Source organism: Aquarana catesbeiana, linkage group LG04, assembly GCF_042186555.1.
Source record: "Aquarana catesbeiana isolate 2022-GZ linkage group LG04, ASM4218655v1, whole genome shotgun sequence".
Taxonomy (NCBI): Eukaryota; Metazoa; Chordata; class Amphibia; order Anura; family Ranidae; genus Aquarana; species Aquarana catesbeiana.
Window position 1 is genome coordinate 552,337,040 of NC_133327.1, and position 121,896 is coordinate 552,458,935.

At 43.3% G+C, this 121,896-nt stretch overlaps 1 protein-coding gene across 1 annotated transcript; it reads left to right on the forward strand.

Moving 5' to 3' along the window:
• Positions 1 to 53,318: 53,318 nt before the first annotated feature.
• Positions 53,319 to 104,543, forward strand: LOC141140591 (cofilin-2-like). The gene is made up of 4 exons (XM_073627959.1): positions 53,319 to 53,520; positions 86,089 to 86,360; positions 99,910 to 99,986; positions 102,516 to 104,543. Exons 1-4 carry the CDS (start codon positions 53,518 to 53,520, stop codon positions 102,623 to 102,625), a joined length of 462 nt encoding a protein of 153 aa, XP_073484060.1. The 5' UTR covers positions 53,319 to 53,517; the 3' UTR covers positions 102,626 to 104,543.
• Positions 104,544 to 121,896: the final 17,353 nt, after the last annotated feature.

A 121,896-nucleotide genomic window follows, 5' to 3' on the forward strand; every position in this document is an offset into this window, starting at 1 on the left:
TTGAAAAAAAACACAATATTTTGTACTTTTTGCTATAATAAATATCCCCATGTTTTTTTTTAAAAAAGCAAATTTTTTGTCAGTTTAGGCTGATATGTATTCTTCTACATATTTTTGGTAAAAAAAAATCACAATAAGCGTCTATTGATTGGTTTGCGCACAAGTTATAGCGTCTACAAAAGAGGGGATATATTTATAGCATTTTTATTATTTTTTTTTTTTTTTTTATTAGTAATGGCGGCGTGATAAAAAGTGCATTGATTACTGTAAAAATGTCACTGGCAGTGAAGGGGTTAATGCTAGGGGGCGGTGAAGGGGGTTAACTAGGGAGGTGATTCTAACTGAAGGGGGAGGGGACTAACTAGAGGAAGTGACGGATCGTGGTTCCTAGCTAATAGGAACACACGATCTGTCACTCCTGTCAGGACAGAACAGGGAAGTGTGTGTTTACACACACTCGTCCCTGTTCTGTCTCTCCTGGTCACGATCGCTTGTGGCCGGCGGTCATCACGACCGTCGGCCACGAGCATTGGCACACCTGCTGTGCAGCGGGCACGCACGCGCCTACCATCCGGACCCCGCAAGCCAACGTACAGCTATGTGCTTTCGCGCAGGGGAACCAACCTGCCGCAGTATAACTGCGGCAGCTGGTCCAGAAGCAGTTAAAGGATAAGTTCACCTTTAAAAAAAATAAATGCAAATCTTTTTGCAGGTAAAAAAATGTACATTTCTTATTTTTTTTACTTGGAGCCTTTAAATCATTGCACCCACAATCAGCAGATCACAGGTGCCATTCAGGACTCCAGTCGATCTGTCAGTGTATCTGTCTGCTCATACCTCATACCAGGAAGGCAGATACACATTGACAGGAAGAGACAACGAACTACCAGAGCACTCAACAGTGGCATGGTAATTCATTGAGAACTACAAATCAACTGCAGCAAAGGCTGTCTGTACTTTTTCCATAGATTTCCATTCACAGAACTCTGTAAATGAATGAAGCAGCCTGGCGGGTAGAGCCATTTCTTTAAAACAGGGACAGCAAGGGTGGGGGGGGAGATCCCTCGCTAGCTGTCACTAGAGGCAGTGGAGCAGGTGGCAGCTGCAGCAGTGGGAAAATGTTACATGTTTCACCCTAAAAACGAGGGGAACGTGTAACATTTTTCCAAAGGTGAACTTATCCTTTAAGAGACCACAAATGATACAGCAAGGTAAAGTTTGGCAGCAAAAGGACAAAGTTAATGAGCAATGGTAGGTCTAAATTTACTAGAATCAAAGAGCACAGCCTGCGGTTTCACTACAAAAGTTAGGATACTGCACAAGATACAGCAGTGTAAACTTGTCCAGTAACAGAATAATTTTAATATATTGCTAGTTTGTGTTTGCCTAACTTTTATTTTATCTATGAAATTGGGGAGGTATAGTGAGCATGAGTGATATATGAGGTGGTTTAGTTGCACTGTTTACACTGTTCTTGCGCTTAGTCTTTTCTTTCTTTTAAACAATGCAGCAATGTGCTGCAAACAAAAGAAAGCCCCAAGAATAGATGGTAAATATCAAGTGAATGCTCCCCATTGAGTACACAAAACATAAAAAAAGACCCTACCAACATAAAATAAAGATAAAAATGGATAACACCAAAATACCATCCCTGAAACATAAACCCACTTTATTAAAGGGAGCCTTCCAGCAAATCAACATAAGTAAAGACCAAATACCCCATAAATATATGAAAACCCCAAAATACCACCCCTGGCACTCCCAAAACAGGAGATTGCACTAAACCTGTAGGTAAATAAGAGAACTAGAACCTTTGTTAAATGGAAGAGTGGGTTTGATATAATTATGGCAGTTCCTCCACCCAGGACAGGTCCTCTGTGAGCAGGTAAAAGAAGATAGATGCCTCCAGATGAATTTTGCAAGTCCAGTTGCGTCTGTCTTTGAGTCAGAGAACTGAAGATAAGATCACCAGTCACAACTATCCTCCAACTGTTGTCTGACCAGCCTGGAATGTTTTTTTTTTTTTAACTGAAAGAACTGTAGTATGGCATTGGAACTCAGAGTCAGCCTATCTACTCTGCAATTGAGTCCCTCCCTAGTAGTTTCTAACATAACAAGGTGACCACTACGTTCATACAGTAGCACAGACCTAGCTATCTGGCACTCTGCATGTGAAATAATACCAAAGACAAGGCAGAGATATTCTGTTTGTCACAAACAGTTAGATATTAGGGATGAGCCGAACACCCCCCGGTTCGGTTCGCACCAGAACCTGCGAACGGACCGAAAATTCGCACGAACGTTAGAACCCCATTGACGTCTATGGGACTCGAACGTTCAAAATCAAAAGTGCTAATTTTAAAGGCTAATTTGCATGGTATTGTCCTAAAAAGGGTTTGGGGACCCGGGTCCTACCCCAGGGGACATGTATCAATGCAAAAAAAACTTTTAAAAACGTCTGTTTTTTCGGGAGCAGTGATTTTAATGATGCTTAAAGTACAAAAAAGTGAAATATTCCTTTAAATATCGTACCTGGGGTGTGTCTATAGTATGCCTGTAAAGTGGCGCGTGTTTCCCATGTTTAGGACAGTCCCTGCACAAAATGTCATTTTTAAAGGAAAAAATCTCATTTAAAACTGCTTGCGGGTTTAATGTAATGTCGGGTCCTGGCAATATAGATGAAAATCAGTGAGACAAACGGCATGGGTACCCCCCAGTCCATTACCAGGCCCTTTGGGTCTTGTATGGATATTAAGGGGAACCCCGCACCCAAATTAAAATAAGGAAAGGTGTGGGGCAACCAGGCCCTATATACTCTGAACAGCAGTATACAGGCGGTGCAAACAAGACAGGGACTGTAGGTTTGTTGTTAAGTAGAATCTGTTTGTAATTTTGAACGGGTACATTTTTAACGTGTTTAGCTCTAGCCAAAAAATCTTTTTTAAGCTTTTTGGAAAACATAGGGAAGGGTTATCACCCCTGTGACATTTGTTTTGCTGTCTGTCCTCCTCTTCAGAAGATTTCACCTCACTTTTTGTCCCAATGACAAATGTTTTTTGATAATTTGGGTTTTTTTGTGGAACAAGGATTGGAAAGCATCAGTGGAAAGGAGAAATATTTTTCCCATATTAACTCTTACAGGAGAGAATTTCCCTTCCTAGGGGTAGATTTCATCTCACTTCCTGTTGTCTCCTTGCAAGTAGGAGTCGTTTGTAAGTTAGATGTTTGAAAGTAGGGGCCTGCCCTATATACTCAGCAGAAATTTGGGCCTTATGTGTTGTTGTGGCCACAACACTGTAAGCCCTCACAGGGCCCTGCTGTGAAATATAAGAATTGTAATTACATGCCCCTGTTGAACAAGGGCAGAAAAATTGGGCCTTTGGTGGTGGTGGTGCTGGTGCCACAACACTGTAAGTCCTCACTCGCTCTTTGTGGGTGCAGAAATGGGCCCTGCTGTGAAATATTAGATCAAGAATTGTAATTACATGCCCCTGTTGAACAAGGGCAGAAAAATTGGGCCTTTGGTGGTGGTGGTGCTGGTGCCACAACACTGTAAGTCCTCAATCGCTCTTGGTGGGTGCAGAAATGGGCCCTGCTGTGAAATATTAGATCAAGAATTGTAATTACATGCCCCTGTTGAACAAGGGCAGAAAAATTGGGCCTTTGGTGGTGGTGGTGCTGGTGCCACAACACTGTAAGTCCTCACTTGCTCTTGGTGGGTGCAGAAATGGACCCTGCTGTGAAATATTAGATCAAGAATTGTAATTACATGCCCCAGTTGAACAGGGGCTGAAAAATTGGGCCTTAGACACTGGTGCTGGTGCCACAACACTGCAACCCCTCACAGACACTCTAGTTGGAACGCAGGAACGAGCCCTGCTGCAAAGTATTGCATCAAAAATTGTAATTACACGCCCCTGTTAAACAAGGGCTGAAAAATTGGGCCTTAGGCACTGGTGCTGGTGCCACAACACTGCAACCCCTCACAGACACTCTAGTTGTAAGGCAGAAACGAGCCCTGCTGCAAAGTATTGCATCAAAAATTGTAATTACACGCCCCTGTTAAACAGGGGCTGAAAAATTGTGCCTTAGGCACTGGTGGTGGCGCCCAGAACCAAAAATGTTCTTACAAGCTATCAGCGTGATGATTGAGGAGGAAGAGGATAATTTCTCAGGGATAGTCACTCAGCATCAGTATAGGCAGTCTTTGAAGGGATCTGAGATTTCAAAAAAAATTATTCGGTTACATCAGCATCAGGTGCTTGGTAGCTGGTGGTGATCCAAGACTGATTCATTTTTATGAAGGTCAGTCGATCGACCGAGTCGGTGGACAGGCGCACCCTGTAATCGGTTACAAAGCCTCCAGCAGCACTGAATGTGCGTTCCGAAAGAACGCTGGATGCAGGACAGGCCAGTAGCTCAATTGCATATTGTGCAAGCTCTGGCCAGTGATCCATCCTCAAGACCCAGTAACCCAGAGGATTTTCGGTGGGAAAGGTGTCCAAGTCAGATCTTGCCCCTAGGTATTCCTGCACCATGTAAAACAGACGCTGGCGATGGTTGCTGGAACCGATCATACCTTGGGGCTGCGGACCAAAAAATTGTCTGAACGCATCGGTCAGACGGCCACCTTCTCCACCGCTCCTTCTTTGACTAGCCGAAGCCTCAGCAACACGTTGTCCAGAAACAGGAGTTTGTAACCTCCCAGTCTCTGGGAACGCGTTGCACAGACCTTTCTGCAAGGCCTCCCGAAGATGTTTCATCCTCTGCTCCCTCTGCGATGGCAAGATAAGGTCCGCAACCTTACCCTTGTAACGTGGATCAAGGAGGGTTGCCAGCCAGTATTGGTCCTTCTCCTTGATACCACGAATACGAGGATCCTTACGCAGGCTTTGCAGGATCAGGGAGGCCATGCAGCGTAGGTTTGCTGAGGCATTCGGTCCGGAGTCCTCTGGGTCACTAAGGACGACATGGTCCGCAGCCACCTCCTCCCAGCCACGTACAAGTCCATGTGTTTCTTGGGACTGATCCCTTAAAGACTGCTGCTGATGCTGAGTGCCAGGCTCCACCTCCATACTGACACAATCTTCCTCCTCCTCCTCCTCCTCGTCCTCTTCCTGTGTGATCGGCAGGCACGCAGGAACACTGTCTGGATAAAGGGGGCCTTAAGAGCTAAGGAAGTCCTCCTCTTCCTGCCTCTGTTCTGCCTCAAGTGCCCTGTCCATTATTCCATGCAGTGTGTGCTCCAACAGGTGGACAAGGGGGACAGTGTCACTGATGCATGCACTGTCACTGCTCACCATCCTTGTGGCCTCCTCAAATGGTGACAGGACAGTGCATGCATCCCTGATCATGGCCCACTGGCGTGGGGAAAAAAAAAACAAGCTCCCCTGACCCTGTCCTGGTGCCATAGTCGCACAGGTACTCATTGATGGCCCTCTGCTGCATGTGCAGCCGCTGCAGCATGGCCAACGTTGAGTTCCACCTGGTGGGCATGTCACAGATTAGGCGGTTCTTGGGCAGGTTAAACTCCTTTTGGAGGTCCATCAGCCGAGCACTGGCATTATATGACTGGCAGAAATGCACACAGACTTTCCTGGCCTGCCTCAGGACATCCTGTAAGCCCGGGTACCTGCCCAAGAACCGCTGCACCACCAAGTTAAGGACGTGAGCCAAACAGGGCACATGGGTCATTTGTCCCTGTCGGAGGGCAGAGAGGAGGTTGGTGCCATTGTAGCAAACCACCATTCCTGCCTTAAGTTGGCGTGGTGTCAACCACCTCTGAACCTGCCCCTGCAGAGCTGACAGAACCTCTGCCCCAGTGTGACTCCTGTCCCCCAAGCACACCAGCTCAAGCACCGCATGGCATCTTTTGGCCTGTGTACTTGCGTAGCCCCTTGAAGGGCTACGGAGCACCGCTGGTTCCAAGGACAAAGCACAGGAAGAGGCCATGGAGGAAGAAGAAGAGGAGGGGGTGGAGGAGAGAGGTGTGTCACAATCATTAGCATTTTGGAGGCGTGGTGGCGGAACAACCTCCAACACTACTGCACCTTGTCCTGCATCCTTCCCAGCTGCCAGCAGAGTCACCCAATGCGCCGTGAAACTTAGGTAACGTCCCTGTCCATGCCTGCTGGACCATGAGTCAGCGGTAATATGCACCTTACCACTGACCGCCCTTTCCAGCGAGGCATGGACATTGCCTTCCACATGCCGGTAGAGAGCCGGAATCGCCTTCCGTGAGAAAAAGTGGCGTTTGGGTACCTGCCACTGAGGAACTGCACATTCCACAAACTCACGGAAGGGGGCAGAGTCTACCAACTGAAAAGGCAGCAGTTGAAGTGCTAGCAATTTTGCCAAGCTAGCATTCAACCGCTGCACATGTGGATGGCTGGGAGCAAACTTCTTTCGGCGGTGCAGCAGCTGGGGCAGGGAAATTTTCCTGGTACAATCTGACGTCGGTGTACCAAAAGCAGATTGCCCACAAGTACTTGGCTGTGACACACCTAATTCTACACCTTCATTCCTCTCAGTGCAGGTCTCAGAGAGGACTGAAGGTATAGTGGGGTTGGAGATCTCAGCTGATGAGGAGCAAGGAGAGGTCCTCTTTGTTCTTTGGTGTGGGTCTTTTAGATACGCTTGCCAATGAACTGCATGGCAGGTCAACATATGTCTGGTCAAGCATGTGGTACCCAAGCGGGAGATGTTTTGGCCACGCGAGATACGCTTGAGACATATGTTACAAATACCAGCGGTGCGATCTGATGCACTCGTCTCAAAAAAGGCCCACACCAAAGAACTTTTTGAATAATGCGCAGAGACTGCAGCTCCCTGCACATGTGGAGCTTTGGGGTGTGATGCAGTCAATGTGCTGCCCTAAGGCTGGCCCCTGGAGGGCATCCTGCCTTGTTGGTGATGTGCCGCCTCCTCCTCCTCCTCCTCTTCCTCTCTCCTATCAGGCACCCACGTTGAGTCAGTGACCTCATCATCCCCTCCCTCCTCATCACTGGAGCAAACCTGGCAGTATGCTGCAGCAGAGGGAGCATGACTGCCAGATTGCTGTCCTTCTTGGGCACCCCCTCTGTCCGTGCTCATGTTACTGCCTTCATCGAGCTCAGTATCATCATCAGAGCCTTCCAAACGCTGGGCATCCTCCTGGAGCATGTACCCAACACTGTGGTCAAACAGTTCGAGAGACTCCTCAGGAGGACATGGTGGGGCTAGGGAAGGAGTCACTGATGACATTGAGCCGAGGGAAGAGGCCGCTGCTTTGCCAGACAAAGTACCCTGGGCATGGGTGAGAGAGGATGAGGAGGATGAGGACGGCTTGGTCATCCACTCGACCAAGTCTTCTGCATGTTGCGGCTCAACACGGCCAGCTGCCGAAAAAAAGGCCAAGCGTGTCCCACGGCCATGTGCTGATGAGGATGCACCGTCTCCACGACCAGCACTAGACACAGAGCCTGCTTGCCCTCTCTTATTGGCTTGTGACTGTCTGCCTCTCATTCTTGGCCTTCCAGACATACTAATGGCCTGTAGCTGCACTAAGTTGGGATATATATATATATATATATGTACTGATACTGCAGCTAGCAAAATCAACTGCCTGCCTGTAGTATGAGAACACCACCAACCTTCTATAGGTAGCTTTAGCTGAACACTGTGCAGAGCTCGCAAAAAACTAACTTGTAGCTTTTTTAGCTGCCTGCGGTAGTGATAGGATCAGGAAAACACCACCAACCTTCTACAGGTAGCTTTAGGTGAACACTGTGCAGAGCTCGCAAAAAAATAACTTGTAGGTTTAGCTGAACACTGTGAGGTGGACGCACCACACTAACTTGTAGTTTTAGCTGAACACTGTGAGCAGGACGCACAGCACTAACTTGTAGTTTTAGCTGAACACTGTGAGCAGGACGCACTGCACTAACTTGTAGCTTTAGATGAACACTGTGCAGAGGTCTTACTACACTAACTTGTAGGTTTAGTTGAACACTGTGAGCAGGACGCACAGCACTAACTTGTAGTTTTAGCTGAACACTGTGAGCAGGACGCACCGCACTAACTTGTAGGTTTAGCTGAACACCGTGAGGTGGACGCACCACACTAACTTGTAGTTTTAGCTGAACACTGTGAGCAGGACGTACAGCACTAACTTGTAGTTTTAGCTGAACACTGTGAGCAGGACGCACTACACTAACTTGTAGCTTTAGATGAACACTTTGCAGAGGTCTCACTACACTAACTTGTAGGTTTAGCTGAACACTGTGAGCAGGACGCACAGCACTAACTTGTAGGTTTAGCTGAACACTGTGAGGTGGACGCACCACACTAACTTGTAGTTTTAGCTGAACACTGTGAGCAGGACGCACAGCACTAACTTGTTGTTTTAGCTGAACACTGTGAGCAGGACGTACTGCACTAACTTGTAGCTTTAGATGAACACTTTGCAGAGGTCTCACTACACTAACTTGTAGGTTTAGCTGAACACTGTGAGCAGGATGCACAGCACTAACTTGTAGTTTTAGCTGAACACTGTGAGCAGGATGCACCGCACTAACTTGTAGGTTTAGCTGAACACTGTGAGGTGGACACACCACACTAACTTGTAGTTTTAGCTGAACACTGTGAGCAGGATGCACCCCACTAACTTGTAGGTTTAGCTGAACACTGTGAGCAGGACGCACAGCACTAACTTGTAGTTTTAGCTGAACACTATGAGCAGGATGCACCGCACTAACTTGTAGGTTTAGCTGAACACTGTGAGATGGACGCACCACACTGACTTGTAGTTTTAGCTGAACACTGTGAGTAGGACGCACCCCACTAACTTGTAGGTTTAGCTGAACACTGTAAGCAGGGCGCACCCCACTAACTTGTAGTTTTAGCTGAACACTGTGAGCAGGACGCACTGCACTAACTGTAAATAGTCTAGCTGCCTGACTGTGGTACTAATAGGATCAAAAGAACACCAGCAATTTTCTTCAGGTAGCTGTAAATACTGTAACAAGACAAGCCTGCCTGTCAGCAAGAAGATAACAGGAACGGATCTAGCTGAACACTGTGAGCAGGACGCGCTGCACTAACTGTAAATAGTCTAGCTGCCTGACTGTGGTACTAATAGGATCAAAAGAACACCAGTAATTTTCTTCAGGTAGCTGTATATACTGTAACAAGACAAGCCTGCCTGTCAGTAAGAAGATAACAGGAACGGATCTAGCTGAACACTCTGAGCAGGACGCACTGCACTAACTGTAAATAGTCTAGCTGCCTGACTGTGGTACTAATAGGATCAAAAGAACACCAGCAATTTTCTTCAGGTAACTGTAAATACTGTAACAAGACAAGCCTGCCTGTCAGTAGGAAGATAACAGGAACGGATCTAGCTGAACCCTGTGAGCAGGACACACTGCACTAACTTGTAGCTTTAGATGAACACTGTGCAGAGGTCTCACTACACTAACTTGTAGGTTTAGCTGAACACTGTGAGCAGGACGCACAGCACTAACTTGTAGTTTTAGCTGAAAACTGTGAGCAGGACGCACCGCACTAACTTGTAGGTCTAGCTGAACACTGTGAGGTGGACGCACCGCACTAACTTGTAGTTTTAGCTGAACACTGTGAGCAGGAAGCACCGCACTAACTTGTAGGTTTAGCTGAACACTGTGAGGTGGACGCACCACACTAACTTGTAGGTTTAGCTGAACACTGTGAGCAGGACACACCCCACTAACTTGTAGGGTTAGCTGAACACTGTGAGCAGGACGCACCCCACTAACTTGTAGTTTTAGCTGAACACTGTGAGCAGGACGCACCGCACTAACTTGTAGGTTTAGCTGAACACTGTGAGCAGGACGCACCCCACTAACTTGTAGTTTTAGCTGAACACTGTGAGCAGGACACACTACACTAACTCTAAATAGTCTAGCTGCCTGACTGTGGTACTAATAGGATCAAAAGAACACCAGTAATTTTCTTCAGGTAGCTGTATATACTGTAACAAGACAAGCCTGCCTGTCAGTAAGAAGATAACAGGAACGGATCTAGCTGAACACTGTGAGCAGGACGCACTGCACTAACTGTAAATAGTCTAGCTGCCTGACTGTGGTACTAATAGGATCAAGAGAACACCAGCAATTTTCTTCAGGTAGCTGTAACTACTGTAACAAGACAAGCCTGCCTGTCAGTAGGAAGATAACAGGAACGGATCTAGCTAAACTGAATACAGTGTATATATATATATATATATGCAACACCTGTAAGTGCAGCTAACTGACTGACTGTTCTGCCTAATCTATCTAACTCAAATCAAATGACACTGTCTCTCTGTCTATCTCTTTCAACACCGGAACACACACTACACAGGGCCGCCGTGTAGGCGGCCTTATATAGTGTGGGGCGTGTACTAAATCCCCTGAGCCATAATTGGCCAAAGCCTCCTTGGCGCTGTGATTGGCCAAGCATGCGGGTCATAGTGCATGCTTGGCCAATCATCAGCCAGCAATGCACTGCAATGCCGCAGTGAATTATAGGCCGTGACGCGCCACACTAATTTGGCGCGAACAGCCCATAACGTTCGGAATTCGGTGAACGACCGAACAGCCGATGTTCGAGTCGAACATGGGTTCGACTCGAACACGAAGCTCATCCCTATTAGATATACACTCCAGTTTCTGGCCTTGGTGAAAATACAACAGCAGCAACTCAATGGATAGGGCATGTGGCTCAGTTCTCTCTCAATTTAATTCCTGGAAACTCCCCTTTATAAAGATATCAAAGTCCTCCAATCTGGGGTTTCTCACCCAGCTAGCAGGAATGGGATGTTATATACATATATAACTCAATGACTGTAAGAAGCACAGACACACAATTATAGACAAGGCAGCAGATCCCTACATTTGCTATGCATAGGTCAGCAAACTAAAAGTGACTGCTGACCTTCAAATCAACCACAAAAAAACTAAACACAAAAAACCCAATAGTAAGAAAAACAACCCAAGCAGAGGATTGATTTCCCAAAGAGCTATCAATCAGAAATAAAGTATAGTTTCCAAACTGACTCTAAGCTTTCCCTGTGTAGTTTTGCAGCTTTCCTTATGCTTTGCTTACATCAGCTCCCATTCACTGACACTATGGCTGCCTTGTGTCCCCTTCTATAGTTAGGGGGCTGGCTTAACCAAAAGCCCTTTTATTGACCCTTCTAAAACTGCTGCGCATAGTTGAAATGTAGTGCATTATGGTTTGAAAAAAAAATCTCCTGGACTAATCTGTGTATAAATGTGCTGGGATCATGAATTTCCAACCAGCAGGATTTTCCTCAAACCCATAGTAGCAGCTAATCTTGACCTCATCCCCATTTGTTGCCATTGCTGATTTCTTATTTTGCAAATGCTGGTTGTCAGACTTCCCTACTGTCTACTTTGAGTCATTGGCCCACAACTGTACAGATAAGGACTTCTGACTTTCATGATATATATACTTGATCCTGAAGACTGACTTACCAGGTATTAGCCCTGTTCAAACCAGGTAACCTTATGACAATTGGCAGGCAAAGTGAATAACATTGAATATCTTTTTATGATGGCACCTGAAAGTGGATGGGATATACAGTATTAGGCAGCAAGTGAACATGTTGTCTCTGACAATGATGTGCTGAAAGCAAAAAAAATGGTCATGTGTAAGGATTTGAGCGAGTTTGACAAGTGCCAAATTGTAATGGCTAGACAACTAGGCGAGAGTATCTCCAAAACTGCAGCTCTTGTGGGATGTTCCCAGTTTACGGTGTTCAAGAATTACCAAAAGTGGTCCAAATAGAATCACCGGCGACAGGGTCATGGGTGCCCAAGGCTGATTGATTGTGGAGAATAAAGGCTGGCCCATGTGGTCCGATCCTATAGAAAACCTACTGTAGCTGAAATTGCTGAAAAAGCCAATGCTAGTTCCAATATAAAGGTATCAGAACATAAAATGAATTGCAGTTTGTTGTGTATGAGGCTGTGGAGCTGCAGTCTGTTCAGAGTGCCCATGTTGACCCGTGTTCACAGCCAAAAGTGCCTACAATGGGCACATGAGCATCAGATCTGTACCACAGATCAATGGAAGAAGGTGGCCTGGTCTGATTAACTCAAGAGTGGTTTGAGGAACACAACCAAGTGTTCGAAGTATTGACTCCAAATTTTTCAGACCTCAATTCAATTAAGCATCTGTAGGATGTGCTGGAAAAACAAGTCCAATCCATGGAGGCCCCACCTCATAACTTACTTAAAGACTTAAAGGAGTTGTAAAGTCTTGAGGTTTTTCACCTTAATGCAAAACCTTTTGTGGTGCAGCTGCCCCCCAGAACCCCCCTTTTACTTACCTGAACCCGGTCTTTCCAGCAACGAAAATTAGCCCAGCAGCTCCAGCCGCTCTCTTGGGTCCTCTGCTCCCGCTGCTGTCAATCAAATCCAGTGACACGGGAACAAGGGGGCAGGGCCGAGTCCTGCTGCCTGTGTCAATGGATGCAGCAGCAGGACTCGGGAGCACGCCTTCACGAGTGGCCCCAGTGAAAGCGGCTCACCATGAGGGGCACTCAATGCACAGGAGGAGGGCCACCAGGGGACCCCAGAAATTGAGGATCGGGCCGCTCTGTGCAAAACCCTTGCACAGAGCAGGTAAGTATTGGCATATTGGTTATTAAAAAAAAAAAAAACCTTTACAATCACTTTAACGACCTAAAGTATCTGCTACTGAAAGTTTTGTGGCAGATACCACAGTATACCTTCAGAGGGCTAGTGGAGTCCATGCCATGATGGGTTGTGATGGTCATAATGTTATCACTGATCAGTGTTTGATCTTGGTTTCTACTGTAACTGCATGTATACTCTTTTACTCCACAAATGTATTCTCCTATAAATTAGTAACAGTTTGTTCTGTATATGCAAAAAATGTGTATACAATTATTTTAAACCTATTGTAAAATGTATGATTGCACCATGTACCTTTACTACTATTTTGTCTTTTACATTTAGAAGTAGGATCATACCTAAATATAAAGGATAAGGATGACATCTGCATTATAGTTTTCTGTTGCAATTACATGAACAAAAGGCTTCAAAGTGAATAAATAATTCAGCTGTGAGACAGTTGGAATCCGCAGCATGAAGTAAGCACCAGGTGTAATAGTAGAAGCTGGAAGTCGACATGTTAGCCAGCTCTCAGTTCAGGTGTGTCTGATGAACTGGAGAAAACAATAATTTAGAGTAGCTCACTAGAAATGGCACTTACCTTATTCACCATAGAAACAGACTCAGCTGTCTCGCATACATAATTATACATAATTATATGATAGCAGGTTTCACTGAAAGCATCCTAAATGAAAACCGTGTAAAAAATTGAAGTTTCTATAATAACAATTTTTTGAATTTTTTTTATATGTATTATGTAACAAGGCTGGAAGCTTTGGGCTCAACCGCACTTCTCTGTACTATTGCACCGAATTGCTAGTGCACAGTAGATGAAATAAGAGCGCAAACAGATGTCTATATCATACTTTTTTAGGAAACATTTCTTCTTTTATAGCTTATATATTTTTTTTGTTCTCGATAAAAACATTTTGCTTTGGTTTACCAGGGGAACTTGTCAGATTGTGATATGTTTTTTTGCAACAGGCAATGCTTTAATGAACTTATAAAGCCTTTGAGAACAAAGGGTGTGCATGGTATGACACACCAAAAACATAAATTTCTTGAAAAAGGTCTCTGTTACTGTCTACATTTGGCACATTTATTTTTATTCAGAGAGAAAGGAATTTAATGGTTGAAGATAGAAAATTGCATTATCTATGCTTGGTTAAAAGATTCTGGGCCGCCTACATTTACATTTCTCTGCCCGGAATAAAATGCCTGCTGTAAACTAGAAGTAGTTGCTTTTAAAGTGTATGTAAGGGCAAAATTTAAGGAAAACTTGGCATTACATGGGCGCAATTCTGTAAAAATACCCAGGGTTGCCAACCGCCAGTAAATTTACTCACAGTTTGTAAAAATCTGTGATTTTTTTTTACAACTGCCAGTAAATATCAGGGGCTGATCATTTTTATGCTGTGTTGACTTTTTAAGTGTAAATCAAGCAAATTACTTTGTTATAGGTATTGTCAGTTTTCCATATCATGTTTATACTGTTTAAATATTCACTGTGTTCGTTTTCAATAGGAGTTCTGTAATTTCTCAGGTTGCCAGTAAAAATTGTGCTCCGCCAGTAAATTTTCCATGTTTTGTCAGTAAAAAATGCTGCGGGAGGTTGGCAACCCTGCCAGTAAAATCAGGGCAAAAACACACTCAACTCATCACTTCCTAGGAGTCCCACCAAGTTCTCATCTGCTGGACTATAGAACACCCTCTCCTCTCATCATCTCTATAACATGGTAGGAAGCAGGGCTGAAGCTCCAGGCCCCTTACCTTAAGATAGGCCCATTTGCAAAAAAACGAAAAAAAACAAACAACAAAACGATCGACTTTGAGGGTCGTGGCTCGGCAACCAGGGATTACAGAGACTCTGAATTTGGGATGTAAGTGGCTGAAGACCTACCCCACTACTGATCAACATTTGGGGCTCCTATCATTTATGGTTCTGGAGATACAGGGCTCCTCGCGCAGCCTGTCAGAAGCTACATACGGAGCGGCCAGTTTAAATACAAGCTGGCACACTGTTTGCAGCAGACTGAGAGGATGAGCTCACAGTGCCTCTCCTCACTTCTTGTCAGAGGCACTGAGCTCAATGGACAGCTTGGAGCCTGCAGAGTTTGACAGGCAGCACCGCCTGTCAAACTTGCCTATTGATTTCAATGGGGCCACTCTGCAACTGCAAGACAAACTTGCTCGCAGTAGCAGCATAGTCCAACAATGTAAAACTACCATTCAGCGATGTAAAAAAAAAAAAAAAAATGAGGAGGTGGCAGTAGCATCTCATGAATGCCTGTCAGCTGCTGCTATACCACCCGTTGAAAAGCAACCCACCACAGATCACTTTTCAGAGGGCAGTAAGCATTACCGCAAATATGAAAGAAACTTGAAACACATCATCCATTTCACACTCCCCACCAACCAGGTCCCTCCCCAGCCACTTCCCATGTTAGCCACCTCCCTTCAACTTATATCACAGGTGACCATTTCCCAACCTGCAGATGACTGACCCTACTCCAAAATATATCACTCCCAATTACTTCCCCCACCCGCTGATTGATATCCCTCCATGACCACCTCACACCCCCCTGCTGACAGACCTCCCTCCCCAGCCTGTCCCCACACACCCTCTCACCTGCTGACCTGTGGATGGGGAAATCACTCCAGAAGTGTTATTGTGTTCTGCCAGTGGGGAGCCTTCCCTGCCCACACAATACAATAATCAGTGTCGCTAACTATAGCTGGCAGCACTGATTGTTTTGGAAAAAACCTGACAAGCTGGTTGTACTCAAGTCGATTAATAGATTGACTTGTGTACAACCAGCTAGTTCATACATAGATTGACTATGGTTGGTCTCTGCTTAATTGGCTTGATTTCAATCTATGTATGGCCCGCCTAACCACTACATAGTCCCTAAGCATCCTTCTTACATTTTTCCTTCCCAGATTCCTTCATCCTCCTCACCTGTACATAGTGCCCGCTGGCATACCCTCCACACTCCTTTCCTATACAGAGTGCCCACTGTCATACCTTCCACACTTCTCTCCTATACATAGTGCCCACTGTCATACCCTCCACACTTCTCACCTGTACATAGTGCCTGCTGTCATACCCTCCACATTCCTCTCCTGTACATACTGCTCACTGTCATACCCTCCACACTCCTCTCCTTTACATACTGCTCACTGTCATACCCTCCACATTCCTCTCCTGTACATACTGCTAACTGTCATACCCTCCACATTCCTCTCCTGTACATACTGCCCACTGTCATACCCTCCACACTTCTCTCCTGTACATACTGCCCACTGTCATACCCTCCATACTCCTGTCCTGTACATACTGCCCACTGTCATACCCCCACACTCTTCTCCTGTACATACTGCCCCATCATACCCTCCACACTCCTCTCCTGTGCATACTGCCCACTGGCATACCCTCCACACTCCTCTCCTGTACATAGTGCTCACTGTCAACCCTCCACATTCCTCTCCTGTACATACTGCTAACTGTCATACCCTCCACATTCCTCTCCTGTACATACTGCCCACTGTCATACCCTCCACACTCCTCTCCTGTACATACTGCCCACTGTCATACTCTCCACACCCCTGTCCTGTACATATTGCCCACTGTCATACCCTCCACACTCCTCTTCTGTACATACTACCCACTGTCATACCCCCACACTCTTCTCCTGTACATACTGCCCCATCATACCCTCCACACTCCTCTCCTGTGCATACTGCCCACTGGCATACCCTCCACACTCCTCTCCTGTACATAGTGCCCACTGTCAACCCTCCACATTCCTCTCCTTTGCATACTGCCCACTGTCATACCCTCCACACTCGTCCCCTCTACATACTGCTCACTGTCATACCCTCTACACTCCTCTCCTGTGCATACTGCCCACTATCTTACCGTCCACACTCCTCTCCTGTACATACCACCCACTGTGATACCCTTCACACTCCTCTCCCATACATACTGCCCACTGTCATATCCTCCACACTCCTCACCTGTACATACTGCCCCATCATACCCTCCACACTCATCTCCTGTACATACTGCCAACTGTCATATCCTCCACACTCCTATCCTGTACATACTTCCCCATCATACCCTCCACACTCCTCTCCTGTACATACTGCCCACTGTCATATCCGCCACACTCTTCTCCTGTACATACTGCCCACCATCTTACCCTCCACACTCGTCTCCTCTACATACTTCTCACTGCCATACCCTCCACACTCCTCTTCTGTGCATACTGCCCAATATCTTACCGTCCGCACTCCTCTCCTGAACATACCACCCACTGTGATACCCTCCGCACTCCTCTCCTGTACATACAGCCCACTGTCATATCCTCCACACTCTTCTCCTGTACTTACTGCCCACTGTCTTACCCTCCTCACTCATCTTCTGTACATACTGCTCACTGTCATACCCTCCACATTCCTCTCCTGTGCATACTGCCCACTGTCATACCCTCCACACTACTCTCCTGTACATACTGCCAACTGTCATACCCTCCACACTCCTCTCCTGTACATACTGCCAACTGTCTTTCTCTCCACACGCCTCTCCTATACTTACTGCCCCCATAATACCTTCCACACGCTTCTCCTGTACATACTGCCCCATCATACCCTCCACACTCCTCTCCTGTACATACTGCCCACTGGCATACCCTCCATACTCCTCTCCTGTACATAGTGCCCACTGTCAACCCTCCACACTCCTCTGCTGTGCATACTGCCCACTGTCATACCCCCCACACTCCTCTCCTGGACATAGTGCCCGCTGCCATACCCTCCACACTCCTCTCTTGTACATAGTGCCCACTGTTATACCCTCCACATTCCTCTCCCTCACCTGCACATACTTCCCACTTTTATACCATCCATACTCCTCCCCTATGCCTCTTACCCACAAAAACAGTTCTTTAAAATTATATTAAATATCTTCAGTGTTACCAGCTCTAGAATGGGCACACTTTTGTTAGTTCAGCTAAATGAAATATTCTCAATCCTCATATTTGTTTTGCCCATTATTAGTACTCATTTAATTTTGTGATTACTACTGTGATGTATAGGGATGTCAGCTACTCTAAATATACCACTAGTAAAAAAGTGTTCCTGAAAATATTTTTGAATTGTTGGCAACTATGCACTTGGGCACTGCCGAAGGGCCCCCGCGTCAGTAGGGGGTCCTATGAGTGGCTCCTGGGATCCTGTGATATTAAAGCAGTAGTAAACTTGGCTAACATTACTACTTTTTAGAGGTCCTGAGCTAGGTTATGCCATAATGTACTAGTATGCACAGCATACCTGTCAGACTGAGCCCTGCAGCACTGCCTTGTGATCAATCCGGGGGTCCCAGGCGCTTCCATCTTCATCCGGTTTTCCTTCCCAATTCTGTGCCTTCGGTTACTTACTGTCAGGGAATCAACAGCAGGAGAAGGGCTTTAGGACCCAGCATCTCTACCAGCACTTATGGCAGGAGAAGGACTTTAGGACCCAGCATCTCTGGCAGGAGAAGGACTTTAGGACCCAGTATCTCTACCAGCAGGTCACATGGGCCTATATAAGGAAGTCTGTTAGTGTCTGCAATTGCTGGTTTGTCTTCAGCTCCCCCTGTGTTCCTGTGCCCTGTATTATCTGCTGATCTGATCTCCTGTGTACCGACCCGGCTTGTTTTGACCTGCTCTTCCTGATCCTCTGGCTTGACCCTTTGGCTTGCACCTGACTTCCTCTTGCCTGCTCCCAGCATCTGACCCCAGCCTGGCTTTTGGACTCTGCTTATCTTGCTTCCTGTACTAAGACGCAGCTGATCTTAGGTCATTCTGATCCTGGACTGTCTCTCTGTGAATGACCCCTGGCCTGGCTCCCAGCTCCGCTATTCAGTTATTCCACTGGACTCTGTCTCCTGGACCTTTCAAGCACGCCTGTCTCCAGCAACCCGGCACCCGTGCTTCTGTGGGCACCACACCTGCTGTTCCACCTTCAGTGGTGTGCTGCGCTTGGCCACAAGGGGAGCCCTCCCAGCATCTCGGCCTTATACCAAGTTACTGACACTTACCTTGGCCGGGCTGCGTTGCTGTTACTCCCACGCATGCTCATGCGCATCCTCTCTCATCCCCCCTCTCTCTCTCATCCTCCCTCCCTTACCTCTCATCCCTCTCTCATCCTCTCTCTCTCTCTCTCTCTCTCTCTCTCTCTCTCTCTCTCTCTCTCTCTCTCTCTCTCTCTCTCTCTCTCTCTCTCTCTCTCTCTCTCTCATCCTCCCCCTCTCTATTTAATTTAAATTATTATAACAAAAAATTGTTTGCATTTTTTTTTTTTTACAAAAAGCCCCGCCAAAATCCTCAGCAGGCCCATGATGTTCTTAGCCTGGGAGGAAGAATTCTATAGTCGTTCAGGAAAGAATTGGGCAGAGCTGATAATACTTACAGAGATTATCCAATTTTGCCCATAGATACGCTTTCATGTGGAATTCCTGGCTATCATTAAGTAATCTTAAAAAGGCTCCGAAAACCCTTTCTTCACACTATTTGTTTTTTTTTTTTTTTTTGTGCAACCCAGCTGGTTGCATGGAAAAAAACTGTCAGCTTTGGTTGGAGACTGTATTAACCATGCGAGCCTAGTGCCGCAATCTCCCCTGCTAAGCTGTTGTGTTCTGACGGGGGGACGCCCCCCCCCCCCCCACAGAACACTCCGATCAGCATTCTCTGCCATTGGCTGAGAGCGCTGATTGGGAGCCAGTCAGCTGCTGGTTTTCCAACATGCACATCCATCAGAAGCTGGCCAAACGGCTGGTTTCTGTTGGACAGACCAACATACACACGGACAGAATGTTGGCTGGTATTTTTTGTATCGGCAATTGTCTCCCGACATTCTGCCTGTGTGTATGGGGCTTAACTCACCTGTAGGATAAAAATGCATATACTTACCTATTTTCATGCTCCGGCACAGTGACATGATATCTTCTGTGTCAGCAAGCGCCGACAATGGGTGACATCACCTATAGGCTTACTATTGGCCATCTGTTGTTGCTGCTCCCTTCTTTCCTCTGAAGCTGGCCGCTGGATGACACAGGGGGCCCATCATATGACATGACTGGAGTGGTGTGAAAATAGGTAAGTATATGCATTTTTCTTCTACAGGTTAGTTAGTATAGGGTTTAGAAGGGGGTGGGAGCAATTTTAAGCTTACATGTAGTTAGTGATAGCCCGGACATTAATTCTTTAACTGAGAGACAGACATTTATTGACCATTGCGTTGGTTTCACGTTATAAAAAAATAAAGAATGTATTAAAAATATTGTAAACTTAAAGAAAACCATGCTAGGAATCCAAAATATGTAATAATTGATAGCAGCTAGCACAATACCATAATACACGGTATACACAAAATATAGAAAACAGAAGTGCAGCACTATAGAAAACACATTAGTGCTCCATTCAAATAATAAAAATGTACATACAATACAATTATTAGAAAATAAGTATTACAAAATTGTGAAAAACATATAAGTGCATAAAAGTGATAAACCAAAAGTCCCAATGAAAAGCCAGATGGTAGGTTAAGCAATCTTCTCTGTGTGACAAGAGGAGAGCAGATGTCAATCCCAACAGCCTCTAAGCTTCCCAGGAATAATACTGCAAACCACTTCCGTGTTTGAAAAGCTGGGGGCTTATCAAAATCAGACGACCCCCAATAAAGACTTAGTTTACACTGCACAAGACCTCCACCTTCTCTCCGGCACCTTGCCAAAGAGCCTCACCACCATGTTTCCCAGAGATCAATGCACAACCAAACTCAATATAGGAATGATGTCTTGTCGAGCCATCAAATGGCTGGTGTCAAAGATGATTGCATGTGCAGCACCATGACAACTGCAGATCAGAGACTAAGATGGCAGCTTCCTTGGATCTGACTGACCAACTTCTGCCTGAAGCTTTCACGCCACCAGTCACTGTCCAGCCCCTCCAAAATATTATTTGGAAATAGATGAGTATGTACAAAATGTAATGTAGCCCATGGGGTAAGGTTCTTACATTGTTAGGTTTCATTGGTCTCTCAGTTCTTGTAATTGGATATCCAAATTAGCTTTTACATGACATATGTATGCAACTCTATATAAATATATAAACTCCACTTTAGCACTTAATGTAGGTTATTAACAATTACAGCGATTAGTAAAATATTATGGTTTTATATTTGTATCTAAAGTAACTTACAGTAAAATGTAAAGAAAAGCATTGAAAGATACATGTTCTATACTTAAACCAGAATGGATTTGTTTTTTTAATAGGACCTTATGTGTCAGTGGTCCTTAATTCTGGAGATGCGTTTTATAGATGCTATGTAAAAATCCAGCTTAAGCTAGAAAATTCTCTTTTGTGTGCAGCACTGATACCAGTATTATTTTGTTGCCCAACTTTTGGGCAAAGCTCTATCCCTACCCATCATCCCCTGTCCAATAAGAGCACATAAAAGTGACATTGTCTTTAAATGAAAATATTAAAGTGTTACTAAATCCACAACAGTAAAACCAGTCTGTATATGCAATAAAGAATCATTGTTATACTCACTGTGTAACCTAAGAGGTTAATCATGTGCATTGTGTAAAAAGGCAGTTTGATTCTGACTTCTTTGATTCTCCCCTTCCACAGTCCCCAATCCATCTCCTGATAGCACAGAGTACAGGGGGCACTCTGCACATGCTCAGTTTGGTGTGTATTGCTAGATAGTTTTTTTGGAAGGGTGCATGTGATCAGCACAGGGCCAATCAGCACTGTCCAGACAGAGGGTCAGGGGTCATGCAGCCTCATAAGACAGTCAGAGGAGAATGAAAACTCCTCCTACAAGCTTTAACCAGTGCTCTGCTGGGCACTGATAGAAGTCACAAGACTGCTAAATACTACTGATGAGAAAAGGTATTTTGCCGTTTATATTTACTAAAATAATTGCAACTTTAAGTCACCTTCACCCTGTAAAGCAGAAGTCTAACAGTTATCTTTCAGGCAAGAGAGTCAAATCCTTGATCTCTTGAAGAGCTATGCGTAGTCAACACGTCCGGTTATATTAAATGCCAGGTCCCCCGCTAAGGTCTGTGGTACCTCTGTGTTACCTCCTGCCCACTGCAAAGGTACTGCTCTGTCCTCTGCTGAGCATGCAAAGCTATTGCAACAAATGTATTATAACATTGATGACTAGGGATGAGCCGAACACCCCCCGGTTCGGTTCGCGGCAGGACATGCAAACAGACAAAAAATTTGTGTGAACACCGTTAAAGTCTATGGGACTCGAACTTGAAAAATAAAAATTTTAAAGGCTAATATGCAAGTTATTGTCATAAAAGGTGTTTGGGGACCCGGGTCCTGGCCCAGGGGACATGTATTAATGCAAAAAAAGTTTTAAAAACTAACATTTTTTTGGGAGCAGTGATTTTAATAATGCTTAAAGTGAAACAATAAAAGTGAAATATTCCTTTAATTATCATGCCTGGGGGGTGACTATAGTATGCCTGTAAAGTGGTGCATTTTTCCAGTGTTTAGAACATTTGCTGCACAAAATGACATTTCTAAAGAAATAAAAGTCATTTAAAACTGCTTGCGGCTGTAATGTAATGTCGGGTCCCGGCAATATAGATGAAAATCATTGAGAAAACCGGGATGGGTCCCCCCCCCAGCCCATTACCAGGCCCTTTCGGTCTGGTATGGATATCAAGGGAAACCCCGCACCCAAATTACAAAAAACAAAAAAAAGGCGTGGGGCCCCCAGGCCCTATATACTCTGAACAGCAGTATACAGGCTGTCCCCAGTGGTCCATCCTCAAGACCCAGTAACCCAGTGGATGTTCTGTTGGAAAGGTCTCCAAGTCTGATCTTGCCCCTAGATATTCCTGCACCATGTAATTCAGACGCTGGCGATGGTTGCTGGAACCGATCAGACCTTGGCGCTGAGGACTGAAGAATTGTCTGAAGGCATCGGTCAGCCGGCCACCTTCTCCACCGCTCTTTCTGTGACTGAACGAAGCCTCAGCAACACGTTGTCCAGCACCAGGAAATTGTAACCTGCCAGGCTCTGGAAATGCATTGCACAAACCTTTCTGCAAGGCCTCCTGAAGATGTTTCATCCTCTGCTCCCTCTGCAAAGGCTGGATAAGTTCTGCAACCTTACCCTTGTAACGTGGATCAAGAAGGGTTGCCAGCCAGTAATGATCCCTCTCCTTGATACCACGAATCCTAGGGTCCTTTCGCAGGCTTTGCAGGATCAGGGAGGCCATGCACCGTAAGTTTGCAGAGGCATTCGATCCTGAGTCCTCTGGGTCACTAAGGATCACATGATCCTCAACCACCTCCTCCCAGCCACGTTCAACTCCATGGGTTTCTGGGGACTGAAAACGATCCCTTGAAGACAGCTGCTGATGCTGAGTGTTATCCTCCACCTCCATGCTGACACAATCCTCCTCCTCCTCCTCTTCTTCTTCCTGTGTGATCGGCGGGCCCACAGGAATACTATCTAAAAAGAGGGCCTTGAGAGGTAAGGAAGTCCTCCTCTTCATCCCGCTGTTCCGCCTCAAGTGCCCTGTCCATTATTCCACGAAGCGCGTGCTCCAACAGGAAGACAAGAGGGACAGTAACACTGATGCATGCACTGTCACTGCTCACCATCCTCGTGGCCTCCTCAAATGGTGACAGGACAGTGCATGCATCCTTGATCAGTAGCCTCTGGCGTGGCAAAAAAAAGCCAAGCTCCCCTGACCCTCTCCTGGTGCCATACTCACACAGGTACTCATTGATGGCCCTCTGCTGCATGTGCAGCCGCTGCAGCATTGCCAATGTTGAGTTCCACCTGGAGGGCATGTCACAAATGAGGCAGTTCTTGGGCAAGTTGCATTCTCTTTGATTGTCAGCCAGCCAAGCAGTGGCATTATATGACTGGCAGAAATGACCACAGACTTTCCTGGCCTGCCTCAGGAGATCCTGTAAGCCTGGGTACCTGCTCAAGAACCACTGCACCACCAAATTCAGGATGTGAGCCAAACAGGGAACCTGGGTCAAGTGTCCCTGTCGGAGGGCGGAGAGGAGGTTGGTGCCATTGTCGCATACAACCATTCCTGGCTGAAGCTGGCATGGCGTCAACCACCTCTGAGCCTGCCCCTGTCCCAACTCAAGCATCTTTTTGCCTGAGTGCTTGCGTAGCCCCTTGAACGCCTACGGAGCACCGCTGGTTCAGAGGACAAATCTGCAGAGGAAGAGGCCATAGAGGAAGAAGAAGAGAAGGGGGTGGAGGAGAGAGCTGTGGCAGAATCACCACTACTAGCATTTGGGAGGCGTGGTGGTGGAACAAGCTCCAACAGTACTGAACCCTGTCCTGCATCCTTCCCAGCTGCCAGCAGAATTACCCAGTTCACCATGAAAGAAAGGTAACGTCCCTGTCCATGCCTGCTGGACCCTGAGTCAGCGGTAATATGCACCTTACTGCTGACCGCCCTGCCCAGCGACGCCAAAACATTGCCTTCCACATGCTGATAGAGAGCCGGAATGGCCTTCCGTTAAAAAAATGGCGTTTGGGAACCTGCCACCCCACATTCCACAAATTCACGAAAGGGGGCAGAGTCTACGAGCTGAAAAGGCAGCAGTTGCAGTGCTAGTAATTTGGCCAAGCTAGCAGTCAGAAGCTGAGCATGTGAATGGCTGGGACCGAATTTCTTTCGACGGTTTAGCAACTGGGGTAGGGAAATTTGCCTGCTAAAATTGGTTGTTGGTGTACCGCTAGCAGATTGGCTACAAGTACTTGGGACACCTCATTCCTCTCAGTGCAGGTTTCTGAGAGAACTTGAGGTATAGTGGGGTTGGAGATCTCAGCTGATGAGGAGCAAGGAGAGGTCCGCCTTGTTCTTTGATGTGGGTCTTTTAAGTGCTGTTGCCAACGGACTGCATCGGAGGTCCTCATATGTCTGGTCAAGCATGTGGTGCCCAAGCGGCTGTTGTTTTGGCCACGCTTGATACCCTTCAGACATATGTTGCAAACCGCAATGGTGCGATCTGCTGCACACGTGTCAAAAATGGCCAACATCAAAGAACTTTTCAAAATATTCGGGGAGTCAGCAGCGCCCTGCACCTGCTTAGCTCTGCGGTGTGATGCAATAGGGTGGCTGCCCTTAAGCTGCCCCCTGGAAGGCATCCTGCCTCGTTGGAGATGTGCCTCCTCCTCTCTTCTATCAGGCACCCAAGTAGAGTCAGTCACCTCATCATCCCCTCCCTCCTCGTCACTGGAGCAAACTTGGCAGTATGCTGCAGCTGGGAGAACATGACTGCCAGTTTCTTGACCTTCTTGGGCACCCCCTCTCTCTAGGCTCATGTTACTCCCTTCCTCAACCTGGGTACCATCATCGGAGCCTTCAAATCGCTGAGCATCCCCCTGCAGCATTTACCCAACACTGTGGTCGAATAGTTCAGGGGACTCCTTCATGCATGATGGTGGGCCTAGGAAAGGAGTGACTGTTGACATGGAGCGGATGGAATAGGCCGCTTTGGCAGCTGCATTGGCAGGGAAACTACTCTGAGCCTGGGTGACAGAGGATGAGGAGGATGAGGACGGCTTTGTTTTCCATTCCACCAACTCTTCTGCATGTTGTGGCTCAATAACACGGCCAACTGCAGAAAAAAAGGACAAATGTGCCCCACGGCCACATGCTGAGGATGCACTGTGTCCACGACCAGCACTGTCGACTGTAGACACAGAGCCTGCTTGCACTCTTTTAGTGGCCTGTGAGCATCTGCCTCTCCTTGGTGGCCTTCTGGACATGCTGTAAATTTTGTTTAGCAAAACCACACTACACTGTATTGTGTACCGTGTACACCACCAGAAAAGTAGTAGCAACCGCACTAGGGGTACACGGTACTGTGTACACCAGCAAAAGTGTAATAACAACTATGGGTGCACTGTATGTATTGTGTACTGTGTACACCACCAGAAAAGTAGTAGCAACTGCACTAGGGGTGCACAGTACTGTGCATACTACCAGAAGTCTAATAGCAACTATAGGTGCACTGTATGTATTGTGTACTGTGTACACCACAAGAAAAGTAGTAGCAACTGCACTAGGGGTGAATGGTATTGTGTACACCACCAGAAGTCTAATAGCAACTATGGGTGCACTGCATGTATTGTGTACTGTGTATACCACCAGAAAAGTAGTAGCAACTGCACTATGGGTGCACGGTACTGTGTACACCAACAGAAGTGTAATAACAACTATGGGTGCACTGTATGTATTGTGTGCACCACCAGAAAAGTAGTAGCAACTGCACTAGGGGTAAATGGTGTTGTGTACACCACCAGAAGTCTAATAGCAACTATGGGTGCACTGTGTGTATTGTGTACTGTGTACACCACCAGAAAAGTAGTAGCAACTGCACTAGGGGTGCACAGTACTGTGTACACCAACAGAAGTGTAATAACAACTATGGGTGCAATGTATGTATTGTGTACACCACCAGAAAAGTAGTAGCAACTGCACTAGGGGTGAACGGTATTGTGTATACCACCAGAAGTCTAATAGCAACTATGGGTGCACTGTATGTATACACCACCAGAAAAGTAATAGCAACTACACTAGGGGTGCATAGTATTGTGTACACCAAAAGAAATCTAATAGCAACTATGGGTGCACTGTATGTATTGTGTACTGTGTATACCACCAGAAAAGTAGTAACAACTGCACTATGGGTGCATGGGTGCAGGGTACACCAACAGAAGTGTAATAACAACTATGGGTGTACTGGATGTATTGTGTACTGTGTACACCACCAGAAAGGTAGTAGCAACTGCACTATGGGTGCACGGTACTGTGTACACCAACAGAAGTGTAAAAACAACTATGGGTGCACTCTATGTATTGTGTACACCACCAGAAAAGTAGTAGCAACTGCACTAGGGGTGAACGGTATTATGTACACCAACAGAAGTCTAATAGCAACTATGGGTGCACTGTATGTATTGTGTACTGTGTACACCACCAGAAAAGTAGTAGCAACTGCACTAGGGGTGCACGGTACTGTGTACACCAACAGAAGTATAATAACAACTATGGGTGCACTGTATGTATTGTGTACCCCACCAGAAAAGTAGTAGCAACTGCACTAGGGGTGAACGGTATTGTGTACAGCACAAGAAGTCTAATAGCAACTATGGGTGCACTGTATGTATTGTGTACTGTGTACACCACCAGAAAAGTAGTAGCAACTGCACTATGGGTTCACGGTACTGTGTACACCAACAGAAGTGTTATAACAACTATGGGTGCACTGTATGTATTGTGTACAGCACCAGAAAAGTAGTAGCAACTGCACTAGGGGTGAACAGTATTGTGTACACCACCAAAAGTCTAATAGCAACTATGGGTGGACTGTATGTATTGTGTACTGTGTACACCACCAGAAAAGTAGTAGCAACTGCACTATGGGTGCACGGTACTGTGTAACCAACAGAAGTGTAATAACAACTATGGGTGTACTGTATTGTGTACACCACCAGAAAAATAGTAGCAACTGCACTATGGGTGCAGGGTACAGTATACTATGTACACCATCTGAAGTATATTAGAAAAAGTACACCAGAAATGGCCTGCAGTCAGATATAGCTAAACTGGATGCAGTGGATATATATATATATATATATATATATATATATATATATATATATATATATATATGAGACTGTCTGTATATGTATATTAAATACACTGCAGCTAACTGAATAACCTGCCTGCCTAAAGTATATTAGAAAAAGTACACCAGGAATGGCCGGCAGTCAGATATAACTAAACTGGATGCAGTGGATACATATATATACAAGACTGTCTGTGTATATATATATATATATATATATATATATATATATATTAAATACACGGCAACTAACTGAATAACCTGCCTGCCTGCTCAATCTAAATGACACTCTCTCTCCGTCTATGCCAACAACACACTACACGGGGCCGACATGCAGGCAGCTTTATATAGTGTGGGGCGTGGACTTAGTCCCCCTGAGCCAGGATTGGCCAAAGGCACCCTACCTTTGGACAATTAGCTGAGGGCGCTGGCATTGGCCAACGAATGCAGGTCATGGTGCATGCTTTGGCCAATCATCATACAGCAATGCACTGCACTCCCGCAGTGCATTATGGGGCATTACGCGGCGCTCAAATTTGGCACAAACGCAAATGTTCGGTTTTCGACGAACGGCAAACAACCAATGTTCGAGTCGAACTCATGTTCGTCTCGAACATAAAGCTCATCCCTATCAATGCCTAAGGTAAAGCACAATGGCCATTATTAAAAATATACAACAGAGAAAACAAAAAAAAAATCCATGATTAGAACCGCAATTTTCAAAATTTTGCTGGGTAAGAATTGTAGCTCAAACTTAATGCTTTATAATAAAACATAGAAAAATATGTAGCAAAGTTGCCCTACCAACAACAGATAAATTGTGAAAAATAATAACAGCAGCCAGCATCATAAAAGATTTGAATTGTGAAAAAGTGCAGGAAATATATAATGCAGCGGTAAGTGACAGAGTGACTTTTTTTGTGCTTTTTTGGTATATGCGACTGTGTAATGCTCATATGAGATTCCTTTCCTTTGTTAAAGGTTATGGACACGTTTTAATTTATTCACCTTTAATCCTATATTCACGAGCACACTTGATGAATATTCTCCCCAAGAGTGTTTTTTTGGGGTTTGTATATTCTTTTAGCGCTGCATTATATATTTCTTATAATAAAACATATCTGAAGGAATAACATTGTTGCCACAAGCAAGCTGAAGGTTATTCCATTAATGCAGCAGTCCAGGTCTTTTGGATACATTTAGGGCCCATTCACACAGAAGCATTCCTTTGCAGTGCATTGATGCACATGCGTTTACGAGCATTGTATTAAAGACCACTAGTCATTATGAATGGGCTGCCAATGCACCACAGCGAATGAAAAAAAGATACACAACCCTTTTTTTAAATAAAGGAAGAGTACCACAATGCTGAAATGTGTCAAGCTCTAGTGTACAATTGTGCTGTGCATTGACATGGCATTCACAATAAATAGCATTGCAATTCCCCAACATAAAGCAGGTGCATTGCCATGTGTTGTGACAACGTGTATTAAACTGTGCAGTAGGCAGGTAGGCAGGTGCAGTCTACTCTCTTCACTGCAGGTGACGCTCGTCCACAGCTGCACCGCAGTTAGGGAGGGAAGTCAAGAGGAACATGGCTATTCTATGGTTTCCTGGGTCATTGGATGCTGCCATCCCATGTGACTCATGCAGCCATCTTAGGTCAGGCAGAGCCTTTTTAAGGCACTAACTCCCAGATTTGGCATGCATTTGCAAGTTGGTAGAGTACGGACAGGTACCCAGACTAGTAAGGACAGAACTAGCGGAAGGGAAAGGTTACTGACAAGGAGGGAAAGCTTAGGCTTTGCTGCTTCTCTGGACATCTGCTTGCTTGGATGCAAGACAGCCAGGCAGCATTCCGCCCCTCCTAACAGGCACTGTCAGTTTGGCTGAAGCCTGCTTTGTACAAGCTGTTGGACCTGTGAGTGTTCCCAGCTGCACTGCCTTCCCACCAGGTTATTTTTGAACTGTGCATTGTTTAAATACAAGTTCTTTCACTGCACTGGAACTGTGTGTCTTATTGCCACGCACCATGCTGCACCCCACCTACATGTCTTTTCACACATGTTGCCACAATGTACAAATGTACATGTTCATTGATCCCTTTGAGTCGTTTTTTAAAATCTGTGTAGTGCCCTGCTCCTGTTGATCAGGCGCTTATATGTAAATTTAGTGGGTTATCTGTTTTGTACATAGTTCAGATTTAATCTATGGCTAAATTAGCCTCTGTTCCAGCATTGGCTGTGTTGCGTGTAGTTCCACATTGTTGTCTGTAGGTGTCGTTGTCACCACAGATCAGTGTTGGAAAGCAACAGGCTGAAGTGTATTGAGTGCTCTTTTTTTTCTGAGGTAACTCGGCAGAGGTGGTCCACTGCTATACATTCTGGGAGACAGTACTTAAGGGGCAGACACCATTTTTGGTTCTCTTTTACCTGCGGTCCCTCCTGGCCTAAAGGTATGTGACAGCCTCCTTTCAGTCTCGGGACCATGCTGGCCTGAGGCTACGTTACTATAAGTAGGCCCAGAGGTCATCTGGGGCCCGTTGGATTAGAGGTGGTCCTGTGCTGTCTGTCCTGTGGGAAGAAGCAAAGCGATTGAGAAGATCCAGGGGAGGACTCATCTTGGAGAGAACCGTGGCTGGTATCTCAAGAAGGGCCTGGTGACTCAATTGGAGGATGCATCCTAACCTAACCTACCGCACAGTACTGCCGGGTCGGCCTTAAAGGTTCTGGTACTGTGTTGCTGCTCATCTAAAACTACAATTCTGTGGCAGAGGATTGTACAATTATCATCACTTCCTGTGGCAGAGGATCGTATAGCAATTTTGTTCCTTTAAAGTCTGTGGCAGAGACTTTTTGTTCGTGCTCCATTCCGGCTGCTAGATCAGTGAGAGAGACTTATCCGGGTGGGCAAAGATCTTTGGACTGAAGGTGTATTCGTCTCTAAGATCTTCAATTCCTCAGTGATCTGCAAAAGGTATTTGAACTTTCCTACAACTCCCTTTCTACCTCTTCACTGCTACTTCTTTCAAGTTTTTCATTAAAGCATTGAAAAAATACTAACGTGACTGGTGCATACATTGTTGGACACAAAGCTCAACATGGATTCTAGGTTCCTGATGTGGTGAAACTACAGGTAAGGGGCGACAGCAACAACCCAATTTATTTCAGCAGCTCCTTCGGGGGTTAGTGCTACATCTGAAAAACTATTTAATTTGTAGATTCATTAGTCACTTTTATAAACGCTAGTTTCTCACATGATTGAGCAAGCATGTAAACAAATTTGTGATAAGTGGGTAGTGAAGAGCATGGAGCCAAGTTGACATTGTGTATTTTCCAAAAGAGGTTCCTAAAGCACTTTCTTTGTATGCATTGTGCCTTATAATGTTCTCTTGTGTCTAGACCCCTTAGTCATTCATTGTGCCAGCCAGAATGAATTCAGTATTACTCTTCAAATATTAATCATATGTGCGTAGTTAGTGAAGTCATCCCTAGAGACACAGGAGACAAATAGTTCTGTAGCTTAAGCAACACAGTGAACATAGTCTAATCATGTCATGTCATGTCATAGGTAGACTGGAAGATAGGTAATACCAGCTTTTCTGGGTTATTATTTCCCTTACTGCCTATAAAAGCATATTGAAGGGTGTATCTATGTCCACAGAGTTTGACTGCCTTTGCATTCTCTTTGTTTTTTTTATAGAAGCATTAAAACGATAAAAGATAAAAATAAATATATTTTTCAGGACATTTTTTTCACTAAGCATCTCTGAATAAACAACAAATTTATCTGAATCACACATGAGACAATCCTTGACTTTAAACCAGCAGTTATAGTATTTAAAGCATGTAAGATTTTCATATTAGATGACATCTTTAGGATCAATAAGTGTTGAAAAATATTTTGTTTTAATCCACAGTAAATGTCAAATATATTACTTTATTCTGCAATTGCTAATTTAAAGTCCAGGCTTGTGTGGACTGCTATGCTCAGACTCCAGTCACTTTATACCCTACTCCATCGTTGTCTTTTAAGTGCTTGTAAGCCCAGTTTTTATAGAATTATATATGTTTATGTACCTCTCAATGATTATGTGTTTTTCTGCAAATGCTATCTGCGCATTGTTAAACTGCCCCCCTCCACGCATAGAAGCTGTATTATAGCTTATAGCATAAATGATCGAAAAACAATCTATGAATGAAGGAGGGTGACCAGGCTGGACAAGGAGAAGGGGGAGGGGGGTGAAAAGGAAAGAAGTCCTGGGCGACACAATTTAATGGAGGGGTGCAGATGAAGTGCCGGCAATGTGTAGCTAAATCCTGCTTTAGCTGGACCAATACACTGACTGTACACAGCTTTCCGCTAGCCACAGTACAATTATAATACTTGCAGAGCTGCGCCGAGTGCGCTCCTGCACCCAGGGCCGGTGCTACCACTAGGCAAACTAGGCAGCCGCCTAGGGCGCACTGGTGCCTAGGGGCGCCCGGCCGCTGATTTCCCTCCACATCTGCATGCTCTGCAGGCTGCAGCATGTAACTAACTCAGTAATTAGAGGCGCAGCGCAGCACTGGAGCCAGCGCTAGAGGAAATAGAGTCGATTCTTCCTGTATAGCGCCGCCTCCTGTCACATGGGCAGGGAAAAGGGGGTGGAGTCTGGGGTTAAGCCAATGGGGGCGGCAAAATGAGGTTTCGCCTAGGGTGTCAAAAATCCTTGCACCAGCCCTGTCTGCACCCCGCACAAGGCTAGGACCAACCTGTTCACTTCCCTATCAGGCGGAGTGATCTCTGCCCCACAGGTGCTTCCTAGTCCCTGCCCGGCGTGATGTCATTCAGAGGCTGGGAGGCGGGATGGGAGAGGAGATGAGTGCTGCCGGCTGAACTGGTTAACTTTTTTTTGGGGGGGGGGTTTAATCAATTACCAATGCTAATACTAATACGCAGGGGGTTATTATTGCTGTTACTGACACCAGTGCTGTGAGTTACTATTGCGTAAACTGGCACTGATGCTGCGGTTATTATTATGGGGGGGCGCAGTTTGCCATTTTTGTCCTGGGCACCGAATGACCTTGTCCCAGCACTGAGGTTGACCCTTCGTTCATCCACCTGTCCTCAATTCATAGATCGTATTTTATTCATAAAAGCTATAGTAGAGCTTCTAAGAATGGATGGGTGGCAGGAAGGGCGAGCATATTCAGCACTTTGGTGCAACTTTGCCACAACTTTGACGCAACTTTGGATGGGTGCAACTTGGATACAATATTGGCTTTGACCAGTGACAACGGACAACTGTTGAATTGTATAACAATCACGTATGCCTTTCATGCAACTTCTGAGGCTTAACATTGAAATCTATGGCTCTCAAGTTGCATGAAAGTCGGACCAAAGTAGTTGTGAACTACTTTGAAGTTGCTGCAACTTTAAGTCGCACATATATAAATGGTTATCATTGGAAAACATGGGGAACTTAGAACGAACACTGGAAACAACAGAATGTAATCAAATTTGGTTAACAACCAAATCAGCCTCCCCAAACATACTAGCAATAGAGGCTAATTATAAAGTTTTAATACGATGATACCTTGTACCGGTTAGAATAGCAAAATATGTGCATAATTACTCGACAGATCGTTATCGTGGATGCTCTGACCCAGGTACTCACTTTCATATTTGGTGGTCATGCCCCAAAGCACAAATTTTTTGGAATGCTATCTTTAATATTGCATCTAAAATGTTAGGAATACCCATCACCCCTGATCCTGCAATGGCTCTCATTAATCGAAAACCAAAATTTTTAACACACAACCAATTTAAATTACTTATCCAACTATTTACAGCGGTGAAACAAACACTGGCAAGAGCCTGGAGATCTCCTTCATTGATAGTGGAAGAGGTAGTAAATCGAATGAACGTCAGCAGGACTCAAGCTGAGATGATAGCCCTTGAAAATGACTCGTTTGTCAAATTTGAGAAAATATGGCAACCATGGATTAGCAATTATTTGCCTTCAACTTTTAACAAAGAAGTTTTACTACCATGGTAACTGACTCAGTGAACCAATGAATTATATAGTTTTTAGTGACTGTGACAGACCTCGCCTCGACTCAACCCTACGGACTCTTCTTTCTATTCTTTCTAATACTTCCTCTTTCTATCTCTCCTTTCTTCTTTACTTACTCTTTTTTTTTGTTTTACTTGGAAGCTCATATTAACCATAGAACACAATTCTTTTTATAACCAACACCATTTGTATGTATTATTAATACCATAATAACTTATAATTCAATATATAATTTACACAGTCTGAATATGTATTTCTGAGCTTCATTCCCTTTATTGTATAACTTATACTCACTGTAATGTCAAGTACCTTATTGTATGTACAATAAAATCTTTTGACAAGGAAAACATGGGGAACTCTTGTCATGCAACTTTGTTCAAAGTTGCATGACCAGTTGCACAATTGTGAATGGAGCCTAAATGTGGATTTAGTTGAAAACTATCATGCTCGGATCCTTCTACCCTCGCCACCATAATCTTCCTAGTCAGTAGTGCTGAGGGACCTGTCATATGCATGCATCAAAAGTTGGATAAATAATGAAGAAACACCTATGCTAAGGGGCACTGCTGCAACACCTAAATGGCTGATCCAAACAGACAAAAGTGGTATGAATAAAGTGGGTGGTGATTGCGCTGTTATAAAAAGGGGAAGGGGGGAAGAGGAAAGGGAAGGGGCTAACTCAAATGTATAGAGAGGTGAATGAAAAAACGAAAAAAATTATACAAAAGGTATATTGAGCATGAGGGCTAGTATCATACTAGCACATAAAAAATATTGTAAATACTGAAACAAAAGAAAAGAAAATTCTCAGTGCAAAAGGGCTAGTATCATACTAGCACATATGTGGTAACTCAGCAAATACTTATTAAAAGAAAAATCTCAGTGCAAAAGGGCTAGTATCATACTAGCACATATGTGGTAACTCAGCAAATACTTATTGGTGACTCCAAGTAAATAAATAAATGGTGAACAGTCCCGCCACCTTGAAGTACAAAGTGCTCAAACAATGAGTCATCAGTTCCAAAAAGGCAAAATGAAAAAATTATACAAAATATAAAAGTATAATGAAATTTAATAAAGTGCAGTCTCATGGGCACTAAATCCAAATAGACTGAAGAAACAAAATTGCCTAAAAAGTATATATATAAAAGCTATAAAAATGAGTGACAAATACAGTGTGGGTACAAAAAAAATTGAACCAAATAAAAATATATAAATCAAAAAAAGTCCATGTGCATGAGGGCTAGTATCATACTAGCACATAAAAAATATTGTAAATACTGAAAAAAAAAAAAACCTCAGTGCAAAAGGGCTAGTATCATACTAGCACATATGTGGTAACTCAGCAAATTCTTATTAGTAAATAAATGGTGAACAGTCCCACCACCTTGTAGTACAAAGTGCTCAAACAATGAGTCATCAGTTCCAAAAAGGCAAGTCCACAAGCCACAGGGAAGGGAAAAAAAGTCTTCAGTGGGGACACCTCTGTGCTCGGAAGCAGCTCACCTTACTGCTGCAAGACAACAGCTTGTAATCCAATAACAAATCACCAGCAGGCAAGGGTCCCATCTAGTAGTTCAGGCGATTCGGGTGGTGGGTGTGCAGGATGGTATATAAAAAACATAAGCAGACAGTATATAGTATAACTCCGTGGCGGCCAGAGTGGAAAAAGGGACAGGACACAGAAGGGGGATGCACTCACTTTTGTAAAATGAGTGTAGGCGTCAATCCAACGAACGCCGAGTTCGTGTACCTCAAAAGGGTGTCTTCAAACCGTTGCACTCCAAATTCGGCCAACTTTGGAGTCGTGCAAGTGTGAATAGAGCCTGAGGCCGTGTTCACACTGGTACGACACGACAGTCGTACCACTTTGGATCTGACTTTGCTCTGCGTCTTGAAGTCCGACATGTGTCCGACTTCAATGAACAGGGATCCAACTTTGATCCCCGACAATACCAGGCACTGTGTCTGGTATGAAACTTTAGGGGGAACTCCACACACAATGTAAAAAAAAAAAGCATGGGTTCCCCCTCCAAGAGCATACCAGGCCCTTCGGTCCGGTATGGATTTTCAGGGGAACCCCCACGCCAAAAAAAGGCGTTGGGGTCCCCCCCAAAATCCAAAGCAGCACATAGCCCGGCAGGTCAGGAAAGGTGGTGGGGACAAGCGAGTGCCCCCCTCCTGAACCGTACGAGGCCGCATGCCCCCAACATGGGGGGGTGGGTGCTTCGGGGAGCGGGGCTGCGCCCCCCCACCCCAAAGTACCTTGTCCCCATGTTAATGAGGACAACGGCCTCTTCCGGACAACCCTGGCCATTGGTTGTCGGGGTCTGCGGGCTTATCGGAATCTGGAAGCCCCCTTTAACAAGCCCCCACATTCCGGCCTCCCACCTTATGTGAATGAGTATGGGGTACATTTTACCCCTACACATTCACCTAAAAAAAGTGTCAAAAATAAAACACATTACATAAGTTTTTAAAGCAATATATTAAGGCAGCTCCATCCTCTCTTCTGATTTCTTCTCCCATCTCCGGGTCTTCTACCTCCTCCACCGAAGTCTTCTGCCTCTGCCGGTTCTTCTCCCCTCTCCGGGTGTTCTCCGCTCTCCGCTGATGTCTTCTAGCCCTCTCCGGTTCTTCTCCCTCTGTCCTCTGTCTTCTACGCTGTCCGGGTCTTCTCTGCTATCTTCTCGCTCTTTTGCTGGGTCTTCTCTGCTGTCTTCTCCCTCTGTTCTTCTTCCGATGTTGACTCAAAGCTCTCTCCTGCTCTAATGCTGGGTGCGCGGTGTGCCACTACTTATATTGGCATGGGGCGGGGTCACCAGAGGCCCGCCCCCTATGATGTCACCACCCCATCATGCCCTGGGTGGTGAGGTCATAAGGGGCGGGGCCTCCGGATGACATCACCCGGTGACCCCGCCCCATGCCAATATAAGTAGTGGCACACCGCGTACCCAGCATTAGAGCGGGAGAGAGCATAGAGTCAACATCGAAAGAAGAATTGAGGGAGAAGACAGCAGAGAAGAACAGGCAAAAGAGCGAGCAAAAGAGCCAGAAGACAGAGGAGGAGACCCGGCAGAAGACAGCGGACAGAGGGAGAAGAACCGGAGAGAGAGCGGAGAAGAACTGACAGAGGCAGAAGACGTCAGCGAAGGACACAGAAGAGCCGGAGAGGGGGGAAGAGATCGGAAGAGACGACGGAGCTACCTTAATAAATTACTTTAAAAACCTGTGTAATGTGTTTTATTTTTGACACTTTTTTTAGGTGAATAGGTAGGGGTACAATGTACTCCATACTCATTCACATAAGGTGGGTGGGTCGGGATCTGGGGGCCCCCTTGTTAAATGGGGTTTCCAAATTCCGATAAGCCCCCCACCCACAGACCCCGACAACCAACGGCCAGGGTTGTTGGGAAGAGGCCCTTGTCCTCAACAACGAGGAGCTTTGGGGTGGGGGAGGCGCAGGGCCCCCCTGCCCCAAAGCACCCATCCCCCCATGTTGAGGGAATGCAGCCTGGTACGGTTCAGGAGGGGGGCGCTCAATCGTCCCCACCCCCTTTCCTGACCTGCCGGACTGTGTGCTCGGATAAGGATCTGGTATGGATTTTAGGGGGACCCCCACGCGTTTTTTTCGGCGTGGGGGGTTCCCCTTAAAATCCACACCAGACCGGAGGGCTTGGTATGCTCTTGGAGGGGAAACCCATGACGATTTTTTTTTTTTTTTTTTAGTTTGGCGTGGAGTTCCCCTTCAAGATCACCAGAGCACAAGTCGCATGCCAAAGTCGTATCAGTCAAGATGGCGATCTGACTTTGATCCGATTTCAGTGATATTCAATGGGCTGAAGTAGGATCAAAGTCGGACCAAAGCAGTGCAGGGAGGATTTTAAAAGTCGGACCGGTTAAGATGGCTCCCATAGGGAAAAATTGATTTTCACACGTCATGCAACATTAGCTCCCAATGTCGGAGCGTTTGTCCTACCAGTGTGAACCCGGCCTGAGTGCACAAGGGACATATTAAATTGACTGTAAGTAATTCTGATTTTTAAAATCTTTCTTTTGACTAAACTTAAGCTTTAAAGCTGAACTACGGGAAAGAGACAAACTTTACCCTTGCAATGGCACCCCCTCACACTGCAAGGGCTAAAAACTTGTTTAGTCTATTCTACCTTATTCCTCGCTCCAGCATGCTTCTGTGCTGTTCTCAATCTCCAGGTTGTGGGCGGTCTCTTTGCATCATCACAAGCAGTGTAGGACTATTATCCCTGCATTATATGTGAGGAGGCAAGCATGCAACTGCAGCTCTAGACTAAAGTTAAGATTAAATCTGCACTCTATGAAAATCATACCATGAAGTTTATTTAATGTATTTGGCTTTCAAGCAGAGTCCCTGCTTTAGCCCACACCCCTCAAACCCATTTCACCCTGATTGGGCTTTTTCTTAGACATGTCAGTGGGCATGGCCTAAGGCAGGAACTGTGCTTGGAAGCCAGCTTCACTGAATACATTTTAAGGTATGATTTTTTACAGTGTGTGGCTTTACTTTTTATTTCCCCTCAATAGCTGAGTGGGACTGTGACAGACCTAGAATGTAACGAGCCCCTTGCTCGCTCGGTTCCACTCTCCCGACACTCCTCTGCAGCTATTGAATCAGATTGCAGATCGCAACATCTGATTGTTCGGTCATCCGATGCTCCGGGACTAGAACTACAGCTCTGTGCCGTTCTAGTCCAGTTGTGATAGCTCAGAACAAACACCAGGCAGGCCGTATGTAAGTTCAACCAGGAATCTCTTTTATTGCAATATACAGGCTCTTTTATACACTAAAAGTGGAGGTGCATACCTCCGACTCATATTACTCTAACAATACAGCTGTAACCTAATTAACCTAATTAACATGAGCTAATTAACTAATCCCTTTAGACAGCCTAGATGACTCAGACATGACCTTTAGGCCAGACTGGCCGTCTTGTAGTTCAGAAAATCCAATCAACATTATCACAATAGCAGAGTTAATTAAACACAAACAACAATGGGGATCTAATGACTCTTAGATCCCATAGTAGACTTATTTACAATACACATTTTAGCAGACAACAGACAGACAGGTGTTGGAATATACATCAGCATCCCCTAACATTATCTGTCCCAGCATTATGAATCAGCCACTATTTCTAATATGGCAAATCCAGGGTCCCCAGAGTCTGTGTTCCTGGGGGACCAGGACCCAAATCCACAGTAATACCACCTCAAGGGTCCCCAGGCATACAGCTCACAAAGAGCACCATTCCCCCAAATGATAGGGCCCACGATCGATCGGCAAGAGGCTAGCATACAGTCCCCTCCAAAACTCTCTCTCCCGGCTAGGTCTGTCACAGGGACAAACCCTTCTAAGCCTGCAACTGTTGCAGAAAAGGACCTGGGAATCAATATCACAGGACTTGTAGTGGTGCAGTGTCTCTTTGAATGTCTGCTATGGCTGGAAGCTGCTTAAGGATGACATTGTGGGAAACCAGTTGCATGGATTAAGGAAGGTTGCCAGAACCAGAAACAAGTTAAATATTGCACCTTATCCCTGCACCCCTAGTCCAAATGAGTATTTTTCCCTGGAAGGGGAAAAGGCGGGCACTGCAAGGGTATATTTTGTCTCATTCCTCATTCCTGTCTCAAGTTCTTCAGTATTGAACTTGAGGAAAGGCAGGGATGCCAAAAATTATTGTTCCTGTATTTACTTATATATGGTTGCCTTTTATACAAATTTGTATTTACCATACAGTACTATTGAGTACAGCACTTTCTTGGACTTTAATATAAATAGCAAAGTGGCACCTGCCTGTGGATTGCATTGACAGGACACCAGGAATGGGTCCTGGAAGGCAGGTACTGTATATATCAACACTGTTTGGGTTGTTGTCCCTTAATGGATTACAACAATATATACTTGGAGTACTTAGGAATTCTCACCTATGCAGGGTAAGGGGTTCTGGGGTGATCCCTCACAAAGCGGAAAAACTGACTTGCAGCTTTCCCAGGATTGTTAAGTCCTGATAGGGGGACCCCAAATTTGGTGGTTCTTAGAGATCTTGGGTGGGAAGGAGCCTCAAACCTTGCACACTGAGTACTTTGGACCTAAAGCGGTTAAGTAGCCTGCAAGAGAGGGCTAAAAAGGGCAGGAAGCAGTCAGTCAGTGTCCATGAGGTATGAGGCAAAGCAGGACATGCTGAGACATTACTGGCTGTGGGTACGTTTTCTGTGAACATCTCGAAGCAGGCGGGGACTTTAGAGCGCTGTTAAGGGATAAGCATTTTTCTGGCAGTTAGCTAACGGTACATGGGTACACCTGGGTCCCACTGGCTTCCGCCAGTTCTGTGCTGATGGAACTGCTGGACATCTTCCAATGTCGAAGAGAAGCATGATGTGTCTTTCATCTGCTGCATTAGGTTTCTTTAGTCGACCACTGCGTCTTAGTCCTCAGCGTTACACATTTCTTTGTGCTTCTGCAAAAGGGCTTGAACAGACCCAGTCTGCTTTGAAATCTTGGCCTGGGAGATACCTTGTTGATGCAGCATAACCACCGTATTTCTTGTTTCTGTGATCAGTCTTGCCATGATATATGTCCTGTGACATGAAACGGTCTTCCACACCTGTCTTCCACAAACTGTCTTCCACAACCTCCTCACCTTATTAGCAGAGGTTGACTGTTCCTCAACCAGTTTTTCAGCCTCCTACACAGCTGTTTTTGTTTCAGTTAATGACTGTGTTTTAACCTTATTCATGTGTTTCAACCTAAATTGATGATCATTAGGACCCGCTTGGTATAATTGGTAAATCATACACCTGACTCTAATCCTAAAAAATCCCTGAGTTTGCTAAAGTGTGCAAAGTACACCAAGTGCTCCATTGATCCCCGCTGAGCCGGCGGATGACAGGGCGGTCCCTGCACATTGTGCAGGGACCGCCCTGTCAGATCTCCGCACTCCCCTATGGGGGGATCGGATGAACACGGACCGTCTGTCTGTGTTCATCCAATCCGCACTGCAGACGGATAGAAAAATAGTATTTTCCTCCGTCTGCAGAATCAGACCATTGCGGGGACGGATGATATCGGGTGTCAGCGGATAGTCATCTGCTGACACCCGCTTTCCCATAGGGATGCATGTATGTCCGTATTTCATCCGAAAACGGATGGATGAAATACGGACATACTGTCTGCACGTGTGAAAGGGGCCTATGAATTGATACCGGTTTGAAGTCAAAGGGTACACACACCAAATATTGATTTGATTTAGATTTTTCTTCCATTTGCTCACTTTGCATTTTGTAAATTGATAAAAATAAACAATTTAAACATATATATCTTGAAAGCATTCTTACTTTATATATATATATATGTGTGTGTGTATGTGTGTATATATATGTGTGTGTGTATATATATATATATATATATATATATATTACTGTATACACATATATATGAATATAGAGAGAATGAGATTCCTGTTTTGTATTTCCAAAACAATGGTAATGCCAAAGGGGATATCATATTTATGTGATGTCTCAATATGAGTCAATTATTTTGCTAAACTGCATGTTGGTTTTCCAAATTTTTTCAGCATTTGTTCAATAAAGGATAAATTTGTTCTATGAAAGGCTCTCTTACATACACAATTTTAATATCCTAATGATACAGTACTCCCCATCATGTTACAACCATCATGGTCAGGGTGGAAGATTAGAGCTGACTCTCTAATAACTTGACAAAAAATCTTCAGATCATTGTCAATATGAGAAATCTGCAAGTTTACGAGCTTGGCCCAATATTTTCCCCTGGCCAGATAACTTCTAAACCAGTGGCAAGTGTTATCTGCCTGCTTGTTCCTCTTTCTTCCACCATCCTCATTCCCAATCCACAAGCATTAACCTGTACAATCAGGCTCCCCAAACATGTATGTTTATAAACAAAATTGTTCACAGACCTCTTCTACTTAACAGATCAAAGCTGCATAACCATCCATTATGTATTTGACTACCTTTACATACCTCAAAGATCATGTATATATGAGAGTCTAGCAACATACAGTGTCTTGAAAAAGTATTCATACCCCATTGGAATTTTCCACATTTTGTCATGTTACAACCAAAAGGTAAATGTATTTTATTGTGATTTTATGTGCTAGACCAACACAAAGTGGCACATAGTTGTGAATTGGAAGGAAACTTATAAATGGTTTTCATTTTTACAAATATATATCTGAAAAGTGTGGCTTGCATTTGCATTCAGCCCCCTTTACTCTGGTACCCATAACAAAAATCGAGTGGGACCAACTGCCTTCAGAAGTCACCTAATTAGTAAATTAGAGTCCACCTGTGTGTAATTTAATCTCAGTATAAATACAGATGTTCTGTGAAGCCCTCAAAGGTTTGTTAGAGAACTTTAGTGAACAAACAGCATCATGAAGGCCGTGGAACACACCAGACAGGTCATGGATAAAATTGTGGAGAAGTTTAAAGCAGGGTTAGGTTATAAAAAAATATCCCAAGCTTTGAACATCTCAAAGAACACTGTTCAATCCATCATCCGAAAATGGAAAGAGTATGGCACAACTGCAAACCTACCAAGACATGGCCGTCCACCTAAACTGACAGGCCGGGCAAGGAGAGCATTAATCAGAGAAGCAGCCAAGAGGCCCATGGTAACTCTGGAGGAGCTGCAGAGATCCACAACTCAAGTGGGAGAATCTGTCCACAGGACAACTATTAGTCGTGCACTCCACAAATATGGCCTTTATGGAAGAGTGGCAAGAAGAAAGCCATTTTGAAAAGAAAGCCATAAAGCTCTAGGGATGGGCCGAACACCCCCCTGTTTGGTTTGCAGCAGGACATGAGAACAGGCAAAAAATTTGTTCGAATACGCGAACACCGTTAAAGTCTACGGGACACGAACATGAATAATCAAAAGTGCTAATTTTTGGGGGGGCGTGTCCGGATGTGAGAGCTGGCGGATGTGTTCTGGGGAGCTCCGGGTATCCTATTTAGAATCCTCTGCCATCCGTGCATCTCCTTTGGCAAAACAAGCTGAAACGCTGCCAGCCTGTTCCCCTAGGTCCCCTGCCTTATCCTGGACCAATATTGCAGAATTCTTCTGCCTGGATTCGTCTCAGCAAGGCTGCCTCCACGATCCTGCGGCCGCTGCCATCTTGCCGGCCTGGGACACTCTGGGGAGAACCGATCCCGGCCGGACTGGAGGTAAGGGACGGCTCCCCATCCACACCTGCCTACCCATCCACCTGCCCAGCATAGTCCGGAGGTCCGTTCGGCTACCGGGGACGCCTGTGGCGGCCGCGATTTGGCGCGGCCTGGTGAGGCCTGTGAAGCACCGGCGTTTCCTAAGTCATCTGCACGCCGGAGGGGTGCCGCAGCCGGCCTGCTCGTACCCAGGTGTGTGGATCCTCTGCCCCCTCCTGCCCTGCCACCCATCCACACTTCTGCCGGGGCCTGGTGAGCTGCCCAGCTCAGCAGAGACTGCTTACCTGAGCTGCCTGTAAGATCCTAGGCTCCGGCCTAGCGGCGGCCATCTTGCTACACCCAGCCACGGAATCAAAGCTTAATCCTGACCTCCCAGACTGTCCTTCACACGGCCATTCTCAAGGACACTACCAGGAGCACATCTGCCACCTGTGGCACTCATCGATACCCCTCCACAGCGGCCTGCAAGTGGAATAGCAGCTCCGGCCCAGTGAATGGCGGCCATCTTGCTGCACCCAGCCGAGGTACCGGTGCGCAATTCTGGCCTCCCAGACCACCCTCCACATGGCCTTTTTTCTACACAGCCTCCGGAGCTCGTCCGCTACCTGTGTCATCCATTTACACCCCTCCTAGGCGGCTTGTAAGCAGAATATAAGCTCCAGGCCTGTGAACGGCGGCCATCTTGCTGCACCCGGCGGCCATCTTGCTACACCCAGAGCTCACCATATTGACCCCTCTGCGACCGTTCAGCCACCCCTGGAGGCTGGATCACTCTGGCCAGCCGGACCGTGACCCCCAAGGATGGATAGACTATCTTTATCCTGTGACAAGTGTTAAAATTGTAACCTCGGGGGCGTGGCCTGGACATGGCTGACTAGAGACGTGTTTTAGCTGAGCTCCCGTCCGTCTCTCCCCTATCCCAGCTATTGCAGTCCATTATTCAGAATATGTACTCCTCCAGAAAGAAGGCAGCAAAGAAAACCAACAAACCACCTAAATCTACTCCTCAACCTCCGACATCGGGCGAAATTGAACGACTTTTTCGTCTCTCCTTGCTCGGTTCCCCAGAAATTAAAATGGCGTCAGTGCATGGTGAGCATACTGAGAGACAGACTCCACAAAACTCCCCATCGACTGACATGAAGGCGCTGTGGACCGGCACCTATACGGGCTTCCCTGCGGATCTTCGCTCCGACTATGGTGAGCCGTCACACACCCCCCTCACGATCTCTCGGAATGGCGGCGGAGTTGCGCTCGCTCCTGCAGGCACTCCCCACTAAGGCAGACATAGCGGCCCTCATAGAGACAGTGGAAACCGCTCACCGCAAAGAAATGAGCGTGATGAAGGCGGAGGTCCAAGCATTCACCACCAGGGTTGAGACGGGAGAGTCCTCCCTAGCAGCCCTGGAGCGGAGAGTGGCAGCTGTAGAAGGGGTCCAGGACACTCAGGCGGAAACCCTACAAGACCAACAGCTCCACATGGAAGAGATGGAGGACCGAAGCCGCAGAAATAACCTGCAGATTCGGGGACTCCCGGAGGCTACTGGTCCCGAGGACCTGGCGGATACAGCGGTCGCCATTTTCCGCAACATACCCGGCGTAGATCTTCCAGACCGAGCGGAAATCGATAGGATTCACCGAACATTGGGCCCTAAACCGACTGATCCTTTGAGACCACGTGATATAATCTGTAGATTGCACCACTATACACACAAGGAACAAATTCTACGCAAAGCCTGGGAAGCAGAAGACCCAGAACTAGATGGTGTGACTGTTAAAATATTTCCTGACCTCTCCCGCGCTACCCTGCAGAGACGAGCGATCATGAAACCTTTACTGGATCTAGCCCGGCACAGAGGAGCCACTTATCGCTGGGGATATCCCCTTTCGGTTACATTCAGGAAGGAACAGAGATTCTTCACATTACGTAAACCAGATGCTTTGCCAGCCCTGTTCTTCTTCCTTGACACGGATCCTATTGATGTGCCCAACTGGCTCGCCCCCCTGCAGCGACCACCAGGGCGCATGAATACACCGAGATTGGAGGGGAACCTGCCGCCCTGACAACAGAGGAATCGTCGTCGACCCAGAGCACCATCACAAGAAGATGCATGTGAGTCTTGAAGTATGCATCCCTTAAGACGAATTTGATTCAGGCTGAATAATGCCCAAAGTGGTGATATTTGCCTCGTTTTTGCTTAGACTACTAATGCCGTTCACCCGACATCACTTGCCCCTCTGTATTGTCGGAAGGAATAGGGATTTTCTGAACTCTACTGCATAAAGAAAGAGGTCACTCTTTGCACCAATTAGCAAGACTTCCGTCCTTATCAGTGCAGTGACCACTCATGATTAACCCGCATGATGCACTTAAAGCGGTCAATATAATTTCAGATGTAAACTGGAGAAAGAGACGGTATATACCCAGGAGATCTCTCTCAACCACAGGTACTCTCTAGAATGGGTTTCTATCCATTCACTTTAACAGATAATTCACGGCTACTCCAGATACTACCCTGGAAACCTTTATCAGAGGACACACTACAGAAACAGGAGATGGGGTAGTGGAGACGTCAAGTATGGAGTGTTTTGTACCTTCTCCTTTCGTGGAAATCAGCTGAAGCCGCATACCATAGAGCCTTGCCCAGATACATTACCTGACGGATCTGTTAATTCCTGTTTGGTGGAGCCCGGCGAGACTGATCTGAAGACATACTAACTAGGTTTGAAAGACATGCCATCATTTTTGAAGTGGGGTGCACGGTATTGTTATGTTCGGTTTAAATATATCTGTTAAGCTGTTGGGTTTTCAGTTTTATCATACCACACTTGCTGAGATGCCGAGTTTTGGAGATGTGCTACTTCCTTAAACATGACCTGACACCACAGTAAGGGGTCCACTTCTCAGAATGCTCTTGAGAATAGCAGAATGTACACTCAGTCAGAGAAGTAGGGGGTGGTGCTCAAGAAACTAGCACATGAGGTTCGCAAATACATACCCATTCAAGTTATGTTATTGTTGGTTTATTATTTTACTTATAAAGTTATACAAAATATTCTTTCTACGCATTCCAGATGTGCTGGAACGGGAGAGGGGACGGGAGACTCACCTTTTGAGCCGTGTCCTATCCCTTTCCCAATTAGGTCAGCATATCCTCTAAGAGGGCGCAACTCTGCCCCCTGGGAGTCTTATGCAAAGGACAATACCAGAAACATAAAAGGGAGTCGAGTTGGGCGAGACATTAGGCCTTGCCTCTACCTCGTATGCCTCTACTAAGTATCTTCTTCCTTTACTTACTTCACTTTCTCTACTCCCCCCCCCCCTTTTTTTTTTTTTTTTTCCCTCATACCCGAACCTACCCTTCCCTCCCTTCCTGTCCCGTAACAACATGGCGTTCAATAATATCAAAGTGATGTCTCTCAATGCAAAGGGGCTTAATACGCCTGAGAAGAGACGCATACTGATAGATGACCTGAAGCGGACTCGCACAGACATAGCCTTTATTCAAGAGACGCACTTTAAAACGAACAAATTACCGTATTTACAATGTAAACTATTCCCGATGACTTATCACTCTACAAACCCGACTGCCAAATCCAAAGGAGTGTCCATATTAATATCCAGTAAAACCCCATGGCACCTTCTGAGCTCTATAATAGACCCATCAGGAAGATATGTTTTCCTTAAAGGCCTCATAGGTACTGTAAAAGTAACGCTAGCAGCACTATATGCCCCTAATGAGCAGCAGGCCAAATTTATCCGAGACACTTTGGAGAAACTAGACGACTTTAAGGAAGGACAGCTAATTATGGGAGGAGACTTTAACACCCCATTGATCCCATCTGTAGACACCTCGACTGGTAAATCTTTGATCCAACCAAATCAACTCAAAAAAATAGCAAAAACGTTACACAAATCACAATTAATCGATATCTGGCGCTTACAGCACTCGGGAGAACGCGACTACACATTTTATTCACACTTGCACCAGGTATATACCAGAATAGATTATTTCTTGATCCCACACAGTCAGCTACATGCAGTAGAACAGACCTCCATAAGCAATAGAACGTGGTCTGACCATGCGCCTATCTTCCTGACCTACACTTTGTCGGACATTTCTTCTCCCAGACACCGTTTCTGGCGTCTTAATGAAAGTCTCTTGCAAGACCCAGAAGTGCTGACAGACGTGACCAGAGCGCTAAATTTATACTTTCAGGAAAACGACCAACCAGACTGTGACCCTGGGATTTTGTGGGAAGCCCACAAAGTAGTTATCAGAGGAATCCTCATCACACATGGTGCAAGAATTAAGCGAGAAAGAAATAAACAACTATCCCAACTTCTAGAGGATCTCAATATTTCTGAAGCCAGACACAAACATGCCCCCACGCAGTCCTCGGAGACTGCACTGACAGTTCTCAGACGACAAATCACTGATCTCTTACTCTATAGAGCTAAAGCGGCCTTACAGTTTTGTCTCAAACAGACATATGAGTCAGGAGATAAGTGTGGGAAACTTTTAGCAAAGATGGTTAGAGACCACAAATCATCTACATACATCCCACATATCGTCACGACGAGAGGGAAAAAAGAAGTCCTGCCAGCACTAATCACAAAAGAGTTTAACCATTTTTACTCCAATCTATACAACCTGCCACAAGTAGTTTCCCCCTTGCCTGAGATAGAGAACTACATCACATCATCTCAAATGCCATCCCTTACCCAGGAAATTAAGGAAGATTTAGACTCCCCTATAACTTTGATAGAAATTCAAAAAGCTATAGGGACAATGAAGCCAGGTAAAGCCCCGGGCCCCGACGGTTATACACTACAATATTATAAAACTCTTCTCCCGATACTAGGACCTTGTTTAGTTACACTATTCAACAGGGTCGGTGTTGACGGAGCATTTGCTAGAGAAACACTAGGTGCTCATATTTCAGTAATTCATAAGGAAGGAAAAGACCCGGCAGCATGTAGCAGTTACAGACCCATATCATTATTAAATCTTCACTTAAAGATATTCACTAAAATTCTGGCTGTTCGGCTAGCGCAGCACCTCCAGCAAATCATACACCTAGACCAGGTAGGCTACATCCCGTCTCGGGAGGCTAGAGATAGCACTACAAAGGTGCTAAATCTACTTTATGTCGCTAAGTCTCAGAAAATCCCATGTATTTTTCTCAATACAGATGCTGAAAAAGCGTTTGACCGGGTAAGCTGGCCATTTATGTTTGCGGTGCTCAGACACATCGGCCTGGGGGAGGTGATGCTTAGCCGAATAGCCAGAATATATTCAAACCCAACAGCCCGAGTAAAGGCCAACGGAGTCCTATCGGACCCCTTCCCAATAACAAATGGGACGAGACAGGGATGCCCACTTTCCCCGCTCCTATTTGCTCTCTCCCTGGAACCCTTTCTATCCAAAATTAGATTGAACCCCGACATTCAGGGGATAACAATTGGTCCCATGCAACACAAGATCTCGGCCTATGCAGACGACCTGCTCTTTTCGCTAACCAACCCAGGAGTGTCCCTACCGAATCTACTCGCAGAATTCGAGACATACGGGAAAGTATCAAACCTTAAAATAAATTTTTCCAAATCGGAAGCAATGGGGATATCACTACAGGCCAATATTCTTCTAAATTTACAATCGAATTTTAAATTTAAATGGACGTCTTCCGCCCTGACTTATTTAGGCACGAAAATACCACCAGATCTGTCTCACATCTATGAGAGCAACTTCCCCCCCTCCTAGCTAAGACCAGGAAATTGCTAGAAAATTGGAATGAAGGGTTACACTCCTGGTTTGGGAGGTGCAATTTACTCAAAATGAGTATACTCCCAAAATTGTTATACCTCTTCCAGGCCCTACCGATTAAGATACCTCCCATATATTTCAAACAAGTACAAGCCCTTTTCACCCATTTTGTTTGGGCTCATAAAAAGCCTTGCATCCCAAGATCTCAACTATGCACACCAAAACATTGCGGCGGCCTAGCGCTACCAGACGTAAGGAAATACTACCAAGCTACTCACCTAGGTAGAGTTCTTGATTGGTGCCGTCATAGGGACTATAAGTTGTGGGCACAATTAGAACAACACCAAACCACTATACCCCTACGATCTGCGATATGGTGTAGTGACTCTCTCCCTGCAGAATTGTAATCCCACCCTATCATCGGAAACACCATAAGACAGTGCATTCAAGCTACCTTACACACCTCTCTAACTACCAAAACATCACCTTTAACACCGATTCTAGGTAACCCCAAGTTCTTTCCTGGACTCTCCTCCTCGCAATTTCAGACCTTGAGAAGATCCAATTGTGTTTTAGCGTCACAATTTGTGCAACAAAATAAATGGCCCTCCATCTCAGAACTAATGGACCCAGTAGGTCCGTTTAAACTTCTGTTTTGGGATGCAGCACGAATTCACCACTTTCTCCAGACCTTCCCAAACCCTCAAAGTTACACCAGGCCTTTGACCACATTTGAAGAATGTTGTAAAGACACAGAGCCATTGCCGCAGACCCTATCCAAGATGTACAGCCTATTGAACACCCCACCCCAGCCACCCAGATTACCATGCATTATGAAGTGGGAAACAGACCTCCAACGCACTTTTACAACAGTCCAGAAACAAAACATGATTAGCCTCTCCCTTAAGTCCTCAATATGCACTAAAGTCCAAGAGACGAATTATAAGATCCTGACAAGGTGGTACCTAACACCAAGTCGATTACATATCATTTTTCCTGACACTTCAAAGTATTGCTGGCGTTGTCACCAGGAAGAGGGAACGCTTCTACACATGTTTTGGTCATGTCCTATGTTGACAACTTTCTGGACTGCAGTTCGTACCATTTCCCAAAAATTCACTGACTTCCAAATCCCAAATGACCCGGCATTTTTTCTACTCCACATTTCTTCCATACCAATCAAAACCTATAAGAAATCTCTACTGAGACACTTAACAAATGCAGCCAAATCCTGTATTCCCATGTTGTGGAAACAGCAATCCCCACCAACCACAGCAATGTGGTTGAGAAAAGTAGAAGACATAAATAAAATGGAAGACTTGATAATGACAGCTCAAGATAGACAGGAAACCTATCGGAAAACATGGACTCATTGGAATATATTCAAGTATTCAGAAGAGGGTAAATCCCTCCTTAGGAGCTAAAACTCTACCATTTCATACTGATCGACAACCTACAGTAATCATCGTAAACAGAGATTCACGTATCTGAATGCCTAATACCCCCCCCCCCCCCCCCCGGTCTTACCCCCCTCTCTTGTTTCTTCTTCTTACTTCTTTTCCCCCCTATCTATTACTTTTTCTTCTATCTCTTTTTTTTTTTCTCTGGTGGCTGCCTCCTGACTAGGATATTTATACTCTCATATCATACTAGGATTCTAACTCAGAGAAACAAAGATACCCATATATATATATTTAAAGATATGATAATACTACATGCCTTGATGTATTACATGCACTACTATAATGCAATGTCGGGAGGCTGCGACCCCCTTTTGTTATATACCACTGTGGTATGTTGTGGGCTCTGCCCCTCTCTTTTCTATTGAAAACTAATAAAATATATATTTGAAAAAAAAAAAAAGAAAGCCATAAAAATTCCCATTTGCAGTTTATGAGAAGCCATGTGGGGGACACAGCAAACATGTGGAAGAAGGTGCTCTCTTCAGATGAGACCAAAATTGAACTTTTTGGCCTAAAAGCAAAATGCTATGTATGGCGAAAAACAAACTAACACCGCACATCACCCTGAACACACCATCCCCACCGTGAAACATGGTGGTGGCATCATTCTGTGGGGATGCTTTTCTTCAGCAGGGACAGGGAAGCTGGTGAAAGTAGATGGGAAGATGGATGGAGCCAAATACAGGGCAATCTTAGGTTCACTTCCAGCAGGACAATGACCCTAAACATACAGCCAGAGCTACAATGAAATTGTTTAGATCAAAGTGTATTCATGTGTTAGAATGTCCAAGTCAAAGCCCAGACCTAAATCCAATTGAGAATCTGTGGCAAGACTTGAAAATTGCTGTTCACAGACGCTGTCAGGACTGAGTTCACCTGCTGGTGGTACTGTGGTTCTCTGGGCCGATGGCTGCAGTTCCGGTGTCCACCAGCAGATGTCTCCCAGAAGCCAGCAGGTTCTGATCAGCCACACCTGGCTCCAGCTGCCAGGTGGATATTTAAGGATCCTTCCCCCAGTCACTATCCTGTCGATTTGCTTCCAGAGCCTTGTGCCTCCTGTATTCCGATCAATACTGCACCTCTCTGCCTTGCTCCTGCTTTTGTATCCACTTGTGTTTCCCTTCCTTGCATCCCTGTCACCTTTATCTTCAGCAGGGACAAGGAAGCTGGTCAGAGTAGATGGGAAGATCGATGGAGCCAAATACAGGGCAATCTTAGATGAAAAACTGTAATGCCCTGTGCACACGGTCGGATTTTCCCACGGAAAATGTTCGATGGGAGCTTGTTGTAGGAAATTCCGACCATGTGTAGGCTCCATCGGACATTTTCCAATGGAATTTCCATCACACAAAATTTGAGATCTGGATCTCAAATTTTCCGATAACAAAATCCGTTCTCGTAAATTCCGATCATGTGTACACAATTCTGATGCACAAAGTTCCACGCATGCTCGGAATCAAGCAGAAGAGCCGCACTGGCTATTGAACTTCATTTTTCTCGGCTCGTCGTACGTGTTGTACGTCACCGCGTTCTTGACATTCGGAATTTCCGACAAGATTTGTGTGACCGTGTGTATGCAAGACAAGTTTGAGCCAACATCCGTCGGAAGAAAAACATGGATTTTGTTGTCGGCAAATCCGATCGTGTTTAAAGGGCATTAGAGTCTGTAAAAGACTGGGGCAGAGGTTCACTTCCAGCAGGACAATGACCCTAAACATACAGCCAGAGCTACAATGAAATGGTTTGGATCAAAGTATATTCATGTGTTAGAATGGCCCAGTCAAAGTCCAGACCTAAATCCAATTGAGAATCTGTGGCAAGACTTGAAAATTACTGTTCACAGATGCTGTCAGGACTGAGTTCAACTGCTGGTGGCACTGTGGTTCTCTGGGCCGCTGGCTGCAGTTCTGGTGTCCACCAGCAGATGTCTCCCAGAAGCCAGCAGGTTCTGATCAGCCACACCTGGCTCCAGCTGCAAGGTGGATATTTAAGGCTGCTCCTCCCTTCCCCCAGTGCATCCCCCCCAGTGCGTCACTATCCTGTCGATTGCCCCCTTTCTACCAGAGCCTTGTGCCTCCTGTATCCCAATCAATCCTGCACCCCTCTGCCTTGCTCTTGCTCTTGTACCAAGTCGCGTTTCCCTTCCCTGCATCCCTGTTACCTTTGTCCCTTTATTGTAGATATTGCATATAGATAGTAGTTGGGTTCATTTGTTATTTAGTCTTTTGGTGTTTGTTTATGTTCACTGTTTGCTGGTGTGTATTTGGCCCCTTTCACACATATTTGTCCGTTTTGATAGACTCCGCTTGCTCAGCAGGGATCGATCTGTTGATCCCTGCTGAGCAGGCGAACGACAGGTCCGTCTCTCCACACTTTGCAGGGACGGACCTGTCAGAGCCCCGCTCTCCTCTATGGGGGATCGGATGAAAACGGACCGCTTTTTTGTTTTCATCCAATCCGATCCGCCAGACTGATGGAAAATAGGGTCTTCATCTGTGTGCATTTAGCGGATCACCGCTTACATCCGTCGCTCCATAGAGGTGAATGGAGCGTCTGTTTAGGTCCGCCTAAAAAACTGACAGACAGACCTGAACGGTCCGTATATGTGATATGGGCCTTTCGCCGTAAATAAATATGACTTTAATGATCTATACTTTGGTCTCAGTTCTCTTGTGTAGCTACATGTCTGGTCTCCTTGCCGCTGATCCCTAACAGAAGCTCTCCGTCCAATCTAACAGAGCTTGAGTTATTTTGCAAAGAAGAATGGGCAAAAATTTCACTCTCTAGATGTGCAAAGCTGGTAGAGACATCCCCAAAAAGACTTATGCCGCGTACACACGACCGGACTTTCCGTCAGAGTAGACTCTGACGGTCTTACCGACGGAGTTCCGCTGAAAGGGACTTGCCTACTCACGGTCACACCAAAGTCCGTTCGTTTAGGACGCGATGACGTACGACAGGACAGAAAAAGGAAGTTCAATAGCCAGTAGCCAATAGTTGCCCTTGCGTCGTTTTTGGTCCATCAGAATAGCATACAGACGAACGGGTTTCCCGATAGTAATTGAGTCCGTCGGAAAGATTTGAAACATGTTCTATTTTTTGGTCCATCAGAATTTTAGAAAGAAAAAGTCCGATGAAGCCCACACACGATCGGAATGTCCGACAGAATGATTCCGTCTGACCTTTTCTGCCCGAAAGTCCGGTCGTGTGTACATGGCATAACACTTGTAATTGCAGCGAAAGGTGGTTCTACAAAGTACTGACTCAGGGGGGCTGAATACAAATACTTGTATGGTTGTAACATGACAAAATGTGGAAAATTTCAAGGGGTATGAATACTTTTTCAAGGCACTGTACAATATATCTTTCTGCCTTTTTTTTACTCTGCCCCACCTCTTCTTTTTTGACTAGCCTATAAGGCAGTGCCACTGCTGCATGACTAGCAGCTAACACAAGGATAGGCTGTGTCATCATTGCTATTCTCTGCCCTTGCAAAGCTCCTCACCTGTAGGAGTGTGAGCCATATTACACAGCAGAGCTGAGCTCCAGCAGGTGCACACACAAAGGACAGCCCCGCTTCTCCAGTTACTGATATCTCCATCCAGCTTATCCTGAGCTACAGGCAAGCACTCTACCAGGATGGTAAGTTATTATATATCTCAAAACATGACTGCATACTTCTTTGTTTAATACCTATAGCTAATTTCCTATTTATTAACCAGCTATATTGTATTATGTCAATTACATGCTTTTACTGAAAAAAATTTAAAATAGCAGAATAAAACAAAACAAAAAATAAATAATTAAAGGATCTACGTACAACAAATGTCTTTCTAATACAAATAAGTAGATTTTGTTTCTTTTGAATGCGTGTATGGTATGCAGTTCTTTAAACAAATCATTCAATGTAAGCAGAACTCTACATGACAATTTACTTTTTTTAATAATTTGTCCATTATTATAGGATATTATAGAAAAAGCAGATTTTTTTTTTTTTAGAAATCACAAGATGTTTCTCTGTACTATACTGTCCATCGTAACTTTGAATGTTGTGTTTATCATAAAAGTTTTCTTTTCTTCTTTTTTTTTTTTTTTAGCCTAATGTTTTTCATTTGCTTCATAGTTCTTAGAGCTTTAAACAATTGCGTTACTTACTGTATATTTAGCAGTAGTATTAAGAAATGACATGGATTATGTAGTTGAAACGCACAAATGATTAAAGAAAAAGGGAATGACTCAGTACAGCTGTATTATAGAATGACAAAGCTAAGTGGAATAGTCAGCCTTTTCTATAGAAGGCATCGAGTGTTCTTACATCATTAATAAATTATGTGCACCCTCATTCTTGGGATCATCTCAAAGCTCCAGTCATCTGCTTTCATCTAGGAAATATATGTTCTTCTTAAAGTATAATCGCAAGTTTCAATCCTCCTAAACGTATTTGGTTCTTATGTGGAATCCTGTAGGACTGAGATCTCCACTGGCTCTTTATACTGTATTTTTCTAGAGGTGAAATCTCCCCACCATACTTCCTAGCTCTGCTCCTGTCTCATGTCTGTATGCCCCACCAACCCAACATACACTGATTAAAAATGTATATTTCAATGTAACAGAGTGAGTAAGGAAGAGAGTAATTTTAATCTGCTGTTTGCTAAACAGGTGCAAAGTTAGAAGCAATAATGCAAAGCAGGTTCAGGGTAGCGAAGAGCATGCTTACACTTTAGAATAATACAAACATAATACGAAAGCTGCACAAATATAGACTGTGGTCTAGGGGGCTGAGCCGTATGCAAACACCCACAAATCTCATTGCTGCTAGTAACACATTCATATATTTTATAAACGGTTCTAGACCACTGACTACGACAGCACTCCAGTCAAATCCTCACTCCTGTCCCTGCATAGTTTTTGGACTTGTGTTGACGGCATAGTAGTATAGTGGTGGTAAATAACTTTGGCCCACTCTGGCTACATATAGCTAGAACCCAATTAATAGAATAGGCATTTTTCCTACACTTCTAGACATCTGGGTATAGTGAGGCAGAAGGGGCAAACTGTCCCTTTCACACTCTCTACCCCTAGCCCTAAACGAGGCATGTGTGGTGTTGATATCTGGTTCGGTTGCATGATATTGAAATGCAAATTCTGTCTGGAAGGGACAATCAGGAAACCTAGGCAGGCAGGTAGAATAAAGCTGAACCTGGCTGTTCCTTGAAATCCCCTAGAAAACAACAAAATAACACATCTGGTTGCACTTAAATACCCTCCAACAAATGTAAACATTTAACCCCAAAATCTACATGCAGGCATGTAAACCACTATATGGCAAACAGAAAGGGCTGAGTGCATGCATAAAGTAAAATCCCCTATTACCACTACCAATTTATGCATAAAAAGTGTTTAAAAACAAGTTTGTTTTTTGTACAATTTCACAGTACTTCCCAACAGTTTAAGATGTGAAAAAGGGACACCTTTTAGCACGTACAAGTATCTAGGCAAAGGATACACCCCTGCCACACCCCTAGGTATACGGAGCATATATATATATATATATATATATATATATATATATATATATATATATATATATCATACCTTATCCATACCTCATAATGCCCAATTCCATGATTCAGTTCTGTTGCAGGTATACATATACATTAACCCTAACTGAATTACATTTATGTGCAAGCATTGCCAGCTCATTTCACAAAGCTGCTTTTGTCTATTTTGGGTATCACTTCTTTGATACCGCACCTTATCGTCCTTACATATCTCAAAGCTTAATATTTAAAGATGTATAAAACACTTTTTGCCAGTTCTCTGTGTGGTGCTATTTTACCAATAGTAGTGCTATTATTAGACTGCCAGTGTTATTTTATAGGTAGTTATGAAAATAAAATCAATGTAAAAGTCCTTTCATAAAGATTACCAAACAGGTTATCAGTGCTTAGACTAATGCCAACTGGTGATACTGGATACTGGTGATACTGGTGAGAACTTTATTAGCTACAGTAGTTATAGAGGAAATCAGAAAAGAAAAATGTTTGAGGCAGTGATGAAATAACACTTCAAAGTAGAGATAAGCTTAGGCATGTTTGGATGCTCTTCCAAACCCACGTGGCTGAGGCCGCCAGGAAGCTATCAAGAGTCTTGTATATGTGTGGTTGCGGGGCAGGCAATGCCTTGGCCACAGATAAGTGGGCTATTACAGGTGACAGCTTGGCCACGTGGGTTCGGTAGAACATCCAAATACTCCCGAACTCATCTCTGTTCATAAACTAAAATAACTATTTATGAGCAAATAAGTGATAAATGTTCTTTCCCTGTGGAAAATAAAGTGTACTCATCTTAGTGATATTTATGTTTCTGAGCGTAACATTTTTAGGCAAAACTTATTAACGTATCCATTTTGGTGAACCTTGTATATCATAAAATTCTATTTTATTTTTATTTTTTTTTGAATCTCAACATGCAACATCCAACAACTGCAGCACATCATTTCTCAGAGTGGGTTTTCTGATAGTGACAACAGTGGATCATAACTGTGCAATGTGCAATGCAGGAGCACAAATGGCAGACAGAAAAAGAGCATTGTCACCAAGGGCAAGAACAAGGACTTTAATAATAGAATCACCAAGTATTATGCTAATGAATGTTGCAGATTTAAGAATACTGAAAACATTAAACATTATAATGACTGGGTTTACTTATAACTGAATGTACACAAATCATGCAATTTCTGTACACTATAGAAGTTTCTGGTCTACACTAGGCATCAGCTACTTCTTTCATGATTGCTCAGGTGGGCACATGTATGCGAAACAGATGCGTTCTGAAAGGGTAGGGTTTTGGGCTCATCTAAGGTCTAAAGGTGAAGGGTTTGGGGCTCATCTAAGGTCTAAAGATGAAGGGTTTGGGGCTGATCTGAGGTCTGAAAGTGCATACATTGGGACTAATCTGAAGCCTAAAGGTGCAGAAATTGGGGCTATTTGAGATCAAAAGATGCATGAACTTAGGCCATTGTGAGGTCTGAAGGTAAATGCATTGAGGCTGATCTGAGGTCATTTTCGGTCGGATTTTCCAACGGAAAATGTGTGATAGGACCTTGTTGTCGGAAATTCCGACCGTGTGTACGCTCCATCACACATTTTCCATCGGATTTTCCGACACACAAAGTTGGAGAGCAGGATATAAAATTTTCCGACAACAAAATCCGTTGTCGGAAATTCCAATCGTGTGTACACAAATCCGACGGACAAAGTGCCACGCATGCTCAGAATAAATAAAAAGATGAAAGCTATTGGCCACTACCCCGTTTATAGTCCCAACGTACGTGTTTTACGTCACCGCGTTTAGAACGATCGGATTCTTCGACAACTTTTTGTGACCGTGTGTATGCAAAACAAGTTTGAGCCAACATCCGTCGGAAAAAATCCTAGGATTTTGTTGTCGGAATGTCCGAACAAAGTCCGACCGTGTGTACGGGGCATAAGGGTGCATGTACTGAGGCTGATCTGTGGTCTGAAGGTGTATTCTTCGAGGATGATCTGAGGTCTAAAGATCCATGCATTGAGGTTGATCTGAGGTCTGAAGGTGGATGCATTGGGGCTATTATTATATAATATTATATATATATATATATATATATATATATATATATATATTATAATATTTATTGAGTTTACCTTGCCATTAGCAGAACAACTATGAGTGTAAATAATCTGTGACTATAGGACATTATTTTTGCTGGCACACTGGCTGTCTAATGCTTGTAAAAGTGAAACCTAATGTGTTAAAGTTTGCTGACCCTGGGCCCTGGTCTATACAGTCACAGTAGAGACTTGCTTTAAAATGGTCACAAGAACTGCATGCATCTTTTCCCTTACTCTATGTTATACATTAGTCATAGAGCTTCAACACACTTCCTAATAAAATCTAAAGTGTACTTTTAATGAAACAGTAATATCTGTACAAACACACAAAAAAGTTTCTGTACGCAAGTATCATGTCATTTTCTTATTGCTATGGTAACGACTGTTTACCTTGCATTTGTGTGGCGTTGAAATACAGGTACTCATAGTTATTTGAAGCCTTCAGTAGTGAGTAAGAGGTGATATTATCACTTACTGGATATAATACAATTACTTGCTCTGCCTCTCCACAAACTCATTTAGGAAGTGTGGCAAGATGAAATTGCTAATGTTACGGCATTTTCATTTTATTATGGGTTCATTGCTTTAAGGCAGCCTATTCGTTTTAATGGGCTGCCTATGCACCAAAAAAGGTGCATGTACAATTTTTTGGCAGTGCAGCGCAGTACCATGCACACCCATCAGGAAGGTGCGTTGAGGTACTCCTCTCCTATTGCCCATAATATAGGAATAAAAGTAATTAACCACTTAAGGGCCACGCCATAGCAGTTTTACTGCTATAAGGCGAGACCACTGAGCCGTAACACGTATATATTCATGATCTGGCACTTTGATCGCCCCTGATGTTAACCTCTCCCCAGCCGCCAGTGTCAGCAGTACAGTAACAGTGTATATTATTTAGCACTGATCACTGTATTAGTGCCACTGGTCCCCAAAAAGTGTCAAAAGTGTCAGTTAGTTTCCAAATGTCCGCTGCAATATCGCAGTCCTGCTATAGGTTGCTGATCACCGCCATCACTAGTAAAAAATAAATAAATAAAAATAAAATAAAACCAAAATATCCCATAGTTTGTAGATGCTATAACTTTTGTTCAAAACAATCAATATACGCCTATTGGGATTTTTCTTTACCAAAAGTATGTAGCAGAATACATATTGACCTAAGGGCCCTTTCACACTGGAACGGTTTGCAAGCGCTATTGCGCTGATATTAGCACCTGTAAACCGACCCGAAAGTGCCGCTGCTTTGTCTCCAATGTGAAAGTCCCGAGGGCTTTCACACTGGAGCGGTGCGCTAGCAGGACGGGAAAAAAAGTCCTGCTAGCAGCATCTTTGGAGCGGTGAAGGAGCCGAGTATATACTGCTCTTTCACCACTCCTGCCTATTGAAATCATGGGACAGCGCGGCTATACCACCGGCAAAGCTCCTCTGCAGAGGCGCTTTAAGGTGGTTTTTAACCCTTTCTCGGCCGCTAGCGGGGGGTAAAACCGCCCCCGCTAGCGGTCGAATACCGACGGTAAAGCGCCGCTTACAATAGCTGCGCTTTACCGCCGACGCCGCCCCCGCCCCAGTGTGACAGGGCCCTTAGTTTATGAAGAAATGTGTTTGTTTGTTGGATAGGTTTTACAGCAGAAAGTAAAAAATATTGTTTTTTTTTTTTTTAAGATTGTCAGCCTTTTTTATTGCTCATAGCGCAAAAAATAAATAAACACAGAGGTGATAAAATACCACAAAAAGAAAGCTCAATTTGTGGGGGAAAAAAAAGGACATAAATATCATTTGGGTACAGCGTAGCATGACCACGCAATTGTCAGTTAAAGTTAAAGTCAGTTAAACACAGTGCCGTATCACAAAAAAAATGACCTGGTCATGAAGAGGGGTAAATCTTCTGGAGGTCAAGTGGTTAATAACATTCGGAGTGAATGGCACTGCATCTCACCAGCACATGGGCCCTCAGGATAGGAAACTACTGCTAGACTTTAAATGATTCTTTCAACAGAAATAAGTCTATCAATAGGATAATGAGATACAGTTAAAAAAAAACAAAAACAAACATACCTCTAAGCCCCGGTTCACACTAGGACGACTTGTCAGGCGACTTAGCTGCCTGACGAGTCGCGTCCCTTTCTGTACTATGGAACCGTTCTAATAGGAACGACTCAAGTCGCTTCGACTTAGAAAAAGGTTCCTGTACTACTTTTGGGGCGACTTCAGGCGACTTGCATTGACTTCTATACAGAAGTCGTTTTGCAAGTCGCCGCTGAAGTCGTGTGCAGGTCGCCTCACAGAGTCGGCCTGCAAGTCGTGTTGCCCCTGTGTGAACCGGCTCTAATTCTTTTGTTTAATTTTTTTTTTAAATAGCATGCATTTGTTTGTGTGCCTGTGCACCTATATGCAGGAATGGAATGATGTATCTTAGAAAGGGCTATTATATAAAGAATCGCAAATGGTATATTTCTTCTAAATACAAAAAAAAAAGAAAAACACACAAACACATCCCTACATATCATGTGGTATCATTAAGGTAATAATGCAGATTACCAGTCCTTAGATGTGGTGGCTGCATTAGTTTTCTTGTTTCAAGCTATTTTTCCCTTTATTTAACCTTGTGATTCTGACAGTAACACACTTTCAGTCTTAGGATAACAGCATCTACTTGTCCTTCCGTATTAGGACAACAGAAATAAAGTTAGGACCACAGACTCCAACTTTCTCTCATTGTTCATAACATAGAGGGATATGGTTCTGTAGTCCTTCTCAAATAACAATGTACTGTAATTGACAACAGTCAGCACAGGCAGAGAGCACAGGAAGCATCAGCTAGCAAGATTTCCAGCAAGAACAATAGACAATTTTAACCACTTCAATACAGGACACTTTTACCCCTTTCCTGCCTAGTCAAATATTCAGCGCTGTCGCATTTTGAATGACAATTGTGTGGTCATGCAACACTGTACCCAAACAAAATTTTTATAATTTCTTTCCCACAAATAGAGCTTTCTTTTGGTGGTATTTTATCACCACTGGGGTTTTTATTTTTTGCACTCCTAATAAAAAAGAGTAAAATTTTGTTTTAGGTTCTGTTACAAAACTTTGTAAATAAGTAAGTTTTCTCCTTCACTGATGAGCACTGATGAGGCTGCATTGACGGGCACTGATGAGGCAGTACTGATTGGCACTGATGAGGTGGCACTGATGATGAGGCACTTATATGCAGCACTGATGGGCACTGATAGGCAGTACTGATAAGCAGCACTGATGGGTGGTACTGATATGCAGCTCTGATGGGCACTGATAGGTGGCACTGATGGGCACTCATAGGTGGCACTGATGGGCACTGGTATGTGGCAATGATGAGCCTCACTGATAGATGGCACCTATAGGCAGCACTTATTAGGAAGCACTGACAGGCATCAATGATAGGCATAGAGTGCCATCCTAATGGGCAATGATTGGCACTAATTGGCATCCCTGGTGGGCTCACCTGGTGGTCTCCAGTGAGCATCCTCAATGGGACCCCCCCTGTCAGGAGAGCAGCTGATCTGCTCTCATCTACTCCCACCTGTCAGTGCAACCAATAAATAGCTCTTCCTAGTTACCATGTGATTAGCTGTGATTGGACACAGCGGATCACATGGTAAAGAGCCTACGTCATGGGCTCTTTACCAGGATCGGAGATGCGATGTGTCAGACTGACACACAACACCAGCAAACGCCGCACTGAGCGCCCCCACGGGTGGGAGCTAGCGGCTTATTCTGCTGGATATTATATGACGCCCAGTCAGGATAATAAAACCACTTTCCGGCTATCATTCTTCTATATGCCGGGCAGGAAGTGGTTAACAGAAATAACAAAGCACTTTCAATGGTTTAATTCACACACCAAAGGGGACCATACAAGATAAGTTCATAGTTAGGCCTCTTGCACACGGTACCCTGGAGGAGCTGCAGAGATCCACAGCTCAGGTGGGTGAATCTGTCCACAGGACAACTATTAGTCGTGCACTCCACAAATCTGGCCTTTATGGAAGAGTGGAAAGAGGAAAGCCATTGTTGAAAGAAAGTCATAGGAAGTCCTGTTTTCAGTTTGCGAGAAGCCATGTGGGGGACACAGCAAACATGTGGAAGAAGGTGCTCTGTTCAGATGAGACCAAAATGTAACTTTTATGCCTAAAAGCAAAACACAATGTGGGGGAAAGCTAACACTGCACATCACTCTGAACACACCATCCTCACCGTGAAACATGGTGGTGGCAGTATCATGTTGTGGGGATGCTTTTCTTCAGCAGGGACAGGGAAGCTGGTCAGAGTTGATGGGAAGATGGATGGAGCCAAATACAGGGCAATCTTAGAACAAAACTTGTTAGAGTCTGCAAAAGACTTGAGACTGGGGTGGAGGTTCACCTTCTAGCAGGACAAGGACCCTAAACATACAGCCAGAGCTACAATGTAATGGTTTAGATCAACGCATATTCATGTGTTAGAATGGCCCAGTCAAAGTCCAGACCTAAATCCAATTGAGAATCTTTGGCAAGACTTGAAAATTGTTGTTCACAGACGCTTTCCATCCAATCTGACAGAGCTTGAGCTATTTTGAAAAGAAGAATGGGCACACATTTCACTCTCTAGATGTGCGGTAGAGACATACCCAAAAAGACTTGCAGCTGTAATTGCAGCAAAAGATGGTTCTACAAAGGACTGACTCAGGGGGGCTGAATACAAATGCAAACCACATTTATTTATTTGTAAAAAAGTTTGAAAACCATTTATCATTTTCCTTCCACTTAACAATTATGTGCCACTTTATGTTGGTCTATCAAATAAAATCCCAGTAAAATACATTTATGTTTTTAGTTGTAACATGACAAAATGTGAAAAATTTCAAGGGGTATAAATACTTTTTCAAGGCTCTGTACTAGAAAGATTAGAATAAAGGGGCATCATTTTGTTTACTGCCTATGTAATAGACTTGTTAACATTTTGGGAATGTAGAATTTTGTTTATCTTCAAAATACACTTGATTTTAAAGCGATATAGATCAAATGGCTTTCAATTGCTCTTTTTAGATATACACATTGAATAGATTTGCTTAATGTAAATACTTTTATCAATGTGTGTTATTATTTTAAAAACCGTGTTAATATGTATAATTTGTAATAAACTATATAAACATGGGAGCAGTCATATCTACTCACTGCATACTCCAGCTCTGCATCTCCGTTCTCAACAGTGTAGCCCCTTCAAGGGGCTAAAATCTCAGCACTTGTTAAGCAGAGAAAATGAGTTAGATTGGTGTTTTCCCAAACTGGTGTATGTGTATTTTCTGGTGTATGCGGCAGTACTGTGTGAAAAAGACTGTGACAGCAGAGAATGTTGGGACTTCGCATTTAGGGGTGGTGAAAATATTTATTTTTTATGTTGGAAAAATGCTGTGGCAGTGGGAAAATACGAACTTTTCTTCCGAAACCACACTTCTTCTATAGTTTCAGCTGCACCAGTACCGGTGTCTTGCCGAGAAAGTTCCCCCCCTGTACTGCGCAGGCGCAGCGCCTGCGCAGTACATACTACTCTCAGCTGCCGGAGATAGCCGAAGCTCAAATGCTTCAATCAGCTGTACACGGCGCCTGCGCTCTGGGTCCAGGTTCCTTCCCCACCATCCAAGTGGACCTAGAGGGGGAATCTAAAAGTGCCGAGCGCAGCGAGGCCGTGCCCGAAGCGTGGCGAGCGAAGCGAGCCCGCAAGGGGCCCTCTTCCAGGCGCCATGTACAGCTGATTTTCAGCTGTTGTGCTTCGGCTATTTCCGCCGATACCTACTGCGCAGGCGCAGTAGAGGGGGGAACTTATACGCCGAGCGGAACTTTCTCGGCAGAACACCGGCTTGTATCATTGACATCTAGTGCCCAAAAAGCATTACTGCAAGAGCTTAATGCTATCTACTGTATATTGATTATTCCTCAGTGGAGTAATATGCATAGCTCCCGAGTCCCTGATTTCGAGGGACTGTCTCTGAGTTGGAACCAAGTTCCTCTGTCCCTCTTTCCTCCTCATTTGTCCCTCGCTTTGGTCTGATCTATATAGTTCTCTATAAAATGCACTTTTTATCTTTCAAAAAGTGTTTTCCCAGTGCTAAACCTTTAATCCCATTTCTAAATTGTTGCATTTGTAAACTCCAAAATAATGGAATAGTAGTGGTAAAAAAAAGCACTTGTGGGTTGAAATAATCATTTTTTTTTTATAATTCGCCTTTAAAGGGGGCGTGGCAAGGGGTGTGCCCTACTTACTTTTGCTAATAGATGTCCCTCATTCCAATCTCAAAAAGTTGGGGGGTATGGATATGTCTCTGCCTCTCAGTACACGCTGCCTTTTTTAATCCACTGGTAGAGGGACTGTTCTCCTGGGTCCTGAATTTGAATCTTGGGCTGTCTGACTGACAGGCCTGCCTTAATGCATGTGTAATATACATAATTAATTATTTTGTGGTATGTACGCTCCTAACCTCTGCTATACCAAGTCCTGTGTTCTGAATCCAATGCACTAAGTTGTGTCCTGAGTAGAGAGTACTGAGTCTAGTGTTCAGAGTCCAGTGACCAAAATTCAGTGCCCTGTGTCCAGAGTCTAGGGTCCTAAGTCTGGTGTCTTGAGTCTGGGGTCCTGTGTTCTAAGCCCAGAGTCCTGTGTCTCAAGTCCAGGACCAGGTGTCCTTTGCCCTGAGTCCTGTGTTCTAATTCCAGAATTCAGGGTCCTATGTCCCGTGTCCTGTGTCCCAAGTTCAGGGTCCTCTGCTCTATTTTCAGAGTCCTGTGTCCAGAGTCCAGGGTCCTGAGTCCACAGCCCATTGTCCAGGGTCCTGAGTACAGAGTCCAGGTTCCTAAGTTCAGTGTCCTGAGTCCAGGAAAGTGCTGAGGCCTTAGAACCGAGGCTTGAGTCCAGAGTCCTGATGAGTCCTAAGTCTTGGGCTGGCTGGCACTGGCAGGGCTTGGAAAGGTGCCAAGACAGACAGAGTGTTCCTGATGGAGTCGATGAGTAACCTTACGCTATTAATAAGCACTGATTGTAGGAACCAGTACAACATCAGTACAATAATTGTATATCTGTGGTGTGCCACAACCATTGGCATTAATTTAACGAATGTTGCAAACATTAATGTTTCGGCATTGTGCACTATGCACGGTGTTATTAACCCCTACCCAGCCCCTGAACCACCCCACCCCCCCCTCCAAGCACAAAAAGAGGTTAAAAAAGTTATATCAAATTACCTTAAAGATAGCACTAAACAACCCACTTAGTCTTCCTGAAACCCCGACCTCAGCTGCACGCTTGCACGTCTGACAACATATAGTATACAGTTAATAGTATACAATCTTTTAGGGAGTCTCTCTCCCCTAATTACTGCACCCCCACACACACCTGCAAAGAAAATCATTCCAACAAGAAAAGGACTTCCGCGCCATGATCACAGAGATAATGCAGAGCTGGGAATTAAGGACAGAGATCTCCCCAATAGTGTCCCTGAGCAATATATGGAATTGTCAGAGAGCTATTGCATGTTTTGAGGATTGGCCCTTTAAGCCTAGATCTATTTTATCACCATATTTATTTGCTTGACATGGTTTCAGCTTGTACATTAGGTAAAATGAGGAACTGTGTCAAGTTAATGTAAATTTTATAGTAAAGAAAATCTGTACCGAGATGATGGGGTATGTCAAAGTTGACCTTTTTTTGTAAAAATGTTAGTTGCCTGATTGTCTCTAGCTCAAGTATTTTCTGATTCACTGACCTGTGTGCTGAGGTCAACAATGGCACTTTATTAACGCACAAGAACCCTATTGTTGCTGCCACTGCTAGGGCTGACATGTCAATGTCAATATGCATAAAATTACCTTGGGCTGTCATTCATGAATGACTACAAGTGGCCAATAGGATCCCTGTACGCAGCCCTCATGTAAACGCTGACACAAACATTTACATGTCTACAGCAAAAAATACAGCCAAAATTATGACCCCCAGACACAATTGTCCTATTTGTTTTTTTGTGCTACTATGTGTATGTAGTGGAGTGTGAATTAGCCCATAGACTAGTATACAGCTGCATACAGATGGAAACATACCTATACAGGGTATGCAGAATGGGAGCCCATACAGTATCTCACAAACATGAGTACACCCCTCACATTTTTGTAAATATTTTATTATATCTTTTCATGTGACAACACTGAAGAAATTACACTTTGCTACAATGTAAAGTATTGAATGTACAGCTTTTATAATGGCCAAGAAATCATAAATTCTGCCAGGGTATGTAAATTTATGAGCACAACTGTGTAACAGTGTAAATTTGCTGTCCCCTCAAAATAACTCAACACACAGCCATCAATGTCTAAACCACTGGCAACAAACGTGAGTAAAAATGTCCAAATTGTGCCCAAAGTGTCAATATTTTGTGTGGCCACCATTATTTTCCAGCACTGCCTTAACCCACTTGGGCATGGAGTTCACCAGAGATTCACAGGTTGCCACTGGAGTTCTCTTTCACTCCTCCATGATGACATCACAGAGCTGGTGGATGTTAGACACCTTGTGCTCCCCCACCTTCCATTTGAGTATGCCCCACAGATGCTCTATAGGGTTTAGGTCTAGAAACATGCTTGGCCAGTCCACCACCTTTACCCTCAGCTTCTTTAGCAAGGCAGTGGTAGTCTTGAAGGTGTGTTTGGGGTCGTTATCATGTTGGAATACTGCCCTGTGGCCCAGTCTCCGGAGGGGATCATGATCTGCTTCAGTACATGTTGGCATTCATGGTTCCCTAAATTAACTTTAGCTCCCCAGTGCCGACATCACTCATGCAGCCTCAGACCAGGACACTCCCACCCCCTTGCTTGATTGTAGGTAGGACACACTTTTCTTTGTACTTCTCACCTGGTTGCCACCACGCCTAACACAATCTGAACAAAATAAGTTTATCTTGGTCTCATCAGACCACAGGACATGGTTCCAGTAAATGTCCTTAGTCTGCTTGTCTTCAGCAAACTGTTTGCGGGCTTTCTTGTGCATCATCTTTAGAAGAGGCTTTCTTCTGGGACGGCAGTCATGCAGACCAATTTGATGCAGTGTGTGCCGTATGGTCTAAGCACTGACAGGATGACCCCACCCCCCACCCCTTAAACCTCTGCAGCAATGCTGGCAGCACTCATATGTCTATTTCCCAAAAACAACTTCAGAATATGACGCTGAACATGTGCACTCAATTTCTTTGGTCGACCATGGCGAGGCCTGTTCTTAGTGGAACCTGTCCTGTTAAACCGCTGTTTGGTCTTGGCCACCATGCTGCAGCTCAGTTTCAGGGTCTTGGCAATCTTTTTATAGCCTAGGCTATCTTTATGTAGAGCAACAATTCTTTTTTTCAGATGCTCAGAGAGTTCTTTGCCATGAGGTACCATGTTTAACTTCCAGTGACCAGTATGGGAGAGTGAGAGCGATAACACCAAATTTAACACGCCTACTCCCCATTCACACCTGAGACCTTGTAACACTAACGAAAAATTACGGAAAGAGAGGAAAATTCAATAGCACCACATCCCAAATATTCACTTTAAATGTAAGAGAGGGGCATTGAGGCCAATATATGGTCCTCAGGGACTTTTAACGGTGCTTGAGTAAGGTAATATATCCAACATATCATAAAATCATATTTATTCATATTATTCATATTTATTCATATTAATAAAATTAATAAAATATGATTTTATGATATGTTGGATATATTACCTTACTCAAGCACCGTTAAAAGTCCCTGAGGACCATATATTGGCCTCAATGCCCCTCTCTTACATTTTTCTTGTAACACTAACGATTTACATGACACCGGGGAGGGAAAATGGCTAATTGGGCCCAATTTGGACATTTTTACTTAGGGGTGCACTCACTTTTGTTGCCAGCGGTATAAACAATAATGGCTATGTGTTGAGTTATTTTCAGGGGAAATCAAATTTACACTGTTATACAAGCTGTACACTCACTACTTTACATTGTAGCAAAGTGTCATTTCTTCAGTGTTGTCACATGAAAAGATATAATAAAATATTTTTACAAAAATGTGAGATACTGTATATCTTAATACAGTTTTAGGCCTCATACACACCGCTCCCACACCGCCCCAAAGATGCTGCTTGCGGGATTTTTTTTCCCCCCTGCAAGCGCACCACCCCAGTGTGAAAGCACTCGGGCCTTCTGCCCTGTTCGGGCCTACACATGCTAATTACATCTGTGCTGGTGTGGGATATTAAGTTCCAAAGCTCCAAAAGAGTTAGAGCTCCTCCTAGCTCCACCCATGACATCACTGCAGGAGGGCTCTTAATAAAAGGGGCCTAGCACCTGATGTTACTAGTTTCTGTAACCCGACACTATTCTAGAACAGAGCTTCCTAGTGGCAAACTAGCTAACTGCACCTGCCTACACAGTCCCTGCTGCCGGATAGAGCAGTGCTGTGGACCAGGGGCTACATATAGGTTTAGGTCTTTAAAGTGACCCTGTTTCTTAAAAAAAATCTAATAAAAGCCCCTTGCAATACAAAACTCTGAATACCTATGCCAAACTTCGCTGTCTTCAAGTGATACAGACACTAGCAGAGCCAATAGCATTCAACACTTCCAGGAGTGTTGGATAGCTGTCTCCCAAACACCCAGCTCTGTGGTTCCATCTGCCTGCCCCACATCACTACAGGACACATTAGTGGCATAGGGGCCGACAGGAGGAATGCAGAGGAGAAGCAGAATTTGATACACCCCTAAAAAAATGTGTCAGATATAAAGATCCTGCCAGAGGGTATTGTGTTGTATCCTTATCCCCCCAAAATAATCCATGCACATCCACTACTTGGCCCTGAATTTGTAATGAAATTAAATATTGCTGTATTTTTCTGCCTCTTTGTAACATCCTCTGTAAGCTCCTGAACCTCTCATTTACTTTCTCAATGTTATTTGTTTGGAATGAGCAGTGCATGTTAGTTGTGGTCATGTGCACTGCTGTATGCACACTACAAACCCCATAGTCCCTAGTCCATCTTGGGAGCAACAAGAGAGGGGGGATATGTTCCTACATACAGTGGGATCATGGAGAACTAATGTAGCCAGCCTTTAACACCCTCATACTCAACCTGTGGCTCTTTGATATATGATGTGCAGCCTTCCGACCGCAGAATGTAGTGGGAGAATGACAAAGGGGGGTACTAATTGGGGCCCACCTTCGTGAGATTGTGGCCAGCACACCTACGTTAGACATATAGTTTAGGTTAAGGTAGTGGTTATGGTTAGGCAGGTTTAGGTGTCTCTTTAAGGGGTTCTGTGTTGCAGGTTCGGAAGATCCAATGGGATTGCTGGGTAGGTGCTGGAAGCCTGGAGTATCTATAAAGGGCAGCTGCGGTGGGGCTTATTTCCTTTTCCCCCCTGGCCTGGACCAGCAGCAGAAGTACTCCCTCCCTAGTCACGTGCACCTCTTATGTGGTGGGGTCACCCTGGGTTTCCGGGGGGGACTGTTTGTAATATAAAGAAGGTTGTTGACTGGCTGCCCGAGTTCTGAAAACTGGACAGTTTAATAACTTGGTAAAGTTATTATGATAATAAAAGTAAGTGCAATTGGATGTTTTAGATGTTAAACCAAAAAGGTGCCAGGGCCAAATATTTGCTAAAATGTGTGGTGTGGTTATTTAGCAGTAGCTGGGTGGCGGTTAAGATGGGAGGGTGTGTGGCCTACAATCTCATTGATTAGGATAGTAGCATTGATCTCTACTAGTCTCATGTAACACGTTCCCAATTTCATACTGTGTTCTGGTGCATATTCCCAGGCCAAAAATGTAGCATGTCCACACTCTATAACCCTCATTTTCTCTATTGTGTCTGCAGTTTCTGACAGTCTTCTCAAGCATTACATATATTGAACATATGGTGATGTCATTTGAGGCCTCTTTTAGCTCCTAAGTTGACAACCACTGCTCTAACAAGAAGTTGGATCAAGGCAGAAAAAAAGAATTTGGGGATTTGGACGAGACAGTCAAGTTTTTGATTTAATAATACATTATTGAATAAAATTTTATTTTTTTTATACCAGAGTTTAGAGTCACTTTAAACACAGCAGAGTTCTGCTTGCTGGAGAGGTAAGTACCGTATTTATTGGCGTATAACATGCACGAGCACCGACAGATTACATACAGTGAGAATCTCCTATGATAGACAGAACAGTGGTCCCATGGCGGCCCAAGAGACTGGACTTCCTATTACAGAGGCCGCCAAGTAAACAGGAGATTCTCACTTTATGTAATCTGATGGCGCTCGTCCTGCCCCCCTCCCTGTCCCTTCTGAGGCAGTTAAAATTGAAGTATTGGCGTATAACACACACGCACTATTTGCACCCGATTTTCATGGTGGAAAAGTGAGTGTTATACGCCAATAAATACAGTATTTAGCCGTTTCTATTGTACAAAGCCTTTATTACATTAACCATAGATCGCTTTAATGAATATACATGTTTGCAATATGTGTTTCATTAGTGCATGTGAAAAATGTAAAAATATGCACACATTTAACAGGACTAAGATGTTAATCAACTGGTTATGAATTTAAAGCGTTTGTAAACCCAACATTTCATATTCCTGATATGTGCCTGCTGTACCATGTACTTATATGAGAAGGTATCCTGTTCTCTTTGTATTGCTTCCTTTGTGTGAAATCCCTGGTATTCCTGCCAGTCCCTCTATTTTCCTATTAAAAACTGACCACACGAAGCAGGAGAACACACTGTAGTTAGTTCTCTAGCTGTGCTGGGAACTCAGCCTGCTCTCCTCCAATGATGAGACTTGTCCTGACACCCCCCTACCCCCCTGCACAGGCTTTTACTGGGAACCTCAGTGTGCTGCTGGTTTTCATCCCCCCAGCTCTTTTGCAGCTGAGAACAGCGTGAATGTGATCATTAAGGGTACTTTCACACTGAGGCAGGCGGGCGCTGGCGGTAAAGCGGCGCTATTCGGCCGCTAGTGGGGCAGTTTTAACCCCCGCTAGCGGCCGAGAAAGGGTTAAAAACGCCCGCAAAGCAGCGCTGCCCCATTGTTTTCAATGGGAAGGGGCACTTTAGGAGCGGTAAATACACCGCTCCTATAGCTCTCCAAGATGCGGCTTGCAGGACTTTTTTGAATGCCCTGCAAGCACACCGCTCCAGTGTGAAAGCCCTCGGGGCTTTCACATTGGAGTGAATTGAGTGGGTCTTTCAGGGCGCTTTGCGGGCACTATTTTTAGCACTTTAGCGCCTGCAAAGTGCCTCAGTGTGAAAGCAGCCTTATAGAAAGGGGGAAAAAGTGTGTATACATTTTTTTTTATATCTATACACAAATGTTTTGCCTTTCATTTTTGTTTAAAATTGAATAGATTGTTTTACAAGGTGAGGGTTTACAATCACTTTAAGGAAAAAAACAAAGCAACTTTGGTAAAATGTTATCAAAGTGGAGCTGGAAATATAAATACAGTATTTGCAATCCAACTTTCAAAAGTATTCACTGTGATACCATTCAAGGTAAAATAAAACATTGGCCTACAGCCTGGGAAACCATTCAATCTTTTCAGAAAGAATGACCCAGCCAGTTGGTTTTAAATTACTCTTCAATCTTTGTGAAAACGTTTTTCTGTCTCATGTTCTCTGTAGTTATTCTGGCTTTATTAATGACCTTAATCAAATTAACTTTGACGTTAAATAAGCACTAAAATAAAATCCAGTTTACAGGGTTTACTGTGTATTATTTGCTGAAATCAGCACTTATTATGGGAAATTAGATGCAGTGCAAAAACAACAAGGCATAGCTGGTGCCTTTTATCAGTTTGCAGCCATCTGAACAATTAGATATGTTATAGTGTGTTGTTATTGGTTGCACTTGCACTGTGTTTTTGGTTAAAAGAAATATATTTCTAAACTGAGTTTCTACAATCTTATACTATAAGCTTTAAAGTACCTGGAGTGCTATGTTCCTTTGATTGTAGTGTGAGGAGTCTTTCTTGAATATGTCCAAATAAAGGTGATTTTATCAGATGTGTGGGCAGCTAGATTCTTTTCTTTTTATTGTGAAGCTTTAAAGTAGAACTATGACCTTCTTTTTAAAAAAAAGCTGTGCTGCAGCATGCAATCATCAGCCAAAGATGGTTCTTTTTTTTTTTTCCATCAGCCAGCGGACTGATGGAAAAAAAAATGGATTCCCACATCCAGACTTGTGAGGTGGATGGAGGAATCCTCCCCACTTTGCCACTGAATTCCGACAGCAGGACTGCACATGTGTTATATGTGAGACACAAATGAAGGAGGTTTTGGCTTAGTCATGGAAGATAAAGGATGTCTTGCAGAACCCTTTAGTTCAGTGGTTAATAGCCCCTTTGAGAATCCGATGAAAGCTTTGAACTCACTCCTCCGAAATATTCACTCAAACACAATCTTGCATGCAATGAATATATGTACTTTATTGACATTTGACTAAATAAAGTAACCAATCTTAACCAAAGCTCACTACTTTTCATGCAAAAAGTAATGGCAAACTTATTATGAAATCCATCCATGGAAAACTTAGGGGTCCATGGACCCCATGTTAAAAAACCCCTGCTTTAGCTGTACTTTATTAGGCTGATGACATTTCAAAAGTCATTTTCAATATTTTTAAATGTGTAGCTTTCATTCAAATAATACCTGGTGATGCTGCCATGAAGGACCTTGTTCAGGCATTTCCTATTATTGGTGGCAATGTTCTGTCTACCACTGGTGTTCCTGTGTTGTCATCTGTCATACTGGTTTCCAATGGGGACTGAAAACAGTGGATTCAACACACATTACCCAGACACATCCACTGTTGTGACATCAGGAAACTCACCCTGAGAAATGTTGTTAAAAATTGTTAAAAACAAAAAAAAACAAAAAAAAAACAAACATGTTATACTTACCTCCTCTGTGCAGTTGGTTTTGCACAGAGCAGCCTAGATCCTTCTCTTCTCGGGTCCCTCTTCGCTGCTCCTGGCCCCTCCCTCCTGTCGAGTACCCCCACAGCAAGCAGCTTGCTATGGGGCACCTGAGCCGAGTCAAAGCTCTATGTATCCATTCAGACACAGACCCCCGACCAGGCCCCGGCTCCGCCCCCTCTCCCCCTGATCGACTAACTGACTTTAAATGACAGCCACGGGAGCCAATGGCGCCACTGCTGGGTCTCAGCCAATCAGGAGGTGAGTCCCGGATGGCTAAGACACTCATGGACATCGCTGGAGAGAGATGGGCTCAGGTAAGTAATTAGGGGGTGCTGGGGAGGCTGCTACACACAGTAGTTTTTTTATCTTAATGCATAGAATACATTAAGATTAAAAAAAAAACATTCTGCCCTTACAAATCTTTTAAAATATGGAGATCAGCAGCACTGAGATACAACAAAGGATATAAAAGTTTTAATACACAATGCTTTGGAAAACTACATCTTGTACATATAGGAAAAACCCTCATAATGGGACTAAGTCATTTCTAAGTAGATAGAAAGTATCTTGGGATAGTGTAAAAAATTTACAAAGTCTTTATTGTTACAGAGAAAGAAGTAGTTTGAGGCTATTTTGGACTTTCAATATTTATTGTTACAGTATATAAAAAAAAATTACAGTACATGTTAAAAATGGTTAGAGTTTCTAAATACAATGTACTCAAAATGGAATCACCAAACCAGAAAGTGAAGATGATAAACACCCTAAAACGTGGCATGGTACAATACTGTTCCTCCTGTCTGTGGTTCATCGAGGCTCCCCGGCACACAGGGGCCCTCTGATGATTTGTCTATCATCTCTGGGCATTCCCCTCCCTTGGGCTGTAGTACACTACACAGCCGCTTGGACGGTTCCCTCGCCCGACGCCTGCGCAGTTAATTTTCTTCCATCTTGCCAGTACTTCTTGCCCACTTGCTGTGTCAGCGGCCCTGTCGACGTCTGACATGACCGCATTATCAACGTGGTGGCGCCGGTGTTCTGCCGAGAAATTTCCGCTCGGCGTATAAGTTCCCCCCTCTACTGCGCCTGCGCAGTAGGTATCGGCGGAAATAGCCGAAGCACAACAACTGAAAATCAGCTGTACACGGCGCCTGTAAGAGGGCCCCTCGCGGGCTCGCTTCGCTCGCCATGCTTCGGGCACGGCCTTGCTGCGCTCGGCACTTTTAGATTCCCCCTCTAGGTCCACTTGGATGGTGGGGAAGGAACCTGGACCCAGAGCGCAGGCGCCATGTACAGCTGATTGAAGCATTTGAGCTTCGGCTATCTCCGGCGGCTGAGAGTAGTATGTACTGCGCAGGCGCTGCGCCTGCACAGTACAGGGGGGGAACTTATCCGCCGAGGGAACATTTTCGGCAAGACACCGGATGCCGCATCGGCCGGGCGATCGCCCCAGGGGGACACCGTTCACACACACACCTGAGGCGCAGGTGATCGGTATATTCAATCAACTTGATGGTCTTGCCGATCATTTGGCGCCTCTGCCCCCAATCCAGATCAGCTAACTGATCAACCATTGATTGATCACCGGCCCATCCTGGTTTATATACCAGCCAAATGCAGCTTACACTTGCTGCACAGCCAGGATTTGGCCACAAACAGGGATTGCTGTATAAGGTGAGATACTGCTTTAGGCTGGGATGCATTAGTCATTCTTCGTTGTTTTTTCATTTTAGCACAAACTCTCCCCAGCTATATGGTTTATACCAATGTTTATATATTTCCATACATCCTTTATTTCATACTTATACGCTTTATTTTTACCCATAGTCTATCCCTTACTTCCCTATTCAGTTTAGCTATCTCAGGGCTCTAGTGTGCACTTTATTATACAATTGATACACATATATGTTCATTAGTAGATTTTTACAAATATATATATATATATATATATATATATAATTTTTTTTTTTCTGTGCTAGATCAGTGTTCCCCTGTTTGTATGGGTGTTCCCTGTGAGCTTTGGTGCGCTGCTTGACGGTGGAGACACTACATACCATAGCCCACTCACATATTCCAAACTGTGAGTGTTCCAACAGACGGATCTTCCCTTCTTTTACCAACTTAGACGCTGCACAAATAGCCTGTTGAGCCCTACTCCTTTGGTCTTTAATAGCACCATTGTGCAACACAACAGCTCATGAGACCCGAGGTCCCGCCTTTCTGCAATGAGGGTTGTGCATTACAATTAAAAGGACATTGAAATTGCGAGTACTGCTTCTCTTAATGATTTGATCCGCTCTGCTATGTTACATCAATCACATATATATATATTTTCATATTGTGTTATACTTAAAAATCTCCATTTTTATTAGACATAGAACAGTTTGCTTCCGCTTAACCCCTGAGAGAGGAAATGAATACTCATGCCCCTATCCCCCCGTTTTTCTGAAACATGTTGGGATCTTTTGTGATCACACCTCTCATGTGACTCCATGGTTGGAGTCTTTGTGTGTTCCTAAAATTAGCAACTGTATATGTACTATGTGTCCTATCTATTGTTTTTAGGTGCGCTATTTTGTATATTGTATTTTGTTACTTTGTACTTCAATAAAATTTGTATATTTTTATATACTTTAGTACTTCTTTAGCTATCCCTATACTTTTCACCCCTACCCATACAATCCCCAGGGCATTCTTTTCCAATTGCAGTATTGCAGCTTTCTTTGAGCAACAGAGAAACAACCCAGCAGCAGCACTCTGCTCATTTTCTTAGCAACAGTACAACACCCCTGGGCATGCTGGGAAATGTAGTCCCTCACTTTTCTGCAACACAGTAGAGCACACCGCAGCACAGTCCTCCTGCTGATCTCCATGTGTTTCCTTAAAGCCTCTCTCCCTTCACTTCCTCCTTTCTGGTTTCCTACTCCAGACCTCAGGGCCAGAAAGTGATGTTTATACAGTAGTTATACATATGTAGCAGCTGCCCCACATCCTCGCTACCTTGTCAAGCTATCCAGGGCTCTCACTGAAAGGAGGGACACTGCCTGTAAGTTTCTGCGGAGAAATTTCCCTCTCTTTTCTCTTACTGTAAGTCAGAGGAATATTCACAGGCAGGGTTGCCTACTCTGCTCTTTCTGCTGTTTCTTCATTGGCAGAGGTAAGTTGGCCAATCAAGTGAGGACTGCAGGAGCAGGAAGGAACTCTGGGACACCGATTCCTCAACACAGGCTGCTTCATTGTAATCCTTATAGGCAGAACTACACATCCCAGCGACCATGGCTGGAAAGGAGATATCTTATCCCCAGAGGCTTCCTGGGAGAAGGTAGAGTTATCACGAGGTGTGAGGAAGACTGGACGCTGGAGAAGGATTCTGCGGTTCTGAGCCTGTGTGATCATTCCTGCTACAGCTCCGAAGTCGGCGGCAGACATCCAGAGCTAAGAGAGGACCCCGGGTGGATCTCCAAGCATCCCTGTCAGCATGTGGTGTTTCTGTGCGGAGGTGGCCAGTCGGCAACCGCAAGGATCAGTTTCTCAGTATTTCCTCCCTGGGCTTCTGGACACATGATTTGGTGAGAGGGCACTTGCCCAACCCTCCCTAAGGCTGCTTTCACACTGGGACGGGCGTTGAAAGTAAAACTCTGCTAGTTTTAGCGGCGCTTTACCATCGTTTTAGCGGCGCTAATCGGCCGCTAGTGGGGCTCTTTTAACCCCCGCTAGCGGCCGAATAAAGGGTTAAATGCACCCGTGTAGCGCCACTGCCAAAGCACTTTGCAGGCACTTCGGCAGCGGTGCCCATTCATTTTCAATGTGTATACACCGTCCTGCCAGCGCAGCGCCCCAATGTGAAAGCACTCAGGCTTTTACGCTGGGACTGCAGGGGAGGCGTTTTTTAGGCGCTTTACATGCGCTATTTTTAGCCCAAAAAGACTTGAAAAACGCCTCAGTGTGAAAGTAGCCTAAGCCAGAACTCTGAACTGCTGTTGTTATTCTGCCTCACTTAAAGAGGAAGTAAACTCTCCCACTCTGATGCTGCTTTTCATTTAGTCCATTATAATAAGTAATTAACAATCTATAGCCACTGTAATCCAGCCCAAATCGCATATTACTCACTGTTTAAAGAAACTTTAAAAATCTTGTTTCCAGGGGTTAGGCAGCGCCATCTTAACCACTTCAATACAGGGCACTTATACACCTTCCTGCCCAGACCAATTTTCAGCTTTCAGCGCTGTCGCAGTTTGAATGACAATTGCGCGGTCATACAACACTGTACCCAAACTAAATTTTTATCATTTTGTTCCCACAAATAGAGCTTTCTTTTGGTGGTATTTGATCACCTCTGTAGTTTTTATTTTTTGCGAAACAAATAAAAAAAGACCGAAAATTTTGAAAAAAATAAAAGTTTTGCTTTTGTCTCTGTTAAAAATTTTTGTAAATAAGTAAGTTTTCTCTTTCACTGATGGGCACTGATAAGGTGGTACCGATGAGGTGGCACCAATGAGTGGGCACTGACGATGGGCACTGATATGCGGCACTGATGGGCACTGATAGGCTGCACTGATGGGTGGCACTGATATGCAGCACTGATGGGTGGCACTGATATGCGGCACTAATGGGTGGCACTGATATGCAGCACTGATGGGCATTGATAGGCGGCACTGATGGGCACTGAAAGGCTGCAAAGATGGGTTCTTATGGGTGGCACTGCTGGGCACTGATAGGCAGCACTGCTGGGCACTGATAGGCGGCACTGATGGGCACTGATACGTGGCACTGATGGGCACTGATACGCGGAACTGATAGGCATCCCTGGTGGCACTGGCAGTGGTAGGCATTGTAAGTGGACACTGATTGGCAGCTGCCTGGGCATTGATTGGCAGCTGCCTGGGCACAGATTATATTTTCCCTGGGGGTCTAGGGGGCATACCTGGTGGTCCAATGTGAATGGCTTCCCTGGTGGTCCTGGGCGGCTCCCCAGATGGCCCTGAGTGGGATCCGAGGGGGGGCTGTGCTGAAAAACAATCAGCACAGATCCCCCCCTGTCAGGAGAGCAGCCGATCGGCTCTCCTCTACTCGCATCTGTCAGACACGAGTGAGAAAAAGCCGATCACTGGCACCTCCTATTTACATCGTGATCAGCCGTGATTGGACACGGCTGATCACGTGGTAAAGAGTCTCCGTCAGAGACTCTTTACCTAGATCGGTGTTGCGGGGTGTCAGACTGACACCCCGCAACAACGATCGCCGCGATGCGTGCCCCCGGGGACGCACAGCAGCTCAATATTTTGAGGACGTCATATGACGCACAGTCAGGGTATTGAAACCACTTTGCCGCCGTCATTCTGCTATATTGCGGGCGGCAAGTGGTTAAGTATTGTTTTCTGAGTACACAGTAGAGTGTATTTCCGCCCTTACATTGAGCACTTCCTGTATTGTTAACCAAGCCTCCTTCTCAATCCAACGTTTCAACCCTTTTTCCCTGCTCAAAGCTGAATTGGTTTATCTCATAGTATTTACTTGTGCCGATTAACTAGTGTTTGCCTGTGTCAGCCTTATCAGCTGCAGCTGATAAGGCTGCAGTAATGCTGTCCTTTGTCCAAGTTTACACTGCATGTGATGTCACATGGTCACATGGGGTATAGTAGGAAGCTCTGAGTGATTATGCAGTCTCCTGGGATTTCAGTGTTGTGCCGTAGGAAGTACTGATAATAGACAGACAAGTAAACACGGTGTGCCGTAAATCAGGGGAGATCTGGGCATAAATGAACAAATGAGTGTCACCGGCGCAAGCAATTAAATAATTAAGAAATTAAGAAATGAGTTGCTGCAATCAAAAAAACTGCACCACTAGGTGAAAAAATTAAAAATATAAATATATGTGTTGAATGCGCTACTCTAAAACACACCACTCTATTATGTTCCAAATTTACACAATCATTAAACCCCCCAAAAATTCTATACTACATACAGTAGTGCCCCGATTACTCACCCTATTGGGTGTATTTTACATAAATTATAACATAAATATATAAAAAAATTTCTTTGCGTGACATTTATAACCAAACTAAAATGTCTATATTCATGTGCAAAGTGCAATAGTTGCCAAGATCTCTGCAGTATATAATATCCGTGACTCTTCGTGACCCCTTCACCACTTTAGTGCCAAGAACACCACCACCTGGATTGGCCACTCACCAGATGCTGGTTAGACTGTGCCTTTGGTTCATTTATTAGGGATAACCACTCCACATATTCCGTATTGTTGCTGACCCCAATGCGCTATTTATAGACCATGTCCTCCTCATGAGAAACAGACAACGTTCATTGCACAATATGTAAAAACTATTTTATTAATACTCAGTTTAAAAAGAAAGTATTACACTCACATTTCTAGGTGCACATAAGCCGGCACCAAGCTATTCCAGCAGTTGGTAATGGGTGTAGGGATGGCGTCATGTGAATCCCGTGCTGGCGTGCGGTGCAAGCCTTGTTTGCAGCCGGCTTGCGCTTCAGCCCTCGCTTGTGCCTAGCAAGGAAATGACGTGTTGGCGTGAAGAAAATCTCCCAGCAGCCTTAGATACTCGGTTCCCGAGTGTTTCCGAGTGGCTCCGAGTCCATCCGAATGCATCTGAGTGCATCTGAGCAGTTCCGAATGTCACCGGCGCCCCCGCACCTCTGGCCAATGCGGTACTGCACACCGCAGAGGCTTGAATCCTGCTTGTTTTGCGAGTCAGGATTTAAAAAAATAATAGCTTGTATTGCGAAACCTTGTTTCACTCCATTAAAGAACATCAACAAGTGCACCACCTTAAAGTCATCCAAAGTATTAAGAGCGCCATCTATACTCAGAACTCTAGTCATTATACAAGCGGGTTCAAGTTGTAGGTTAATTCAGTGCACTGAATCAGGTGTTGCATTTAAACGGGCCTGTTGGGACTGTGGTGCTGGGGTGAAGAAGGGAGAAAACTGAGAAAAAGGGTAAGAAGAAAAAGAGGGCGCACCAGCCTTGTGCATTATCCTTAAATGTCTTTTTTATTAAAAATAAGATAAAACACTACTCACAAACGTGTGGGATAAAGTTTGCAGTACAAATGATCTCCAGATGACAGCAGTTAGTTGTCCCCTGGGACGTCTCATAGTGAGTGGGATAGATTCAGTTACGTCCCGGGTGGGCAAGTACATTGATTATTATCTGCAACCTTTGGTTCGGAGAATCCCATCATACATTAACGATACCAAACCAGTGATTAATTTACTTTCTAACATTACGCCCAAAAGAGGACTCTGGATGGTTACTGCGGATGTAACTTCACTTTACACCAATATCCTCCACCACTTGGGCTTTGAGGCAGTGAAGCTATTTCTGGTTAGAGACTCCGGTTTAGTTCTCTCCCAGATAGACTTCATTATGAAACTACTACAGTATGCCGCCAGTCATAACTACTTCTGGTTTGAGCATCAATTTTATCGTCAGGACAGGGGGGTCGCCATGGGGGCTAAATATGCCCCCAGTTTGGCCAACTTATTCATGGTCAAGTGGGCGGAGGACATCATGGATGCCCCCAGGAGACCAGAAGTGGTCCTGTGGCCCAGGTACATTGACGATGTCCTCCTCTCATGGGATGGCTGTGAGTCTGATTTACTCAGTTTCATGGCGACCCTCAATAACAACACTAAAGGCATTGAATTGAACTTTGAGGCCAGCTTAGAAGAAATTAATTTTCTTGATATGAAGATTAAGATTGTGGAGGACAGATTTGTGACATCTGCATTTTTCAAATCAACTGACAGGAATTCATACATTTCATTAGATAGTTGTCACCATGAGCCGTGGTTGAGAGCAGTCCCTCAGGGCCAGTTTTTACGCCTTAGACGTAATTGCATGGAGATTAATACTTTTGAAGAACAGGCGGCCATTCTCTCCAGTAGATTTGTTGAGAAGGGCTACGATCCAGGTTTTCTGTCCCAGGCTGTAAAGATAGCACGGGACAAAGACAGATCCTTACTCCTGTCAGATGCACCTCCTAATAAGGAAGATAACTGCACCCCTGCACCGTTCATTACAACCTTTTCGGTGCAGCACCAGAGTATCAAGAGACTGATCCAGAAGCACTGGCATGTTTTGACTAGTAATCAAGTGCTTAGCACCATTTTACCTGTTAGGCCCTGGATTGTCTTCAAGGGGGCATCCTCTATGGGAAGCAGGATTGCTCCTTCTGTTCAGGATACCCCGATGAAGAACAGGTGCTTTTTTCAGAACCTTACAGGTTACTATAGATGTGGGAATTGCCAGGTCTGCTCTCTTAATAAATGTAAGGAGAGAAGGATTTGCAATTTTGCGTCTACCAGTACCTCACGATCCTATGAGGTTGAACCCTTTATTACATGTACATCCGAAGGTGTGGTCTACCTCATATAGTGCCCTTGCGGGCTACAATATGTTGGGAGGACCAAAAGGGCACTTTGTGTTCATTTGAACGAACATATTGGCAACATAAGGAGAGGCTATGATAAACATCCAGTATTGAGGCACTATGACCAGGTACACAATAGAGATCTATCTAACACATTATTTATAGGGATTGACAAATATAGACCCCATTGGAGGGGCAGCCTATTAGTTAGAGAAATTTCAAAACAAGAAATGGCCTGGATTTATAGACTCAAGACTTATGTCCCCTTTGGCTTAAATGTGGATACAGACATAAACGCCTTCATCAATAATTCTTGATGTGGGGTTCACAATACATTGTACATAATCTTTCTCTCTTGATTCCTATTGACATCATGTTTACCCATGGGTATTTATTTTGAATTTCTGTCTGGTTTTCAAGACTGTGTGATCATATGCAGATTTATCTTTACATGTACTCTTTGAGACAGACTGACATTGTTTACGATTTTATTTAAACAATTTATTATTTTAACTTTTTTGCTTTTGGGACTAGTTTGGTGTGGACTTAAACTCAGCCTCCAAAGTTCTGGGGCCCTATCCGTCTGGATGTTTTTTGTATGCATACACGTGTTCTTTTACGTATACGTTTTGAACATAACTGGTTTTTGATTATTTTTATTTATAATTTTACATTTAGATTAATAGATGATTGTGAAACAGCAATTCATAATCTATCCACTGGAGGTCTCTTACATTACCATGAGTATGTCCCCTATACATATTCAGGCGGCATTTCCGGCTTTCCAACATATTTTGATGGCCGTGAGCACTTTTAAGTTTTTATTATTGCTATTTGTGCTTTTATGCACAAACACCCGTTAAGGTTTAGGTTTATCAATTCATGCCTGCATGTATCAAGTCTGTTTTAAATCGTGCCATGGGTTTTAGATCTCAAAGTTTTCTATGTTGTTTATAGTTTGACCACCGGGCGTCGCCTGACTTGGCAGCTACGGGTGACACGGGTGTGTACATCTATCCTATTTCCGCCCAGGATGGGCGAGGAAGGTCCTTTGAATGTTTACATATATTGTTTTTCGTTTATACATTTTTATGTTCTGGCCTTCATAGTTGGTCACTCAATTAGTCGCCTCTATATTACTGTTTTCATTCTCATTAATATCAATTTGGCGATATTTAACCAATCATGGATCCCGATCCTAACCCGCTGTTAGTTAAGTATACAGACGGTTTCAGTTGGCTTAAGTGCCACCGCACATGTCTGTTGGCGGACTGAGGCTCAGAACGAGGTTTGGTTGGGTTGCCATGGTATATAGGGAGGTGACGCAGCGCGCCGCCCGTGCCCGTGGACAGCGTAATTCTATTACGAAACGCGTAGGACGGAGCAACGCGCTTGCGTCACCTCGTATCGCTGTTGCTGTTTCCAGTAGGACAGGCTTGTCTGGGTGCTTACCGGCCAGTGCACCAGACATACAGGCGCTTTTTCTACTGAACAAATGTAAGTGCAATAATGTGTTTTTAATATTTTAATAAAGTCTGAAGGTTTTACACTATCGGAGCCTTTATATCTTTTACATGCCATGCTTATCTACTTGCGAGCTGGGGATGTTATGATGAGATCTGAAGTTCAATGAGCTCCGTTGGGTGTGTTTGGAGACCACATTATTACCACCAATAAATCCAGGTTTTGGCTGTATCCTTTATACCCTGGAGGGCAGCTCCCAATATAGGCTTTCCCTGATCCTCTGTAGTGGGGGATCATGGGTCTCTGGTAGGCGGCAAACCTTCACTCTTTGGTGGTGGATTAGACACTAGCCCTCCATATAATATCGAGGATTCCATACTCCATAGATGGACTCTTAGATTAATTCATCTTCAAACTGCATTTTTCACGGCTGATACTGTCACTCTATGTTTTTGGACTTATTAATGATTTGTTTTTTAATTGTTGATTGCACCCAATACTGTTCACTTTGTTTTGGTGTAAAGACATTTTTCATTTTTTTGTTTACATCACATGTGATACACACATATGGGCACACCATATAATATTGGACCAATATATTTATGCGCTATTAACGTTTTCTAGCGCAATTCCACATTTTTAATTTTTCCAATACTGTGTTTATGTTGGGCAGGTAAATCGCTACTTCAAGGGATTTTTATGATATTTCACTAGTACTCTTAGGGTTTGGGTACACGTGTTTTATAATTTATTCACCATAGCGCAGTTTCTTTTTTCTTTTTTAGTTACTGACAAACAGACTCCAGAGCAGGCTGCTAGGCTCTTAGGAAGAAGGTATCCCTTTGAAACTCGCCAGCCGGCAGTGGCCCTTCATATCTCCTTTATTACCATCTGGAGTCTGTTTGTCAGTCAACTATCTGCTGTCATCTGAAGATCATTTGTACTGCGAACTTTATCCCATATGTTTGTGAGTAGTTTTTTATCTTATTTTTAATAAAAAGATATTTAAGGATAATGCACAAGGCTGGTGCGCCCTCTTTTTCTTCTTTCCCTTTTGACTATTAGGATACCCCTATCCTTGAGGGCAGCAAGGCCTTAGGCACCTTCCACCACGAACTTTAGTCCACCTGGTAACTCACTTGTGCGCAGGAGTATTTGTGTTTCTGCTATAGAGAACTGAGACACAAGGTCATTCCTCTGCCCTTCTTCTGCCTGGACTCATATAGCCCAATTTAAATAGAGTTGGCAGTTAATTTACTGAAGTAATATTGTGACTATAATTTGTTATTCTTGTGTATTTACCTCTACTCTGGGGGTTATTCACTTAAAAGAGTCCCATGAAAGCAGACAGATTTGATATTTGAAGTTTCTTTAAAGGGGTTGTAACCCTGTTTTTTTTGTTTTTTTTCAATAACAAACATGTCATACCTACCTCCACTGTGCATTTCGTTTTGCATAGAGTGGCCCCGATTCGCCTCTTCTGGGGTCCCTTAGCGGCGCTGGTGGCTCCTCCCCGCATTGAGTGTCCACGTTGGAGAAGGCTCTCCTATGGTGCTCCCAAGTCCTGCATCTGTGTCCATTCACACAGAATGCAGGACTCAGCCCTGCCCCCCCCCCCCCCGGCGCCACAGCATTGGATTTGATTGACAGCAGTGGGAGCCAATGGCTGCGCTGCTATCAATCTATCCAATCAGGACACGAGACACCAGCTAGAGCTGATGTGCTCATTCCCTGCCGGAGGATGACAGCATTCAGATAAGTAAAACGGGGGGCTAGGGGGCTACAACACTATAGAAGGTTTTTCCCCTTAATGCACAGAATGCATTTGGGGAAAAACCATGAGGGTTTACAACCCCCTTAACCACTTGCTTACTGGGCAATTAAACCCCCCTCCTGCCCAGACCAATTTTCAGCTTTTAGCTCTGACGCACTTTGAATGACAATTGCGTGGTCATACAACACTGTTCCCAAATGAAATTTTTATCATTTTTTTTCCCACAAATAGAGCTTTCTTTTGGTGGTATTTAATCAAAGCTGGGATTTGTATTATGTGCTAAACAAACAAAGATGGAAAATTTTGAAAAAAAAAAAATCATGTTTAATAGTTTGTTATAAAATTTTGCAAACAGGTAATTTTTCTCCTTCATTGATATGCGCTGATGAGGCTGCACTGGTGGGCACTGATAGGCTGCACTGGTGGGCACTGATAGGCTCTACTGGTGGGTACTGATAGGCACAGTTAAGGCGGCACTGATAGTCACAGATAAGGTGGCACCGATGGGCACAGATAAGGCAGTACTGATGGGCACTGATAAGATGGCACGGATGGGTGGTACGGATGGGTGGCACTGATGGGCACTGATAGGTGGCACTGATGGGCACTGGTAGGTGATACTGATGGACACTGATAGGTGGCACTGATGTGCAGCACTGTTGTTGAGGCACCGATTGTGGGCACTGATGGGTGGCACTGTGGGCACTGATGGGTGGCACAGTGAGCTCTGATGGGTGGCGCTGGTGGGCACTGGTAGGCGGCACTGTTGCCTATTGCTAGGTGGCACTGGCAGGGGGCACAGGTGGGCACTGATGATCTGGCGGCAGCTTGCCGTGATTGGGACTGATGTCCCTCTCACAGCCGCCGGTGATTGGCTTTTTTTTTCTCCTCACGCTGTCAGCGCGAGGAGAAAAAATAGCCGATTACCGGCTCTGTTGACATCACATGATCAGCTGTCATTGGCTGACAGCTGATCACGTGGTAAGGGGTCGAGATCTGTGATCCGGCAAAGCAGGTCAGCGCTGTAGCCGTCATTCGGCTATAGCGTGGATCTGAACTGGTTAACCTCCTTTATTCTTTGTTCCACCCATACAAATCTGCTTACTATTCAATATTATTGTCACTGTTGTTTTCATTTCCTCCTTAAGCAAGTTCACAGTAAAGATAATTTCTGTGTTCACTACAACCTGTGTCCATTTACTGTGGTATTTACACTACATTGTTGCTAGGTGTGCCAGTGGGGTTGAGTCTGTTCCTGGGGTTGAAGAGGCATAGTAAGGAACCAACAATATTCAAGCGGCTCCTGTGGGGGTAGTACTACACATAAAACTGTGATATTAGCAGCCAACAGTAGATAGCAGTAGATCCCTACATTAGACTTATATCAATCACATTTATATTATATTGTGTTTTGATGTGGCACTGACAAAGGGTTTTTTCTGGCCCCCAAAACTTGACTGGCTGTTTTTTAGTGTAAAAAAATAAATTATTTTGAATTTTGTTATTCTTTGGTCTGGTGCTCCTTGCATTGGTGCATGATTTTTTCTGGTAACCTCAGCCTGCTGGGTACCCGCAGGAGGGTAGACCTTTTTGTTGTGAGTAGCCTAACCTGAGTTAGCGAGCTCTCTGAATGTTTTTGTCCTCTCTCTCACTACTTTGTATGAACTTACGGTATATAAAAGTCCCAGTGCTTTTTTCTTCATTGGAAAGTAATGAATTATGACTGCTGATTGGCTGCAATAAATTGCTGTTCAGTTAATGCTTCTGCCATAAGTGACATATTCATTTGGTAAAAACTTGAATTGGTTTTTATTTCTCAACTTTACCCTTATATAACGTCAAGCAAATAAAACCTAAATTTATGTGAAACTCAAGAGAGGGATATGCCATGGTCTTACCAATGACTGTACACATTGTTCTCTATGCAGGCATCAGGTGTCCAGGTTGACGGTTCGGTTACCCTCTTGTTCCAAGAAATGAAGCTGAAGAAGTCTGGAAAGAAAGCCGTTTTCTTTGGCTTCAGCAGTGATGAAAAATACATCATTGTGCAAGAGGGGAAGGAAATCTTGTCAGATGACTGTGCAAATTTTTTCCCGAGGTTGAAAGCACTCTTCCCTGAAAACAAGTGCTGTTACGCCTTGTTGGATATTCATTATGTTACTGGGGAATCAAAGAAACAGGACCTGATATTTGTAATGTGGTAAGTTATTAGAACTAGTACAGTATGCATGCAATGTGTGTTCTTTTTTATGATGGGCTAGGTCTGTTTTTGGAGTTCATGCTGTCATAGGTACATATGAATGATGATGTTTTCTTGGCAGACTCCACTTCTTGTTATAATAAGGTCTGCAAGTTAATTATCTGGGAGTGTCCCAGACTGAGGGACTTTAGGACCAAGGTAGAACAAACAATTAAAACATCACAGGAGTGTCTCTTGGGGAAACTCAGCAGCATTTCTCCTACATGATACACTGCTCTACAACAAAAGGTATAAAAACTCCTTATTGAAACACCTTACTGCAGCAAAAGCCTTCTGTTCCACCCAACAAAACACACTGGCTTACCAGAATTACAGAAATGCAGCAAATGGAGAACCTAACCATGGTGATGAAAGAGCAGCAACAAAAATCTGGACTCCTTATTGCTTTTATAAGTAACAAACACTATTAGCTTTCAAACAATAATCCCTTCACCTTCCAGTTCTCGAGGTGCGTAGAGCCGCTAGGCATCTGGCCAGGACACCCCCCCTCCACCCCTCTTTTTTCCCCCACCACTCCCCTCTCCATTGTACTGGGGTTATGTGATGATTCCCTTGAATCCCTCACAAAATTTGAAAAAAAAAACTGAGGAAGCTTTATGTTTTAGTAATATGTACTTATTAGATACTTGGTTTACAAACTTCTTGTTTTTAGTTCAGGAACACAGGTGAACTTGTACTGTCAATTTATGCCTTTTTGTACTGTACTAGGGGTAACCTCTGGACATGCTGTACCTGTGCAGCAGAATTGTCATGCCGTTTCTTCTAAATAAAAAATAAAAAACACAATTAGTAAAAGTGTGTCTTTTACCATGTAGTTTCACATAAGCAGTAGCAGAGCACTTCAACACATGATAGTGCTTAGATACATGTTTGCCTGGCCTCACAGATGGCTGTTAGAACTTTGACATATTCAGAGCCATATCCTGCCCACTTCTGCTGTGATTACTGACATAGGCGTGCGCACAGGGTGTTCCGGTGTGCCCAGGCACACCCTATTCACCCCTTGCGCATTAGTATGATCGCTCTGTGTAGCAGCAGGAACATGCGAAAGATCTACCTCTTACTGGCTCTGCCATAAGAGAAGTGTCTACGTTCTTCTCTTTCACTGTGCCGGCAGAGAGATCAATTTGCCGGGGTCATATATATGTAGACACACACATGCATATGTGTTTGAGCTTTAGGGTGCACACCCTAATGCAATAGGCTGCGCACACCTATAATTACTGAATTACATTGATGGAGTAATTATGGGGCACGGTCTACTAAAAGCAGCCCAGTTATAGCTTGTGCAACCACTAATATGGTGGTTTCCACCATATCTCTAGATCCACTTTAAAGTGTTGATAAACCCAGGACCCTGCATTCACTATATCTGGTCTCCCACAGTACACAAAACATGGAAATGCAATCATTTTAGTAAATATAAACTGCTAAATACTCTTTCTCAATAGCAGTATATAGCAGTCTTGTGACTTCTATCAGTGCCTGGTTAAAACTTGTATGGGGACTAACTGTCCTATCAGGATGCAGGACCCCTGACCCTCTGTCTGGACAGTGCTGATTGGCCCTGTGCTGATAACACTTTCCCAAGAAAAAAAAAAAAGATCTAGCAATACACACCAAACTGAGCATGTGCAGCCCGACTCCAGTAACTCTGTCTTATCCAGACCTGTTTTGGAGTCAGTGGAAGAAGAGGAGGATCTGTGCATACAGGATCAAACAGCCTTTTTACAAAATGTAGAGGATTAGCCCCTTAGGCTCCACAGTGAGTATAACAAGCATGCTTTACTGCATATACAGACTGATTTTACTTTTGTGGGTTTAGTAACACTTTACGTTGGCTGATCAGAGGTGTTAAAATAGTTATTGCAAAGCCAAACCTGTGCGGATGCCTCTTCAGTGCTCTCTAAGCCATCTGAGCAAGAGTATCTGCCTCAGCTGTCAGGATATGGTGCCTTCTGTGGTCACCCAGTGTACCCCATTCTGTTTCTTTACTTCTGTAGTATTATAAGAGTACACGGAGAGTATGGACACAACCGCTGTGATTCATCACACAGTCTTTCATATTGTAGAATCCACCCTCCTTCCTACCTCAATAGTTCAGTTCCACCCACAAACCAATCAGTAACACACACTTCACCCTGGCAACACAGTACACTATTTTTATCACAAAAAGCACAGCCCTACCCCCATAGGAAGAAAGCCTGAATAAAACCATTGGATGAGTAATCTATAACTTATACCTCTACTGCTGCGCCAGGACATCACTGGATGAGATAATGCAGTGGATGACCAATGTGGATGAAAAGTCATGCTCTTTTGACAGTTGTATTCTGACATGGAAAGATTAAAGACTAGTCAACAATGAAGATCAAAGCATTAAGATGCATAGAGCCACCATAGCCTGTGGGCTAGTAAGGGTTCGGCTTTGCATCCAGGCATTGCAGTACTGCACCAGTACAACCCCACTCTCATTTGCCTGTAATCTGCTGAACATGCAATGCACCTTCTGGTGATCCTAGAGGGGGGCTGCAGGTGACCCGACCAGGGAGGGGGGTGGCTGGCTGTGCCCTGTTTGCAGCCCCCCCCCCCCCCCCAAAAAAAAAAATATATACCACCGGCCGCCACTGGTATTGGCCAGTACTCTTACATGTAATAGAAGCAAGTTGGGGGTAATTCTGAGCTCCTGCCTACCAACCCAGACATTAACATCTGAATAGCCTAAAGAGCCTCTATGAATATTGTGTGAGGACAAGTAAAAGGTTTCTCATGCAAGGGCAGTATACCTCTATTGAAACCAAGCCGACTCAAACCATATAAGTATTTCATGATGTGGGAACACCGAATATAATAAAAATAAACTTTTATTTTCAACAGATATTGCTGGTTTTATGACAGATATCATGTACATGTTCATGCCCATAAATCATTTATATTTAATTATTTTTATATGTGGAAACCTAAAAACCTGTTTTTAAAATCCAAAAATAAGAAAAAGGAGGACGAGGCAAACCTTACTGGTAGACAGTACAACAATTTCAGATAACACCTTCAGCAGCAGAAGTCTTTGTGCTATTTGCTGGTGAATTTTCAGGCATTTTAACCCTAATGCCACGTACACAATCACACATTCCGACAACAAAATCCATGTTTTTTTTCTGACGGATGTTGGCTCAAACTTGTCTTGCATACACATGGTCACACAAATCTTGTCAAATTCCAAACGTCAAGAATGCAGTGACGTACAACGGCACTAGAAAAGGGAAGTTCAATACCAAGTGCGCCACCCTTTGGGCTCCTTCTGCTAATCTCGTGTAAGTAGAAGTTTGCTGAGAGACGATTTGCTCTTTTCAGCCTCATGCTTTTCCGATCGTTACTGCTCAGTTTGTGCTTGTGGGTTCGTATCTGGTTTTCAGTGCTTGCCCCCCCCAAAGCGCACACGAGGTCCGTATAAAATATATGGAGTACTTTGCCGGTAGGGGGGCCATTGATATGCCAGAAAATGTTTAATAAACATTTTTAAAATATTTTTTTTTATTTAAACTGAAATAATATTTACTTTGATTTGCTGCTTGTGTTTCTTTTAGCTGTCTCCTAGGTTCTCCAATGGTCTTTTTTTTTTTTTTTGACATTCTCTTCAATAGTGCAAACGTAATTTATTTGATACACGAGGTGACAATCTCTTCTTCAGCGAACTATTATTATGTTGTGGGTCTGCTACACACACACCTTGTTTTTGTTGTTAATGTATGTAATGCATTACTGTTAAAAATATACATCATTTTCAGCACCATGAATGAATTTTGCAGAGTCACGAAAATGGCCTGATTGTGACAAAATATAAAGCACTGTGGGAGTTATTTACTAAAGGAAAATCCACTTTTCACTACAAGTGCACTACAAAAGTGCATTTGAAACTGCACTGAAAGTGCACTTGTAGTGCAAAGTGGATTTGCCTTTAGTAAATAACCCCTATTTCAGTGTAAACACCAACTTAGTCCAAAAAATGATATTGAGCATCGAAAGAAGAAGCCACACATTGTTGGGTAAAAAACTTTTTACTCTGTGCACATTCACATGTGCGTTAGAAAATGTTTTTTGAACAAACCAACGTATTTTAGTAATAACATTTTTGTTTTTAACAGTACAAATAGCCTTTTTTGTGTTAAAACAGGCATGTTTAAAACCATAAAACAATACACAACTCAGGAACTTACAAAGTTCAACTTTGACAAAGTGAAGGCAATATCAGACATTAGTATGTCCAAACTGTGTTGATATTGCCTTCATCAGATGGGGTGATGTCACCCCTGTGAAAGCCAAATTTTGAAGATGCACACAAATTGAGAGTCAAAATGGGGATTTCCTTCCTGATCCCATGCCTAATGTCAACATGTGCTAGCTCCCATCATGGGGGATCAATGGACGTGTTTCGGGGGTGCAACCCCTTCCTCTCATCTACTTTAATTGCGAGGAATGGGTTGCACCCCCAAAACGTGTACCTTGATATCCCGTAATGGCAGGTAGCACATGTTGACACTAAAGTGATGAATGTGCCTTCGCGCTATCAAAATGTGTATCACACAATAGTTTTTTTTAAATACGAATAAAAATAAGAAATAGATCGCGGCAAAATCTAAAAGTGTTCACAGTTACACCAATAAAAGCTAAACAATAAAGGTGATTTCGCGCAGTGATCCAATAAACTAGGGATGTCTCCTCTAGGTATGGTAAAGTGAACGGTGATAACAAATCTACCAAAATTACATAAAGTGGATTCAAAAAAGTGATCATAAATTCATAACTGATAAAAACATATATGTAAAAGGGCTAGTAGAAATAACTGCAATACTAGTAAATGCTGCTGATAAATTAAGACTAATCATAATACTATTCAATGTGCAATATAAATAAATAGTCCAAAAAGGAGGGGGTGGATAGATATGCCAGGTCCTTCTGGGGAATAAGGTGATACTAAAAAATCACAAGAGATGGGGTAGATGAAATTCCAATAGCTGGCTTCTCAATAATAAAATATATAGTGGTGTTGCCCATAGAAACTTCATACAGTTAGTATAATGCAGTCTCCCAGAACTCTCACCTCAGGGCTGGTTAATTAATGCATCTGTGAGTTCAAGTATGCTGATCATGCCACTGTTGTATGTAATTAGTAGATGGGTTGTAGATTTCTCCTTGTAGGCCTTCTGCTGGAATACCTATGACACTTTGGTGTCAGTAACACCGTGATAGGGGGAAGAAAGGAGAAAAGGAAGGGGCTCCACTAGTGTAGTATATTAGAAAGTGCAAAAGTGTTTATTAAGTATGAAAGGTGGACTCTTACATTGTAACAATTAATAAAAAGCGAAAATAGAAATGACAATGAACGTACGGCGCTCTCAGCGCCCTCTCGCGTCTCCTCCTGTGTGTGTCTCGCTCCGGCCAATCCCTACGCGTTATGACACCGTCACGTGTCTTCATCTGGGGAACCGGATTGGTTGTTCTATTACGTAATATATAGCGAGAAACCGGAAGTACTATAGCGGCCATCTTAACTGTGGGCACTGTTTTGTTTATATGGCGGCCATTTTCCCTTAGGCTAATGGATGATGTATATTCACCATTTTGTTGTGGTTAAAGTCTAATTCTTCTCCATATATGTGTAATAGTAGATGCGGCCACCTTTTTGGTAGTTATACTTTGAAGTAACCTTCAAAGTATAACCTGCAAATCTTCTTCCACAACATCCACATCACCTAAAATAAAAAAAACACACCATGTATTAAAAATATGCAGGCATACATCTATTACCTGAAGCTGTGGTCTCAGACACTCACCTGTTGTTGTCACTATTTCGCCCACTTCATAAACCTCTCCTTCCTTCACATCTTCTGGTTGTGGTGTGGGGATTTGCTTTTCTTTCCGGGGTGGGGGGTCCCTGATGTTCTCAGATGTCACAAATCTTTTATTCTCTATGTGTATAAAAAAAAGGTATACTTAGCACACAGATATTTGAGGCCAGAAATAGTAATATGAAACATTGCTTGGAAGTGTCGTGCAATTGTCTTTTTTTGGCAGAGTTCCAAGCTGGAGACATTATTTTTTTCCCATTCTAAAGCTGGAATACTTACCTTTTTTGTACAAATTTTCACACATGGAGACACCCCTAGTATCCACTGGAGCACCTGCGTGGGACACCCTAAAAAGTTTGTTCTGGTGTCCCACACTAGTGCTCCTGCGTCCAGATGTGTAAACAGCTGCTGAGTGTCCTCTCCTTACACTGAATCAAGTTTGCATTTCATTCTAGTACAAACCCATCTAGACAACAATGTCATAAACTTCTTTTAATACAAATAGGCCTGAACAAATGTAGTTAACCTGGATCTGCCAAAAACATCGTATTAGTGGGCGAAAGAACAATGTTTACTACGAACGATTACTTTGCCCACGAACCTGAAAGTTGCCAAGTACAACAGTAAAGAAAAGCACATGGAGCAGCATGCAAGTAATAATAATAATAATAATAGAAACATAATAATAGATAATAATAATAATAATAGAAACACACGACAACTACTTACTTTTTTGAAGAACTCTTTTGATCTTTCTCTACTGCTCCTGCTCCCTCAGTTTCAGGTCTGACCAGCATTTCCTCAATTGATCCTTGGATCATTGTACCCCAAAATTCCTGTGCAGACTTTTCACAACTTTAGCCATGATCGTGGCCTTTCTGACATTTGGGTTTGGGTATGGTCCATGCTTCCCTTCATAGCCGGCCCTCTTCAAGATGTCCACCATCTCCACCATCTCTAAAAAAGAACATATTTGAGGCCTTAAATTTCCTCCAGGATCGGGACGTTCATGGCTCCAGGCTTTCGTCGTTGCTGCTCTCCTCTGCATGCAATTGCTCTTTCTCTGCCATCTGCTCTCCCACTGCGCAAAAAGACAAGGAGTGGGAAATAGACTAGAAAGAATGTCAGGGGCGGGCGGAGTTTCACGCATGCACAGTGTATATAAAGCGTAACACGTGTGCGCGTACGCACGATCTGTGAGAGGAGGAAGGAGTATCGGATGTGCCGATCGTTAGAACGAAGGTACAATTTTTTAACTTGGTGCATCAGTGGCCTGTACTGCTTATAGATTGAGGCCTATATTGGGACAAGATTAGGAGAGTTTAGCCTGACATTAGGATTTGTCGTGTGTTGTGTCTTGCAGACAAAATGGATCTATTGAATGATCAGGACTTTATCCCCATATTCATTGATATGTACAGGGAGCTACCCTGTCTGTGGCAGGTAAACCACCCCTTTTATTACAATAAAATAAAGAGGAAGGCAGCGCTGGATCAATTGCTGGAATTTGTGAAGCCGGTGATCCCCACGGCAGACATCCTCTATTCGAAGGCCCTAATTGGTGGCATGAGGAGCCTTATAATAGGGAGCGCAAGAAGGTCCAGGATTCCCAGAAATCAGGAACTGCAGCAGATGACATTTATGTACCCAGGCTGTGGTACTATGACAGACTGCATTTTCTGGCAGGCCAGACTGAACCCAGGCCAGCACTCTCCAGTCTTCCTTCAAGGCTTCCTTCCACCTCAGCTGAGGCTTCCGATGTCCAGCCTGGGCCTTTCAGCCAGGAAGAAGTGGAGGAGCCCAGTTTGAGCCAGGTATAGCATTGTTCAACATATTTCTAGTCAAATAATTAATGATGTTAACTAGATGTTATTATTGATCAGTAATTTCTGATTTTACAAAGTGTTTTACATATCATTAGACAGTAGTGGCCACAAATGATTGGGACAAGAATAAAAAATGCTGGGGTTAGAATGATAGTCTTTTCTATCTATTAACATTCAATTTCAACAGTCATAAGCTGAAAATTGTGTGTGATGAACCAAAAACTAAAACTATGTCCCTTTTTCATACACAGGAAAGTCTCGGCCAGGAGGAGGCTGTGGAAAGTGGCAGCCAGGAGGTGGCGGGGGTAAGTGGCAGACAGGAGGTGGCCGGGCCCAGTAGCCTGCCCGAATCCCAGGTCCCTCCCCTCCGCCTTCCAAAAAAAAGTCCCAGGAAGAGGAGTAACCTGGAGGAGGCAGCACTTGGCCTATTTTGGAAGGCTGCTGCGGCCCCCAGAACCCCCTAATATTTAAGAGGACTATGCCTACATGGCAGCCTGGAAAATGCAGGAAATGGAGGAGGGCCAACTCCTCTTATGTGAAGAAGTTATGTTACAAGCCCTAAATAAGGGGTTGAGGGGTGAACTCACAAGCCAAAGCCACGTTTGTGAGTTCAACCATGGTCCTCTTCCTCCTCCACCTCCTGCCACAACTACAACACCAGAGCCACAGCCTGGAAGCAAGCGTGGAAGGAAGACAAGAAAGTGATGGCCTGGGTTCAGTCTGGTGTGACAAAAGACACAGGCTGTTATAAGACCACAACCTGGGGACAGATATATCATCTGCTGCTGTTCCTGATCTCTTGTAGTCCTGGACTGGATTGTGCTCACTATTATAAGGACTCCTCAGGCCACCAATTTTGACTGTAAAATAATTGATGTCTGCCCTGGGCTACCAAGGCTTCGCAAATTTCTCCAGTTTCTCCAGCATTGCCTTTCTCTTTATTTTGTTATGACCCATAATAAATGGCTATTTATTTTTCACAAATACTTGCCTATGTGTTTTACTTCAAAAAGGACAGTTTGTTTGTGAGTAGGCAGGTACATTTCAAAAATACAATGTCAAATTAACAAGGGACACCAACACCAACCTCTTTGAGGTTAAAAAATACAAGATAATAATGGTGTTGTGGTAACTTGACACAAAAGGAAAGAAAAAATTATGGAGATCACTATAAAAAAAATAGGAGATCTGGATAAAAAAAAATATATATATTTATATATATATATATATATATATATATATATATATATATATATATATATATATATATATATATATATGTGTATATATACAAAAATTCTAAACATTATGGAGATCTGACGAAAAAAAAAATAGGAGACCTGGATAATAAAAAAAAAATATATAAACAAAAAATCTAAACATTATTATGGAGATCTGACGAAAAAAAAAAAATTATTCATGAAATCACGAAAAATAATAAAGAAATCAGTTTGTCAGAACTCTGTGTGAATATCAGCAGCAAAACAACGTCATTATCTAGCATTATAAAGAAGAAGAGAATGTGCTGTATTAAAAGATTTTAAAATTTGCAGCGTGACGAATGTGCTATCTCCATTACAAACGCTAGTTTTACCAGAACGAGCACTTCTATCTCGTACTTGATTGAGAGCATGCGTGGAACTTTGTGCGCGGAATTGTGTACACACGATCAGAATTTATGAGAACGGATTTTGTTGTAGGAAAATTTGAGATCCAGATCTAAAATTTTGTGTGACGGAAATTCCGATGGAAAATGTCCGCTGGAGCCTACACACGGTCGGAAATTCCAACAACAAGCTCCCATTGAACATTTTTCGTCGGAAAATCCGACCGTGTGTACAGGGCATTAGGCTCCATACACACTGGGCTTAAAAAAACGTATGTTCTCTTGGGAGTAAAAAGCGCTCATATAGAGAATTTTTTATACACAGTTTAGACGAGTTTAGGAGAGTTTTATGTTTTTTTCTGCCTCCAAGCTCCAATCAGAAACGCGAACCAGAAGGGTTTTTTTTTCCACCTCTTATGCCCTATACACACGACCAGTTTTGCCGTCGGGATAAACTCCGAAGGTTTCTTCCGACGGAATTCCGCTCAAGCAGTCTTGCCTACACACCGTCACACCAAAGTCTGACCGTCCAGAACGCGGTGACGTACGACGGGACTAGAAAAAGGAAGTGCAATAGCAAGTAGCCAATAGCTTCCGTCTCGTACTTTGTCGTGAATAATAAGTAGTAATAAGTATGTGCCTTTTTAAGGACAGGTTTCCCGCACAATAATTATTATTGAGTAATTTTTAACAAAGATATTTTTAAGATACAAAATCAATCTATATGACACAGTCTATGCATGTGAAACTTATTCACGGAGACATGTGAGCATTACGAAATAGAAATTTATTGGTTAACAAACACAAATAATCACATGAAATTAAGATACCGATTGCGTTACATGAACGTCTTGAAAATCAATAAAAACACTTACAAAAATGGGCGTACTGTCCCTTTGACATAATACCACCATGATAACTTCTCGGTAGAATCAATAACATTGTGAACTTGACAATTAAACAGTACGTCTGTATTTCACACGTACAACCGTTACTATACTGCAGGTAAGTAAGTGGTTAAAATGTGAAATAAATTAGACGTTTGTTTTGTCAATAAATGTGGAAACTATGCAAAAAGAAAAATATAATGAAAAATTTGAATCTTTAGAGAAAAATCTACAAGGCGGTTATTGATTCGGGAGAATGATTATCAATTATATAATATTCAATACATCAATATTTGAGAGAACATACAAGATAAAATCAACATGACATAATTACCCATTCCAGGATGGCTACTGTTCCTATTGGCTGGTTACCAGAGTTAAGATGGCTGTTGTAGTTTCAAAATGGATACTCTTAGAGCCCTTTCACACTTGGGCGGTTTGCAGGCGCTATTGTGCTAATAATAGTGCCTGCAAACCGACCCGAAAGTGCCGCTACTTTCATCCAATGTGAAAGCCCCGAGGGCATTCACACTGGAGCGATGCGCTGGCAGGACAGTAAAAAAAGTCCTGCCAGCAGCATCTTCGAAGCAGTGAAGGAGCGGTGTGTATACCGCTCCTTTACCGCTCCTGCCCATTGAAATCAATGGGACGGCGCGGCTATACCGCTGGCAAAGCGCCTCTGCAGAGGCACTTTGCGGTGGTATTTAACCCTTTCTCAGCTGCTAGCGGGGGGTAAAACCACCCCGCTAGCGGCCGCACACCGACGGTAAAACGCTGCTAATAATAGCGGCGTTTTACCGCCGATGCCGCCCCCGCCCCAGTGTGAAAGGGCTCTTAAAGAGGATTTACTTCTTGTGACCTCCGAGTTCTAAGTATTAGGTGTTGAGGAATCTTCATGAATGTAAATATATGTATTCATGCATGGTGCATGAGTGTCAGTCTGGGAGTGTGTGTATCTCCCAGTGTCCCCCCTCAGGATGGATCCCTGAGCTTCCTTTTGAGCTCTCCCCCTGAGCTCACTTCCTCTCCATTTTTTTTCTCCCTCTTTTTTTAGCATCTTACTTGCCTCTAAATACCATTTTAGATAATAAGACCATATAAATTATAATGGCTCTGCCCAAAAGGAGGTGGCTTCTTTCTATTGGTTACAAACTTAATCATTTACCTTTCTCGTAAATTTAGTGAGTTCAAATAATACCACCTTCAACCACCAGGTGTCTCACATGTGTTTTGAGTTTATCCTTTTAAGTTAATACGTTCTATTTTCATAATGTGTATAATGGTAAGGATAGTATATACCTTTAAATATTCTGGTAATCGGTCTAATGTAAAATACACTCAGTATAAGTTTGATTGGTCACCACTACATAACTTGGTTATATATATGTATCTCTATAAATGTATGTCTATAAAAACTGGTCTATCTATGAAATACCCATGTTGTTATATATATTAATCAATACTACATAAAAATGATTATCCATCTGGATACCTGTATAACTTCTGGTATCTCCAATGAATATTCGTTTATCTAAGCATGGGCTACAGTCTTATATAGTTATAATCATAATTATATGTTTTTCCTAATACTAATTAGTTTCTTAAAACACTTCTACTAATAAAATCACACTTTCATATACATTTTCTTCATACCAAAGTTGTTGGGTCCGCAGATGCCAAAACTATAATATGTCTCTGTGACCTACATGTCTTATAATAACCTTATAGATACTTTTAAAATATTTTTGACTTGCACCAGCTTCAAATCTTTCCCACTGGATGTTTAGAGATGACTTGTTTGTCTAAAACAGTTCCTAAAAATTCACACAATGGGTTTTGTTAGCCAAGGTGTTAGCTATTTAAACAGTCCCTCACTTGAACACAATGGGTTTAGGCCAGGTGAGGTTATTTCTATGTGAGAATAGTCTGTACAACCTTGTCTCCTATGGCTGTAAGGATAGCTTTCGTTTATTCACTAATACCATGTAAATATCTCCTTGTTTTGTGACGAGAACAGCCATTGTTCCATCGAGTTTCTGTCTCAAAATAGGCTTGTAAAACTTTAAGAGATGGTTGATGGATTAAGCTTTGTCAAGTATGTGAGTTCACCTATTTTGCATTAAATGGTTCCAAGAGGGGAACAGTTCAATTATTGCAACATCACAGTTCATCTACTTTTTGAGGCCTAAGCATCTCTCATGTTTCTGCCAGTAAATATAAAATATATTTCTTCATGAATTCACAACAACTTGCTTCAGAGCATGCGTTTTCCCGATAGGAATTGGTTCCCTTGGAAATATTTAGAACATGTTCCATTTCTAGGTCTGTCAGAATTCTCAAAAAAAAGTCCGATGAGGCCTACACATGAACGGAATAGATGATGAAAAGCTTCCGTCGGACTTTTTCTGTCAGACATTCCGACGTGGCATAAGGCCTCATGTACACTGCTGCTGCTGCTAAACGGACGTTTAGGAGCAGTTGGGCATTTTTTTTCAATTGCTCTTGAACTCTCCCCTATGTTATCTTATCAGTACATGTACACAGGGTCGTTTATAGTTGTTTCTAGGCAGTTGAGTTTAGAGGTTTTTTTTGGAAAGGAAAAAAATGAGTTCAGACGCTGAGATTAGAGGCATTTCAAGCGCTTCTAAACGCGACTAAACGTGGTAACTCCCGTTTAGCCGCGTTTTGTTTACAAGCCTTTTTCATTTTTGGCTACATTAAAAAATATATATTTTTTTTTTTTCAAACGCTTCCAAACGCAAACGCGGCAAAAAATGCCTCTTAACGTCCTAATGTGTATGGACACATAGGATAACATTGAGCTGCTTCTACAGGCAGAACACAAAACTCCTGTAGAAGCAATGTTTTTTAAGCCAGTGTGCATGGAGCCTCAATCTTTAATCTCAATTGATCACTCGGGTGATCATAAACTTATTTACGATTCTTAAAGTTGTAAAATGTAAATTCAATATAGCAGTTTGGCATGTTTGGATTTGTAGTGAAGAATTTTTACTGCACTAAATGTTGGGACTACACTGTATGGTAATCACCAGGTCTGAGATGCTGTGTGCCTATACAGACAGTATGCTGAAAGCCAAACTCGAGGCAATTTTTTTAGTTTTAAAGTAGGGAAGAGTAAAAAACGTGAAATAGGGTGTTACAGAAGAAAAAGAGCCTGGTTTTTCTCTGCATGGGAAAGCATAAATGTTGATGCCACGTGACACATGTTGTTTGAACATTGCTTTTCATCAATGTTTAGATTTTCTGACATTTACGTTATGGGTGATTTATTATTTAGTAATATATTTTATATATCTACAGGGCTCCAGAAGATGCACCTATTAAGGAGAAGCTATTATTTGCAAGCTCAAAACCCTACCTAAAACAAGCATTCTCAGGTACAAGGGGAATCGGATTACATTGGATGTCATAATTATACATAAAACCCAACTTAAATTAAAACATTTTTTTGATAGAGTGAGGAAGGGTTAAAACTTTTGTCATTGTTTTATTGCTCTGCTCATCCTGACATAACAGGAAGTAAAGCAAAATCTACCCACTTCCTGTTCCTGACTTCTGTTAGACAGAACAAGCGTCAGTGTCCAACTTTCCTGTCTATGTGACTGATGTCAGACAGGACAGCAAGTGAGGGGAACCCCCCACTCCTGACGGTGACACAGAGGGCTTAAACAGACTGTTCACTTTGCAAGTGCATTTGCACCATGCAAGGAAATTTTCCTCAGAGCTTAATGAATGGGGTAAAGCTCTGCTGACTTCCATCATCTAATCATGTGCAAATGTATTGGGACACCTGCCTTTACACACACATGAACTTTAATGGTATCCCAGTCTTAGTCCATAGGGTTCAATATTGAGTTGGCCAACTCTTCTGGGAAGGCTGTCCACAAAGTTTAGGAGTGTGTCTATGGGAATGTTTGACCATTCTTCCAGAAGTGCATTTGTGAGGTCAAGCACTGATGTGTACGAGAAGGTTGAGGTCAGGACTCTGTGCAGGCCATTTAAGGACCTTGCTTTGTGCACTGGTACGCAGTCATGCTGGAACACGAAGGGGCCATCCCCAAACTGTTCCCACAAGGTTGGGAGCATGAAATTGTCCAAAATGTCTTGGTATGCTGACGTCTTAAGAGTTCCCTTCACTGCAACTAAGGAGCCAAGCCCAACCCCTGAAAAACAACTCCACACCATAATTCCCCCTCCACCAAATGATTTGGACCAGTGCACAAAGAAAGGTCCATAAAGACATGGATGAGTGAGTTTGGGGTGGAGGAACTTGACTGGCCTGCACAGAGTCCTGACCTCAACCCAATAGAACACCTTTGGGATGAATTAAATCAGACTGTGACCTGGGCCTTCTTGACCAACATCAGTGCCTGACCTCACAAATGTGCTTCTGAAAGAATGGTCAAACATTGAGCTATGATTAAGCATCTATGTTGATGTGAAACACGTTAGCCTGTCTGTACCTTTCATCATCATGATATAAGAGATTTTTTATCTTCTACACTGTTTTGCCACAAATAAAAGGTGTTATTTGGAGTGCAGCCGGTCAGCTGTTTTCTCCAATTTTCTACATGATTGCAGAGCCTGCACCTGAAGTTGTGAGTGGGCAGGGCGGCTATTAGAGACACCAACACGCTTGGAGCAGTATCGCTACCTCAGTGGTCAAACATTCTCATAGACGCACTCATAAACCTTGTGGACAGCCTTCCCAGAAGAGTTGAAGCTGTTATAACTGCAAAGGGTGGGCCAACTCAATATTGAACCGTCCGAACTAAGACTGGGATGCCATTAATGTGTGTGTAAAGGCAGGTGTACCAATACTTTTGGTAATATAGTGTATCAAGTACTAGACATATACACTATATCAAGTAGGTAAGATATAGACATATACACTATATCAATGAGCTAATAGGAAATCTGCAGTTAAAACCTAAGCTTGCACTGTTTTTTTTCTCCTAAATGTACTCAAAACGTTTTGTGCCATATAATTTAGTGGGGGGGTTTTCAAATTAAAAAAAAAAAGAAAGAAACCTCATGTATCTTGGATGTACTGTCTGCAATTTTCCCCACTACCATGCACAATATAATATACCTAAATTGTAACTCCAGACACAATCATACCTTTGAGGTCCTTTGTAGTCCTTCTTTGGTGCAATTAGGTAAAATCCTCCTTTTACAGACTCACGAAAATGCCTCCTCTTTTTCTTCCCTGGACAGCACAATTCCTGCTGTACTTTCAGCCAATCACCTAAACCAGCAGGTTAACAGACAGACCAGTGCTAGTGCTGGGTCAACGCCCCTCTCCTTGCTTATGTCATTCACAAAGCTTAGCCTGTTATGATCCTGCTGTTTTTTGTTTTTTTTTTAGCACAGCATTAGATGGACATATATTTGGCTAAAATTGACCAATGACAATACACATAAATTGACCAATCAACGGATTATAAAGCTAACCAATCAGAAAATTATAATGTACCTATAGCCAAGTCTTGCCATATCTTATGAGACCATTGTGAGGCACGCAAAGGGACATTCCAGGGAGTGAGGCCCATCTTGAGTGCAGGAATTCTTTAGTCTTTGACAGGACATTTGCGTATGCTGTTTAAGCAATGATATACTAACACAGATAAATTCGAATAACAGTCAATAATATATAAAAAATACTTCTCAGAAAGCAATATGTTCTATTAATTTACCATTGTTAAGAATAATCGTTTCCTAGGAGCAGTAAGACTTGTAAGTAATTCAATAAGAGAAAGATAAAAGAGTAAAGGGTAAGAACCACATTCTAGCACGAAGGAAGTCAATTTTTCTATGATATAAATTAATCATATAATCTAATATTGTTAAATATTTATGGAAGTACTATTTTACATTGGTAACAAAATTTTTTTCTCTGTGTTTAGGAGTGAACAAACAGTGGGAGCTTCATAGCCAAGATGACCTTACAGTCGATCAGCTGGCACAAAAACTAACAAGTGGCAAAATTAAATCCTTGGAAGGTCATCACTTGTAGACAGCCATTCAGTGCCAGTAACATAGACAGCTTGCAAATGTAGCAACACTATTTCAGGTGGAACTAAGCCTCAAAATTGAGAATTTTAAATTAAATTACAGTACACATCCAGAAGTACCACAATATGGCAGCAATGTGTTTCTGTTAGGGCAGAATAGGGTATATCTTAAAAGCGGAGTTCCACCCGAAAGTGAAACTTCCTCTTATCTGATTCCCCCCCCCCCTCCGGTGCCACACTTGGCACCTTTCGGGGGGAGCGGGTACCTGTTTTTTACAGGTACCCTGTCCCCACTTCCAGGAGACCGGGCCGCAGCGAATTACGTCAGCAGCTTGGCCCCCCTCCTCCTCCCTCCCCTTCTGCCAGGCTTTGCGCATGCGCAGTAAGGACCCGGCCGTGATGCCTAAAGACTACACTGCCGGGTTCCCTTACCTACAATGACGGCGGCAGCACCTGACCAGCCGATGTAAACATCGGCTGCGGTGCCGACATTGCTGGACTCCAGGACAGATAAGTGTCCTAATATTAAAAGTCAGCAGCTACAGTATGCCATCTGTTTCTCAGGGGAAATTTTTGTTTATGTCCTGTAAGGGAATCCTTTTTAGTTACTATTTGATCAAGTGTCCCCACCAAAAAAATTCTCCTCTCTTCTTACTCTAAGGACAATGCAAAATGTTGGTTTTTCCACTCATTTTCTCGCCTGGTGAAAATATAAAGCCCAATTAGCATTAAAAAAGTGGTTCCAACCTCTCATCACTCTATCCAAAACTAAAAAAAAAAATTAATTTTAGATACACCTATGTCACCAAGACACAAACCAACATTTTTCAGCTGTGGCCTGAACGGGAGGTAAGGGAAAATCTTCCAATGGGCACAAGCTATGTAGCGACTACTCTCTAAAAAGGATTACCGCTCACACTGAAACACATAGTTCTCATGATTCTCACACATGAACTCATATGCATTCCTTTGATCGAGATTTACAAGTTTATTTTTGGGGTTAAGTTCCACTTCGGACGATATGTATAGTAGCTTGGTTTAAATATTTTACTACAGTACAGTTTTTTATATTTTACAAAACTCTGTCTTATGTACTAGGCAAGCTTTTCAAATGCAAAGCTATTTGTAACATACAATAACGGAAAGTATATTTTGGATGTTACTTTATATGAGGAATAACCTGCTGGCAAGATTGAAAATCAATATATGCCCACCTAGCCTCATTGTGGTCTTCAAGTTTAGGAAAGTAAATGTCAAAATTAGACATCTGTTGTTTATATACCATTTCGCCATTGTAGGACATCAAAAGCATTAATAATAATTTAACATTCTTGACAGTTTTTATACTGTTAAATAAGTCAATAAAATCATCAGCTTTATAAATAATATATATTACCTGTGTTTTTAGAGGCTTAACCTTTAATTCCTATTAGTGAAGGAATGTTTGAGTAGCTAAAGCATTGCCAATATCCCATTTCTATTCTGAATACTGCCCATCACTGTAGTTGGATATATGCGCTTCCTGCCAGGAATATGTATATCTGCTCAGGAATATATATATCCTACATTTATTCAACACTTTTATTGCGTACAAACTCTGAGATCAACAGTAACCAAAGACTCCTACACCTACACACTCCTACTCTTACACACGTCCTAACGTGTTCCTTTGCTGTAGTACCTCCTATGTTTGGTTACCACATTGTAAGGCTGGCTTTGATATGTTCATCTTTCAAGGATATCCACCTGCTGCGATAGTAATACTGTGTGATGTGGGGGATTTTACAGTCTGTATTTCTAAATGTATGAAATGTACAGAATGGTGATGCAACCTGCTTAATTCAACTAAATTATTTTACATTACTGAAACCTGACAAAATTATAAAATGTTATAAGTAAAATAAAATCAAGCAAATATGATTTGATTTTGATTCTTTGTGTTTTGCCACTGTGGAAAAAAATGTATCTTTTTCATTTACAAATATAACATTTTGAAAGATTAAGGTGAAAAAACATGAAAAATGTGATTTACAGTCATGCTCAAAAGTTTGCATACCCTGGCAGAAATTGTGAAATTTTGGCATTAATATTGAAAATATGACTGATCATGCCAAAAAACTGTATTATTTAAGGATTGCAATCACATAAAGCCATCTATTATCACAGTTTTTTGGATCCTTTTTAAATCATAATGATAACAGAAATCACCCAAATGGCCCTGATAAAAAGTTTACATACCCTGGAATGTTTGGCCTTGGTACAGACACAGAAGGTTAATGGCAATTAAAGGCTAATTTCCCACATTTGTGGCTTTTTAAATCACAATTAGTGTCTGTGTATAAATAGTCAATGAGTTTGTTAGCTCTCCCATGCACTAAGCAGGCTAGACATGGAGCCATGAGGAGGTAGAAAGGGAGGTAGGAGGTAGAAAAGAATAGTCAGAAGACCTGCGTAACAAGGTAATGAAACTTTACAAAGATGGAAAAGGATATAAAAAGATATCCAAAGCCTTGAATTTGCCAGTCAGTACTGTTTAATCACTTATTAAGAAGTGGAAAATTAGGGGCTCTTTTGAGACCAAGAAAGATTGCAGCCACAACTGGTGGAAGAATTGCTCAGGATACAAAGAAAAAGAAAGAAAGATACAAAGAAAAACCCACAGGAGAAAAACAAGCTGCTCTATAAAAATGAGCTGCATGGTTGAGCTGCCAGAAGGAAGCCTTTACTGCACCAATGCCACAAAAAAGCCAATGAGGCATGTGAAGGTGTTGTTGGGCATATTGTAACCAGGCTTTTTTGTGGAACTTGTACAGTAAAGGCTTCTTTGTGGCAACTTGACCATGCAGCTCTTTTTTGTTTAAGTATCATGGTATTGTGCTCCTTAAAAACAACTACACCATCTTTTTCCAGAGCAGCCTGTGTTTCTCCCGAGGTTACCTGTGGGTTTTTGCTTGTATCCCGAACAGTTCCTGTGGCAGTTGTGCCTGAAATATTTCTTGATCTACCTTGGCTTGGTGTCAAGAGATCCCCAAATTTTCCACTTCGTATTAAGTGATTGAACAGTACTGACTGGCATGAGGCTTTGGATATCTTTTTATATCCTTTTCCATCTTTGTAAATTTTTATTACCTTGTTACGCAGGTCTTTTGGCTGTTCTTTTCTACCTCCTCATGGCTCAGTGTCTAGCCTGCTTAGTGCATCCACGTGAGAGCTAACAAACTCACTGACTATTTATACACTATTTAAAAAGCCACAGAGGTGGGAAATTAACCTTTAATTGTCATTTTAACCTGGGTGTGACACCTTCTGTGTCTGTACCAAGGCCAAACATTGCAGGGTATGTAAACTTTTTATCGGGGCCATTTAGGTGATTTCTGTCATCATTATGATTTAAAAAGGATCCAAAAAACTATGTGATAATAAATGGCTTTATGTGATTGCTAGCCTTAAATAAAACACAGTTTTTTGGCATGATCAGTTATATTTTCAATATTAATGCCAAAATTTCACAATTTCTGCCATAGTATGCAAACTTTTGAGCACAACCGTGTTGGAGATACCACCCGTGCAGGATGCTTTTGTCATACGGTTTTAACTTTTTGAACAGTGCAGGGTACTTACACTGGGATCTCAGAGGATCTCTTCTGGACAAAAGAATCTTGTGTATTAGGAAAAAAGTTTCTGTAAACACAAGAATTTTTTCTGCACAGAGGGTGTGTTGCCAGGGCAATACCCATCCGAGCAGACCAAGGAGGGACTGTTGTTTTTTTATACTCCCAAGAATAGAGCAGCTAATTTATGCATACCTAAACACATGCAGTTTACCAGTCACGTATTGTATGTGACAGCTTTTACAGACTAATTAGAACCAAAAAACCTACCATCTACCGTATAATTTTTTTTAAAAGCATCTAAAGTCAAAACTTTTTCAGTCTCCTCTTAGAAATTTTCCAACCAAACAAACAGATTTCTCCTATAATCCTGTTCTGGTAATTCAAAATTTTGGATTTTTCCTCATCTACTGCCCCAGTCACAGTAGATGAGGAAAAATTCAAAATGAAAAACCTGAAATGAAATTTATTCCCCACACTCTATTCAAAACTTAAAAAAAAAAGATACATTTGACAGAGTAGAGTCATACAAACAAAGGAACAACATAACAACTGTAGAACATATTGCCTACAAAAGGAACTGATCCAATGATTCTAATAGCGCAAACAGCAATGCTAACCAATAAACCATTATACTACACATTGTTGTTCAGTGTTTTCCCATTAGACACAATTCACAAAGCTAACATCCCAGGATAAGTATATTTATTTTCTGAGAAGTGAAAGGTATTTTTAGGCCAATGAGATTTGAATGTTAATAACATGGCTAAATTAGAGAGCCTTATCCCTTTGTTAAAGCTTTGTGAATTGAGTATAGTGTCACTTTTACCTATGAAAGATGTTATGCCAATTTACCATCTGAATGAGTGCTAGCTGTGTAACAGCTAAAAGGTCAACCCTTATGATCCTATGCTGAAGAAACTTAGTTTGTGATGATACAAGGGTGTCGTCTGTCAAAAGTTACAAGTTCCCTGTTGTCTGGAAAGAAAAGGTGTTTACATGATACCCACCAATAATCCAATAATAATCCAGTCTGAGCCTACCTGGCTCCAAAGCTTATCATCTGACCATTGAAACATTCATCATATGGACATACATACAGTTTTTCCTGTGATCTTGAAAAAAGTCATCAGCTCCTATCTTCAGAATACATAGAGCAGGCCATACATGGTCGAATTCGAACAAATTTTCTTTTCAAAATCAGACAGTTTGTTTTTTGTGATCCGATGATGCCACCATTGTATTTCGAAATTCGGCTGACCAAGGCTTCAATTTTACCTCATGTTGCTACAGAAAAGAATTTTCGTGAATCTTCTTTTCTCTCTGTAAATTTTCTTTTCGTATTACATTTCTCGCACGATCCTCCTATCATTGATTCGAAAATCGTTCGTTTTTCAAAAAATTTCCAACATGTCCGATTCCTCAAATTTGATTGCCGCACGAAAATTGGTCATTGCTGCAGCCCACTACTGGTGTGAAATACGTAGGAAAATTCTTAGATACGATTTTCAAAAGAAAATTCTTTCGAAATTCGAACCGTGTATTGCCGGCATAAGGCATCTGTTCCCTACAAAGCTTATGAGATGGCACAGGGGGGATTCTGATTATAGCACATTCCTTCTCCCATGTGTACCTGCTATGCAAGGACACTGCATTGGGCCCCTTTCACACTGGGGCGGGAGGAGCGTCGGCGGTAAAGCGGCGATATTTTAGTGGCGCTTTACCGTCGTTTTAGCAGCGGTATTCTCCCGCTAGTGGGGGGTTTTACCCCCACTAGCGGCCGAGAAAGGGTTAAAAACCACCACAAAGCGCCTCTGCAGAGCCGCGGTGCCCCATTGATTTCAATGGGCAGGAGTGGGGAAGGAGCTCCTTCCCCGCTCCAAAGATGCTGCTAGCAGGACTTTTTTTCCTGTCCTGCCGCTCCAGTGTCCTCGGGGCTTTCACACTGGAGACAAAGCAGCGTCACTTTCAGGTTGGTTTGTAGGCACTACTTTTAGCGCAATAGCGCCTGCAAACCACCCCAGTGTGAAAGGGGTCTTAGAGCGAAAACTGTTGCTAATCGCTTATCCAGCTGTTGCTAATCACTGTATCAAGCATATTTCTAGGAGATTAAATATTTTGCCATCCTAGGCCTCACACAGAGTATATAGTCTTGGGGTCGGCTGAGGAATGTGCCAGCAATTTAAGAGACATTTTGGCTAATTTTGAAGGAGTGTTAAAGCGACACTAAATTCTGCATTTAAAAAATATATTCTTTTAATATGTATTCTTACCTCCAAAAGTACCCTCCAAATCTCCAAATTCTTTTTTTTACTGTGGTGATCAAACTTTGTGGGTGGCTACATTCACTCTACAAGGTCCCACTGTAAGAAAGGGTATACTCACTGATAAGGTCAGGGATTTAATTTAGAGTTCTCACTTAATATGATGCCTACATGTAAATCTGTTTTTAACTTTTTGGCTGTTGAACCCAATTGAAGCTGCTTTTGTTGTCTTGTAACTATATTGCCATGGTGTTGAAGCTTGTGTTCGTAACCCAGGTGACTCCTGTTGTTGTTTACCCTTGCCCTGTGTGGGGGGGTTGTGCTAATGCTATTGTTTGTATAAAAGGCCTTGGAAAGATTAAAGAGCAGCAGTCCATTATGCTCAAGAACTGATACACGGATTTCTGACTCTGTGTCTTAATTCCTATATGAAGCAATAATTTGGCAAAGCAATATAAACTATAAGCAACTTATTTAACAGTTGCATCTAACATTTTGGCGCCCGGACGAGGAACTCACCGATGATACTACAAGAGGTGGATGAGCTACGCTGACGGAACAAAAGAAATAGGCATTCCGGGAATCACAGATCAAAAAAAACCTGCGCAGGTAAGAAAAAGCTTTATTTTTCTTATATTCTGTGCTCCCCTGATTTGTGCCTATCCGTTCTGTCAGTTACGGTTCTCCTGGTTTTAAAACACCAGCCTCTGTAGTGGTGAGTCTAGAATTACTGCATATTTTAGTTTATATTGCTGGAATTATTTGTTTGTTTTTGTTATCTGTGTTAGTCTTGTCTGTCTTGTTGAGAAAGTGAATGAGCCTTGTCAAGGATGGTATGAGTTAGAAGGGGATTGCCGAACTAAGCAACAGAATGCGCCTTACCTCACACGATTGGGAACCTGAGGGCTTGTGAGCTTGGGGGTCTGACGCTTATGCTTAACCTCACATCTAACTCATAAACCATAGACGGGTTGAGAGTATAAGCCCTGTCTGCTCCATAAAGCAGGGATAAGAGTGTATGAGAGAGATTCCCAGATACGAGGGGGGAATAAGGTCTCAACAAAGTCCCGAGATCTAGTCGGATACCTGGCCACTTAAAGGAATGCTTGTATATGTTGTAGCCGCATTTTTGTATATGTTGTAGCCGCATTCTGGTTTGTTATTGGGCTAGCATATAAAGTAATTATTTATTTTTGGGCTAGCATATAAAGTAATTCGGTTTCAGAAATCTCATTCCGGAGAGGTTTCTAGAATTCTAGCACCCTAGGAGGAAGGCAACGAGGAACTAGTGTAACTTAGCTGGTTTGCTATTGGGCTAGCATATAAAGTAATTATTAATTCTTGTATATGTTGTAGCCGCATTATATTGTACACTAAGTGTCCCACACGCTACCTAGGCAGGACTGTTAGAATGGGCCAGAGGAACACAAAACCCCGTCAGGGAATTGTGGCGCACTATACGGTGCCACAGATAATTAAGAACATTTATGGGAAAACCGAAGCACAGGACTTAAAAGATGTCCTTCGTAAATTTAAGGTGAAAGGAGCAGCGGGCTTAGACCCGGATGTATGGAGTGAAATAAAAAGGGACAGACAAGGAGAGGTGTTAGAGAAGCAATGGATGCGTCAGGTTCAATGCTTAATTAAGGTCTCAAATAGAGCGAAAGAAGAGGGGTGGAAGTATAATCCAGATTGTGATGGTTGGGATATGAAAGATAGAAGAACAAAAAATGTCGAGGCTCCCAGCTCAGCCATCCCACCCCCATATACTGACATAGAACGTAAACCACACAAGATATATCCAGTACTTGAGGGGAGAGGATGGGTTTGTCAGGATTGTGGAGCACAAAACCCAGGATGGGCAGTAGAATGTGTGCATTGTGGGGCACAAAAACCGCATCCAGAAACTGTAGCTCCCGTACGCACTGATACACGCATTGTTCAGGTAAACAATCCAGAATTTGGACAAGCAGCCCATCCAAATGCCCCGCCTACTGTCACTCGTAGAATGCAAATAAGGACTTGGGCACCATGGTCGGCAGACACCCTTATGGCATTAATACAGAGCGCCCCAGACCCGGTAGCAAAGCCAGCTGCTTTTTGTAGATTTGTGACACAGTTAATGAATACACATGAAGCGACCTGGCAGGATGGGGAGGATTTATGCAGACATAAAATGACTCTGACCCTGTTTAACCAGTTTATGACTGACCTGCAGACCGAGCTGAGGGGGATGGCAATACTGGAGACAGGAGACGTCAGATACATAGACTCAAGGGCTCCTTTTATTGCTAGATTAGAAGCTTTTTGTCAGGCAAAACAACAGGAGAGGGGGTCCATATCACCCATGAAGCAAATGCCAGGACAGACTGTATCGGAATTTTACTTATCTATGGAAAGTATGATGGCAGATGAGGGATTGGACTTGGCCCTGCCAGTCACAATCCGAGCCTTCAATAGACAATTTATGGAGGGATTAATTCCACAGATAAGTGAGAGACTGAAAGCCTGCACACCAGAGTGGAGGGCAACTAGAGATAGAGGGACGTTGTTACAAAAAGCGCAAGGCATAGAGGCGGACTTAGCAGAAACCAAAGGGAGGAAATCTCATGCTATCAACGCACTCGGGGGTCCCCAAGAGCAAGGTAGAGGTTCCTTTCGCAAACCCCTTACCTGTCACTACTGTAACAAGATTGGTCACATCAGACGCAACTGTAAGAAAAGAATAAGGGATGAAGGAGAGGAAGGTGTTGATTCTCCAGTTAATCAGAGAAGGAATCAGCCCAGGGACAACAAAAATAGTCATATCAGGCAGCAGGGAGATGGTCCACGAGCATGACTCACCCCGGTTTTAGAAAAATCCAAAACAACAATGCTTAAGACAAATATAACGGTTGGTAATAAGAAAATCTCTTGTTTAGTCGATACAGGAGCTTCACGCTCGTTACTTTCTGACTCTGAACTACTCCCTGGCCAAAAATCACCTGACACTTTACTAATAACTGGATATGATGGCATTTTAGCCGACGCCCCGCTTACAAAACCTCTGAAAGTTAAAGTAGGAAACCACATGTTCCTTTCACGCTTTCTGGTATCCAGAGGAGCCCCCACTAATTTGTTAGGAGCTGACATTTTGCAGAAAATAGGAGCTAACATTACCTATCACCCAGATGGCACTGTCACCTTAGCTATAGGGGATAATCAAGAACACATGGAGATGTGTAACCTGATACAATACCTAGAGGAGGAATCGGAATTGTCCGGTACACCTCCTTCAGACTTAGATCAGATTTTGTCGTCCCTTCCAGGAGAACTATGGGAAAAACATCCAGCTGATGTTGGACTTTTGCCCATACCTCCGGTTACCCTACAGCTGATTCCAGGAGCAGTGCTTCCCCAACAAAAGCAGTATCCACTTAGTGCACCCCAAGAGACGGCCATAGAAATGCAGGTCCAATCCTTCTTAAAAAGTGGAGTTCTAAAAGAGGTAAAATCACCGGCAAACACTCCCTTGTACCCGGTTAAAAAGAAATCAGTAGCCGGTAGTCCGGTTAAGTATAGAATGGTCCAAGACCTTAGAGCGGTCAACAAAATACTAGCCCCGATGACACCTTTAGTACCCAATCCACATACATTACTGTCACAAATACCATCAACCAGTATGTACTTTACGGTTATAGATTTAGCGAATGCTTTCTTTTCCGTCCCGCTTGCTGAAGAATGCCAACTTTGGTTCGCATTTTCAATAAAAAATCGGCAACTAACCTGGACACGCCTACCTCAGGGTATGGCGCATTCACCTACCTTGTATTCGCAAGCATTGCAAACGGTGTTGGGAGAATGGGTACCACCAGATTCCTGTGTATTGTTACAATATGTGGATGATTTATTGTTATGCTGCCCTGACAAAGAAACTTGTTTGGCCACCACCCTTGGTTTGTTGCGATTTTTGGCAGAAAAAGGTTGCAAGGTTAATAAGAAAAAGTTACAAGTGTGTCAGGAAAAAGTTATCTTTTTGGGACATTGTATATCACAGGGTACGAGACATCTCACTGAGGAGAGGGTTCAAGTGATAAAGGGAATGTTACCCCCACGGAATTTCAAACAATTGCGTATGTTTTTAGGTATTGTGTCATATTGTAGACAGTGGATACCACATGCTAGCGCTTTGATGCAGCCATTATACGATTGTTTGAAAATTGTACCGTATATGCTTACAGAAATAGCTTATGAGTCGTTTATCACTTTGAAAAAGTTGTTGATTTCTGCCCTGGCTATTGGTATACCAGATTACACCAAGATATTTAATCTGTACATTGCTGAGATCACTGGACACGCCACAGGTGTTCTGACACAGGCACATGTAAAACAAAGACCAGTCGCTTACTTTTCAGCAGCATTAGATCCAGTATCTAGAGGTTCACCGTCTTGTGTACGGGCGGTAGCTGCAGTGTCAATTATCATAGATAAGTCATCAGAGATTGTTCTAGACAATCCAGTCGTAGTGCATACCACACATGACATACATGCATAGGCGTGCGCACAGGGTGTGCCGGGTGTGCCCAGGCACACCCTAATCACCCCATGCGCATTAGTATTATCGCTCTGTGTATTAGCAGGAACATGTGAAAGATCTACCTCTTACTGGCTCTGCCATAAGAGAAGTGTCTATGCTCTTCTCTTTCACTGTACCGGCAGAGAGCTCAATTTGCCAGGGTCATATATATGTAGATACAGACACATGCATGTGTGTTTGAGCTATAGGGTGCACACCCTAATGCAATAGGCTGCGCACACCTATGCATACATGCAATCTTGTCTCAGGTACAGCCCAAACACATTTCAATGGCTAGGCAATTAAGATTACAGTGTACTTTACTCTTACCTCCAAATGTTACTTTTCAGCGCTGTACAACCTTAAATTTGGCCACCTTTTTGCCTCTTCAGTCACCAGATTTGGCAAGGGGGAATGATAGTACTAATAGTACTAGTGAGAAAGGAAATGAGGTACCTAAACACTCTTTTGTTTAAGGAAGTAGATCAGCACGATTGTTTTCAGCTCATGGAACAGGAGACAATGGGATTCCCACATGTTACAGATACACCGATTTTAAATGCTGAGCACACCTTGTATATAGATGGTTATGGTTTGCTGATGACAAGGGTAAATATCACACAGGGTATGCTGTAGTGACTGATACGCAGGTAATTGAAGCACAGGCCTTACCAGCCCACATGTCAGCACAGGAAGCAGAATTAAAAGCTTTAGAACAAGCCCTAGAATACTTAAAAGAACGAGAAGGGAATATTTACACTGACTCTGCCTACGCTTATGGCGTAGCGCATGATTATGGCCACATATGGAGGGCTAGAGGTTATCTGACAGCAGCAGGTACACCTGTAAAACATGGAGAAGGGATTAAGAGAGTCCTGAACAATCTTCAAAAGGTTAAACGAGTGGCCATTATGAAGGTAGCGGCACACACGAGCGCAAAAACAATTGAGGCAAAAGGAAATGCATTTGCAGATTTGACTGCAAAACAGGCAGCTCTAGGGGAAGGAAGCCCTGAGACCTTAGCAGCGGTAGAGGTGAGTATCCCAGAACCAACATGGCAGCAGCTGAGTAAATTACAGGAGCAAGCAGGGGAGAGCGAGAAAGATAAGTGGGTCAGAATGGGAGCAGCACCAGACCTTGACAATGTATGGAGGGAAGGGGGCAAAATATGCCTGCCTGCCTCTCTGTACCCAGCAATGGCAGTGGCAGTTCACCTACCCACACATGTCAGTTCCAATTCCATGTATAGGATTGTGAACCAAGGATGGCTCGCCCCCGGATTCAGTAGCACTGCAAGAAATTACTGTGCAGCCTGCCAAATCTGTCTCCTGAATAACCCAGGACAGAGAGTAAAAACCCCACGAAAACACCAGGTCCGGGCCCAATACCCCTTCCAGAGACTGCAGATTGATTACATACAAATGCCTAAGAGTGGCCCTTTTGAATTTGTCCTCGTGTGTATCGATTTATTCTCAGGTTGGCCCGAAAGTTATCCAGTAAAATCGGCTACAGCTAAAGCCACAGCTAAGAAACTGATCACTGAGTTAATACCTAGGTTTGGTCTTCCTGAAACCATAGAATCAGATAGGGGGACACACTTTACAGGAGAAATCATGCAGAATGTGATGACCATGTTAGGGGTTCAACAAAGTTTTCACACCCCTTACCACCCACAGAGTTCAGGATCAGTGGAGAGAGTAAATGGGACAATAAAGTTAAAAATACAAAAAGCCATGCAAGAGTTAAACAAGCCTTGGCCAGAATGCCTGCCTTTGGCTTTGTTCTCTATAAGGTACACTCCAACAGGAAAAACAGGATTGTCCCCATATGAGATACTTTTTGGTAATGCGCCTAGATTAGGTCTATACTTTCCACAGAGTATGCAATTGCAATGTGACAGTTTGACTGCATATGTGATACAATTACAACAACGTCTAACTAAGATCCACAAAAGTGGGTATTCTTCTCTTCCAGACCCTAATTCAATAGCAGGTACACATACTCTGCTACCAGGGGATTATGTATATGTAAAGAAACACACCAGAAAGACATTGGAGCCAAGGTTTGAAGGTCCTTATCAAGTGCTTCTGACCACAGCCACTTCAGTAAAGCTGGAAGGAAAACCTACCTGGATACACGCATCACACTGCAAGAAACAACCCGAGAAAACAACATGATGAAATATCTACTTACATATTTTCTGTTGAAAATTGTTGTTTTACAAATATATGCATGGACTCCTGGTATTAATGTACTTGAAGTAGAGGAAACAACAACTTTCGAATGGGCTATAGATGATCCTAAAGTAGCAAATTATTATTGACAAAAGGTAGACTAGTACATCTTTCCTCACAGATACAACAGGATACTGCACCACATTGGTGGGATATATTTAGTGGAATGTCTTCTACAGCAACCAATACCTTTCACTGGTTGTTAAGTCCAATGGTAATTATTATTCTAATATTAATATCACTTACAATCACGAATATATGTGTATACAGGAAAATAAATAGGAAAATTAGGAGAATAGACAGGGTATACCGATAAATGTGTATTGACATCACCCTACTCCTATAAAACTCCTCTTCTTGAATTTTAAGATGTTGGTAATACCTAGGGAGATGGGTTCTACCCCTCTGACAACTCGCGGTCAGGGAAAGGACTCTGGGGAAAAACTGACTAGAAGGAGGACCCAGGGGGAAGGAGAGGATGATGTCAAAGGGGGAAATTGATAAGGTCAGGGATTTAATTTAGAGTTCTCACTTAATATGATGCCTACATGTAAATCTGTTTTTAACTTTTTGGCTGTTGAACCCAATTGAAGCTGCTTTTGTTGTCTTGTAACTATATTGCCATGGTGTTGAAGCTTGTGTTCGTAACCCAGGTGACTCCTGTTGTTGTTTACCCTTGCCCTGTGTGGGGGGGTTGTGCTAATGCTATTGTTTGTATAAAAGGCCTTGGAAAGATTAAAGAGCAGCAGTCCATAATGCTCAAGAACTGATACCCGGATTTCGGACTCTGTGTCTTAATTCCTATATGAAGCAATAATTTGGCAAAGCAATATAAACTATAAGCAACTTATTTAACAGTTGCATCTAACACTCACCCTCTCTTTCTCACTCTCAAGATAGACTAAGGGCAGTGGCGGAACTACCAGGGTTGCAACCTGGGCCCTGGTGTTCCGCAACCGTGGGGGGGGGCGCCCAAGACAGCAGGAAGGGCATACCTCCTAACTGTCAGGGATTTGCTAGGACACTCCCAAAGTTTTATGTAAATCCCGGTGTCCCAGCGAATCAAGGCTGTGTCCCAAAGCGGAGCCCAAGTTCCGGCACTTGGCTCCACTGATTTGCCTGGCATGGACATGCTAGTGACACATGCCCCGCAGCTTGCCTGGGGTCCCACACATAGCAATGCTTTCTTTATATGACAGCCTGCATCTCTCTCCGCTGGCTGCCCATCACACACTATATCTCCTCCCTGACTCCAATGTTTTCCTATACACAGAGAGGAGGAGGAGCCAGGGCAGAGGGACACTGCTCTCCATGCACTGTGCTGATCTAAGGTCTGTAGTAATACAATATGTATGGAGACTACAGGGAAGGTGGACACAATGACCAGGAAGGGGAGGTGGGGGGGCAAGTTAACAGATGTATACTTGGAGGAGTGTTTTTGGGGAGTGTGGGGGTAAGAGGATAAGTGCTTTTGGAGTTGATAGGACTTGTGCTAGAAGGTGAGGGTGGAACTGCACCCCCCCCCCCTTTCTAGCAACACCCACCCTAGCACAAGTCCTCTCTGCTCCAAAAGTGCCCCCCCAGCACTTATCCTCTCACCCCCACACTCCTCCAAGTCAAGGAGATGCCAGCTGCCACAGATCACAGGACCTGGGACCCTGGGCACCCAGCAAGAGATGATTAACCATTTTAATGTTAGTAGATCCCTGGTGGAAATACCATGCACTTCCACTAGGTATCTACTAGGAATGAAATGGTTAATCATACACTTCACTTCCAACTGGGATCTCATTTGCCAGCCATGAAAAGGTTAATCATGTTCAGTTACCAGGGATCTTTTAGCAATGAACATTTTATTGCTAGAATATCCCTAGTGACTGGATACAATTAACCTTTTTCATTGCTGGCAGATGCTGTTTTTGAACTGCTCATTTCAAACAAATAGAAGTAAAGAAGAAAAGAAGAGGTTTTAAAACCCATGGATGATGTTACAAGGAGACAGAGTAACAATTTCATGAGAAATTTATTACAGGCCTTTTAGGTAGTGGATGTGTACAGATGATTTCTGAAATATAAGAAAATATCGTTTACTGTCACTTTATTAATACTGGGGACTTTGCTTGTAGAAAAAGTCTGAACAAGGCATTTCTATTTTCAATTCTGCATCAGTATATATTCTCAGTATATACTTGTTTTTGTATTTCAGGAATTGTATTTTTGTGGCAGTATCCTTTGGGTTAAAAGTGTATTAAAGTGTGTGTCCTGCCAAAACTTTTTTTTAGATTTGGATAGCGGGAGGAAGGGTTAGAACCCCCATTTTTCCTGTTATTGTTCATTAGAAAGATTCCACCTTACTTCCTCACCTGTTGACAATGGGGGTTATTTACTAAAGGCAAATCCACTTTGCACTACAAGTGCACTTGGAAGTGCAGTCACTGTAGATCTAAGTGGAAGATCTGAAATGAGGGGAAGCTCTGCTGATTTTATCATCCAATCATGTGCAAGCTAAAATGCTGTTTTTTATTTTCCTTGCATGTCCCCCTTGGATCTACAGTGACTGCACTTCCAAGTGAACTTTCAGTGCACTTTCAAGTGCACTTGCAGTGCACTTATAGCGCAAAGTGGATTTGCCTTTAGTAAATAACCCTCTATGGCTTCACCAGACAGGAACTTACAGTATTTTTCCAACAGCAACAGTAGTAGAGTAGGGGAAGCCTAGAACCTTTTGTCAGTTTTTTGTTTTTTTGCTGTGTTCCTGTCACCGTTTTTCTGTTATTTCCTATCTTGTGAAAGCATTGTCATTGTGACAAAGTATAGGGGGAAATCTTTCTGACTGAGCCATGTACAGTATAGCAGTAAAACCCCTACTTATCCATCCTCACTCTATCCAAAACAAAAAAAAAACATTTTTTGCTGGGCATACACCTTAAAGTAAACCATTGGTGTGAGTTGATATCTGGTCATTGGTCCAGGCTAAACATGATTCAGTGTCAAGAATCAGGGATTGAAAAAAAGATGTTGGGGTAAGAAATGCTATGTTCCAAAAACAACTGTAGGTACTGTAAATGTCCCCAGGAGTTTTCACACTAATCGTGTAACAACAAAAATTACATAAATATTGTTCTAATTAGTTTTTTTTTAATGCATACCAGATTTGGAAAGCTTATAATGGTTCTAATTTTGGTATAGATGTAATGAGAAATTTTGTCCCAGGTCTTCAGGGTGGCTATGTAACTGGATGAGTATCAGGATCATCAGAATGATCAGACGTTGAGTAACTGGAACTTGCATTATACTGAACTGGCGCAAAGTTAGAATTATTAGTGCAAAACAGGTTCAAATGGCAAAAGGTATGCATGCACTTCAGAATAACACAAAACTACAAAATACAAAACTCAAGAATATAAAAACAACACAAACTGTTCACAGTAATTTCCATGTAGGGATCACTACTTTAGTAAAACAGCACAGAACACAACTACAGTATGAATAATTGTATTTATAAACAGCATTCCTCTCAGCGAAGTCCAGGGTTGTTCTGGTAATACAGGTATAAATTTGGAGGGATCTAAGGCCCTAGGCAGGGGCGTACCTACAGGGGTCACAGGGGGTCGCAATTGCGACCCGGTCCCATGCTGCAAGGGGCCTGTGTGAGAAACTGTACAGAGCTATTCCTGTTCATTCATTCAGTGCAAAGGCTGTGTCCTCAATCTCCTTTCTTTGTCTAAAGGTGAAACATCAGAGGTTTGTTTAGACCCCTGATATCTCACCAAAGACCCCCAACAGGGCTCCTAAAAAAAATGTAAAAAAATTAATAAAAAAATAAAAGGAAAAAAAGGAAAAAAAACTACTGACACCAATGGTGGAATTACAAGGGTCACAAAGGTTGCACTTGTGCCTGGGCCCTTGCGTTCCACCACGAAACTCAGAGGGAATGGCCCCAGGTTTGGGCTTGTGTCAGTGGCATCGAATTGAGATGCTTCTGAAATCATTCAGACATCAATGACAGGTGCGTTTGGCCTGCATTTGACTTCCTTCTAACCTGCACTTGTAGTTGTACTGCAGCAGGTTGGCTCCGCTGGGCGAATCACCTTCATGTTACGTCGGCCGCTAAAAGACCACAAGGGGGTGTAATGCCAGTGCCTATGCACGCGGGCCTGGCGTCCACCCGCGATCGCTCCTGACAGAGACAGAACGGAGATCTATTAGACCCCTCTCACACTGGGGTGCTTTGCAGGTGCTACAGCGCTAAAAATAGCACCTGCAAAGCGCCCTGAAAGAGCCGCTCCTGTCTCTCCAATGTGAAAGCCCGAGGGCTTTCACACTGGAGCAGAGCACTGGCAGAACGCTAAAAAAGTCCCGCTAGCAGCATCTTTGGAGCGGTAAAGGAGCGGTGTGTATACCGCTCCTCCACCACTCCTGCCCATTGAAATCAATGGGTAGCGCGGCTATACTGCCGGCAAACCACTGCTGCAGCAGCACTTTGCCGGTGGTTTTAACCCTTTCTTGGCTGATTTTAACCCTTTCTCGGCCGCTAGCGGGGGGTAAAGTGCTCCAATAGCTGCCGAATAGCACCGCGAAATTGAAGGTAAAGCGCCTCTAAAAATAGCGGTGCTTTACCACCGACGCACCCACCACCCCAGTGTGAAAGGGGCCTTAATGTAAATAGACAGATCTCCGTTCTGTCAGTGGAGGAAAACAGATCTGCTGTTCCTACAGATTAGGAACAGTGATCGGTCTCCTCCTCTAGGCAGCCCTATCCCCCCACAGTTAGAAACACTCCCTAGGTAACACATTTAACCCCTTGATCATCCCCTAGTGTTAACCCCTTCCCTGCCAGTGACATTTATACAGTAATCAGTGGCTCTTTTTAGCTCTGATGGCTGTATAAATGTCACTGGTCCCAAAAAAGTGTCAAAAGTGTCCGATCTGTCCTCCTCAATGTCACAGTCCCGCTAAAAATCTCTGATCGCCACCATTTCTAGTAAAAAAAAAGAATAATAAAAATGCCATAAATCTATCCCCTATTTTGTAGACGCGATAACTTTTGTTATCATGCAAACCAATCAATATACGCTTATTGCGATTTTTTACCAAAAATATGTAGAATTATACATTTTGGCCTAAACTGATGATAAAACTTGTTTTTTAAAAAATGTTTTTGTAAACGTATTATAGCAAAAAGTAAAAAATATTGTTTTGTTTTTTTTCGAAATTGTCAGTCTTTTTTTGTTTATAGCGCAAACAATAAAAACCACAGAGGTGATCAAATACCACCAAAAGAAAGCTCTACTTGTGGGGAAAAAAGGACATCAATTTTGTTTGGGTACAGCATTGCACGACTGCGCAATTGTCAGTTAAAGCGACGCAGTGTGTTACGCAAAAAATGGCCTGGTCATTAAGGGGCCAAATCCTTCCGGTCCTTAAGTGGTTAAGCAGAATTTGCATTCCTATACATTTGTATGGGGATACAAGACCTGTTTAAGCCCTGGTTCACACTGCCGTGACTCGTCATGCAATTTGAGAGTTCAAAGTCGCATGACAAGTCGCGCCCCATTAACTGCAACTGAACCTTTCTAATCTGTGTGGCTCAAGTCGCTCCGACGTAGAAAAAGGTTCCTGCACTACTTTTGGTGCGACTTCAATACCACTGGCATTGATTTCTCTTAAAGAAGTCGTATGCAAGCCACGATGAAGTCACACAGGGATGTCGGATTCAGGGATTTCATGCAAAATTAGTGAAGTTGCGGCAGTGAGAACCTGACCTTAAGCAAACAAAGGCCAGTCAACACAGGCACTTGCAAAAACCAATGCAGGGCCTTTTTGAACTATGGTCTCTCTAGAGACTAGATCATAATATTAAATTGACCGTAAAAATATCAAGACTAGAAAGTGTGTGAATATTTTACATGAGCAAGATTTCAATAAGGATTGTATCTGAAAATTATTACAACATCTGCATTAGAGATTGTTTTTGTATGTACAGAATAGGCACTATTACATCTGACAAATAACCTATCTGGGTTTGTTTAACACATGAATTATGATTTGTTCTACATTCTTATCAAATATAAATTTTAATCACTTTATAGCTGTGAATTTTATTTAAAGCCTAAGTTTAGTAAAAAAAAAAAAATTTTTAAATCAGCACAAGGGGCATTACTTACAACAATCAATGAGAAGTATCCCTTGTGCTGCTGGTTGAGGTTTTAGTCCTCTGATCCCTCCCTACCGCCGCCCTAAAAATCTTCCGGTGCTGCTGGAGTTAATATGAGCCAAGGGACTTGTCATATGCACTTGTCAAGAGTGCCACTTATGCTAACCCTTTTCACCCCTTACCCCTTTATTCATAGAAGCTGTCTTATAGCTTCTATGAATTAAACAAGATCAAAGGATGGAGCTGGCCAGTCTTTTATTCATCCACCTGTCCTCCGTTTATAGACTGCATTTCATTCATGGAAGCTATAGTACAATTTCTATGAATGGAGGAGAGATTTGAGTTATGAATGGAGGACTGAAGATTAATAATAATAATAATATAATAATAATAATAATAATAATGATAATAATGTCCCTTGTGCTGTTTTTTTTTTAACTCTTTGACTAAAC

Excerpts from the sequence above, each read along its gene's own strand:
- LOC141140591 (XM_073627959.1), top strand. Across the intron at positions 86,361-99,909 it reads GACCTGATATTTGTAATGTG|GGCTCCAGAAGATGCACCTA; the intron begins GTAAGTTATTAG and ends ATATATCTACAG. Across the intron at positions 99,987-102,515 it reads CCTAAAACAAGCATTCTCAG|GAGTGAACAAACAGTGGGAG; the intron begins GTACAAGGGGAA and ends CTCTGTGTTTAG.